We start from the raw sequence: 144179 nt of genomic DNA on the forward strand, positions 1-144179 counted from the left end.
CAAGAAACAGCATCAACGTCCACGTCCCACCATCCAGGCATGGTCGTGTGTGACAATGGCCGTAACCTGGTGGCGGCTCTGAGGTGAGGCGAGATCACACACGTACCATGCCTGGCTCATGTGCTTAACTTCGTGGTTCAGCGGTTTCTTAAATCGCACCCCGAGTTGCCAGATCTGCTTGTCAAAGTACGCCGCCTGTCAGCTCATTTTCGCAAGTCGGCTACAGCTTCCGCCGCCCTTGCTGTGTTGCAGCAGCGTTTGCAGCTTCCAGCACACCGACTGGTGTGTGATGTCCCTACACGTTGGAACCCTACCCTCCACATGTTGCAAAGGATTTGTGAGCAGAAGAGAGCAGTTGTGGAGTACCAGATGCAACAAGGCCGTCGATATTCAGGTCAGACTCCCCACATAAGACCTCAGGAGTGGACCTGGATGTCTGACATATGTACCATCCTGACAAACTTTGAGGAGGCCACCAAGATGGTGAGTGGCGATGACGCCATCATTAGTGTCAGCATCCCACTTGTCTGTCTTTTGCAATGCTCTCTGCAGAGAATTAAAGAGGAGGCATTGCAGCCAGAGTATGATGAGATGGATAAAGAAGCCGTAGTGGGCGATTACACACAGCCCAGCCTCATCTCATCTCAACGTGCATTGGGGGACAATGAGGGAGAGGAGGATGAGGAGGAGGAGGAGGAGGAAGAACAGGAGCTGTTATCATGCGCTGTAGACGGTAGTACCTGTACAAGTGTCATACCGTCGGTTCAGCATGGGTGGCCTGAGGACAGGGGGGAGGAGGAGGAGGAGAGCATGGTCAGTCGTCATCTTGGTGAGGACACGGAAATCTTGCCCGTTACCAGTCTGGCACGCATGGCTGACTTTATGTTACGCTGCCTTAACCGTGACCCTCGCGTTGTCAAAATGTTGGGTGACAGTCATTACTGGTTGTTGACACTTGTAGACCCCCGCTACAAGGAGAACTTTCACTCTCTTATTCCTGAGGTGGAGAGGTCTACAAAAATGGGGCAGTACCAGAAGGCCCTTGCTGAAGAACTGTTAAAAAAATTCCCATCTGAACACGCTAGCGGCAGAGGTCACAGTTCGTTGACCAACCAAAGCGTACAAGCGAGAGAGAGGCAACTCCAATCCAGCAGAGGCAGGGGAACACTGTCAACATTCTGGGACAGTTTTCTCAGACCCTCCCTTCGGACAGACCCTGAGGCGCGGGGTACTCTCACGAGGAGTGGAAAGTTTCAAAAGATGGTGAAGGAGTACCTTGCCGACCGTACCAGCGTCCTCCGTGATTCCTCTGTGCCTTTTAATTATTGGGTATCCAAGCTGGACACTTGGAATGAACTCGCTCTCTACGCCTTGGAGATCCTGGCCTTCCCTGCCGCTAGCGTGTTATCGGAGCGTGTTTTTAGTGCCGCTGGGGGAATTATAACTGATAAGCGCACTCGCCTGTCAACTGACAATGCTGGCAAGATGACCCTTATCAAAATGAACAAGGGCTGGATTGGGCCAGACTTCTCATCACCACCAAATGACAGCAGAGTAACATAAAGTCAAATCCACTGTGTTATTTCGAGAGGTGTATTCACATGCACCGCTTCACACCCACACATGGGTATACGCTTCATTTCGGCTGTTTTATGTTCTTCTCCTTATCCTCTGCCTCCACCACCACTATACCACCAGGGTGACCGTGGTCCGTGTTGCCATTATTGAAAGTTCCTCCGTCCTTATTTTTGTCAGCTTTTGCTTGGAAGGCATAAGCAAAGACTGTGGGAGACCCACTCCCCAATAATGGGAATAATATTTTTAAGATGCTGTACTGTATGGCTCTTGTAAGGGGCATTAAAAGTGTCTTGTTATACCACTCTGACCTCCACGTCTCTTGTAAGGGGCAATAAAAGCGTCTCGTTATACCACTCTGACCTCCACGTCTCTTCTGACGGGCATTAAAAGCGTCTTGTTATACCACTCTGACCTCCACATCTCTTGTAAGGGGCATTAAAAGCATCTTGTTATACCACTCTGACCTCCACGCCTCTTGTAAGGGGCATTAAAAGCGTCTTGTTATACCACTCTGACCTCCACGTCTCTTGTAAGGGGCATTAAAAGCGTCTAGTTATACCACTCTAACCTCCACGTCTCTTGTAAGGGGTATTAAAAGCGTCTTGTTATACCACTCTGACCTCCACGTCTCTTCTGAGGGGCATTAAAAGCGTCTTGTTATACCACTCTGACCTCCATGTCTCTTGTAAGGGGCATTAAAAGCGTCTTGTTATACCACTCTGACCTCCACGTCTCTTGTAAGGGGCATTAAAAGCGTCTTGTTATACCACTCTGACCTCCACGTCTCTTCTGAGGGGCATTAAAAGCATCTTGTTATACCACTCTGACCTCCACGTCTCTTCTGACGGGCATTAAAAGCGTCTTGTTATACCACTCTGACATCCACGTCTGTTGTAAGGGGCATTAAAAGCATCTTGTTATACCACTCTGACCTCCACGTCTCTTGTAAGGGGCATTGAAAGCGTCTTGTTATACCACTCTGACCTCCACGTCTCTTGTAAGGGGCATTAAAAGCATCTTGTTATACTACTCTGACCTCCACGTCTCTTCTGAGGGGCATTAAAAGCATCTTGTTATAACACTCTGACCTCGACGTCTCTTCTGACGGGCATTAAAAGCGTCTTGTTATACCACTCTGACCTCCACGTCTGTTGTAAGGGGCATTAAAAGCATCTTGTTATACCACTCTGACCTCCACGTCTCTTGTAAGGGGCATTGAAAGCGTCTTGTTATACCACTCTGACCTCCACGTCTCTTGTAAGGGGCATTAAAAGCATCTTGTTTTACCACTCTGACCTCCATGTCTCTTGTAATGGGCATTAAAAGCGTCTTGTTATACCACTCTGACCTCCACGTCTCTTCTGAGGGGCATTAAAACCGTATTGTTATACCACTCTGACCCCCACGTCTCTTCTGACGGGCATTAAAAGCATCTTGTTATACCACTCTGACCTCCACATCTCTCCTGACTGGCATTAAAAGCGTCTTGTTATACCACTCTGACCTCCACGTCTCTTCTGACGGGCATTAAAAGCGTCTCGTTATACCACTCTGACCTCCACATCTCTTGTAAGGGGCATTAAAAGCGTCTTGTTATACCACTCTGACCTCCACATCTCTTGTAAGGGGCATTAAAAGCGTCTTGTTATACCACTCTGACCTCCACGTCTCTTGTAAGGGGCATTAAAAGCATCTTGTTATATCACTCTGACCTCCACGTCTCTTGTAAGGGGCATTAAAAGCGTCTTGTTATACCACTCTGACCTCCACATCTCTTGTAAGGGGCATTAAAAGCGTCTTGTTATACCACTCGGACCTCCACGTCTCTTCTGAGGGGCATTAAAACCGTCTTGTTAAGCTACTGGGAACTCTACGAGTCTTCGAACGGGCATTGCATTTCCTCCTAATTTTTGGAGCTTTTGCTTGGAAGGCATAAGCAAATACTATGGGAGACCCACTCCCCAATAATGGGAATAATGTTTGTAATATGCTGTACTGCATGGCTCTTGTAAGGGGCATTGCAAGTCGCTCCGTCTTAATTTTTGGAAGCTTTTGCTTGGAAGGCATAAGCAAATACTATGGGAGACCCACTCCCCAATAATGGGAATAATGTTTGTAATATGCTGTTCTGTGTGGCTCTTGTAAGGGGCATTGCAAGTTGCTTCATCTTAATTTTGGGAAGCTTTTGCTTGGAAAGCATAAGCAAATACTATGGGAGACCCACTCCCCAATAATGGGAATAATATTTTTAAGATGCTGTACTTTATGGCTCTTGTAAGGGGCATTAAAAGCGTCTTGTTAAGCTACTGTGACCCCCACATCTGTTACAAGGGGCATTCAAACCGTCTTGTTAAGCTACTGGGACCTCCACGTCTTTTCCGAGGGGCATTAAAACCGTCTTGTTAAGCTACTGCGACCTCCACCACTTTTCCGAGGGGCATTAAAACCGTCTTGTTAAGCTACTGGGACTTCCACGTCTTTTCCGAGGGGCAATAAAACAGTCTTGTTAAGCCACTCTGAACTCCACAGCTCTTCCAAGGGGCATTGAGATGTTGTTTTTAATTACCTCTAACCTACTTGACTCTTCCAACGGGCATTGCATTTCCTCCTAATATTAGTCAGCTTTTGCTTTTCAATGCAAAGGCGAAAACTAAGGGAGACCCACTCCCCAATAATGGGTAGAAGGTTTTTAGTACGCTGTAATCCACGTCTGTTTCAAGGGGCATTGCAGTTCCTCATAATTTTTGGAAAGCCTTCCATTCACTGCTTAGGCTAACCGTGTACAAGAGACCCAGTTGCTATAAATAGAAAAAACGGTTTAGTTAAGGCCCTCTGACCTCCATGTCATTTCCAAGGGGCATTGGAGTGCCTCAAAATTTTTGGTAGGCATTGCACTCGCTGTATGCCCTATAATTGTGTAACCGAACCGCTCCTTTTGTTACAGAAACATATCCTACAAGACATATGTGGTTGACTGGCCTGATATTGATGTGAATGGTCCCTGTTCCTCCTGCTCTTTCTCCTTTGCCACTACCTCATCCATCATTTATCACCTGAAGCTTTGTTTTAATGGGAGTCAAAGAACTGGAATAGTAGCAGGAAAACATCCAGCAATCCTCGGAGGAGGTAGAATATGCGCCAAAACGCTGACCACCTCAGGCCTAGCCGCTACTACATACATGCGCTTGCATTCCAAGAAAACAAAGCAGAAGCTAACTTGTATCATCATCATGGTCCTCACCTTGGTACTCTCAACTCCCCTGATGGAGAAGCCAGGGCCCACCTGAGGAGTCTGGTTCTCTGGTGGTCTCGTCCAATGCTGCCCTTAAGCAGGCCGGGGTAAGAAAAGTGTGTGAGTATGGACACCCGGCCGCCCCCTGGCGGCTGGGGACCGAGTGTGGACACCCGGCCGCCGGGTGTCTGGGGACTGAGTATGGATTCCAGGCCGCCAACGCAGCCATGACGTGGTGGCCAGATTCCGCCTCCACATGCCTAAAAGGCCCAATTTAAAGTGCAAGCGCAAGTATGCAGCCTGGGGGTGTGTGGGTGGGAGGCTGCATACTTGCGCTTGCATTGCAAGGAATGGGAGAGGTACAATTGAACACTGCCCTGGGACAAGGACTTGAACGGGGATAGTTGCAAGTCTGCAACGACAGGTGCAGGGTGGGCGGCATCTTCGCATGTACCATGAACAGGGGTTTGCCATGCACACACTACAGCGGAATAGGCTGTCCTTCCCACTAAATGCACTGGGGAGGGCACAGGTAATGTTTTGGTATACGTGCTTAATCTTATGTATAAGGCACACCGGGACAAATAGGGGCAGCTGGGGACTGAGTATGGATACCTCGCTGCTGAAGCAGCCATGAGGTAGTGGCCAGCTTCGGCCTCCTTTAAACTAAAAGGCCCTATTTCAAGTGCAAGCTAGCAGTATGGCTTTGCAGCCTGGGGGTGGGTGGGTGGCAGGCTGCACACTAATGCTTGCATTAAAAGAAAACAAAGCAGATGCTAACTTCTATCATCATCATCATGCTCCTCACCTTGGCACTCTCAACTCCCCTGATGGAGAAGCCAGGGCCCACCAGAGGAGTCTGGTTCTCTGGTGGTCTCGTCCAATGCTGCCCTAAAGCAGGGCGGGCTAAGAAAAGTGTGTGGGGGGAAGTTGACAGGGGAAATAGGGGCGGCTGGGGACCGAGTATGGACACCCGGCCACCCCCTGGCAGCTGGGGACCGAGTGTGGACACCCGGCCGCTGGACGGCTGGGGACTGAGTATGGTTCCAGGCAGCCAACGCAGCCATGACGTGATGGCCAGATTCCACCTCCACATGCCTAAAAGGCCCAATTTCAAGTGCAAGCAAGCAGTATGGTATTGCAGCCTGGGGGTGGGTGGGTGGCAGGCTGCATACTTGCGCTTGCATTGCAAGGAATGGGGGAGGTACAATTGAACACTGCCCTGGGACAAGAACTTGCACGGGGATAGTTGCAAGTCTGCATCTTCTGATGCGGCAAGGATGACTTCTGATGGGCACACTTTTAGGCAGTGACCTGGGTGTCAGAGATGCTTCCAGGGGTCTTCTCCATGCTGTTCCCGTGTCTTTTCAGCACTGTATGCATGTGTCACACAGCACATGGCCAGATATGGTTGTAAATTGTTAAAATGACATTTCCCGGTGAATGCATTTGTCACGGTTGAAAGTAATACAAAAGTGCAAAAACGCACAAAAAATGCTACTTGTGAAAATAGCCCAAGGTGTGGAGGAGTATTTTTTTGGGGGGGGTATTTATTTTACCTTATACACAAGTCTTCTTTACCCTGAAAAGGAAGTTCCTTAACATATTTCACAGGAAAGCAGTTTCAGTTTCGTTTTTGAACGTTTTATTGAGAGCCCGTAAAAGTGGCTTAATACCTCTGACCACGTTGTTGACAGCAGTGACCTAGGGGTCAGAAATGCTTCCTGGGGCGATCCCCATGCTGTCCCCATGTCATTTGAGCCCTGTCACTATCGTTTTGGGCACTTGTTAGGCTTTTAAAAGACTGCCGGGGGTGCCGCCGCAAAAATGCTCGGGTCTCCCATAGACTAACATTGAGCTCGTTGCTCGGGTCGAGCACCCGAGTATCACGGCGAGCTCAGCCCGAGCTTCGAGCACCCGAGCATTTTAGTGCTCGATCAACACTAGTGACCAGTCTACAAACAATGTTTTCTGAGGAACGGTTAGAGGATTTGGGAATGTTTAGCTTGCAAAAGAGAAGATGGAGGGGAGACTTAATAGCTGTCCACAAATATCTGAAGGGATGTCACACTGAAGAGGGATCAGCTTTATTCTCATTTGCACAAGGAAAGACTAGAAACAATGGGATAAAACTGAATGGGAGAAGACACAGATTAGATATTACAAAAAACTTTTTGACAGTGAGGGTGATCAATGAGTGGAACAGGCTGCCATGAGAGCTGGTGAGTTCTCCTTCAATGGAAGTCTTCAAACAGAGGCTGGACGGACATCTGTCTGACATGATTTAGTGAATCCTGCATTGACCAGGGGGTTGGACAAGATGACCCTGGAGGTCCCCTCCAACTCTAACATTTTATGAAAATATTCATTTCATCCACTTAACAAGTAATCTGATATCCTTTTTATCATTACTGCTTAAAAAATGTAATATAATAACTGTATTGGGGACTTGTTGTATATCTCGATGCGGGATGTTGTATAATATTTATTTCTCAAATGTATCTTTATTTTTTTCTGCAATGTATTATACTTTGTTAGAAATTGCTTCATTTAATTTCCAAGATATCATCACCATTGTCTTAACTTCAATAGGTTTACATTGTCTGTCTGTTGCTTTCCTTCTGTGCTGCACCAAGACTTCCTATGAATAAACCATTGTTCTTATATATACTATACACTGCTCCTATACACAGTACCATGAAAAAGTTGTGGAATTGTGGAAATCATAGGATCAATAGATATATGTCAATGCTATGAAAAATGGAAACAACATTTTTGAAACATCTCTATTTATTCATTAAATATGAGCTCCATACACAGATATACACACACGTCTTGGCATGTTATCAATGAGGTAATCAATGGTTGTCTGAGGAATGTTCTACTTCACTGAATTCACTTGTGCCCCCAAATCATCAAGATCCGTTGCTGGTAGCTCCCTTTGCAATTGCCCCAATGTAGTCAATGGAAAACAAGTCTGGAGATGCTGCAGGTCATGCTAGCACAGTTCAGCCACTCAGACAGTAGCCCGAATAATATGCGCCTGGTGTTGTTGTGTTGAAAAACGACTCATGGGACACTTTCGTGAATTGTCGGTACCACTGATTTTACAACTGATCTATTTTGTACTGTAAGAGAAATTGAACGCCACATAAAATTCCACGACTTTTCCTTCTTGGTGGTGCAATAGCAATGTTGAGGAGTATATTTAGTGCAAAGAAAGAGTAGAGCAGTTGCTCTAAGCAATCAACCAGATTCCCCTCACTTTTTTAGAGGCCCTTAACAAAATGAAAGAAAGGCCTTGATTGTTTGTAACTGCTCCTCTTTTCATTTACACCATTTCCAATAAAACTTCCTAATGTCATCGTATTGCTGAAAGATGAGCTCATGTACCCCAGCCTGACACTAGCAGCCACCTATAGCCTTGTGTGCTGAAAAGTGCCAGAGCTGATTTTAAGTCCCAAACCAGCTCTGATGTAAGCTTTGGTTCTACGAGAGGCTGATATAAATAATTCAGGTCTCTGTAACACTTTGTAACTGCCTTTTGCTGTAATAAACACAGTAGGTCAAAATGACAACATGAATTGGCTAATTGGATTAAAATAAGTCCCAAGTAAAACGCAACAGTGCAATGACTCATTTTTCAGATGATGCTTGTGAATAGGAATAGCTTGTGCTTGGAATCAAATGTAAATGAGCATGGCACCTGCTGACTATCCATTTCACAAACACCATGTGGGTATTCAGTTCACCTTGCTGAATGATTGACAGCCAATTCTTTGAGTAAAGGCTCCAATACAAGTTCTAACTTACATTAGGACACAAGAGATGTAATTACTAGGGTGACTATATGAATTCTTCCCCAAGGAATAAGTGATATATTATGAAGCAAGCTTAAAATGTCTCTGGAAATACGTGACATATTGCACCAATAGATAAGTTGTATTTATTCATTGAGACATAATGCATCAAGCAGTAATCATTTGCTATCTGCACTATTAGCTTAATTAAAGGTGTGGTTTGGGTACCTAAAATGACCTTTCTAAATATCTATCTTTACACCCTAACCACTTTTGTAATTAGCTTTATTATAAACTATTCCACACTTCTCCTTATCTAGCTAATCCCTAAATTTGTTTTTTTTCTTCACTTCCTGTGACATTTCATTCGGGAGGTGTCTCAAACCGGACATCATCGGAGGCTTGGGCTGCAGTTACTTCTCTTCAATGTTTATCGCATCTCCTGGAACAGGATGTCATCAGGGGGCAGCGTTACAGTTACTTGCTACAGTTTCTTGTATCACCACCCTCTGAAGACATCCTTGATCAATCCTGATAGAATCTGTAAGAGAGGTGAGTGCAGCGCTCGAACTCTGCTTCTATCTCCACCAACATATCTTCTAAGTGTGAAACAAGACATCATCAGGGGGCTGAGATAGAACCAGTGAGTGACACCAGTGTCGTCCTACAGCTTCTAGCACCAAATTGTTATCAGGGGGTGGAGTTTTTGTCACTCAAATAGCTTCTATCACTGTTCCCTGATGAGGATTCATTTAAGGGTGGTGCTAAAAGCTGTGGGGCAGCACTGGTGTGACTCACTGCTTCTATCTCCGCCCACTGACAGCGTCTTATTTAATAGTTGGAAGATGTGGTGACGGAGATAGAAGCAGAGCGCAGGCGCTGTGCTCGCCTCTCCTACAGTTTATATCACCATGACCGTGGATATAGGATGTCTTTAGTGGGCAATGATGCAAAAAAACTGTAGTAACTGCAGTACTGCCCCCCTGATGATGTCCTATTCTAGTAGATGTGATAGACGCTGCAGGGAAGTGAGTGCAGCCCCAGCTTTCTTAGACATCTTATTTGACGTTCTCAAACAAAACATGCACTTAATAGCGTGTGTCAGGACTGTACACATACTGGCTGGCGACCAGTCCATGTACTATTATTTATCCTATTTAGTATATTAAGGCTGCATTATAGAATATATGTACATTTTACCTTTTGTGTCTCCCCCATTTCCTCATAGACTATATGCTTGCGAGCAGGGCCCTCACTCCTTTTGATTTGAGATATGCTTATTCTGTATTGTTTGTATAAGTGCCCCCTAAAATTGTAAAGTGCTGTGGAATATGTTGGCGCTATAAAAATAAAAATTATTATTATTATTAAAACATCACAGGAAGTGAAGTAAAAAACACATTTAGTGATTATCTTGATAGTAGGGTATTTTATAATAAAGTTAGTTTCAGTGCAGGGGGCATGACTTTTCATGAAATCACATTTACTTTGCTTGAACTGTTAAAAGCCACAAAAAAACATAGTCCAACAGATGTAGAATTTCGAATTCATAGGAATATGACCTTAGGGTTCAACAATCTGCAGTCACATAGAGGCATTGCAAAAAAATTATTTTAAGCACGGAAACCCTCCTTAACTTCTGAAACATGGCCACAGCCAAGGAAAAGATGACTCCATCACAACTGCAAACACTGTAATCCTACTAACAGTATTGTGCAACTGAATGATCAGAAAGAGCCAGTGCAAGAGCCTATTAAAGTCCCATCAAAGTTAATATGCCACGCTTGATAGCAGCCATTTTGTGAAGGCCCTAATAATAGTTCTAGCTGGCTGTTTATCCTTTATTAGCCAAGTAGTAGGTTTCTTGTAGTCTGTAGTTGATATCTAATTGTTTTTCTATCAAGAGATTTATGTGTAATGTATTCCTGATGTCATGGACATTTTTTATTAAATTACAATTGTTAATATAACTTTGCTATCGCTTTTACATTGACTTACAAACATTGAATTGGAGAACTCTCCAGCGTTGTGACAAATGCAATTTACCAGTGTTACATCCGACATATCAGTGATTTTCACATAAAATGAGCTGTAATCTGTAACATTCTCACCTTATATTTTTATAGTCTGGCAATGTGGCAATGACCCAGGACAAGTTTAAATACATTAAAAAGTGACATACGTTAGCTTTTTCATCACTTTAGAGGATCATTGCATATTGAGTAATGACGATTTTGAGCTAGGTTTGCAATTTTCTATTCTACAAGTAAAGCAGAAATATATTTGTGTTTCTGTTCTCTATTAACAGAAGCATTGTTACTTGTAGAACCGTTGCCAGTTTTTATTGGATATCTAGAAACCTTTTTCATAACTCACAGCTTTTGAAGAAGATAAAGAGGGACAAAGTATGTGACACGCGTAGCAAATTTTAGAGCCTATCCATCCTCACCGACTATATTGAGCTCTGTCAACTTTCTGTTACATTTCAAATCTAAGTTCTTGATCCTGATCCGATCAGTCCATTCTCAGGCCATCTCCTTAGTGCTCTTCTGTCCTCAGTTCGTCTGCTCAGCACTTCTCTCTGTTCTTAGGTCACCTGCTCAGACTCTTCTCTACCCTCAGGCCATCTCCTCTCTGTCTTCAGGCTGTCTACTTGGCTCCTTAACCCTACTCTCTGCCCTCAGGCCATCAATTTGTCATTTCTAGATAGATAACAATCCCCAAAAAAAGAGCTTTAAATAAAGGCCAAAGTTTTAAAAGATTACATTTTTATTAATAGATTTTATAAGACACATTAAGAAGACATAAAACAAGCAAGAAAACCACTGGTAAGACACTTGGTGGGCACACCCGTATGGTAAAGAAATGGGTATGTGGTTGACAACAGACTATCCTTACAATATACAGTGGGGAAAAAAAGTATTTAGTCAGCCATCAACTGTGCAAGTTCTCCCACTTAAAAAGATGAGAGAGGCCTGTAACTGACATCATAGGTGAACCCCAACTATGAGAGACAAAATGGGAAAACAAATCCTGAAAATCACATTATCTGTTTTGGAAATAATTTTTTTTTCAAATTGTCACCTGGGCATTCTACATATAGGCGGCTTAGACTACGAGCTTTTGTCCGACTGCTAATCTGTGTGATAGAGGAAGAGGGGGGATGAATGTCCCTGCACTACAGTGGCTGCAGAGATTTTTAATATTTTCTATGACAGTTAAGGCTCTGTGCACACGGTGTGTTTTTTCCAAGCGGAATTGGCCCCAAAAACGCATTAAAAACCTTATGCCATCAATGTTTGATAATTCTGAAGTGCTGTCCACATGATCAAGAATTTTCCTGTTAGGATTTGCACTGCGTTTTAATCTGCAGCATGTCAATTCTTTGCGCGTTTTTACTTGCATTTTACCTATTGAATGCATTGGCAAAAACGCACCAAAAACGTGTGGAATTTCCACAGCGTTTTTGCTGCCAAGAGGTGCAGAAGTGCTGCAGAAATTTCTGCACAAAATATTCATTGTGCGCACATACCCCAAAAGTACACACATATAAGACATTCTTGCTCTCCTTGTAGCACATGTTCATAAGTAACAGAAACATTGCGCACTTTATAGAGCAATACTGATTAGTGTAGTGAATCTAACAATAAATAGGACAGGTGCACAATACCTGCAGATTGCTGGTTTCTGCAGACATGATGTCTTTGGCATCACTCATCTACCTTTGGGGAAGTGTGCCGAGTTGGAATGCCCCTTCAAAGAGCATCTGTCACCAAGTCAAAAGTGTCCAGCTTTTGTTCTAATTATATTTCTACTGCTCCTCTGAGCATTCTGTTTTTTTTTGTTTTGATTTTATTTTTAAATTCACCATACAGTTCTATAGATATGGGTCTTTTTATTTAGTGATAATTTTTATGGTATTTACCAATGGGGCATTGCTCATAGGATTCTTCGTACTGCTTCTTCATTTAGCAAGAAAAAAGCTATTGATATTCCACAGGTATAATTTTTCAGAGTGAAAAATCCATGGCTACTTACATTTGCATTGCCTGTGTATAAACACAAGCAAAGCAGGGATCTTCCTCCAAAAGGGATCATTTTTGGACCATTTATACAATTTAAGTGGCATACAAAGTCTAAAATTGCAGTGTGTGGTTAAATAGGATGCTGGTTACTTCTCGTTACCATCCATTTTACCAAACCAGATAGGTAAACATTAATAAGGTTATGCATGCTTTACAGCATTCAAAACAGGTTCAATGCACACCTAGATTAACTTAGTGTTATACTTGTATTTTCCGGGCTATTAGTGGCTTTTCAGTATTGTGATTTGCTACAAATTTATTCACCACAAAAAAATATTTGGGAATCATTTGGCAAAGCCAGTGAATTTGAATTTTAAAAATCCACTAATCTCTAGTAAACACATATGACATACAATCATTATGATTTCCTAGAGTTTTCCAATTGTCCTGTAAAAAAGTAAAGTTGTCCAATCTTTATTAATAAATTGGTCAGAAAACAGAAATAATCAGTGTAATAATAATTCGATTTTCTAGAATTTTTATTTTAAAGCTACTATCATTTGATAAGTTGGAATTTTAAGTCCCAGTTCATCAAGCAGTTTTCATCATAATTTTGGCATAAAACAACTTGAAATGACACAGATATTTTGGTGCAAAAATGTTGTGATTTATGGCATTTTTCGACAGTCACAGTCATCTTTTAAAAAAGTGGGTGTAGCTTCATGGAAAGGGGCATTGCAGCAAATTCATTATAATATGCACCTCAAAGGTTCCATAAATTATAACAGAAAAGTACTCCAGTCCCTGAGTAGCCTACATTTCTTGCAGAGGTGCCCGGCAGCTAAAAGATGCACAAAATTCATTAAAAGGAGCAGGCCTAATGAAATTTACACATTTTACTCAAGCTCATTGTTCATATAGACGGGAGGACTAAACCCCCAGTTTTGGTTCAAAAAACACTCCCATCAATTTATCCTCTAAATATATTGCAGTCATATTATATAGCACTGTGTACCTACAATTGCTCATGTTGCCTTTCTACCCATCAAATTCTTCATTTTTTTTCTGCTCTATGTAGAAACAGGAAGTCTCTTGTCCCTGCATTTATCATTTTATCATTCCCCTCTTCAACTCCTGACCCAGCTGTTCCATTCCACCACCCCCCCACCTGGGACTTTTGCAGTGACTTATGACTCATACAGGGAAAATGTACTTCTATTTTTCTACATAGAGCTTAGATGGATTCAGATAGTCAGTTATTAATCATGTGATGTCATAGACCTAAAGGAAAAGACAAGAATTAACTGGATAGAAAGGCAAAATGAGCAATTGTAAGTACCCAGTGCTATATAACATGATAATTGTAATATATTAAGAGGATAAAAAGGTTGATGGGCGGAGTGCTTCTTTAAATGGGTCCTTAGTCTCTCATCTTTTTTTGGACATTAGTTTGGTATCAAAACTATAAAATAGCATTTAGAGGAGAACGATTTAAATGGATTGTTCAGGATTAGAAAAACATGGCTACTTTCTTTTAGAAAAAGCACCTACCCTGACAATGGGAAGGGTCCAGTATTAAAACTTAGCCCCATTAAAAGGAATAGCGCTAAGCTGCAATACTATGTACAATCCATGTTTACAGGTGGCACTGTTTCTGAAAAAGAGCAGCCATTTTTCCTACTCCAAAACAACCATTTTACGCTATATGGTAAAATTGTTTTACAAGAGAAATCCGAAAGTAAAATATTTTACCAAACCCTTTGCAACTATATTTTCTAAATCTGCACTAAAGGTTAGCTTTCACTGCTTCTGAATTTCTCCCGGTCCTGTCTGTACGCAATATCCATATAATTAGTTTGAATTGACTCGCCCCCTGGGCCGTGGGGCATGCGGATCCGGGCGATAGGGGAACGATGGGGGTAGTAGTGGCAACCCGGTTCCGCGGCTCAGGGTGGTCAGGCCAGTGGTAGTCTGCTACGTGCTTCAGATAATGTCCGACTACGCCACCCGTGGATTGCGGTTATTAGGAACCGCCGCTGCAAGGCAGTCCGCTGGGGCTGATGATGAATGCAGCTGGAATGGTGTGACTCCCCACGGAAAGAGTGCGGCCCCAGGGCAGTGTAGTGGATGGTGGGAGTGATGGTGGTGAGAGTCCCAGTACCGGTAGTGCTGGAGGAGCGAAGGAGCACACAGACAACAAGTTACAGTCCAGGGTCTTTACTCACAGTTCATTTGTTCCGGGTCACTTCTGTCAGCAGTGACCGCCCGAGCCGTGCTGCGTCCACCAGGTGTGGGGCTCGGTCAACTCCCAAGCAGTTCAGGAGCATGGCCCAGGACCCCCTTTAATCCTTTCTCTGGCCTGCCTCACCAGTGACCCACTTTTGTCCAGCTGCCGCGGACTTGTGCGGTTAAACGTGGGCCCCGTCCTCCGCTGTCCTATAAGGTGCCTTCCTAGCAGGTTTGATGAGGTGTCGCACCAATAGATGATCACGACGACCGGTCTTTGGCTGAGGGTAGTTTCTCCTCCACCAACTTGAGGTCCGGTACCCTTAATCTGCCTGACCCTTCACCCTGGATTCTCGTGGGTTCTTAGGGTCCCTTCCACCTTCTTGTTCCTGAGCCCTTCTGTTTCTCTGTCTCTGCTTCTCCCTTTCCGTTCCTTCCTGTTCCTTTCTGTTCCGTTCTCTTGGAGCTGAGATGAGCCAGAATCTCAGCTCCCCTTCACCTCCTCCTCGGCCTCTCACTAGGCCCTCCTGGAGTAGAGCTCCTACAGAGCCTCTACTCCTTGTCTTCTACTCTGACTGAACGAACGAACCAACCTAGATCTAAGATGGTGCCCACCTCTTATACCTCCCTCTGACCATGAGCCCAGGTGACCAGCAACCAATGGGCTCCTTCCTACGCTCAGGAACCAACCCCTATCTGCCCCTACAGCACTGGGTGTTCCACCCCCCTCCCCACTCCAGGCAGGGACATAGTCGGTCGTGCCTGCACTTCTGTCTAGTGGGAGCACCGTTGAGCTGTCCCTCGGAAATGGGGTGTGTGTGCTGTATGCAGCTAACTGAGCCCTGGTCCATACTCCATCCTTACCTGGGAGTGGAATATCACACCTCTGGGCTGAGGTGCAATACCCCTGTAGCGGCCGAACCCTCGGGGCGCTACATTATCACCCTTTAATACAGAAGCACCGGTACCAAAAATAACTAAGCTGCTCAATGTTTCCCAGCAGATTTCAAAAAATAGAAAGAAGGAACTGATCTATTTTTTATCATGTAAAATAAATTTCAGTGCTCTAGTGATTTATACAGGTAATCTTACTAAATAATAACTCACATTGCACTAATATTTTTAACAAACAAAGACTGACATACAGACAGACTTTAGTATTTTAGCTTTCCAAAATCCAGAATTTAATTTACCTCATGCTATAAAAACTTGGTGCCTGATTCTTCAGTTACATTTTCGCCAGGTTTTTGCTGTGAATACCTCTCAATAAGTATCCTCATGATTTGTGACAAATTCTTCAAATGACTTGTGCCTTAATTAAAGCTGTCTTTTGGTGTATAGTTAGTTTGCTGATTTTGACATTTGTGTGGCTTTTCCAGATTTTTTTGCCTTATTCATCAAATGCAACTTTTTAAAAAGTTCTTGGAGTGATTTTATGTATGTCAGCTATTTAGGCACAATTTTTGGACCATTTTGTGAAACGTCACTTTTGCTTTTAAAAAGTCATAGAACAGGTCAAAGACTAAAAAAAAAGGGCATTTTGAATTTTGCGACAAATGGCAACGAATCCCATGAAACAGAAAAGTAGCTTAAAAAAAACGCAAATAATAAATTATGGCTTTGATTCTTAGACACCTGATTAGAGTACCCTGTATATTCACATAACTGGAAAAGAAGACAAGGGACTTCACATAAGGAATTGATTATGAAAATAGATAACTTGGTGAAAATAGAATCACTTATGACTGAGGCCTACTATTCGCTGTAATAAGTCAAGTAGACATGTTAATGCATGATTGACATCAAAGTTTTATGCCAGCCTCATGCGAACTACACAGCCTCACTGAGCACGCGCAGGAACATAGCGCATGCGCAGTGAAGCTGGTAATCACACAGCCTCACTGCGCAGGTGGCCGGACATGTACAAATGAGCATGCGCTCCACAATATCAGTGCTTGCCGTGAGAAATATTCAAATACGTGGGCGGCGCCAGCAGTGACTGAATGCGGTGCCGCCCATGAAAGAATGTGAGTATCAAACCTGTTAGAAGCCTCCTGTTTGTTTTTTCCATCTTGTGTTTTGCGGTCACGTGAACATCTGCCTTTATATTCCAGCTCCGCCCTTTTGGCTGTGCTGGCCTTTAGTGTTTGACTGTTTCTCTAGCCAGGTGCTTCGGTGCCTTTCTCTATCAGTTCGCTTGGTCCTTCTGGGACCTCTAGTACCTTTTTGTCTGTTTGTTTGTCTTTTTGTGTTCTGCAACAACTTCTCTGTTTAGGAGGTGTCCCATTTTTGTCCCAGTCCTTAGTTCTTTTAGGGACCCCTCCCTTAATGCTATAGGTCTTCGTTCAGACTAGCCGAGGACTAAGGCGGGTATGTTCGCTAGGAACAGTCAGCCCGCTACATCATAGGGATTCAGCTGAGTCTTACTGTAGGGACAGCTTTCCCCTATCTTTCCTTAGTACTTGTTGCAGATCATAACAGTAAGTCCAGCCCAAAAAAAACTAAAAAGGAAAGAAATTCGGGGATCAGTATGGTTTCCGTCCAGGATTTGGCTTAACGCCTGCAGGGATTGTCTCTGGAGGTGGCCGAGCTACAGCAACACGTGAGTAGCTGTTCTGGAGCGCATTTGGTGGAACCAAAAGGTAAGACTGCCTGATGTTTTTTTATGGTAAACAGCAAGATTTTTTTTCCTTTAAAAATGCTTGTTTGTTATATTTTCGTTTGAGACCAAGGTCCTCCGGGAATGAATCACAGTGCATTGGTTTTATTTTGTCACTTTTGCGCAATGAACCACAGGGGTGGACTTTTTGTCTCCAACCTAATGATCCGTGTTTAAGGTCTGTAGAATAATTTTTTTCTGCTATGGTGCTATTATATGACGATCCTGATCGAATCTCATCTGCTGAGGCAGAACTCAGGCGTTTGAATTAGGGGTCAGGTGATGTTGAAAATTATTGCACACACTTCAGGAGTTGGGCTTCAGAAGTTAAATGGAATGATGGAATGATCCTGTGCTGAAATGTTTATTTCTTGCTGGTCTGAGTGAAAGGGTTAAGGATCTACTAATTGCATTACCCGCACCTGAGACTCTGCAGGATGCCATGCAGTTAGCAGTTCGTGTGGACAGGAGACTGAGGTCCAGGGTGAATGAGGTAAAGACTCCTGTAATGTCAGGTTATAGTCCCCAGAAAATCTGCTCTGACGGCGGAGAACTGATGGAGGTGGGGGTGAAGTCACTCTCTTCTCAGGAAAGAGACCGGAGGTTCGCCGAGGGATTGTGTCTTTATTGTGGTAAAGCTGACCATTTGATTAAGTATTGTGAGCTTCGTTTAAGTAAAGAAAAAAAAAAAGTCAGTAAAGCCCGTATAGCTTGTTTACGCTCTGCAGGAGTATTTCTTTCTGGGAGTACTACTTTGCAGGTAAATTTGAATGAATTTCAGGAAATCCAGACCTTTGTCATCACCTATTTCTGTGATTGCAATTGATAACACTCCCTTGAAATCTATTACTCACAAGGTTGCTGCATTTCCCCTCACTATCAATGGAGTTCAAGAAATTTTGGACTTGGCTGTATTAGATAATTTACCCTCTCCGGTCGTTTTAGGTTTGCCTTGGTTAAAACTGTACAATCCTTTACTGGACTGGTCTACTAAAGTAATAAAGTCTTGGAGTCCGAAGTGCTATGATAACTGTTGTAATGGTCGCATTGCGGCTGTGGAAAAAGGGGAATTACCTGTACCTATTCAAGATTTTTGGAGAGTTTTTTCAGAGGAGGAGTCGCAAGATTTACCTCCTCATAGGGATTATGATTGCGCCATTGAGTTTGTTCCTGGAGCTACTCTTCCTAAGAGTCACTTGTTTAATCTGACTATCTCTGAAAGAAAGGCCTTGGAGCAGTACATACAGACTAGCCTGGCTGCTGGTCACATTAGACCTTCTAAGTCGCCTGTGGCAGTTGGATTTTTCTTTGTTAAAAAAAAGGACAGGGGTTTACGTCCATGTCTGGATTTTTGTGAAATTAATAAGATTACTGTGTAGCATCGGCGTCTCTGCCCCCTGACAGGCAGAGACGCCGTCCCCCTTACCGCCGCGTTCCTGGCCCGGCGTCTTCCAGCTCTCCTGCTGCTGCCTGCATGCTCAGCTTCCCGGGCACTGTGCTTAGGGCGCGTGCGCGCTCCCTCCCTCTTAAAGGGGCCACGCGCCGTCCTAAGGAGTCCCCGGCAAATGGCTGGAGGACTTCTCATATAAAAGGCACCTCCTCCAAAATGGAGGTGCCTGTGCAAGGTTGTAGCTCTGTGTACTTACTCTGCTTCAGCCCTCAGGTCCCTCTGCCAGCCTGACTACCAGTCCAGCCCACCAGCCTGACTACCAGTCCGCCAGCCTACCAGTCCAGTCCGCCAGCCTGACAACCAGTCCAGTCCGCCAGCCTGACTACCAGTCCAGCCCGACAGTCTGCTCATGGCCCAGCCCGCCAGTCTGTCTATGGGCTTGGCCAGTCCGCTTATCCGGAGCCTTTACCTGCTGTGCCTACCAGCCAGCCTACCTGGAGGCTCCAGCTGGTTACCTGCTGTGCCTACCAGCCTGCCTATCTGGAGGCTCCTGCCAGTTAACCGTGGTGTCTGCCAGTCCGTCTACCTGCCTGCCATGCTCATCTGCTGTACTGGTCAGTCCCTGCCTTCTGACCCGTGGGAGTCACCTGCTCTCATTCAAGGACTGGCCCAGAGTAGCACCTGGTCCCTCTGCTCTGTCCTTCCCTGGTTCACGGAGTCGATTGAGCCGCCATGTGACCTTGGTCAGTCCGAGTGGATACCTAGTTATGCCCCTCTGGTCCCTCCTTGCACCGCAGCACAGAGGTTCCACCACCCAGATCCGTAACATACTGTACGCAATTCCTACCCATTGCTGTTAATTCCTGACTTGTTTAACCAGTTGGTGGGGGCCAAGTGGTTCTCTAAAATTGATCTCCGGGGGGCATACAATTTGTTACGAGTGAAGGAGGGTGATGAATGGAAATCTCCTTTTAACACTCCGGTAGGTCATTTTGAGAATCTGGTGATGCCTTTTGGTCTTACCAATGCACCTGCATTTTTTCAGAACCTTATTAATGACATCCTGAGACCTCTGATTGGTAAGAATGTGGTTGTGTATTTGGATGACATTTTGATTTATTCACCAGATTTAGAGTCCCATTGGCAGAGTGTACGTGAAGTTTTGCAGTTATTGAGTGATAATTCACTCTTTGCTAAGCTGGAGAAATGTGAGTTCGCTGTGCAGAAAATTAGTTTTTTGGGCTACATTGTCTCCAGCGAGGGCTTTGAGATGGACCCGGTGAAGGTTCAGGCTGTGCAGGAATGGCCTAGGCCTATTGGTCTGAAATTTATACAGAGATTTTTGGGTTTGCCAATTATTACAGGAAATTCATTAAGAATTTTTCTAGAATTATTAAGCCTCTGACCGATCTCACCAGGAAAGGTGTGATTACGGTCCAGTGGACTACTGAGGCCATTGAAGCATTTGAGTATCTCAAAGAGAGGTTCAGTTCTGCCCGTATCCTTATGCAGCCTGATGAGACCAAGACTTTTTTGGTTGAGGTCGATGCTTCATCGGTGGGGGTCGGAGCAGTTTTGTCTCAGGAGAACAAGGATGGAGTACATCCTTGTGCCTTGTTTTCGAAAAAAAATTCGGAAACCGAACTGAATTATGATGTTGGAAATCGGGAGTTGCTGGCTATTAAACTCACGTTTGAACATTGGCGTCATATTTTGGAAGGCGCTAGATTTCCTATTCAGGTTTTCACAGATCATAAGAATTTGATCTATCTGGATGCTGCCAAGCGCTTGAATGCCCGTCAAGCTAGGTGGGCACTTTTTTTTTCTTGGTTTCATTTTTCTGTTACCTATATCCCTGGTACTACGAATGTTAAAGCTGATGCTTTATCTCGCAGCTTCTCTCCTACGGTCGGTGCCGAGGAGGAGGAGAGCATTTTACAGAAAGGAGTTGTGGTGGCGGCATTGGACTCCATTTTGGAGAATGGGATTCTGAAAGCTCAAGATGATGCTCCATCTAACACTCCCCATGGGAGGTTGTTCGTGCCTAGAGCCTTTAGGAGAGATTTGTTTGTGGAGTGTCATGAGTCTCGGTTGGCAGGTCATCCAGGAATTTCGGAGACTAAGAGACTTATCAGTCGCAGTTTTTGGTGGCCTGGATGGCAGAAGGAAGACATCAAGTGAGTGCGTCAATGTACTGTGTGTGCTAGGTCAAAGGCTTCACATACTCCTGCTGCGGGGTTGCTTTGCCCTCTGGAGGTTCCTAGTGCGCCTTGGACTCATCTCACAATACATTTTATTACTGATCTTCCTGTGTCCAAGGGTTTTACTGTCATCTGGGTGGTCGTGGACCGTTTCAGTAAGATGTGTCATTTGGCTCCATTCATTAAGTTGCCCTGCGCCAAGACACTCGCTAAAGCGTTTGTTAAGGAGATTGTCAAGCTCCATGGCGTTCCCACGGATATTGTTTGATAGAGGACCTCAGTTTGTGGCTCGCTTTTGGCGTGCTTTTTGTGACAGGTTGGGAGTCCTTCAAGAGGCTAACAAGAAGTCCAAGAAGTATTTTGACAGGAAACGTAAGGAGGTTCTGTTTACTGTGGGTGACATGGTTTGGTTGTCCTCAAAGAACCCGCAGTTGAGGATTAACTCTAAAAAACTGGGTCCTAAGCTTGTGGGTCCATTTAAAGTGCTTCAGATTGTTAACCCGTCTGCTATTAGGTTGGATGTCCCTACTTCCTGGAAGATTAATCCTGTGTTTCATGTTTCCTTGTTGAAAAAGGCTGATGTATCTGATAGGGACGCCACTGTCACAGTTCCTCCTGTGGTGGAAGACGGCGAATATGAAATTTCTCGTATCTTGAATTCTAGATCGCTCCTGCCAAACAAACCTGATCGCCTTCTACGAGGAGGTGAGCTCACAGCTGGACCGGGGAGAGTCAGTAGATGTTGTATACCTTGACTTCTCCAAAGCGTTTGATACCGTGCCACACAAAAGATTGGTATATAAAATGAGAATGCTTGGTCTGGGGGATAATGTGTTCAAGTGGGTAAATAGCTGGCTGAGAGATAGAAAGCAGAGGGTGGTTATCAATGGAGTAAGCTCATGGTGTGTCAGGGTTACTAGCGGGGTGCCTCAAGGGTCTGTCTTGGGCCCTATATTATTTAATATATTTATTAATGATCTAGTGGAAGGGTTGCATAGTAAAATAGCAATATTTGCAGATGATACTAAACTTTGTAAAGTAGTTAATACAGATGAGGATAGGGCACAGATACAGGAGGATTTAGATAAATTGGGGAGTTGGGCCAAAAAATGGCAAATGGGGTTCAATGCCGATAAATGTAAGGTCATGCACATGGGAAAGAAAAACAGCAGTCACCCATACATATTAAATGGGAAACTGTTGGGGAAATCTGACATGGAGAAGGGCGTCTTGGTTAATAGCAAATTAAATTGGAGTGCCCAGTGTCAGGCAGCAGCTGCGAAGGCAAATAGAGTCATGGCATGCATCAGAAGAGGAATAGGGGCATATGATGAGAACATTGTTCTTCCTCTGTATAAAGCGCTGGTAAGGCCGCACTTAGAATATTGTGCACAGTTCTGGGCTCCGGTGCTCAGGAAAGACATATTGGAGCTAGAGAGGGTACAAAGGAGGGCGACTAAGGTAATAAAGGGAATGGAGGGACTAGAATACCCAGAGAGGTTGTCAAAATTAGGCCTATTTACGTTGGAAAAGACAAGGCTTAGGGGAGACCTCATAAACATGTATAAATACATCAGGGGGCAGTACAGAGATCTCTCCCATGACCTGTTTATACCAAGGATGGTGACAAAGACGAGGGGGCACAGTATGCGTCTGGAGGAAAGGAGGTTCCTGCACCAGCATAGAAGGGGATTCTTTACGGTCAGAGCCATGAGACTCTGGAACTCTCTGGGAGAGGAAGTGGTGATGGCTAACTCACTTAATGAGTGCAAGAGAGGCCTGGGCGCCTTTCTTGAGAACAATAAAATTACATCTTATGCTTAGTTAATTAATCCAGGGATTTAATCTGACTGCCAGATTGGTGTCGGGAAGTGAATTTTTCCTCAATGATGTAAATTGGCCTTTACCGCATGTTTGTTTATTTTGCCTTCCCCTGGATCAACGCTGCGGAATAGCTGCAGTGCACAAGAAATAGGCTGAACTGGATGGACGCTTGTCTTTTTTCGGCCTTATAAACTATGTAACTATGTAACTATGTAGATGGCATAGAGGGAGATTACAGTATCTTGTCTCCTGGAAGGGTTTCGGTCCCAAAGACAACTCCTGGGTAAGGGCGGATGATGTCTCTGCTCCTAGGCTTGTTAGAGCTTTCCACAAGAGGTTTCCAGATAGGCCTGGGCCTGGAGGATCCAGAGGATCCTCATAAAGAGGGGGTACTGTTAGAAACCTCCTGTTTGTTTTTTCCATCTTGTGTTTTGCGGTGACGTGACCATCTGCCTTTATATTCCAGCTCTGCCCTTTTGGCTGTGCTAGACTTCAGTGTTTGACTGTTTCTCTAGCCAGGTGCTGCGGTGCTTTTCTCTGTCAGTTCGCTTGGTCCTTCTGGGACCTCTAGTACCTTTTTGTCTGTTTGTCTTTTTGTGTTCTGCAACAACTTCTCTGTTTAGGAGGTGTCCCATTTTTGTCCAAGTCCTTAGTTCTTTTAGGGATCCCTCCCTTTATGCTATAGGTCTTCGTTCACACTAGCCGAGGACTAAGGCGGGTCTGTTCGCTAGGAACAGTTAGCTCGCTACATCGTAGGGATTCAGCTTAGTCTTACTGTAGGGACAACTTTCCCCTATCTTTCCTTAGTACTTGTTGAAGATTATAACAACACCCCAATGACTGAAAACGAGCAGGTAGGACAAAGTATATCAAAGGTTATAAAATCATTATACTACCACCAATTTTAATGAAAAAGGCTTGTTAGTGATGCACGTTGCATCACTAACAATGCTATGAGGGCAGTGTAGATAGTAGCTAGGATGTGACAGGTTCCCTTTAACTTGGCTTCCAAATCATACATCAGTGATATACAGAAATAAGTCCAGTCCATGGAGACCCATCTTGTAACTTACAGGACAAAGTATCTGACCTGCTGCTAATGTCTTAGTGCCAGATAACACAAAGCACCTTCAGAGATCTTGTAGAGTCAATGCTTTCATAGGTCAGAGCTGTTTGTCTTTGGGCATCATGATGGGCCCAAACTAGAGATGACCAGATCAGGCAAAATTAGAATTTGCCTGTTTGTGTGGATCTTCAAAGGAAATTCAGTTTATTCTTTGTGGATTTAATGTCCCTTTATATACTCTGGGGTCTCTCCAGAAAATAATAACCATAAAATGTAAAAAAAAAAAAAAAATCCTTATACTCACCCTTTGCTCATCTCTGTGGCCTCTCCTCACCTTCACCCATCTGGTTCTCAAGGAATCTTCAGATCACCGCCACTTGCACAGAAATATTGGGCCTCTGATACTATGCTGGAACTTCTGGCTTTTATGGGTCCTGGAAGGGTTCTGCACATGCAGAAACAAGTTCACGGCGCATGCTGTAATGTTATGACACTGTGACCTTTCGCATGCTTGTGCAGAACCTTCTTGGGCCTCCTCAAAGTCAGAAGTCCCAGCCCCATTTGAAAAGCCTAGGAATTTCAATGTGAAGGGCATCTTTTTTTAAGATGCCCTGACTATTGAATGCATGATGCTAAAGGGACAAAAAAGGGAGCTATAAGGTGAGTATAAGGATTTTTTCATTTTTGAACATTTTAATGGCTTTTTACAGTTCAGGAGAATGGAAGCTACGAGCTAAGTACAAAAAAATCTGCAATTTGTTGAATGTGGATATTTGTAAAATTTGAGTAGAATTCAAATCCACTAAAATGTATTCACTTATCTCTATCCCCAAAATAATATTAGTTAGTATTAATATTATGGATGACTCGAGTACGCAGAATAGGTTTCAGACCTTAGCCTGTTAGGGTTATGGCTTGTTTACTATCATCATTAGGAAAGGCCATGGGATACAAATTTCCCAGCTTTATAAAAACCCAGTCTATTCTAACCTTGTGCCAAAATCAGCAACCATGGGTTCTTCTAATGTGCTGCCTAGAACTGTGAAAATAAAAATGATGGAGGCCCACAAAGCAAGAGAAGGCCATAAGAAGATAGCAAAGAATTTTCAAGTTGCCCTTTCCGCAGTTCTAAATATAATTAAGAAATAGTTAACAGCAAGAGTGAACATCAAGATAAGGTCTGAAAAACCAAGCAAAATTTCAGTGAGAGCTGCTCATAGGATTGGTAGACAGGCAAACCAGAACCCCTGCTGGACTTTCAGAAAGAATTATCAGACTCTGGAGTTGTGGTACATTGTTCTACTGTTCAGATACACTTGCACAAATATGGCCTTCATGGAAGAGTCAACAGAAGAAAACTTCTCTCCTCACCGTAAAATTCAGCCTCAATAGTATGCAAAAGAATAGCTAAACAAGACTGATACATTTTGGAAACAAGTCCTATGGATTGAGGAGGTTAAAAAAGAACTCTTTGGCCACAATGATCAAAGGTATGCGTGGAGAAAAAAGGGCACAGATTTTCAGGAAAAGAACATTTTGCCAACCATTAAGCATGGGGTTTGGGATTGTGTTGCAGTTAGTGATGAGCGAGCATGCTCGCTACTGCTCGGTGCTCGCCCGAGCATCTCACTTTCCGGGGTTGCTCTGCGGGAGCTCGGGTCCTCGCCCTGCTGAACATGCAGGGATTGTCTGCCACACACTGAAATGTCGCAGCCATGCTGGTTGTGGCATTACAGTGATTGGCTGGCCGCACAGCGTCATCAGGTCTATATCAGACCATCTGCCGCTATGCTCGTCCCAGTCTACTCTGGAATCAGGCAGCGTAGGGAGAGGAGTTGATGAGCTAGGGAGAGATTTGCTTCTTTCTTAGTTAGTGTAGGTATACCAGCATATATTATTCACATATCCATCTCAACTAACAGTCCTTCTGAGGAGCATAGATATCAGTGCTAGGCATGCAGGCAGTGTATGTGGCAGACTGCAGTACACATAGCAAGAGGGTCCATTCTAGTTCTGTCTGCAGCTAGTGATTTTACAGATATTTCTAGAAATAGCCCCAGGTATCAGGGGCCAGGAATAATTTTCTTTTGGATATTAATCCTGATTATTTGCTTAAGAAGCAATCCAGAGAACACAGTTTTTCTGCTCCATTTGCTTGTTGGCACTGCAGAATACAGATAGATCCTTTCCATATTACAGCGCTAAAAATCCAGCAATTTAAAACTGTGGTTTGTCCGTCACATGGATCACATATAAGTGCGCTGAAAATTCAGCCATTTCTGTCCTGCAAATTTTGTTGCAGTGTGTTAGCAAAGTTATTGACACCAGTTCACTGTTAAAAATAGTTACCTACAGGCCAGCTATTTAAAACTGGTTTTCCGTCACACGTATCACACTGCGGTTCAAATCCAGCCATTTGTAGTGAACGTGGAAAATATTGTCCTACATTTAAAATGGGCAAGGCCCGTGGCAAGAGACAGGGAAGTGGACGTGATGGGGATGATGGTGCATGCAGAGGACAAGGCCGAGGCCGTTGGCTAGCTGAAATTGTGTCACAACAAACACCCACATCTTCTCGCTCGACCTTCCTGTCCCAATTAATAGGAGACCGCAGAACACCACTATTGAACACAGAGCAGTATGAAAAGGTTATTGGTTGGATAGCAGATAATGCTTCCAATCACTTAGCCACCACCACCAGCCTGTCTTCCACACGGTCAAGTTTCAGTAGCTGTGAGTCTGGACTGCATATGCCTCACCCTGATCCTCCTTCCTCCCACCATTCCAAGTGCCCGAAGACAACTGATTCCACACTTGGACACTGCGAAGAGCTGTTCACTTTTCCATTTATAGATTCGGGCCTCTCGCCCGGTCCACTTGAAGCGGGGCAAGAGAAGATCGCATGTAGCGATTAGCGAAGCCCAAATATTTGAGCAGCCACGGTCACACAAAGGTGACGGTGGGAAACGGTCACAAGAGGTGGACGATGATGAGACACAACTGCCAGAAAGTCAGGAGGAGGACCAGCGTGTGGAAGTGGAAGACGAGGTGGTAGATAATACATTAACTGACCCAACCTGGCAGGGGGACATACAGAGCGAGGACAGCAGCACACAGGGGGAGGCAAAGTACCACAACGTGCAGGAAGAAGCAGTGTGGTGGCCGCAGACAAAGAGAGCAACCGTTCACCGTAACATCAACACAACGGAAGTTGCCAGTACAACTGTTAGGTCTTCCCGAGTTTGGTTATTTTTTAAAAACTCTGCCAATAACCCCAAAAAGGCCATTTGCACCACCTGCCAGGCCAGCATCAGCAGGGGTAGCAAAACTACCAGCCTGACCACCACCAGCATGATCAGGCACATGGCAGCAAAGCACCCGATTAAGTGGGCCAAACCCCAGGGTAGAGGAACAGTGTCTGCTTTTTAAGCTGTTGTGCATGCAAGCCAATCCTCTGTCCATGGCGCAAGTCAAGATTCCTCCTACCGGCACCTGTCGTTGCACACTCTCAACTAGCACCATCAGCAAGCACGTCCACATCCTTGTCCCAGCGCAGCGTTCAGTTGTCCCTACCCCAGTCCTTGGAACGCAAGTGCAAATACGCAGCTAACGCCCCACAGGCCACACTACTAAATTCACACATTTCGCCACGGCGCCCGAAATATTGCCTTTTAGGCTCGTGGAGATGACAGCTTTCCGCAACTTGATGGAGGCGGCCGTCCCTCGGTACTCGGTCCCCTCCACCACTATTTCTCCCGCTGTGCCGTCCCCGCATTACACGAGCATGTGTTCCACAACATTAGACGCCCTCAAAAATGCAGGTACTGGGAAAGTCCACCTAATCACGGACACGTGATCAAGTGCTTGTGGGCAGGGACGGTACATCTCGCTGACGGCACACTGGGTTAACATAGTTGAAGCTGGGACCCAGTCGGACCTTGGGAAGGAACATGTCCTCCCGACGCCGAGGATTGCAGGCCCTAGGTCAATCAGGGTTGCCCCCATATTCTACAGCTCCTGCACCTCCTCCTCCTCTTCAGCATTCATCTCCGAAATGATCACATCAGTCGCAACTGGAAGCACTGCAGCACTGAAATGGCCAAGCGGCAACAGGCTGTGCTAAAGCTAATATGCTTAGGTGACAAACCACACAACGTTGAAGAGTTGTGGACAGCTCTGAAAGAGCAGGCAGATCTGTGGCTGATACCGCTGAACCTACAGCCAGGCATGGTCGTGTGTGACAATGGCCAGAACCTGGTGGTGGCTCTGAGGCGAATCGAGCTCATACACGTACCATGCCTGGCCCATGTGCTTAACCTTGTGGTTCAGCGGTTTCTCAAAACCTACCCGGAGCTTCCGGATCTGCTTGTCAAAGTACACCACCTGTGTGCCTATTTTAGAAAATCACCTACAGCTTCTGCTGCCCTTGCCGTGTTTCAGCAGCATTTTCAGCTTCTGGCTCACTGACTGGTGTGTGATGTCCCCATGCATTGAAACTCTACATTGCAGATATTGGTTATGATTTGTGAGCAGAAGAGGGCAGTTGTTGATTACTAGCATCAACAAGGCCGTCGGTATTCAGTTCAGACTCCACACATAAGACGTCAGAAGTGGACATGGATGTCAGACTTATGTGCCATCCTTCAAAATTTTGAGGACTCCACCAAGATGGTGAGCGGCAATAGCGCCATAATTAGCTTCACCATCCCGCTTCTCTGTATCTGCTCACAATCAAAGAGGATGCATTGCAGGCGGAGCACGATGAGATGGATCAAGGAACCATACAGGGTGATTACACACAGCCTAGCCTCATCTCATCCCAACGTGGATTGGGTGACAATGAGGAAGAGGAGAAGGAGGAGGAGCTAGTTTCATGCGCTATAGACAGTTCTGCCTGCATAACTGTCATACCGTCTGTTCAGTGTGTATGGCCTGAGGACAGGGAGGAGGAGGAGGAGAGCATGGTCAGTCGTCCTCTTGGTGAGGACTCGGAAATCTTGCCTGTTAGCAGTCTGGCACGCATGGCTGAGTTTGTGCTACGTGACCCTCTCATTTTCCCAATTTTGGGTGACAGTTATTACTGGTTGGTGACACTTCTAGACCCATGCTACAAGGAGAACTTTATATCTCCTATTCCCGAGGCGGACAAGTCTACAAAAATGGGGCAGTACCAGAAGGCCCTTGTTGCGGAATTATTAAAAAAATTCCCATCTGAAAACGCTGGCGGCAGAGGGCACTCTTCATTGGACACCCAAGGAGTACAGGCGAGAGAGACACAACTCCAGTCCAGTAGAGGCAGGGGAACACTGTCAAAGTTCTGGGACAGTTTTCTCAAATCCTCCCATCTTACAGGCCCTGAGACGCGGGGTACTCTCACAAGGAGTGCAAAGTTTGGAAAGATGCTGCGGGAGTACCTTGCCGACCGTACCAATGTCCTCCGTGATTCCTCTGTGCCTTATAATTACTGGGTATCCAAGCTAGACACGTGGAATGAATTGGCCCTCTACTCCTTGGAGGTCCTGGCCTGCCCTGCCTCTAACGTTTTATCAGAGCGGGTTTTTTGCGCTACCGGTGGACTTATAACCAATAAGCGCATCCGCCTGTCAACTGAAAATGCTAACAGGCTGACTCTTATAAAAATGAACAAGGGCTGGATTGGGCCAGACTTCCCAACACCACCAAATGATTGCAGCGTAACATAAACTGAAATCCAGTGTCTTTTCTTGGGAGGTGTATTCCCATGCACCTTTTCACACCCACACATGGGTATACACTTCCTGATTTTGGCTATTTACTCTTGTCCTCCTCCTTCTCCTCATCCTCCACCACCATATCACCAGGGTGACCGTGGTCCATGATGCAACACCCACATAATTTTTTTAAAGGGTGTTTATGATGCCCGTAAAAAAAAAAATGTATACAGTATGTTCATGTATACCCCCCAGGGGTAAATGTTTGTCAGCCCATACACTTAGTGCATGGGCATTACAAGTATAGGAGGCCCGCTCCTTTCTAATAGGAATATTTTTTTATGAGGCCCTCCTCCACGTCTCTTCCAAGGGGCATTGAAGTGCCTCCAAATTTTTGGCAGCCCTTGCAATCACTGCATAGGCCAACACTATGGGAGACTCTCTCCTTTCTAATGGGAATTTGTCGTTACTGTGGCACTGCTCTGTGTGCCTTTAAATTCTTAAGGGTGTTTTTCCTAAAATTGGCCAGCCATTGGACTCAGTACATACCCTATAACTGTATAGCAGACCCTCTCCTTTCTAATGGGAACATGTCGTACCTTGTTACTGTGGCCCTGCTCCGTGTGTCTTTAAATTCTTAGTGGGGTTTTTCCTAAAATTGGACAGCCGTTGGACTCACTGCATACCCTATAACTGTATAGCAGATCCTCTCCTTTCTAATGGGAACATGTCGTACCTTGTTACTGTGGCCCTGCTCTATGTGTCTTTAAATTCTTAGTGGGGTTTTTCCCAAATTTTGGCAGCCCTTGCAGTTACAGCATGGGCATTACCACTATAGGAGAACCGCTCCTTTATAATGGGAACATTTTTTTTTACTGAGACCCTCCTCTATGTCTCTTCAAAGGGGTATCGGGTTGCGTCCAAATTTTTGGCAGCCCTTGCAGTCACTGGATACGCAATAACAGTATAGGAGACCCACTTGTTAATAATGGGAACATCAACAGCATAGCCGGCTGATGGCTCTCTAACAATAGCTAGGGCTGACTGCTGGCCTTATAAGAATAGTAAGGGCCGTCTGATGTCCCTATAAAAATCGGCTTTAGGACTTTCAGAGTCCCTCCATCATAAATAAAAAAGGATGTGTCTGATGATGTGTCACACACCTCATTGCCAGATAAGGTTGTAAAATGTTAAAATGACATTTCCCGGTGAATGCATTTGTCTTAAAAAATAACATAAAAATACAAAGCCATAGGATCTTTTTTGAGTATAAAAAACAGCGTCAACCCCTTTTTTCCTTTCCAGCATTCTTGTCAAACACTTGCCATTAATGAAAAATGCCACAGTCTTCAAGGTATATATCATGTAGAACTATATTGTTGGGAACATGTATTGTAACATTACAAAGTGCAAGTTACAAAAAAAAATATTTGCCAGCTCACCGTTTGAAGATAAATAAAGTTCAATAAGCCTGATCTGACCAGTCGTTGCTTCTCTTTTCTCTTCGCCATGCTGCTATTGTAATGGATTTTAAAAATTCTCAAATAAAATAAAGTGGAATTTTTAATCAGGAGCTGAAAACAACACTGTTTTATCACAACATTACAAAGTGACATAGTTTGCAAATGGGCAGAGTTTGTCTTCATAAGGCAACCCTTTTAAGTACTTGGGGCCTGCTCTGTTTATTTTGTTAGGTCCCAAAGCTAAAAGAATGAGCCAGACATTTATTATCTAAGATTGTGATTTAAAGGCAAGATGTAAGATTTCTCATTTCTGCAGGAAATGTTTAAATGTCACATATTTTAAGCAGGATATTCAAATAAAATAGTCATTAATGTCTGCCCTATGTCATTTGTTTACAGAACATGAGCTATTGTTGATGATGACTGTAACTCTTGGAGCCAGAAAGTTCTCCAAAAGTATTCAACATTACCATGAAATTACAAAACACATTTAGATTTAAGGAATTCTGTAAATGTCTTAAAATGTATAAGTAAATTGTCTAGTGTGAGCTAAAGACAAACTATTAAAAATATAATAAAAATGTCAGTATAAAGTTATTGTGCAAATGCCAAACTGCTGCTTTCAATTCTTTTTAGGTGTGCAGAGTGTACTTTAACCCCTTAAGCCCTGCGGGTGGTTTGCACGTTAATGACCGGGCCAATTTTTACAATTCTGACCACTGTCACTTTATGAGGTAATTACTCTGGAACGCTTCAACGGATCCCCCTGATTTTGAGATTGTTTTTTCGTGACATATAGTACTTCATGATTGTGGAAAAATTTCTTCGATATCACTTGCGTTTATTTGTGAAAAAAACAGAAATTTGGCGAAAATTTTGAAAATTTTGCAATTTTCAAAATTTGAATTTTTAAGCCCTGAAATCAGAGCGATATGTCACACAAAATAGTTAATAAATAACATTTCCCACATGTCTACTTTACATCAGCACAATTTTGGAACCAAAATTTTTCTTTTGTTAGGAAGTTAAGGGTTAAAAGTTGACCAGCGATTTCTCATTTTTCCAACAAAATTTACAAAACCATTTTTTTAGGGACCACATCACATTTGAAGTCACTTGGAGAGGTCTTTTTGACAGAAAATACCCAAAAGTGACACCATTCTAAAAACTGCACCCCTCAAGGTGCTCAAAACCACATTCAAGAACTTTATTAACCCTTCAGGTGCTTCACAGGAATTTTTTGAATGTGGAAGAAAAAAATGAACATTTAACTTTTTTCACAAAAATGTTACTTTAGACCCAATTTTTTTTATTTTCACAGCGGTAACAAGAAAAAATGGACCCCAAAATTTGTTGTGCAATTTCCCCTGGGCACGCAGATACCCAATATTTGGGGAAAAAACACTGTTTGGGCGCACGGCAGGGCTCGGAAGGGAAAGAGGGCCATTTGACTTTTTGATTGTAAAATTTGCTTGAATAATTAGCGGACGCCATGTTGTGTTTGGAGAGTCCCTGTGTGCCCAAACATTGGAGCTCCCCCACAAGTGACCCCATTTTGGAAACTAGACCCCCCAAGGCACCTATCTAGATGCATAGTGAGCACTTGGAACCCCCAGGTGCTTCACAAATTGATTCGTAAAAATGAAAAAGTGAAAAAAAAAACACTTTTTCATTTTTATGAATCAATTTGTGAAACACCTGGGGTTCCAAGTGCTCACTATACATCTAGATAGGTGCCTTGGGGGGTCTAGTTTCCAAAATGGGGTCACTTGTGGGGGAGCTCCAATGTTTGGGCACACAGGGACTCTCCAAATGCAACATGATATCCGCTAACAAATTGAGCCGACAATTTGTTAGCGGATATCATGTTGCATTTGGAGAGTCCCTGTGTGCCCAAACATTGGAGCTCCCCCACAAGTGACCCCCATTTTGGAAACTAGACCCCCCAAGGCACCTATCTAGATTCATAGTGAGCACTTGGAACCCCAGGTGCTTCACAAATTGATTCATAAAAATGAAAAAGTGTTTTTTTTTTCACTTTTTCATTTTTACGAATCAATTTGTGAAGCACCTGGGGGTTCCAAGTGCTCACTATGCATCTAGATAGGTGCCTTGGGGGGTCTAGTTTCCAAAATGGGGTCACTTGTGGGGGAGCTCCAATGTTTGGGCACACAGGGGCTCTCCAAATGCAACATGGCGTCCGCTAACAATTTGAGCTGATTTTCCATTCAATTCGTTAGCAGACACCATGTCGCGTTTGGAGAGCCCGTGATGTGCCTAAACAGTGGAGCTCCCCCACAAGTGTCCCCATTTTGGAAACTATACCCCTCAAGGATTTTATTAAGGTGTATAGTGAACATTTTGAACCCAGAGGTACGGCACAGAATTTGTTTACATTAGGTCATCATATTGAATAAGTTGTCATTATTCTTGAGCGCAAGTGCTCGCTACTTGAGTTTGCATCGGGTACTCAGGTATGCACCATGTACAGCGTGTGCTCGAGTGACATGCTCGAGTCCCTGCTCCGCATGTTTCACGGTTATTAGACACCCAAAAAAAAACATGCGGGGATCGCTCGTGCATGGCAGGCAATCCCCGTAAAGTTTTTTGGCCGCGAAGCATATGGGGCAGAGACTCGAGCATGTCACTCAAATACCCACGATACACAATGCATACCAGAGCACCCGATGCAAACTCAAGTAGCGAGCACTTGCTCTCAACACTAGTCGCCATATCGTCATCTTTTTTTCTTACTTTTGAAAAAAATCCCAACCCCAGCCCTAACCCTAGCACAACCCTAGCCCTAGCACAACCCTAGCCCTAGCACAACCCTAGCCCCAGCACAACCCTAGCCCCAGCACAACCCTAGCCCCAAACCCAGCCCTAACCCTAGCCCAATCCTAACCCAAGAGTTTATTTTTGACGCCGTTCCTTGTGCGGTATAAGTGATTAGACGACTTTATTCTTCGGGTCGGTGTGATTACAGCAATGCCAGAATCATATGGGGTTTTTATGACTGACAGCTGTCACACACTAAAAGACGCATTTTTTGTAAAATCTAGTTTTTGCATCGCCATATTTTGAGAGCTATAATTTTTCCAGATTTTGGCAGACAGTCATGTGACGGCTCGTTTTTTGCGGGATGACTTGACGTTGTTATTGGTGCCATTTTCAGGCACGTGACATTTTTTGATCGCTTTCTATTCCGATTTTTGAGAGGCAGAATAAACAAAAACCAACAATTCAGGAATTGTTTTTTTTTTTTTTTTTATTCTGTTCCGCGTGTGGTAAAACTGATGAGGTAGCTTTATTCTTCGGGTCAGTACATTTACAGCGGTACCACATTTGTATCATTTTTCTATGTTTTGGCGCTTATACACAATAAAAGCTATTTTATAGAAAAAAATATTTTTTAGCATAGCTTTATTCTGAGAGCTATAACTTTTTTATCTTTCGGCTGATGGAGCTGTATGGCGGCTTGTTTTTTGCGGGACGAGATGACGTTTTCAGCGGTATCATTTTTATTTATATGCGTCTTTTTGATCGCGTGTTATTCCACTTTTTGTTTGGCGGTATGGTGATAAAGCATTGTTTTTTGCTTCGTTTTTTTTTTTTTTTTTTACCGTGTTCACTGAAGGGGTTAACTAGTGGGACAGTTTTATAGGTCAGGTTTTTACGGACGCGGCGATACCAAATATGTGTACTTTTATTGTTTTTTTTTTTTTTTTTTTTTTTATAATAATATTTATTGATGGGTACATTATATTTTTATTTTTGGTGTATTATTTTTTTTATTTTTTTATAATATTTTTGCACATTTTTTTTTTTTTTTTCCCACTTTCACACAGTTTATACACTTTATTACTTTGTCCCACTCTGGGACTTTCACTTTTTTTTTTCTGATCGCCTGCATGGCACAGGAATGAAGCACCATCCCTATGCCATGCAAGCTGTCAGAAGTGCACAGTGTGAAGATTGCTTGGAGATGCACTGCGCATGCCCAAGCAATCTTCCTGCTCTCTGGTGACCCGGATGTTGTCATGACGACATCGGGTCGTCATGGCAACACCCGGGAAGCCTTTGCAGACTGCGCTGAAAGCCGGAAGAGGAGGTGAGTATCGCCGATCACCTCCCCTTGCCCCCGCAATGCCGCGATCGACTTCGATCGCAGCATTGCAGGGGTTAATGTGCTGGGAGCGGTGCAGGACCGCTCCCTGCACATAGTACCGGGTGTCAGCTGTGACAATCAGCTGACACCCGGCGGCGATCGCGCCCGCACAGCCTGTGTGCGCGCGCGATCGCCATGACGTACTAATACGGGTCTGGCTCTTAAGTCCCAGGGCACAGACGCGTATTAGTACGTCAGATGTTATTAAGGGGTTAATAAGAAAAAAAAATTAACTTTTTAGAATTTACCAAATGGCTACAATGAAGCAAAGAGTGAAAAATTTAAACGGGTCTGAATACTTTCTGTACCCACTGTATATGCATTTGAACTAACATTGTTTCTGAGGACTAATCCAGCTGCATATATTAATCCTGATAGCATGAGTTATATGGCACAATAGGGTCCATTGAACGTTCTCTGTCTGCTGCTGCTGTTACAGATATTCACATAAGCCTACATATCCTGGCTAATTTTTTTTTTTTGCTCTCAATCCTGTTATTTGCTTAAAAGCAATCCAGAGTACACCATTTTACTGCTCCATTTGCTTTTTAGCAGAATATAGCCAGGTTTTTTGGATTATATTTGCATTACTGTTTCTCTGCATCCACAGTACTTTTCCATGATCACACGTGATCCCATATTACTGTCGTAATAATACAGACATTTTGTGGAGAATGCCAAATATTACACTCCATTTAAAGTATGGCAGTTGTGTGTTCAAACCTATTCACAGTTGGTCACTGACAAATACCATACTATTAAGCGACTGCCTGAAACCGTGGCCATCAGACGTGCTCCCATATTAAGGCCATAATAATACAGAAATTTTTGAGAACTTGTCAGATATTACACTCCATTTAAAGTCTGGCAGTGGTGTGTTCAAACCTATTCACAGATAGTCACTGACAAATAGCATATCTGTGAACAATGTTGCGATAGTATTATGCCACTTTTAAGGACTAACAATAAAACATACAAAAACCAAGCTAGAGTGGATTTTCCTGGAAAAAATGTTAACAAACATTCTTTCCAGGGTAATGACTTGTATATAAGGCCAAAGAACTAGTAAAAAAAGTTATGGACTGTGGAAGAGATTTATGCGACCAGAATGAACAGTCATCTTGAGCTGATGATCCCACCTAGCACCTGTCCCTATTGTAAATGTATCTAACAATGTTATCAATAGGGAACAGAATAGATTTTTTTTTTTTGGAAGCACCAGCAGCATGCAGTATAAAGCCATAATACTTGGCTGGATTGGTGTAAAATGCTATCCATACTGCAATACCTCACCCGTAAATGAATTTCAGATAAGACAGGTAATATTCTAGAATATAGAATATATTGAATTGTCCTTCCCATTATTAAAGAGTGGGTCTCCTATACTGTTATTCCATGTATACAGCAATTAGAAGGGCTGGCAAAAATTAGCAAGCACTCCAAAATGCATTTGAAGAGGCATAAAAAAACAAACAAAAGTATACATAAAAACACAGCAGAATCTTTAGTATAAAAACCAGACTCGCCAATGTAACCTCAATGTAATAATGTAATCACATTGTACAGCTTCTGCTCCAACTCCTCCTCCTCTTCGACCTCCATCTCCGAAATGACCACATCAGTCACAAGTTGGAATCACTGCAGCACTGCCTCAGCCAAGTGGCAACAGGCTGTGCGGAGGATAATATGCTTATGCTTATGTGACAAACCGCACACCGCTGAGGAGCAGGTAGATCCGTGCTCTCACCGCTGAACATACAGCCAGACATGGTCGTGTGTGACAATTTACGGAACCTGGTGGTGGAGAAATTACAGCTGGATACGGTTTCCCTCTATGCCAGTACTTTTACCGAGCTAAAGAATATGGCTGTGATGAAATACAACTCTCACCGAGAAGCAGTGTCAGACTGAAGAATATTGGACCCACCAGAAGATTTGGTTCTGAGGGTCCACCTTTCTCCCCTGCTAAAGAGCCCCATAGCAGCTGCAAGGTTTGCGCTATGAACTCTTCTGAAGGGGAAGCCAGGGCCCACCTGAGAACTGGAGAATCCTCTACCAAGAAGCAGCCCTGGCTAAGAAAAGTCTGTGTGAAGGTTAGTCCTGTAGCCTCAGGTTAACGTCTGGGATGAACTCTTCACAAGGCTTGTCAGTATCCTCTCAATGTGAATGGCACCGGACCCCTTCTCTCCTCTCGCAGTCACTCACTGTTTTCCAGACCACTGACCACGCGCTACGTCACAGAGATGATATCCTAAGTCTCTTTCCCTCTCACTCGACACTTGGCTTCTTCAGCACAAAGTCTCTAGTCACTCAGCATGGACTTCTACAAAGCTCCAAAGAGCCACACAGCTTTTCCCAGCTCAGCACTTGTTCTTAAGCAGGGACACAGCTTCACCAGGGTTATCAACCCCCACAGGAAAGCTTGTAGAGAGAGAGTTTGTTGCAGTTCAGTCCTTGCAGTTCTCCTCAGACGCCCTGTCCTGTGTCTCACACAGCAGACACCCTCAGAACACAGGGTCTCCTGCTCTGCCCCTGCTCTGAGCTCAGCCAGGCAAAACTCACAGGGTCCTAATGCTCTCCTGCTGCTATCACAGTTCACACTCTCACACTGGGTGCCAATACTAATCCACTGGAAATATTCCAGGCTGGTTGGAGCCAAGCTGATTCCCACAGAAAAGTACCAGCAGCAAGCTAAGGAGATAGTAGCCTCTATTATCATCAGGACCTGCAAGGTTTGCACTGTGAACTCTCCAGAGGAAAAGCCAGGGCCCACTGGAGGAGTCTCCTGGTCTCTGGGTGGCCTGTCCAACCCTGCCGAGAAGCAGCCCTGGCTAATAAAAGTCTGTGTGAAGGTTCCCAGACACTCGATGGCTGCTTTTTTACCGTGGACTGGCTCCAGCAATCAATAAGATTGCAATCTATAACATCCCTTCACTGGCTCTCATTTGCCCATCGTGTCCAGTTCAAACTACTAACACTGACCTACAACGCCTTCCATAACCTTTCTCCTACGTACATCTCTTAACTAATCTCCAAGACCTCCTTCTCTCCTCCACACTTATTTGTTTTTCACCCAATCGCCTCAAAGACTTCTCCCGAATATCCCCCTTCCTTTGGAATTCTGTGCCTCAACACGTCCGATTAGCCACCACATTCGGATCCTTCAGACGGAACCTGAAAAACCATCTCTTCAAGACAGCCTACAGCCTGCCATTACCTCGCTGCCACCTCAACACCACCGGAGCTACTGCAACCCCCTCCAGCCTTCTGTCTCCTTCCCCACCATCCTGTAGAATGTAAGCTTGCAAGGGCATGGTCTATAAGACTTAGGATGCAATATGGCACCTTGGCAAAGCCAAGTTCTGTTCTCCCTCTGATATCTAACAATAACAAGCCGGTCATGCTGGAGAAACTTGCACCTACTGGCACTCAGTATCTTCAGCTCCTTTGTGAGAAACAAATGTATTTGGGCAGCCACTCAGTCTACCAAATAAAATTCCTGAGAAGGAAATAGTGGATGGCTTTTCTTCTGGTACTGAGTGAATTGCTAACACCTTGGCGTGCCATAATTCACTGGAAACATTCCTGGCTGGTTGGAGACAAGCTCATTCCCACAGAAAAGTACCTTAAAGCTAAGGAGATGGTGGCCTCTATCATCATGAATAATTTGCTTGTTGTCTAGGAGACGACCACTGCTGCTGCCTACCTTGTGAACATTGTATAGAACAAGTTCCAGAATATCATCCTTAGCTTATAATCCATGGGCTAGTGCCCTAATTTATAGCTAACTCTCCAACTATTGAGAAAAAAGAGAGCACACAGAGTTGAAGCTAAAAATATATATATAATTTTTTTCATTAAAAATTTATATTGCATGATTACACACAAAATAATTTGATACCAATAATTATATGAGGCAAAACAGTGTTGAAAGTCAGTGGTAAAGCTGGAAAAAATCCCCCCTACACCAGACCAACAATAAGGGATCATATCAAAGTATATGTAACTAGAAGGGTTAAGTAAATAGATTCCCTCTTATCTAAATATCGTAGTGGTATATGCTAGAAAGTAGATACTGTGGTAGGTCTACTGTGGCCAGAGATGGATCAGAGGCTGTATCACAATTATAATTGTCAAGTGCCTCCTCCGCCTAGACCCCTCTCCACTTATAATGACATATGCCAGATAACACAGGGGGAATGAATCTCTAATAGAAGTGTATTACCGGATCCCTAACCATATACCCAACCCCACACAGTCTATATGTATAGACACAATGTGTCAGAAAGGTTTCTTACCCATGGTCTGATACAGAGGTGGATCTCCAGCTCGAACCCCAAACGCACGCTTTTGCTGCTTGCTTCCTCAGGGGACAGATTTTTTTCCAGCTTTACCACTGGGTTTCAACACTGTTTTGCCTCATAAAATAATTTGATACCAATAATGAATGAAATAAAATTAAATATTTTTAGTTTCAACTCTATGTGCTTTGTTTTTTCTCTTGTGAACATTGTGATGAAGCTTGATTGACCCAAGGCACTCAATCCTATTCGTCGGGAAGATGTGTTCAGTCCCAGGGTCCGACTGTGTCCCGGCTTCCACAATATTAACCCAGTGATGTGTCAGTGAGATGTACCATCCCTGGTCACAAGCACTTGTCCATGTGTCTGTGATTAGGCGGTCCTTCCCACTAACTGCGCCGGTGAGGGTACTGGTAATGTTCTAGGACCCCTTCTTGTATAAGGCGGGGACAACACCGGGAGAAATAGTGACGGCTTGGGACCGAGTACCGAGGACCAGCCGCCATGAGGTTGCAGAAAGATTACGCCTCCACGAGCCTAAAAGGCAAAATTTCTAATCCAGCAGTTTAGTATTGTGGCCTATGGGTGGTTGGTTGCGTATTTGCGCTTACATTCAAAGGACTGGGGTAGGGACAACTGAATGCTGCGCTGGGACAAGGACGTGGACCTGGTTGCTGATGGTGATGGTTGCAAGTATGCAATCAGAGGTCCAGGGAGGGAGGCATTTTCGCCTGCATCATGGACGGAGGCTTGGCGTGCATGTACAACAGGAAAAGAGGCAGTGGTGTCACCCACAGATGCTGTTTCTAGACCCTGGCGTTCGGCCCATTGACTTCATCGTCCAACACCTCGTCTTACACTTCCGCACCCTGGTCCTCCTCATCATCCACTTCTTGCAACAGTAATTGCACCTTTGAGTGACCATGGCTGCTAAAATATTTGGGCATCGCTACATGCGATCTTCTGTTGCCCTGCTTGAAGAGGGCCAGGCCGAATCTATGAGCAGCTCTTGGAGTAAACTTGGACTCTAATCTCTCCTTCAAACCACATATCCAAGCTCTTTCCACTTCAGAGTGGACCGAGAGAGAGGCCAGAATCTATAAATGGAAAGATGTACAAAACTGCTCTTCAGAGTGTCCAAGTGTGGGATCAGCTGTCTCAGGGCACTCGGAATGGTGGGAGGAAGGAGGATCAGGATGAGGAATATGCTGACTCCAAGTAAAAAAAAAAAATCTCACAGATCCGCACATTCCTCAAACAAGAATCTGCAAATACACATGCCCTCATACTGCAAATAGTGCATGCCCTCATCATCTTCCGCCTCGACTACTGCAACCTCCTGCTCTGTGGCCTTCCTAACAGTCTCGCAGCCCTCCAATCTATCCTAAACTCTGCTGCCTGACTAAACGACCTGTCCCCTCGCTATTCCCTGGCCTCTCCTCTCTGTCAATCCCTTTACTGGCTCCCCATTGCCCAGAGACTACAGTTCAAAACCCTAACCTTGGCACACAAAGCCATCCACAACCTGTCTCCTCCATACATCTGTGACCTAGTCTCCCGGTACTTACCTGCACGCAACCTACGATCCTCACAAGATCTCCTTCTCTACTCCCCTCTTATCTCCTTTTCCCACAATCGCATACAAGATTTCTCCCATGCATCCCACCTTCTCTGGAACTCTCTACCCCAACATATCTGACTCTCGCCTACTGTTTAAACCTTCAAAAGCAAGCTGACGACCTACGACCCACCTCTTCTGACAAGCGTACAACCTGCAGCAACCCTCGCTCCACCATACCGCTGCAGGACTAGCTCTACCCTACCTACTGTATCCATACCCATCCCTTATAGACTGTGAGCCCTTGCAGTCAGGGTCCTCTCCTCTCCTGTACCAGTCACCGTCACATTTTTGTTCAAAATTATTGTAATTGTTTTTGCGATGTATACCCCTTTTTCACATGTAAAGCGCCATGGAATAAATGGCGCTATAGTAATAATAATAATGGGGTCTAGACGCACGGCTACGGAGACTGGACTGTGTGGAAGACAGGGTGGTAGTGGTAGCAAACTGACTGGAAGCATTATCTGCTATCCAACTAACAACCTTTTCACACTGCTCTGGCTTCAATAGTGGTGTTCCGGGGCCCACATTAAATTGGGACAGGAAGGTAGTTCGACTTGATGTGGGTGTTTGTTGTGTTGCCTCAGCAGGCACAGTTTCATCTTGCTCACGGCCTCAGGCTCTGTGTGCACCACCACCATTACATGCACTTCCCTGTCCCTTGCCACGAAACCTTGCCCATTTTAAATGGAGTTTAATATTTGTCACGTTGCCAAAAATGTCTGTATTATTACCGCAGTAATATAGGATCACGTCTGATGACCACTATTTTAGGCAGTGACCTGGGAGTCAGAGATGCTTCCAGGGGTCTTCACCATGCTGTTCCCATTTCTTTTCAGCACTGTATGGATGTGTCTGATCATGTCTCACACACCACATGGCCAGATAATGTAGTAAAATGTTAAAATGACATTTAGTGGTGAATGTATATTTCACCGTTGAAAGCAATGCAAAAGCACAAAAACACATCAAAAACGCTATGTGTGAACATAGCCCAAGGTGTGGAGGACCATTTTTGTTTTTGCTTATTTATTTTGCCATATATACAAGTCATTACCCTGGAAAGGATGTTCCTTAACATTTTTTCCAGGAAAATCCATTTTGGTTTTGTTTTTGTATGTTTTATTGTGAGCTCGTAAAAGTGGCGTAATACTCTGACAACAAGGGTCTTCCCCATGCTGTTCCCATGTCTTTTCAGCACTGTTACCATTGATTTGGGCAATTTTAGGCCCCCTGCAGACCGCCGGAAAAATGCTCGAGTTTGCCATAGACTTATATTGGGCTCGTTGCTGGGTCAAGCACCCAAGCATTCGAATTTGCTTGACCCGAGCATTTTACTGCTCGCTCATCACTTCTTACCGCCTTCACCTAGAGATACACGGAGGATCACATCTAATTAATGACATAGCTCCTCACCTACAACCCACAACAAAACTAATGGCTAACCAAAAGCAACTGGTATAGTACATAGGGTCTAAATCCTAAACCTCAGATGCTGACCACCACTGTACAAGGTAAGATAATCCTCTAGATGTCATAGTTGCAGGGCATTATGGGGAAGGCCACTCAAGCAGACAATAGCTTACTTTCTGCTGCTTCAACAGTGTGGGAACGATGAAATTCGACTTGAACATGATCCTTCACAAATCGATCTGTTCATTTCTAGTCTCGTCTGATTAGAGTCCTTTTCTTTTATTTCTCCTTCATCTGGTCAGATTTTCATGTCGACTTGTTCAGACATGATTCATCTTTCTGCATTGATCATCAGGGTAGAAAATAAATCAAATTAAATCTTCCACACTGTGCCCCTGAATACAAATATAGATTGCACCATTAAATACAATTAGTCATGCATAGTGTTGAGCATTCCGATACTGAAATATCGGGTATCGACCGATATTCGCGGTATCGGAGTTCCGATACTGAGTTCCGATACTTTTAGAATATCGAATACCGCATTCGGAAGTTCCCATAATGCCTGCGCTCTGAAGTGTCTCTGAAGGATGACAAGCTGGATGGCCAAGAATAATGTAGAATGTATTACATGAAAAGCCGGCAATTCAGCAGTGGCATACACCGGTACCCGACAATTTAGAACAGAAAGAATAGAGCATCACACATAGATTAGATATATAGAAACATGTCAGTCGCATATATAAGAAGTACAGTGACAGTGTTGCTTACTGTACTTGTCATTTAGTGTTAAAGGATTTATTAAAAAAATAATAGTGTTTTCATGCACAGTCTCTTTAAAAAAGCCGGCCGGCAATTCAGCATCGGTACCCGACAATTTATAACAGAAAGAATAGAGCATCACACATAGATTAGATAGATAGAAACATGTCAGTCACATATATAAGAAGTACAGTGATAGTGTTGATTACTGTACTCGTCATTTAGTGTTAAAATAAAGGATTTATTAAAAAAAAAATTGGCGTGGGGTTCCCCGTAATTTTAGGCTCTAGCGGAGGTTAAGCAGATGCCTGGGGCAGATGTTTGAAGCTTGGGAAGGGGGTAATACCCACGGAGCTTCCCAGGCTACTAATATCAGCCCCCAGCTGAATACCTAGCCTTTACTAGCTATTAAAATGGGGGACCCCAAAAAAAATTATGTGGGGTCCCCCCTATTTTAATAGCTAGCTTAGGCTAGGCAAACAGCTGGGGGCTGATATTAATAGCATGAATATTGGCCCCCTCCCAGGCTAGAAACACCAGCCGTCAGCCACCCCAGAAATGGCGTATCCATAGGATGCGCCAATTCTGGCACTTAGCCTCGCTCTTCCCACTGCCCTGTAGCAGTGGCAGTGGGTTAATAGGGCTGGGGTTGATGTCAGCTTATAATGCCAGCTGACATCAACCCAGGTTAGTAATGGAGAGGCGTCTATAAGACACCCCCATTATTAATCCCATAGTCAAAGTTAAAAAAAACACAAACACCCAGAATAAAGTCCTTTAATTGAAATAAACACACAATTCTTTATTGTTCTAAATTAAACCAGGAGAATTTTCCCACGCTGTCAGTGACGTGCATGAGGTGAGCCAAGTTCATTGGACATGACCTCGGCTCATCTTTATGCCGTCACAGCCAGACACTGAGGAGCTCAAGCATGCCAGCGCTTCTCAGTGTCTGCGGCATGGCAAGCTGGATGGCAGCTTTCGTCTGCGATCCAGCCTGTCATGTGAATGTAGCAGAGCTGGAGCCGTCCTGGGAACCATGGAAAGGTAAGGATGATGTTGGTTTATTATTTTACTTTTATTGCAGAAGACATTGGCTTCAGCTGGAATGGGCGTGATGGTAAGTATGGTTTAATTTAATGTTCTAAATTGTCAGGTACCGGTGTATGCCGCTGCTGAATTGCCGGCTTTTCATGTAATACATTCTACATTATTCTTAGTTGTTTTTATTCTTTTTTTTCACTAAATTGGTCACACTATATAAAATCTATGCTGGTTGCATGGATTTATCTAGTGTGACCAAGTTGTCAAGCACTTTCCAAGTGATGCTAAAATCGCTTGGAAAGCGCTTGACAACCCGCATGCGAAATCGCATTTTAAAAACACTTCATAAACGCTTGTCCCTGGCTGAAAAAACGCATGTAAAATCCACATGTGTTTTTTCTGCCAGGGAGATGCAGAAACGCTCAGGAAAAATCCGGAGCATTTCTGCATCGTGGGCACATAGCCTTAATGGAGAAACATATGACCAGACCTGTCCTTCAGTCTCCTCCAATTAAACAGAAAAGCTGTTATTCAATTGAAACATTTTAAACATCCAGTAACCAATAATAAACTAGTGCAATTCAATTCTGAACATTTATAAAACATCTAGTAATATATTAAAAATGCCGCAAACCTTAAAATCATTCAGGTAGTGTAAATCCTAATACCACTATCATAACTGATTAACCCTTATTCACGCAAATCAATCATTATTCGCGAGAGTCATGGTGATCCAGAATTATTCAGGAACCTTAAAATGATCATTTATCCAAGTCTGCTGCAATTATACTCAATTCTGTGTGTCAAAAATTAGCAATTTAATTTCCTTAGTGCCCAGTGTAATTGCCCTTAAGAGATTCTTGCTGGGAAACAGAAATAACTATGCACTTTTTTTCAGCTTCTGGTTTTCCCTACAGCTCTTCAGAGATCACCTTAAAGAGAATAAGGAAGAGAAATTGTGTATATCCTCCCAGAGCACACATTTGTGAAAGGATCTGCAAAAATAATTATAACATTGGACTAGTTTCAATTATTTATGTGTAGCAAATGTATGGGATTTATCACACAATAATTGTTTTAATCTACCCCATAGACGGAAGGGAGAAGCAAAAATCAAAAAAGGACTTCTAAAAACCTCTGTGACTAAATGTATTAACTTGTTATGTAAAATTTTTAACATTTTTGGGTCCAAAGGGAACCTGTTTGAACAATCTGCATGCATTACGTTCCAAAGCAGAAGAATTTTAGCAGATTGATATATTTATTTGAAGGATAAGATTTGGTGTATATGAGTCCAACATGAACAAAAGTTTAAATTGTTTTAAAAAATCTGTAAATTTGGGCTGTCCCTGCACCAGAGAGTGAAATCTGTTACAGATCCAGGTGGTGGGACCTCTGTACTGCGGTGCAAGGAGGGGCCAGAGGGGCATGGCTAAGTATCTACTCGGCCCGACCAAGGTCGCACGGCGGCTCAGTCGACTCCGTGAACCAGGGAGGAACCGAGCAGAGGGACCAGGTGCCACTCTGGGACCGACCTTGTATGAGAGCAGGTGACTCCCATGGGTCAGAAGGCAGGAACTGACCGGTACAGCGGAGGAGCTCAGCAGGAAGGCTGATGGGTGGTCCGGTAGACAAGCAGGCTGATTAGACTGATAGTCAGGCGAGTGCTCCGGGTAGGCAAGCTAGCGGGCACAACAGGTAGCTGGCAGGTAACAGGCAGGTGCTTCCAGGTAACGCAGGCTGGCGGGCACGGCAGGTAACAGGCAGGTGTTTCCAGGTAAAGCAGGCAAGCGGGCACGGCAGGTAACAGGCAGGTGCTTCCAGGTAAAGCAGGCTGGCGGGCACGGCAGGTAACAGGCAGGTGCTTCCAGGTTAGCGAGTGGGCAGAGCGCATAGACAGACTGGCGGACTGGACTGAAGACAGACTGTCGGGCTGGATAGTAGTCAGACTGGCAGACTGGACTGTAGAACAGGCTGGCGGACAGGACTGACTTGCAGAGGACCTGAAGGCTGAAGCAAAGTAAATAACACAAAGCAACAACCTTGCAGGGGCACCTCCATATTGGAGGAGGTGCCTTTTATAGGGAAAGTCCTCCGGCCATTGGCCGTGGACTTTTTAGGACGGTGCGCGCGGCCCCTCTAAGAGGGAAGGAGCGCGCGTGCATCCTAAGTACAGGCCCAGGGAAGCTGTGTGTACTAGCAGCAGCTGCAGGGAGGCTGGAAGACGCCGGAGCAGAACCGCAGCGGTAAGGGGGACGGCGTCTCTGCCTGGCAGAGGGCAGAGATGCCGATGCTACAGTACCCCCCCTTTTACGCCCCCTCTTTTTCAGGCCTGCAAGAAATTCTTTAAGAAGAAGAGGGGCATGGATGTTCTCCCTGGGTTCCCAAGACCTCTCCTCTGGGCCAAACCCCTTCCAATCCACCAGAAAAAAAGTTTTTTCCTCTTACCCTTTTGGTGGCCAAAATGTTCTCTACCTCATAGACATCCTCAGCGGAGACTGGAGCTGGAGTGGTACCTGGATTGTCAGAAAAGGAATTAAGAACAACTGGTTTGAGGAGAGATACGTGGAAGGAGTTGGGAATCCATAAGGTGGCCGGGAGTTTTAGCTTGTAAGCCACGGGATTGATTTGCTTGAGAACCTCAAATGGGCCGATGAACCGCGGACCCAACTTATACGATGGTATTTTGAGCCGAACATGTTTGGAGGAGAGCCAGACTCTGTCTCCCGGACGGAATAGAGGCGGATCCATATGTCTCTTATCGGCATGTTTCTTCATCCGTTCAGAGGACTGAAGAAGTGCAGATCTAGTGTCTTCCCAAATAGTAGAAAATTCGCTGACCAGAGACTCCGCAGCATGATTGTCCACAGAAGCAGAGACGGGAAACGGGATCCGGGGGTGTTGACCGTAGACCACAAAGAACGGGGATTTGGAAGAAGACTCACTCTCATGGTTGTTATAGGAGAACTCGGCCCTTGGTAGGAGCTCAACCCAATCGTTATGGTGAGCATTGACGAAATGCCGGAGAAAGCTGGTAAGGACCTGGTTGACCATTGGACTGAGGATTATAAGCAGAGGAGAAATCCAGGGTGACATCCAGCAGCTTACACGTAGCTCTCCAGAAGCGCGAAGTGAACTGGACCCCATGATCAGACACAATGTGGAGGGGTAAGCCGTGGAGACGAAAGATGTGAAGGATGAAGTCCTTAGCCAACACAGATGCAGACGGGAGACCAGGCAGAGGGATGAAGTGAGCCATTTTAGAAAAGCGATCAGCGACCACCCAAATGACTGTACAACCGACAGAAACAGGGAGATCCGTAATAAAGTCCATAGCAATGTGTTGCCATGGAGCGGAAGGTACGGGTAGAGGCAGGAGACGGCCAGCGGGAAGATGCCTGGGAACTTTGTTACGGGCAAAGGAGGAAAAAGCCGAGACGAAATCTGCAACATCCTTGCGTAGAGAAGGCCACTAGTAATGCAAGGCGATGAGCAGGAAGGTATTCTTCTGGCCAGCATGGCCGGCTAGTTTGGACGAATGACCACAGAGAAGAACCTTCTTACGATCTGGAACAGCTAAAAAAGTCTTACTGGGTGGAAGGCGAGACAGGTCAAAAGGGGCCATAGTCATTACTCTGGAGGGGTCGATGATATGCAGAGGCTCCTCCTCTTGGTTGGACGACAGGAAAGAGAGGGATAGAGTGTCGGCTTTAATGTTCTTGTCCGCAGGGCGGTAATGTAGAGAAAAAGCACAATCGAGCAAAGAACAGAGACCACCGGGCCTGACGCGGATTGAGTCTCTGGGTGTTTTGTAGATAGGCCAGGTTTTTGTGATCTGTGTAGATGACCGGGTGCAGAGCCCCTTCCAGCAGGTAGCGCCACTCCTCCAGCGCCAATTTGATGGCAAGCAGCTCACAATCTCCTATGGAGTAATTGCGCTTGGACGAGAAGAGGAGCTTGGAGAAGAAGCCGCAGGTTACAATTTTCCCGGACGGGGATTTCTGGGTGAGCACTGCTCCGGCTCCGGAGGAGGAAGCATCAACCTCCAGGAAGAAATGTTTGTTGCAATCCGGACCGTGCAGCACAGGGGCGGAAGTGAAAGCTTGTTTTAGGGAGACGAAGGCCTCCTCCGCTTCGGAAGTCCATTCCTTGGGATTTACTCCCTTACGGGTGAGCGCGGAGATGGGAGCAGTCGGAGAGGAGAAATGAGGAATGAAGAGGCGGTAATAATTTGCGAAGCCCAGGAATCGCTGAATCGCCTTCAACCCCTCCAGTTGGGGCCATTTTAAGATGGCAGAAACCTTCTAGGGATCCATCCGAAGACCAGTCTCGGAGATAATATATCCCAGGAATGGAAGGGAAGTCTGCTCGAAGAGACATTTTTCAAAATTTACATAGAGATGATTCTGCCAGAGCCTTAGCAGAACCTGACGAACATTCCTCTGTTGTGAGGGCAGATCCGGAGAGAAGACCAAGATATCGTCCTGGTATACCACTATGCAAGAATACAAGAGGTCACGGAAAATGTCATTAACTAGCTCCTGAAAGACGGCTGGGGCATTACAGAGACCAAAGGGCATGACGCGGTATTCATAGGGACCGTCCCAGGTGTTGAATGCCGTCTTCCACTCGTCTCCCTGGTGGATCCGGACCAAATTGTACAGCCCACGTAGATCGAGCTTGGTGAAGACCCTCGCACCTTTAAGACAGTCAAACAGCTCCGAGATGAGAGGCAGGGGGTACTTATTCTTGATGGCAATTTGGTTAAGCCCCCTGTAATCGATACACGGCCGTAGCAAGCCGTCTTTCTTTTTAACGAAGAAGAATCCTGCTCCAGCCAGGGAAGTAGATTTCTGAATGAACCCCCTAGCAAGATTCTCCTCGATGTACTCAGACATGGCCTGGGTCTCAGCCAGCGACAAGGGGTAGATACGCCCGTGGGGAGGAGAAGCACCAGGTACCAGGTCGATGGGGCAATGATACGGCCTATGAGGCGGTAGTGTCTCAGCCTCCTTCTTGTCGAAGATGTCCGCATAGGACCAGTAGGGTGCCAGCAGACCAGATAGATTAGCCGGAGTAGATGGAGGTTGAGCCGGGCGTACCGGAACCAGGCAGGTCTCATGGCAATCCTGCCCACAACGGAGCACCAGATCGCCAATTCAGGACGGGTTCATGTTTCTGTAGCCAGGGTAGACCTAGCAAAAGAGAGTGAGAGAGACTGGATAGCACATGGAAGGAGATCCTCTCCGAGTGCAGCATTCCCACCTGAAGGGTTACAGCCTCTGTGACTAGCAAGATGGTCTCCAGAAGGAGTCTCCCATCCACAGAAGCGACTGCCAATGGTTCTGCCAGATGTTTGGTGGGAATCTGATACTGCTCCACAAGGGACTGAGAAATGAGATTCCCAGCGGCTCCGGAATCCAGGTGGGCGGTCTCAAAGAAGCGGGTCACACCACTGGAGATAGAAACAGATAAAGTCAAGGACGGAGAGGATTTACTCTTGCCTAGGATGACCTCTCCGAGCGATCCTAGACACTGGAGTTTCCCGGCTTCACCGGACAGGAACGGATCAGATGCTCCTTACTGCCACAGTAGAAACAGCTCCCCCCGGCTCGGCGCATCTCTTGGCGAGACTTGACCATCTTGGTCTGGTCAATCTGCATGGGTTCGGGCAAGCGTGCCTGGGGAATTGCTGGTTGGGAGGCAGGCTTCTGGAAAACAGGAGCGAGACGAGGAAATCTTCTCTCCCCGGTAGTCTCCTTAACTCGTTACAAGAAACGGATGTCAATCCGGGTAGCTAGTGACACCAGGTCGTCCAGGGTGGAAGGAATGTCCTGGCCGGCTAGCTCGTCCTTGATCCGTCCGGAAAGACCCTCCCAGAAGGTGGACACCAGGGACTCGTTGTTCCAGGCAAGCTCAGATGCGAGGGTACGGAACAGTATGGCATACTGGCCCACGATGAGACTCCCTTGGCAGAGACGGAGCAGTGAGGATGCAGTAGAAGTCCTTTGTCTGGGCTCATCGAAGACCTTCCAGAAGGCAGAGAGGAAAGCCAAAAGATCGGACACCAGGGGATCCCCTCTCTCCCATAGAGGGTTTAGCCATGCCAATGCTTCCCCGGTGAGGTGAGACATGATGAACGCCACCTTGGCCCGGTCGGAGGGAAACTGATGTGCCGGGAGTTCAAAGTGCAGCGTGCACTGATTCAGAAAACCCCGACATAAGACGGGGTCACCACCAAAACGTGGAGGCGCAGAGAGCCGGGGTCCAAAGCTGGATGCCATTGCACTAATAGGCTGAGGTGCCGCCGGAGCGGGTGCCGCTCGACTCGAGGCGGACACAGGTAGAATGGACAGCGTGTCCGGGCAGGAGTTGACAGACCGCAGGTAGGTCAGGATAGTTTCGTGTTGGGATCTCTGACAAGAAACTTCCTGGTACAGGTCAGCAAGCGAAGTGGCCTGGTGGCCACCGGGTTCCATGGCCCTTGCAAACTGTTACGGATCCGGGTGGTGGAACCTCTGTACTGCGGTGCAAGGATGGGCCAGAGGGGCGTGACTAAGTATCTACTCGGCCCAACCAAGGTTGCACGGCGGCTCAGTCGACTCAGTTAACCAGGGAGGAACCGAGCAGAGGGACCAGGTGCCACTCTGGGACCGACCTTGAATGAGAGAAGGTGACTCCCACTGGTCAGAAGGCAGGAACTTACCGGTACAGCGGATGAGCTCGGCAGGCAGGCTGACGTGTGGTCTGGGTAGACAAGCAGGCTGATTAGACTGATAGTCAGGCGAGTGCTCCGGGTAGGCAAACTGGCAGGCACAGCAGGCCGCTGGCAGGTAACAGGCAGGTGCTTCCAGGTAACGCAGGCTGGCGGACAAGGCAAGCAACAGGCAGGTAACAGTCAGGTGTTTCCAGGTAAAGCAGGCTGGCGGGCACGGCAGGTAACAGGCAGGTGCTTCCAGGTAAGCGAGTGGGCAGGGCCCATAGACAGACTGTCAGACTGGACTGAAGACAGACTGTCGGGCTGGATAGTAGTCAGACTGGTGGACTGGACTGTAGAACAGGCTGGCGGACAGGACTGACTTGCAGAGGACCTGAGGGCTGAAGCAAACTAAATAACATAAAGCAACAACCTTGCATGGGCACCTCCATATTGGAGGAGGTGCATTTTATAGGGAAAGTCCTCCGGCCATTGGCCGGGGACTTTTTAGGATGCCCGCGGGGCCCCTTTAAGAGAAAGGTAGCGCGCACGGAAGACGCCAGAGCAGAACCGCGGCTGTAAGGGGGACTGCGTCTCTGCCTGGCAGAAAGCAGAGACGCCGATGCTACAAAATCTACTATGAACTGATGTAGATTTCTACTACGATTTACATTCCTTTTTCTGGCTTCAATAATAGTAAATTTATCAGGCGGAGGTTGGATGGGGCCCTTTTTGGATTGCACCCTTTTATAGAAACCCCTTGTGCCAAGTTTAGCATTTATTTTTTTACACCAGTTGTCATAGAGGGAATGTTAAATTCCTCCCAAGAAGTATAGATTTACTGTAGTATTTGCAGCACTTTTTTAAAGGGTTGATACAATACCTAAAAAGTCCTTTCTAACTGTCTATTTTTACTCCCAAAGCACTTTTGTAATTTACTTTATTATAAAATACCCTTTAATTCTCCCTATCCTGCTAATCTCTAAATATTATTTTATTTAATTTCCTGTGACATTTCGTTTGAGAGGATTCTCAAACGGAATGTCACAGGAGGCTGGGGCGGCACTAGAGTTATTTAAACTTTTTTTTCCCTAATTTTAAAAAACGTTTAACTGTATTTATTACAGTTTATTTAGCCAATGAATGATGACTTTAGTGTTTTAAAAGTCACATGGTAGGCCCTGTTCCTTTGTCTCAATGATGAAGATAAAGATGCTCTCTGAGCACATCAGAACTGCTATTATTAGCAAACACAAGACTTCCAAAGGGTATAAGGCCATCTTCAAAGACATTGGCATCCCAGTTTCAACAGTGTGCAATGTTATTAAGAAGTTTGCAAAGCATGGAACCATTAAGAACCTCCCCGGACATGGGGGAAAGAGTAAAATTGAGAACAGATGTCTTTAAAGGTTGGTGCGAATGGTGGAAAAAACACCATGTCAAACATCCAAAGACCCGAATTTCAACCTGAGGTCCTGGTTTCAAGAAGTACCATACACCACACACTAAACCAAGCAGAGCTTTATGGGCAAAGGCCAAGGAAGAAACCATTGCTGAAGAAAAGACTAAAAGGATTGACTGATCTTTGCCAAAGAGTACCATCTGGGAAAATGTTCTGTGGACAGATGAAACAAAAATATAGTTTTTGCCAATGCAAAGCAACAGTTTGTTTACAAGGCGCAATGAACCTTAAAAGGAAAAGAACACCTTACCAACAGTTAAGCATGATAGAGGATCCATAATGCTGTGGGGCTGCTTTGCTGCATCCGGTACTGGAGGTCTTGACCGTATCACAGGAATCATAAACTCAGAGAATTATCAAGAGATTTTAGAGGGAAATGTCCTACCCAGTGTAAGAAAACTTGGTTTGAATTGAAGATCATGGGTCCTCCAGCAAGACAATGACCCAAAGCACACATCCAAAAGTACACAGGAATGGTTGAAAAAGAAAAACTGGACTGTTTTAAAATGGCCAGCAATGAGTCCTGACTAGTGATGAGCGAGCACTAAAATGCTCGGGTACTCGTTGCTCGGGTCGAGCAAATTGCAATGATCGAGTGCTCTGTCCGAGTAACGAGCCCAATGTAAGTCTATGGGAAACTCGAGCATTTTTCAGGTGACTCCCCCCAGCGGTCTGCAGAGGGCCTAAAAATTGCCCAAATTGATAGGAACTGTGGTCAAATGACATGGGAACAGCATGGGGAAGACCCTTGGAAGCATTTCTGACTCCCAGGATCCTGCTGTCAACAACGCTGTCAGAGGTATTATGCCACTTTTACGGACTCACAATAAAACATGCAAAAACTAAACCAAAATGAATTTTCCTGGGAAATATGTTAAAGAACATCCTTTCCAGGGTAATGACTTGTATAGAAGGCAAAATAAATAAGCAAAAACAAAAATACTCCTCCACACCTTGGGCTATGTTAACACGTAGCGTTTTTGATGCGTTTTTGCACTTTTGCATTGCTTTCAACCAAGACAAATGCATTCACTGGGAAATGTCATTTTAACATTTTACAACCTTATCTGGCCATGTGGTGTGTGGTGTGTGACACATCATCAGATACATCCTGTTTCATTTATGATGGAGGGACTCTAAAAGTCACAAACCTATTTTTATAGGGCCATCAGGCAGCCTTTACTATTCTTAAAGGGCCAGCAGTCAGCCCTCGCTATTGTTAGAGAGCCATCAGCCGACTATGCTTTGTTGTTCCCATTATTAACGAGTGGGTCTTCTATACTGTTATTGCATATGCAGGGACTGCAAGGGCTGCCAAAAATTTGGAGACACTCCAATGCCCCTTGCAAGAGACGTAGAGGTCAGAGAGCCTCCTAAAAACAATGTTCACATTATTAGGAACTGGGTCTCCCATAGTGTTTGCCTATGCAGTGAAGCAACGGCTGCCAAAAACTTGGAGGAACTCCAATGGCCCTTGGAAGAGACGTAGATATGTTCATATTGTACATATGGTGGAGGATGAGGATGAGGATGTGGAGAAGGAGGAGGACAAGAGCAAATAGACAAAATCAGGAAGCGTATACCCATGTCTGGGTGTGAAGACAGAGGTGCATGGCAATAGAGTTAGAACTTCCAAAAAAAGACACTGTATTTGAGTTTAGGTTACGCTGCTATCATTCGGTGGTGTTGAGAAGTCTGGCCCAATCCAACCCTTGTTCATTTTTATAAGAGTCAGCCTGTCAGCATTTTCAGTTGACAGGCGAGTGCACCTATCGGTTATAATTCCACCGGCGGCACTAAAAACCCGCTCTGACAAAACGCTAGTAGCATGGCAGGCCAGGACCTCCAAGGCGTAGAGAGCCAGTTCATTCCATGTGTCCAGCTTCGATACCCAATAATTATAAGGCACAGAGGAATCACGGAGGACGTTGGTACGGTCGGCAAGGTACTCCCTCACCATCTTCCGAAACTTTGCACTCCTTGTGAGAGTACCCCCCGCCTCAGGGCCTGTGCGATGGGACAGTCTGAGAAAACTGTCCCAGAACTTTGACAGTGTTCCCCTTCCTCTGCTGGATTGCATTTGTGGCTCTCATTCTTGTACTCCTTGGTTGTCCAACAAACTATGACCTCTGCTGCCAGCGTTTTCAGATGGGAATTTTTTCACTAATTCCGCAACAAGGGCCTTCTCGTACTGCCCCATTTTATTAGGCCTGTCCTGCAAAGGAATAAGACACATAAAGTTCTCCCTGTAGCGTGGGTCTAGAAGCGTCACCAACCAGTAATGACTGTCACTCAAAATTTGGAGAATGCGAGGGTCACAGGAAAGGCAGCTTCACATAAACTCAGCCATGTGTGACAGACTGCAAAGGGGCAAGACTTCCGTGTCCTCACCAAGAGGACGACTGACCATGCTCTCCTCCTCCTCCCTATCCTCGGTCCATCCACGTTGAACAGATGGTATGGCAGTTGTGCAGGTAGTACCATCTATAGCGCAGGAAACTGGCTCCTATTCTTCTTCCTCCTCCTCCTCCTCTTCCTCATGGTCACCCAATCTACATTGGGATGAGATGAGACTGGGCTGCGTGTAATCACCCTGTATGGTTCCTTGCTCCATCTCATCGTGCTCCGCCTACAATGCAACCTCTTTAATTGAGAGCAGAGAGCATTTTAGAAGACAGAGAAGTGGGATTGTGATGCTAATTATGGCATCATCGCCGCTCACCATCTTCGTGGAGTCCTCAAAGTTTTGGAGGATGGTACAGACATCCATGTCCACTCCTGAGGTTTTATGTCTGGAGTCTGAACGGAATACCGAAGGCCTTGTTGGTGCAATGTAGAGTTCCAACGCGTGGGGACATCACACACCAGTCAGTGAGCCGGAAGCAACAAAAATGCTGCTGAATCACGGCAAGAGCAGGGAAGCTGCAGCTGACTTTCTAAATTGGGCACACAGGCGGCGAACTTTAATAAGCAGATCCGACAGATCCGGGTAGGTTTTGAGAAACCGCTGAACCACGAGGTTAAGCACATGGGACAGGCATGGTACGTGTGTGAGCTCGCCTCGCCTCAGAGCCGCCACCGGGTTAAGGACATTGTCACACACGACCATGCCTGGCTGTAGGTTCAGCAGTGTCAACCACAGATCTGCCTGCTGTTTCAGAGCTGTCCACAACTCTTCAGTTTTGTGTGGTTTGTCACCTAAGCATATTAGCTGCAGCACAGCCTGCGACTGATGTGGTCATTTTGGAGATGGATGCTGAAGAGGAGGAGCTGCAGGAGCTGTAGAATGTGGGGGCATCCCTTATTGACCCAGGGCCCGCAATCCTCGGCGTCTGGAGGACTTGTTCCTTCCCAAGGTCCGACTGGGTCCCGGCATCCACTATGTTAACCCCTGTGTGCCATCAGCAAGATGTACCGTCCCTGCCCACAAGCACCCGTCCACGTGTCTGTGATTAGGTGGACTTTCCCAGTATCTGCGTTGTTGAGGGCACAGCTAATGTTGTGAGACACATGCTTGTGTAATGCGGGGATGGCACACCAGGAGAAATGGTGGCGGCTGGAGACCGAGTACCGAGGGACAGCCGCTGCCATGAGTTGCAGAAAGCTTCTGTCTCCACGAGCCTAAAAGGCAACATTTCGAGCGCAAGCATTGGCAAAATGTGTGAATTTAATAGTGTGGCCTGTGGGGCGTTAGCTGCATATTTGCGCTTGCGTTCCAAGGACTGGGGTAGGGACAACTGAACACTGCGCCGGGACAAGGACGTGGACATGCTCGCTGATGGTGTTAGTTGAGAGTGTTCAACGACAAGTGCAGGGTGAGAGGCATCTTGGCATGCGCCATGGACAGGGGATTGGCGTGCACGCACAACAGCGGAACAAGCAGTGTTGTCACCAGCAGACACTGTTGCTGGACCCTGGGGTTCGGCCCACTTAATCGGGTGCTTTGCTGCCATGTGCCTGATCATGCTGGTGGTGGTCAGGCTGCTAGTTTTGCTACCCCTGCTGATGCTGGCCTGGCAGGTGGTGCAAATGGCCTTTTTGGGGTTATCGGCAGAGTCCTTAATAAACAACCAAACTCGGGAAGACCTAACAGTTGTACTGGCAACTTCCGTCGTGTTGATGTTACGGGCAACAGTTGCCCGCCTTCTGCCTGCGGCCACCACACTGCTTGTTCGTGCCTGTTGTGGTGCTACACCTCCCTCCCCCTGTGTGCTGCTGTCCTCGCTCTGCATGTCACCCTGCCAGGTTGGGTTAGTGACTTCATCGTTCACCACCTCATCTTCCACTTCCACACCATGGTCCTCCTCTTAACTTTCTGGCAATTGTGTCTCATGATCATCCACCTCTTGTGACAGTTTCCCACAGTCGCCTTCGTGTGACCATGGCTGCTCAAATATTTGGGCATCGCTACATGCGATCTCCTCTTGCCCCTCTTCAAGTGGACTGGGCGAGAGGCCCGAATCTATAAATGGAAAAGTGAACAGCTCTTCGAAGTGTCCAAGTGTGGGATCAGTTGTCTCTGGGCACTCGGCATGGTGGGAGGAAGGAGGATCAGGGTGAGGAATATGCAGTCCAGACTCACGACTACTGAGACTTGACTGTGTGGAAGATAGGGTGGTGGTCATGGTGGCTAAGTGACTGGAAGCATTATCTGCTATCCAACAAATAACCTTTTCACACTGCTCTGTGTTTAATAGTAGTGTTCTGCGGTCCCCTATTAATTGGTACTGGAAGGTCGAGCGAGATGATGTGGGTGTTTGTTGTGGCACAATTTCAGCTTGCCCACAGCCTCGGCTTCGTCCTCTGCATGCACAATCACGTCCACTTCCCCGTCCCTTGCCACGCGCCTTGCCCATTTTAAATGGAGGCCAATATTTTCCACGCTCACTACAAATGGCTGGATTTGAACCGCAGTGATATGTGTGACGGAAAACCACAGTTTTAAATAACTGGCCTGTAGGTTACTATTTTTCACAGCGACCTCGTGTCAATAACTTGACTGACACACTACAACGAAAATGAAATGGAGGCCTGAAATGCCTGAATTTGGAGCACATTTATATGTGATACGTGTGATGGAAAACCACAGTTTTAAATAGCTGGCCTGTAGGTTATTAGGCGATGGTTATGTAGGGGGCCTGCGCACAAGTGATATGTGATATCTTACCCCATGACGCAGTTCATCCTTTCTGTGAATGGTAATCCTGTGCGCAGTCGCAAATAAGAGGAGCTTCCGCTGCTGTGCGCAGGCGCATATGAGACTATGGATACCTGTGTGATCTCTCTAACACATGCGCCATTGTTGTTCACCTCATGCATATTGTAATTATCGATCCAGCTGCCCATCTCAGCTGAACTCATCTACATACCTGCGCCATGATTGGATGTTGTGTGTAATCAATTGTTGGGCTCTTATTACATTGTGCACCTGCGCATAAGTGATGCGTCCATAGACACAGTAGATATCCTTTCCCTATGACGCAGCTCACCTTTGTTGTGATTGATTTCTGATAATTGTGTGATTTCTCTAACGCATGCGCCGTTGCGGTTTACGTGATTTCTTTAACACATGCGCCATTGCTGTTTACGTCATGCAGATTATAATCGTTGATCCGACTGGGCGCATGCGCAGTTGTCACTTCCAGGCACTGTTCTGAGCCATCGTTCACTCACCTATCCTGACACACAGTAATGATTATTTAGTTATCTTATAGACATGTATAAATAAAAGAGACTTTTGACTCTTTCCCGCCATCACCCCCGAGGAAGCCACATGATGTGGCAATACGCGTGGGGTTCCTGCTCCATATTGCATGCCGCATAAAGGTCCCACTATGCATGATTTCATCATTCACTTGGTTGTCAGTCATCTGATTGCTTACCCTGGGTTTACATATTATGCCAACTTACACATTTGCGCTAGGTTTTATATTGAGCAATTTTGATTTACTATGGTCTTATTACTTTCTATAGCCCAATTTTTGTGTCTCTTGGTCTAGCAACCTTATTTTTGCACATGTGCACATCACTGAATGCAAATTTGCACATTTGTGCCAGAATTTTTGTGTAGCTTTCACTCAATTGGGTCTAATAGTCTTTCATTGATTATTCTGTATTCTGGTCTAGCTACCTCATTTGTATTTGCACATCATATTTTATCATTCTTTTTGTATACTTATAGAACGAGTTGTAAAGTTGTTACATTTTTCTAGGGTATTACATTTAAATTCCTAGACATCCGATATAATATTAATTTTTTGTGGGTTACCACAGCGAGAATATTGGAATATTGTTATTAGTCCTTACATGGACATTACTGGTGGTTATTTGTAGCGGTTTGGCTTTTTAATTGTTTTTAATCATTTCTTTTGTCTGTTATATCAATAATGATTGGTTGATATTTTATAACAGGTGATCCTGGCTACTTTACCGATTTTTTTTCATATGTACTTTTAATTTGGAATATAATTGTACGAACAACAATTAAATCGTACCCAAAACTTTTATAGTTATTCAACATTAATTGACCTCATATTGTAAAGTACTCAGAAATAAGACATATTGATCCTCTAGAGGAAAGGAAAATGTTTTTACTTAAGAGTATTCTGTAAAAGCAAATAGAACCATTACACAAGGGTGGATGATTGATGGATGCAACTCTACAATTTATTTTGTGTATAATATTCTGTCTAATTTCATATACAGCTCAGTTGTCTGCAGGAAATTCCGCATACTATTACATAATGAGATTTATGGCTTTAAAGCCAATTTCTCAATAATGTGTTCTGTATAGTGGTGCTCTGTTACTGATCAGTGGAGATGAAATATAGATTGCAGTGAAACATATTATATGTCTATTTCAGAAATTTCCTGTTTACTTATATGAAAATTAGACCCATCATTTAAAATAGCAAAAAAGAAGTCTGTATATAATCGCAAACTAATTCTTACTCGGTCATTATTTTATTCAAATTAATTGTAATTCATTCAAAATATACATTCAGCAAGCAAGAGTCCAGTGTTACGGAAATAGGGTAGCACGGTGAGCTGTAGCACCCATTCATTTCTATAGGAGTTGCTCTCGTTGATTCCATCACTCAACCTTTTGTGTTTTGAGCTAAGCAGAGACATTCTGGTTTCAACCATGAAAGGCTGAGATGTGAGTAACCCTTTCAATAATTTCTAAGAACAAAACAGCAAATGCCTATGGAAATGTATAGCAAATAGTGATGAGCAAACGTGCTCGCCACTACTCAGTACTCGCCCGAGCATCATGGTGCTCGACAAGCTCGGCGAATATTTCCGGGTTGCTCGGGCGGGAGCTCGGGTCCCGCCCTGAATGTTTAGTGTTCTTTAGAAAATGCAGGGATTGCTTGCCACTCACTGTAATGTCGCAGCCATGTTGGTCGTGGGCATTACAGTGATTGGCTGGCCGCACAGCGTCATCAGGTCTATGCAAGACCTGGCGCCACTATGCTCGTCACAGTCTACCCTGGAAACAGGCAGAATAGGGAGAGCTGCTGCTGAGTCAGGGAGAGATTTGCTTGTTTATAGTTAGTATAGGTATTCTACAACATATATATATATATCCATCTGAACTAACAGTCCTTCTGAGGACTAATCCAGCTGCATATTTTCAGTAGTGAAGGTGATAGCAGGAGTTAGGCAGGCAGGATATGTGACAGACTGAAGTGCATGATACAGCACAAGATGGTCCATTGCACGTTCAACTTCGCGAGGGCTAATTTTCTTTTATCTTAATCGTGATTATTTGCTTAAAAAGCAATACAGAGTACACCATTTTAGTGCTCCATTTGCTAGTTAGCACTGCAGAATACAGCCAGATCTTTTCCATATTACAACGATAAAAATCCAGAAATTTGAACTGAACAAGGAAAATATAGGCCTACATTTCTATTTTGTTGCAGTGTGTCGGTCAAGCTATTCACACGAGGTCTCTGTGAAGGATAGTATTGGTAAACTACAGGCCTGCCATTTAAAACTGTGGTTTTCTGTCAGAAATATCACATATAACTGTGTTCCAAAATCTGTAATTTCTAATGAACTTGAAAATATTAGCCTCCATTTAAAATGGGCAAGGTGCGTGGCAAGGGACAGGGAAGTGGACATGATGGTGATGGTGTATACAGAGGCCGAGGGCAAGCTGAAATTGTGCCACAACAAACACCCACATCTTGTCGCTCAACCTTCCTGTTCCAATTACTAGGGGACCGCAGAACACCACTATTGAACACAGAGCAGTGTCAAAAGGTTGTTGGTTGGATAGCAGATAATGCTTCTAGTCACTTTGCCACCACCACCACCCTGTCTTCCACACGGTCAAGTCTCAGTAGCCGTGAGTCTGGATCACATATACCTCACCCTGATCCTCCTACCTCCCACCATGCCGAGTGCCCGGAGACAACTGATCCCTCACTTGGACACTCAGAAGAGCTGTTCACTTTTCCATTTATAGATTCGGGCCTCTCGCCCAGTGAGAAAGTGCACTTATTGTCGCAAGAGGTGGATGATGATGATGATGAGACACAATTGCCAGAAAGTCAGGAGGAGGACCAGGCTGCGGAAGTGTCAGACGAGGTGGTGGATGATATAGTAACTGACCCAACCTGGCAAGGTGACATGCAGAGCGAGGACAGCAGCACACAGGGGGAGGGAGGTGTAGCACCACAACAGGCAGGAAGAAGCAGGTTAAGGTCAGGCGAGTTTTCTGGCCAATCAAGCACAGTGACACTGTTGTTTATAAACCAGGTATTGGTACCTTTGGCAGTATGGACAGGTGCTAAGTCCTGCTGGAGAATGAAATTTCCATCTCCAAAGAGCTTTTTGGCAGAGAGAAGCATGAAGTGCTCTAAAATTTCCTGGCAGACGGTTGCGCTGACTTTAGTCTTGATATAACACAGTGGACCTACACCAGCAGATGACATGGCTCCCCAAACCATCACTGATTGTGGAAACTTCACACTAGACCTCAAGCAACTTGGATAGTGCGCCACTCCACTCTTCCTCCAGACTCTGGGATCTTGATTTCCAAATTAAAATTGGAACTCTTGGATCTTGTGGAGTGTGTCAATGACTGCCTTCTGGACATCTGTCAAGTCAGCAGTCTTCCCCGTGATTGTGGAGCCTACTGAATCAGACTAAGCCTTTTTAAATGCTTAGGAAGCCTTTCCAGGTGTTTTTTGTTAATTATTTAATTTACTGAGATAATGACTTTTGCGTTTTCATTGGCTGTAAGCCACAATCATCAACATTAACAGAAATAAACACTTGAAATAGATCACTCTCTTTGTAATGACTCTATATAATATGGGAGTTTCACTTTTTGTATTGAAGAACTGAAATAAATTATCTTTTCAATGATATTCTAATTTAGTGAGATGCACCTGTATTTATCCATCCATCTATGTATCTATCTATATATACATACACTGCTCAAAAAAATAAAGGGAACACTTAAACAACAGAATATAACTCCAAGTAAATCAAACTTCTGTGAAATCAAACTGTCCACTTAGGAAGCAACACTGACTGACAATCAATTTCACATGCTATTGTGCAAATGGAATAGACAATAGATGGAAATTATTGTCAATTATCAAGACACACTCAATAAAGGATTGGTTCTGCCGGTGGGGACCACAGACCACATCTCAGTACCAATGCTTTCTGGCTGATGTTTTGGTCACTTTTGAATGTTGGTTGTGCTCTCACACTCGTGGTAGCATGAGACGGACTCTACAACCCACAGAAGTTTCTCAGGTAGTGCAGCTCATCCAGGATGGCACATCAATACAAGTTGTGGCAAGAAGGTTTGCTGTGTCTGTCAGCATAGTGTCCAGAGGCTGGAGCCGCTACCAGGAGACAGGCCGGTACACCAGGAGACGTGGAGGGGGCCATAGGAGGGCAACAACCCAGCAGCAGGACTGTTACCTCCGCCTTTGTGCAAGGAGGAACAGGAGGAGCACTGCTAGAGCCCTGCAAAAGCACCTCCAGCAGGCCACAAATGTGCATGTGTCTGCACAAACGGTTAGAAACCGACTCCATGAGTGTGGTATGAGGGCCCGATGTCCACAGATGGGGGTTGTGCTCACAGCCCAACACCGTGCAAGACGCTTGGGATTTGCCACAGAACACCAGGTTTGGCAAAGTCGCCACTGACGCCCTGTGCTCTTCACAGATGAAAGTAGGCTCACACTGAGCACATGTGACCGACGTGACAGAGTCTGGAGACGCCTTGGAGAGCAATCTTCTGCCTACAACATGCTTCAGCATGATCGGATTGGCAGTGGGTCAGTAATCGTGTGGGGTGGCATTTCTTTGCAGGGCCACACAGCCCTCCATGTGCTTGACAGAGGTAGCCTGACTTCCATTAGGTACCAAGATGAGATCTTCAGATCCCTTGTGAGACCATAAACTGGTGGGGTTGGCCCTGGGTTCCTCCTAATTCAGGACAATGCCAGACCTCATGTGGCTGGAGTGTGTCAGAAGTTCCTGCAAGATGAAGGCATTGAAGCTATGGACTGGCCCGCTCGTTCCTCAGACCTGAATCCGATTGAGCACATCTGGGACATTATGTCTCACTCCATCCACCAACATCACCACAGACTGCACAGGAGTTGGCGGATGCTTTAGTCCAGGTCTGGGAGGAGATCCCACAGGAGACCTTCTTCAACCTCATCAGGAGCATGCCCAGGCGTTGTAGGGAGGTCATACAGAAACGTGGAGGCCACACACAATACTGAGCCCCATTTTGACTTGTTTTAAGGACATTACATCAAAGTTGGATCAGCGTGTACTGTGTTTTTCCACTTTAATTTTGGGGGTGACTCCAAATCCAGGCCTCCATTGGTTAATAAATTTGATTTACATTGATGATTTTTGTGTGATTTTGTTGTCCGTACATTCAACTTTGTACAGAACAAAGTATTCAATGCGAATATTTCATTCATTCAGTTCTAGGATGTGTTATTTGAGTGTTCCCTTTCTTTTTTTGAGCAGTGTATATGGATAGCTAGATATGTACAGGGTGGGCCATTTATAGGGATACACCTAAATTAAATGGGAATGGTTAGTAATATCAACTTCCTGTTTGTGGCACATTAGTATATGGGAGGGGGAAAACTTTTCCAGATGGGTGGTGACCATGGTGTCCATTTTGAAGTCGGTCATTTTGGATCCAATTTTATTTTTTTCAATGGAAAGAGGGTCATGTGACACATCAAACTTATTGAGAATTTCAAAAGAAAAACAATGGCGTGCTTGGTTTTAACAAAACTTTATTATTTCATGAGTTTTTTACAAGTTTATGACCACTTATAAAATGTGTTCAAAGTGCTGCCCGTTGTGTTGGATTGTCAATGCAGCCCTCTTTTCCCACTCTTGACACACTGATAGCAACACCGCAGAAGAAATGCTAGCACAGGCTTACAGTATCCGTTGTTTCAGATGCTGCACATCTCGTATCTTCACAGCATAGACAATAGCCTTCAGATGACCCCAAAGATAAAAGTCTAAGGGGGTCAGATCAGGAGACCTTGGTGGCCATTCAACTGGCCCACGACGACCAATCCAGGAAACTGTTCATGTAGGAATGCTCGGACCTGACACCCATAATGTGGTGGTGCACCATCTTGTTGGAAAAACTTAGGGAACGTGCCATCTTCAGTGTATAAAGAGGGCAACACATCATCATGTAGCAATTTCAGATATCCAATGGCATTGAGGTTTCCATTGATGAAGAATGGCCCCACTATCCTTGTACCCCATATACCACACCATACCATCAAGATACGAGATGTGCAGCATCTGAAACAACAAATACTGGAAGCCTGTGCTAGCATTTCTTCTGCGGTGTTGCTATCAGTGTGTCAAGAGTGGGAGAAGAGGGTTGCATTGACAATCCAATACAATGGGCAGCACTTTGAACACATTTTATAAGTGGTCATAAACTTGTAAAAAACTCATGAAATAATAAAGTTACGTTAAAACCAAGCACACCATTGTTTTTCTTATGAAATTCTCAATAAGTTTGATGAGTCACATGACCCTCTTCCCATTGAAAAAAATCAAGTTGGATCCAAAATGGCCAACTTCAAAATGGCCACCATGGTCACCACCCATCTGGAAAAGTTTTCCACCTCCCATATACTAATGTGCCACAAACAGGAAGTTGATATCACCAACCATTCCCATGTAATTTAGGTATATCCATATAAATTGCCCACCCTGTAGATAATAGATAGATATACAGATAGATATAAATATGTGATATATATATATATATATATATATATATATATATATATATATATATATATATATATATATATATATATATATAATCCATGCTTTGCATGTATACCTTACTGTTCATGTAATTTATTAATAAATGAGTACATTTCTGGGGAAAAAATAACTTGCAGAGGGAAAGCGGACAACTGGGGTGGATGTTTTTAACCTGGGAGGGGTGTAATACCCATGGAGCTTCCCACGCTACTAATATCAACCCCTAGCTGTAAAAATAGCCTTTACTGGCTATTAAAATGGGGGACCCCCAAAAAATAAATTTAATCTATAAGACGCCCCCATTACTAACCCATAGTGAAGGTGAAATGCAAAATAAAGGCGTCAACTGATGGTGGTAGTAGTACCATCAGCCGGCGCCTATGACCCGTGGTAAGCTTTTTACCGCGGGTCACCGTCACAGCTGTGGCATCATGCTGACGCCTGTCAGCATGATGCCACAGCGCTCTGACCGCTGTAATGCCATTATCGCCGATCAGAGCCTGTGTTTACCGCGCTGTCATGCAAGTGGCAGCACGAGAAACAAGGGATATTCAGCTCCCCCATTCACATTCGGGTTAGGGGTTCGGGTACTGTTCTGGTAACTGAACCCGAACTTTTAAAAAAACTGTTCAGCGTTCAGCTCAATTAGCCGAACCCAAACAGTCACGGGTTCGCCCATCACTAACTACTAGTAACATTGGCTCTGGAGGGCCCCTATTACATTACCCTCTGTCACAAACCTACCTGTGTGTCTATATAATAATAAACTGAGTCATTTATTAAATGAATGATGAGATGCTGCTTTTGTCTATACATAAAGAATCAATTGTAATGTACCAACTACTGCTCATGTTGGGGGGGGGGGGGTAAGTGGCTTACTCATGCAAAAGGGCCCATTGGGAATTTCCCTGTTTCCCTGTGGGCCATTAGGAGTCTGTTCTCAAATCTTCCAGCTATCTTCTGAAGTGCTTTGGGGATGTTTCCAGTGATCTAGCTATGCTTCTCATACCGTGACTAATAGCGGTTTAGCAAGCATTGAATTATTAGGACCTCATTAGTGGGGGCAGAGACTATTGCCTTAATTTCAGTGGTTCACATTAGATTTTATAACTTCACATGTCATACAAGTGTAAAATACATTTCTGTGCAGTGATGCATAATTTTGTATTGTTAGACAGCAGGAAATATTTTGCTAGATGTGAGAAGCCAAATATATCTTCTGCAACACAACATGAAATCCTTTTTGCATTAGTGCCATCTAATGGCAAAAAGATATTGTACATTCTGCTTGCTTCTTGCACATTATGATTAAAGATTTAAAAAAACATTACCGGTAACAATTTGACGTATACTTTAATATACACTGACAGTGATGATCTGGTGTGCTTGTAAAAAAAAGTAAAATCATATCAATGAGTGCTTCCAAAAGGAAAAAGAATCCCTTGTGAAGTGAAAAGTTTGATAGCATTTACAAGGATGACTAAAATGAAAGAAACACTTTAGGGAAAACAATTCACTTTGTTATATTAAGAGTATGGTCTGAGTTATCCTTCATAATTCAGAAAAGAAAATAATGACAAAAAGATAACCTAGTATGCAGAGCATTGAGTATCTCTCTCTCTCTCTATATATATTTATATATATATATCTCTAATTAAGGCTGGAAATATACAGTGTTTTAATTTTTACTGAACTGAGACCTTTAGGCATATACTGTATTTTTTTAAACAAAACCAGTCAGTTCTCCTGACAGGTCTGCATTAGTGAAGATTTTTATTCTCATAAAATAATTCTAGATCTTCTTTTTTCCTTTGTTGGGTGAAGAGAATGGGGCATCAGACTGCGCTGCTCGCTTGTCATTATAAAGCACCAGAGGAATCCAAATCGATGTAATGATGAAATAGACTTTATTATTTTTATTATTGGGGTATACTTCTCAATGATCGCATATTGGGGAGGCTTCTACCCAACAATCCCCTGATAACCTTCCGAAGGGCCCGACGTTAAAAAATATGTTGGCGCCAAGTCGGCTAAAGAAAAAAGAGGATTTTTATCCCTCTGTAGAAAAGCCCAGACAAGGCTCCTATAGATGTGGCATCCCGAGATGCCTATGTTGCTCCAGCATCATTCATAATGCAAAAACTTTTTCATCAGACAGTGAAAATTCTGATGAGTTCCAAATCAAATATCATTTGACTTGCCAATCCAGATTCGTCATCTATGTCATTATATGCGAATGTAAGAAATGATTTGTGGGAAGGACAACGCAACAGCTACATAAAAGAATAAACTCACACAGGTATAATATAAAAGAAGGATTTTTACAATATGGCCTTTCTAGGCATTATGCGATATATCACAATAAAAGGATCTCCTTTAGGGTGATCCTCATTGACCATGTCCCCCATGAGACCTCCAACCGAATCCAGACTCTTAACAGGAAAGAGATCTTTTGGATTCATAAGCTGAACACTATAAATCCACATGGACTGAATGAAACAACTGATTTGTTCAATTAATTGAGATATATCTATGGATTCTTTTCTCTGTATTTTGTAATGATGAATGTTACTGACAAACATCTGCTCTTTCTATGAAGGGGTCTCATCCCTTCATTGTGGTTTGTCTTTGCTTACTTTGTTCTAACCCCCATTTTTTCCATTAGTTTTGACCCATCAATTGCTACGTGATTTTTATTAGGATCACCGAACTGCAATTTCTCATAATATTGCTTATTCCTTCTTTTAAACTAGTCTAAGAGCTTTGGAGCTTCTTTTATCCATTATTATTATTTATTTTATTTTTTTGATCTCATAGATGCTTGTGAAACCATTACCAAATAAAGAGATCAAATCAAATTCACCCATGGCTCAATGGTTTAAAACACCAGCAGCAGGGTGCTGACAAAGAACGAATAGGTCAATATCATAGGTTCAAGCACTCCCCTAGCTTGTAAAATTTGTTTATTCATTTAACTACTTTTTTAAAATATTTAAAAAAAAAATAAAAAAATCTGCTTTTATATTTTTAAATGTTTAAGTGAAATACTCTATGCTTTATGATTGTTTTGTGTGTGCTTTACGGTGTATACATGCATTTAGTCTGATTCCCCACCCACTGGGTGTGGTGATTTTTTTGAAGGGAGGCGTCTCCATGTGCATTCTTTTGCTATAAATAACAGACCCTGTATGTGTATGTGTATAGACTGTCCTGAGGAAGTGGTGTGATCACCACGAAACGCGAGAAATAAAGTCTATTTCATCATTACATCGATTTGGATTCCTCTGGTAGATTATTCTGACAGGCGAGCAGCGCAGTCTGATGCCCCATTCTCTTCACCCTACAAAGGATCATTGCTTCGGGGTTTGCAGCAGCAGCCAAAGCTAAGTACAGTGGTTGTGTCTTACACAACCCTAATAGGTGAGTGAATTTGAATTATCTTTCACAAATATTCCTTTTATCTCGGATAAGACCCTTTGTGCGCTCTATATTCCTTCTAGTTACCTAGATCTTCTTTTTAGAATTCTACATTGTGCAGTTTTTATTTCAACTTGGCATTATAAAGTATGTTCCTATACAGTCTGGCATAGTCCTATCAAACCTGACAGTGGCAGAAAGTGCAGGAACCCATCTCTTTGAGAGAAAAATGGTAATGTCCAATTCATAAATTTTTAGGCGTAATAACAGAGAAATGGCACAATGTAGAGCTAGAAGAAGTTATATGGAAGTATGCTCTAGAAATGTAATTTCATGAGAATTGTAAGCATTTATTAAAATAGATGTCAGGAGAGTTAATGGGTAGAAAGGAGCAAATCTATTTGTGTGGAATTTAATTCTACAAATATCTGCATTTGTCAAAATGCAATTTTTTTGTAATTCACTTCCACGCAGATTCAGCAAAGTGGCAGCAGATTTCTAAACCACAAAGGGCAATCAAAAGGTTAAAAAAATACTTATGCTCCCTTTCTAGCACCTCTGCTCACAACCATGTCCTGCCTGGTCATGCTGAAATCCACAGCTCTGTGCAAGCACATTCAAGATAACATCCAGGGCCAGGACAAGGTATTTTGGTGCCCTAGGCAGATGAAGCTAATGGTGCCCCCCACACCAAAGCAAAGGAATGGGTTAGAGATTAAAGTAACAGGACCCCTAAGCACCTCATCCTCCGCCACCAATGGGTTAGGCAACAAGCTTGGATGACCACTTCCACTAGAATTGTTACCTTTTTCACCCAGAAATGCCAGCAAAAGTAAAAAAAAATGATGCACTTTAGGGATATGACTTAACAGGGAGTGCAATTTTAAAGTTAGATATAAAATCAATCATTTTTTGTGGACCATTTACACAATATAAGAGAAAAATGGCGATATTTATCCCTGACGTCTTATATTTTTAATGTCAAACCTAAGGATAGTCATGAAAACTAATGGAGCTTAACAATAATGGGGCTGTTTTGTTTCAATAAAGGTGCCCAGCATTTGGAAGATACCTTGATAGAAAATAAACCGACATCCATTACAGCTAAAGGAATACGTTTGATAGATTTTGCGTCCGTCATGGGACAAATACAGCTTGCACAAAACTGATGGTGGTTCTGCTGGTGTATTTATTTACTGTCACCAGAACCACCTTTAGTACATGAATGCATCCTTAGAACCAACCTCAGTACATGAATACATCAACAAACCCACCATCAGTACATTAATACTTTATGAGAAATACAAGTACATGAATACATCACCAGAACCACAAGTACTTGAATACAAGAAACAAGCTTAGTACAGAGATCAATTGTATGTCAAGTCAGCCCATAAACAATTGTCTCCCATGAACCTACAATCCCAAAACTCCCAGTATGTCCTTAACAATGGTAAGGAGATACTGGGAGTTGTTGTTACCAGTCATCATCAGACTGCGGACCATACATGAACCACAATACTGATGAGATGCAGTCAGTATCACAAATAAATATTTACATCTATGTACCTTAAAGATTACACCTTCTCTGGAATTCTCTTTCTTTGCATCTCCATCTTGTCTAGATGCCATGATGACTTTTTACATCCACAGTTGGACTCTGCAGACCTCCCTCTACTCCGGTCTTCTGCAACACAACCCCAAACAGTGCCCTTAAAATTACAAGTGTTATTAAAATGCCTTCTGCATAAAAATATCTGTCCATACTATACCCTAAATAACCCTCCTATGGCAAATGGCCCCACACAATACACCTTAATGATCTATAACCACCCCACTGTCTACCATTATCAGCTATAAACAACCCACTGTCAGCCCTTATGAAACATGGCCTATACCATGGCTGTCTCCGCTCTATTTTTCCATTACACTTTCTAAATCTCCACACAGTCTCCCTGCCATGCTAACCTCTCTTCATATGGTGCCCCCATTTCATGCTTTCCCCTCTTCACACTATGCCCTCATATTGCCCAACATGCTGTCCTCTTGAATCTGTAACCACTCCTCACACTGTTCCCGTATACAATATGATAGTCACCAAAGCCGCCCATATGGTATAATATCTACAACAACTCCCCAGTATACAGTATGGTCACTACAGCCCCCCACATATAGTATTATGTCCAAAACAGCCCCTTATGTATACTATGATGGCTTCCAGGGCACCCCATACAGTATTATGGCCCCCACAGCACCCTACATAGTATGATATCCACCACATTCCCATATCTAGTAGGGTTACCACAGCCTTCAGTATAAAGTCCTCCACAGCCCCAAATATAGTATGGTCACTGTAGCCCCTCATATACTTTGCTGTCCCCTGCACAGACCCTAATTTCATGCCTCCCTGCACAGCGCCTCACGCCCCTCTGCACTGACCATCATCTCATGTCCCCCCCTGCACAGCCGCCATTTGCTGTCCCACTTGCACAGCCCCTCATCTCATGAACCCCCTCACATAGTCCCTCATTTCATGGCCATCTGCACAAATCTCATTTCATGCCCCCCTGCACAGCCTCTCATTTCATGGCCCCCCGTGCACAGCCCCTGATCTCATAGCCCCTTCTGCACAGCCCCTCATAATATAAGAATAGAGAAAAAAAAGAAAAAACTTATACTCACCTAATCCAGGCTCCCCATCCACCATTTTCTCTGTGCAGCAGTGGACGCTTGATGGCGCGATGGCATCACTGCATTACGCCATTCGACGTCCCCTGGGTGCGCCTTCTCCAATAGGGCACAGACCGGAAGTGGCCTGCATCTTGCTGGAGATCTCAGCGGAGCAGGGAGTTGCTTTACTCCTGTGCCAGTGGCACCACATCAATTGTATTCACGTCTTACTGACACGAATACAACTGAATGCAGGGAGGGAGTAACAGCTGCGGAGCAGGCAGACACTGACACTGCTCACCTCTGTGCCTGCACCCCAGCCATCAGTGTGCTGAATGTCTGCAGCCGGAGGAAGGATGTCAGGTGGCTGCAGGCATTCAGAAATCTTTTCCAAAGTGCGCCCCCCTCAGGAAGGCAAGAGGTAGCACCCTAGGTGGGTGCCTAGCCTGCCTTGTACCGGACCAGGTCACATTGTGAAATTATGTCGCTTTGATGTCGTGCATGTGTGAAATCCTTCAGGGCCTCAACAAAGCCACAAGCCATGGCTCAGTGTGAGAGGCCTAGGGATTTCAGAGCGATAGTGGGTATCAGAAGATGCGATAAGGATGAGAGTGGCAGTGAGCAGTGTGGGGTCCGGAGAGGTGAGTGATGAGGTAAGAGGATTTTTTTTATTTTGTACCATTATGCCCTGCGTTTCAGGAAGGCACCAGAGCATAATAAGGGGCATTTGATTTGCGAAGAAATTATTCTCCGTAAATTTTAACTTCCCATGAAAATCCTCGCAAACAGGTGAATTCGAATTTTGCCTAATCCGTTCATCTATAGTGACGGGTCCTTGTTAATAAGCATGGATTTATTAGTAACACATTTTACAAAATATGGCTAATGGGATAGTAATAGCACCTGTTCACATTTGCTGCATTTTGTTAGGGCATGATGGTCAGATTTATTTTTGTGACCTATATATTTGAAGGTGGTGATTGCCTTCATATTTGGCTGAGCATGCTTACCATTATTCTAAAGCGGGTTTTAAAGGGGTTGTCCACAACTAGGACAACCCCTTCTCAATCTCAATGTTGTAAAAAGTGCAATCTACTTTTTTGATGTGAATTTAATGCAATAGTAAGAGAAAAAAAATCTCCTATGAACGTCTTTTCAAATATTTATTGGTTGTTCCTCATTTTAAATGAGAATAAAGCAACTTTACAGTTTTAAACAAAAAAACTTTTTTACTTCTCCTATACAAACATGTGTCGCTATGGCAACAGACTACAAATAAATCCTGTGTAGTCTGATACTGCTGTTACACTCCAATGTGTGTACTACTCGTATCTAATCGTTCAACTGCACCATTGTCTAGATCTATACATTTACATACATTGCAGCAGTAGAAATCACCCATTTGTACAAACAAAAATATAAACAGGGATGTCTGGCTACTGAAACAAAAACAAAAATCAAACAGTTTTTAACGGCAGAGAATGCTATAATAAAATGCTTACTCTCTTTCTGTCACCCCTATTTCAGTAGCCAGCACTGCGAAAGAAAACATTGATGTCAAGTATTTCGGTCATCAGACCATTAAGACAAGTGAATGGCTGCAATGGTTAGGTGACAGGAACAGGACATAGTTGGATGTACCTAGTATGACATTCTGTTGCAGTCACCTATCCACTGTATTCAATCTCTGGCCTTTAGTGGTCAGGTAACCTAAAAATAGGACACAATTGCTTTCCATCTGCGCACAGACCATGGACCAGCATAGCCAGTTTGGGACCCACAGGAGTTCGATCAGGTAAGTATGCTTCATTTTATTATGATATAACATACTCTGCCATTAAGTTGTTTTTTGTTGTTTGCTTTAAACCAGACAACACCTTTTAGGCACTTTAAATCACAAATATCACATTATGCAATAACTGGCAATGCAAAACAGAAACACTATTCAAAAATTAGCCCAAATTATTATTTTTTGACTGAAAAAGTAAAGTAAGCAAACATTTAGATATTTCGTTAAAGTTCAGTGAAATTATGCCAATGTTCTTTAAAGAAGCATTCCCATCAAAGTTTTTATCCTCTTAATATATTGCAGTCATATTATATGGCACTGTGCACTTACAATTGCTAATTTCGCCTTTCTACCCAGTTAATGCTTCTCCTTTTTCTCCTCTATGTAGAAACAGGAACTTTATTTTTCCTGCAAAAATCATTCCCTTCTTCAACACCTGATCCAGCTGCTCCCTCCTCCCCCCCCTGCCAGGGACTTTTGCCATGACTTATGAGACATACAGGGAAATTTGACCTCATGTTTCTACATAGAATTTAGAAGGATTCAGCTAGTCAGTTTTTAGTCACGTGATGGGCAAAATGAGCAATTGTAAGTGAACAGTGCCATATAATATGGTGATTGCAATATATTAAGAGGATAAAAATGTTGATGGGAGTGCTTCTTTAACTGCGCTGCGTAAAAGAACATCATCTTCTGTTCTATTCAGCTCTGTTGATTTACCTAAACAAAATCTCATTTATTAAGTCAAATCTAACAAATCAGTGATATATTGAACCAAGTTTCCAACTAGCAACAACATAAAAATGTGAAAAGAAGAGGATATTTCTCTACGGACGTTCCCAAAGGAATTTAACCCAAACTTCAGTCTCAGAAAATTCTTTTCTTCATTAATTCTTTTTTTCATGGTCCTAGTTATACTGGTAGCTCATTTCTGCCATTCGTAAAATGATTTGATGAAGAGAACATGCCATCTGGCTTTGTGATACTTCGGGGAGCTGCGTAAAAACCAAGATTGCTATTGTAGCTGACAATCTACATTTCTTTCTAACCTTTGTAATGCAGCTCTTGATATGTTCTCATTAGTTGGCATTGTACCATTAAACACTGAATTCTCTTGCAGCAGAACGCCTGATTTCCTCCTGATCTCCATGTTTTTTTAAACTCTCTGGACATTTCTTTGGCAGCAATTTTTTATCTGTCACTTTTGCTTTTCAGGTCCATCATCCACAGCTGTTGATGCTATTGGTTCTGCTGGAAATAGATCAGGTGCTGACTGGGAGCAGGATTTTTCTCCCAGTTTAGTGTTTGATGCTTCAGGTTGTACATCCGTCTCTTTGATTACTTCTTTTTTGCTTATGGTTAATGCATCAGCAATGTCTAAACTTATTTTGTCAGCATTTTTTTCTAGAGAATCTGTATAAGTTTCTCCCCCCGCTACAGGATCATTAGATTCTTCTTTAAACTCAGGTATTGATGCTGTCTCCTCAGATGGCATTGCACCATCTATAAAAATAGAGCTCTCACAGTAGTAGTATCCGGATTCCTTATTCTTTTTGTGCATAGAGCAGAGGTCTATTCTACTAAACATCTCAGTCCCAAAAGAACAATCTTCATATTCCTTGTATAGCTCACTACATATTTTTCTGAAGCCCTGTGGAGGAAGCAATATAAGTTAAATATAAATACACTTCTTCTCATCCTATACTTCTCAATATGCCTGAAAACTTCATAGATGAGTTAGAGAAGGTCTTAAAGGGCTATTAGGTAAATGGTTATGCTAATGGTTCCTCATTTTGTTAGTAAAGTTAAAGGATTTGTAAAAGATTAGAAAAGTATGGCTGCCTTTATAAAAAAAAAAGTTCCAAATCTCTCAACAAATTGTATGTTGAATTTCAGCTCAGCCTCATTCACTTCAACAGACCTTAGCTGCAATACAAAAAGATACAATCCATGGACAGATGTGTTGCTGTTTATTTTGGAAGAAAGCAGCCAGGTTTCCTAATCCTGTACAAACCCCTTTAACTGAATCAAGCTAGGTTCAGGTTCATATTTTGTACATTTTCCAAATTTGTCTCTGAGTACAAATGATGTGGTTCACAGTTGTGGGTACAGTTCGGTACATTTTCATTACAAAGTATTTAGGGAGTGGCCCATGGAAAAGTAGCCTGCCTCCATAGTGCCACGCTCTTTGGAGATGGCCGCAGCCCCTTGCTCTCTGTCTTACAATGTGATGTCACCCCTTGTGCAGCGTTCCAGATTTATTTTGCCTTGTTGTTCAGTCCTTCTGTGAACATAATGACAGAAAGATGGTGATCTCCTTGGTACAGTGAATATTGATTGTGGAAGGCCATGTGTGAAGTGGTTAGATTACAGAAACGCAAGAGGCCTTTACCAACAAGTACCTATGAACAAAACCACCAGGTAAATGTTGTGTTCAGAGTCTGATTCGGAAATGGCATCAAAATAAGAAGACAGAGGCCTCTATCGGTCAGAACAAGCAAAGTCTTTGCATGAACAATCCACAGGCTCATTCATCTGGTTATACCATCAATGGACCTCCCTGAAGTATGCCTGTATTATAGAGTGTGGTTGGTTAACGGATACTACAAAAATTAAGAAAAAATAAAAAAACACAAGGAAACCTTCTAGTGGAACAATAATCATGTAGAGCTAAAGTATATGTATTAATTTTCTATTTAAAAAATTGCTGTTCAAACATTTCATGAACGCATAATTAACTGTTAATTATCAATGATAGAAGATAGCGCTTTTGAATCTAGCAGTTATCTCTACCTGTGATGTAGCGTCTAGCAGGATTTCACTAAGTAATAAAATTACCAGTAAAATAATGAGAGTATGAGATGAAATAAAAGGCAGGGTGATCTTATATTTATAGGGAATTTGTCAGCAGGATTTCACCTCCCAAACTATTTGTATAAGTATTTAGTTCATTCAAAGACCAGTAATACCTTTACATGGCCAGTCTGCTCCACTGTTACTGAGAAATCAGCATTTGAATTAATATGTAAATGAGGCTGAAGATTTATTGTAGACCTGAAGCCTCTGTCAGTCCAGCTCTATTTCCCACAATAATATCCAAACCACCACCTTTAGCCAACACTTTTGAAATACAGTCAAGTTATCAGTGTGCTGTGTCCTCAGTAAAGCCCATGCTGTTTAATACACAAATTTTTTCAGCAGTTAGTTAACCTTATTTTCAGGAGAACTTACATTTTTTAAAGCACTCTAGGAAAGGTGCCATATCACATGTTAAATGCGGATTTCTGTAAATCCCCAAGGAAATGACATTGAAAGAATTGACATGCTGCAGATTTCCAACATCACACCACAGGTCAATTTATATAGAGGATATATCTACAGCGTGGAGATTTTTTAAATTTCATTTTCTTAGCTATGCATTTACATTACAACATGGGAGGACACTTACAGCAAAGGGACCTTGTACAATACATATGTCTGGGTCCATCTCACGCATACACACAAAAAAGCAAAAATAACATACAGTGATGAGTAAAAAGGTAACAATGTTTTGAACTTTTGACTTTCAGGCTCCATATCTCACCATTCAGTACAGATTCTAATGTGAGACTATTGTCATTTTATAGACAATCATCTTGGCTATCTCATATATACATTTGACTTCCAACTATTTAGCATATGATTAGTTATGTAGATTCTTGTCATTTCACTGCATTGTTACGGTTTTGCTCCTGGTGGTGGAAAAATATTTTTCTTCCTGTATACTACAAATTACTCAGTGTGTTATTATGTTGATTCCCAAGTTAAAGGTCACTGTATCAAATCAAGAAGCAGCCAAGATTTCCCAAGAAAAAAAGAAACCGCAGTATCCAATAGCGGTCTCTTGGCCAAAAAAAATGTCAAACTGCATCATGTCAGTGCCATGACAGTTGGAAGAATACAAAATGAAGTCCATCCATCCTTTCAAAAGCCAAGAGGTGGACATCCAGGCAAAATATCGGAGTCAACAAGTAGGCTCATCACAAGGTCTACACTGTTTGCAGAATTATTAGGCAAATGAGTATTTTGATCACATTATACTTTTTATACATGATGTCCTTCTCCAAGCTGCATAGGCTTGAGAGCCAACTACCAATTAAGTAAATCAGGTGATGTGCATCTCTGTAATGAGGAGGGGTGTTGACTAATGACATCAACACCCTATATAAGGTGTGCTTAATTATTAGGCAACTTCCTTTCCTTTGGCAAATGGGTCAGAAGAGAGATTTTACAGGCTCTGAGAAGTCCAAAATTGTGAGATGTCTTGCAGAGAGACGCAGCAGTCTTGAAATTTCCAAACTTTTGAAGCGTGATCACCGAACAATCAAGCATTTCATGGCAAATAGCCAACAGGGTCGCAAGAAGTGTGTTGGCCAAAAAAAGCGCAAAATAACTGCCCATGAATTGAGGAAAATCAAGTGTGAAGCTGCCAAGATGACATTCGCCACCAATTTTGCCATATTTCAGAGCTGCAACATTACTGGAGTATCAAAAAGCACAAGGTGTGTGATACTCAGGGACATGGCCAAGGTAAGGAAGGCTGAAAAACGACCACCTTTGAACAAGAAACATAAGATAAAACGTCAAGAATGAAAAATCAGTCTTAAGATATTTCTTGGCCCAAAGGTTTTATGGACTTATGAAATGAGAGTGAGTTGATGGGCCAGATGGATGGGCCAGAGGCTGGATCAGTAAAGGGCAGAGAGCTCCACTCCGACTCAGATGCCAGCAAGGTGGAGGTCAGGTACTGGTATGGGCTGGTATCATCAAAGATGAACTTGTGGGACCTTTTCGGGTTGAGGATGGAGTGAAGCTCAACTCCCAGACCTACTGCCAGTTTCTGGAAGACAACTTCTTCAAGCCGGGGTACAGGAAGTAGTCAGTATCGTTCAAGAAAAACATGATTTTCATGCAGGACAATGCTCCATCACATGCATCCAACTACTCCACAGCGTGGCTGGCCAGTAAAGGTCTAAAAGAAGAAAAAATAATGACATGGCCCCCTTGTTCACCTGATCTGAACCCCATAGAGAACCTGTGGTCCATCATAAAATGTGAGATCTACAGGGAGGGTAAACAGTACACCTCTCAGAACAGTGTCTGGGAGGCTGTGGTGGCTGCTGCACGCAATGTTGATCGAAAACAGATCAAGCAACTGACAGAATCTATGGATGGAAGGCTGTTGAGTGTCATCATAAAGAAAGGTGGCTATATTGATCACTTAATTTTTGGGTTTTTGTTTTTGCATGTCAGAAATGTTTATTTCTAAATTTTGTGCACTGATATTGGTTTACTTGGTGAAAAGAAACAAGTGAGATGGGATTATATTTCATTTTTAACAAAATAGTTGTGCTTAACCCCTTTCTGGCTGAGCGTTTTTTTTTTTGCATATTAACAAAATTGGGAAACACCACACCAATCCTGGTGCTGTGGAGTACCCAAAGAAGCCAACTCAAAATAAATAACATGATAAACCAGAGGAAACAGAGTTTGTAGGTATAAAAATAGAAAATATTTCTAATCATAAGTTAAAAATTGTTTCTATAGAGGTCAAGACAGGTAAACAAAATGTCAGCCATAGTACATTCAAGACCACATATTATAATACACAGCAAATGCAATTCAGGCAAGAGAAACCCCCTCAGATAAAAAGGACCGTAAACTATTTTTTTGACAGCTCGAAAACATGTTAAGGGCTTCTATTTATCAGTGATGAGTAACTAGGAGAGGTTAAGTTTACCAGGGTGGAAATATTAGTACAGGCTGGCAGATGGGTGGATAGTAACAGACCCGACCCGCGTTTCGCATGTTTGAATACCACTTTTCATTGTGCTGTATCTCTGTGGTGTCTAACAGGACCTTTAAGTCCCACAGGTAATGTGTCACATGTCCCATCACGTGACCGGAAACACGTCACATGACAGGACATGTGATAGAAGGAGGTGCTCCAATGGCGAGTGTGCAGCGCAATCAGCGCAACACCCACACAAGCCCAATCCATCAGGCGCATCACGCATGCCAAATATGTATAGGTTATTTAATTTAAGTGGTGAAAAAAGCTTTGGAAATTACTAAAGAATACATTTCTCATGTGTCGCCATTTTCTAAAGCTCATAACGTTTTCAACTTTCAGTTGAACAATGTGAAGGCTTGTTGTTTGTGTGGTGAGCTAAAGTTTTTTTTATTGATATCATTGTGGGATAGATATAATGTTTTGTTTGCTTCTTATTGCATTTCTTCGCATTGTTATGGCAGCCAAAAATCCCAATTCTGGCATTTAGATTTGTTTTCTTGTTACAGCTTGTACTGATCCAGTTAATTAATTTTATATTTTGACAGAGCCGACTTACATATGTAGAGATACCATAGAGTTTGCGTGTATAAGAAGCTAGCTAGAGCAGATGCAGAAGAGAGTGACCAAGGTTACTGAGGGAATGGGTGGACTGCAATTCAAAGGCCGATTATCAAACTTCGGGTTATTCAGTTTGGAAAAATGATAGCTTAGGGGCGATCTTATTAAAATGTAAAAATATATCAAGGAACAGTACAGAGGTCTTTTTAAATGATCTTTTGACACCTAAACTTGCAAGGATGACAAGGTGCCATCTTTACAGTTTGAGAAGTGAGACTATGGAACTCTCTTCTACAACATATTGGTATGGTCGAATCACCGAACAATTTCAAAACGGGCCCAAATGTTTGAAAAATATATTAAGAGTTATGGGTTCTGGATACTGCAGTGGGATATTGATCCAATGAACTAGTTTGATTGCCATATTTTTCCCATAACAATGTTAATATAGCAACTGCTTCAGAGTTAATTTTCCTTTCTGTGTAACAAGTTAAGATTATAAATTAAACATGATGGATTTTTGTCTTTTAATCATATATTTTATTTTACCTTAAAAGCTATGCAACTTTGGCATCAACTCCAACTACTTCTTGCTTACAAGAATCCACATAAAAAGGGTTAGAAACCCTGCTTGAAACTTTACACAATAAGGCTGTGTGCACACGATGCGTTTTTAATGCGTTTCCGCGGCGTTTCTGCAGCTGCGGAAACGCATTAAAAACGCATGGTAGAAGGGCAGCAATGTTCCACAATGGAAATCCGCATGTGCTGTGCCCATTATGCGGATTTTTCTGCAGCATAAATGCTGCGATCAAAAATCCGCAGCATGTCCATTAATTTTGCGGAAACGCTGCTTTTTCGCCACCATTGACTTGCATTAGAACGCATGGAATCCGCATCACTGTATATGTAGATGCGCATTCCATGCATTCTAATGTGCGGATGGTACCCGGGTGTGGATGAGAGGACTCTCATCCAGACCCAGGTACCATTAAAAAAAAAAAATAAAATAAAAAGAATATATATACTCACCTTCCGGAGTCCCGCGCTGCGTCCTCCTGTTTTCCCGGGCACTTCGCGGTTGAATGAAGGACCTACGCTGACGTCAGAGTCATGTGATGGGTCACGTGACGCTGACGTCGGCTGGTCCTTCAGTCTTGCACTGCCGGCAGCCGGGACGGTGGGAAGCAGGACACCGGGGGCCATCGGAGGGTAGTATATATTTATTTTTTTATTTTTTTACATTCACACACTATATAAATCCATGCCAGTTGCATGTATTTATATAGTGTGAAGTTGACAAGCACTTTCCAAGTGATGCTAAAATCGCTTGGGAAGCGCTTGTCAACCCGCATGCGGAAATGAAAGTGAAGACCGCTTCACATCCGCATGTCCCTGGCAGGAAAAAGGCATGTACAATCCGCATGTACAATCCGCATGCGTTTTTTCCTGCCAGGGAGATGCAGAAACGCTCAGGAAAAAATCCTGAGCATTTCTGCATCGTGTGCACAAACCCTGAATCTACATTTACATTGAGAATCATGGGGTGAGCTTCATTTTACACATCTGCTTCACCTGTGATGAATCAAATGAGTATGGAGAAACTTAAATTTTGGCAAAGGACTTCTGTGAGTGAACTTTTACTTCTTGAAACAGTTTTTTATGTTGGATTTGTGTCAGTATAAATAAACCCAATGGAGATTTTTTCAAACTACAGAAGACTATACTGCATTAAGTGGCCCTTTGTTTTCAAGCAGGGAAACCTCTAAAACCAAGAACATTTGGATTGGGGTACTAAAACCTTTTCCTCTTAGTTGACATTTATTCCTGTAGGACTAAATTCACTTGACCACATTTTTAGTCCGAGTTCTGTTTGAGAAAAAATTGATATAACAGGGACAGCACTAGGACCAATGTTTTTCAATTAGGTTATTCAGATGAGTGGGTTTTTTTTCTTTGCCCATATCTGCGTGTGAAAAAAAATTGCAGCATGCACTAGTTTCTTTCATGTGGTAGATGAGACTCGCCTGTCTTTATAAGTGTGTAAAGAAAAAAATTGGATCCCATGTCGATCATCCGTATAGCATGTGATTTTTACAGATACAGTTCAATTCAATTAACATATGAAACTGTATTTGGTCTTGTAAATTTTAATAACTGCTAGTCTATAAAAACAGATGCCATATGGATGACAAGTGAAATGAAAATCATTCGTTTTTGCTGGATGAAAATCAGATGACCTTTTATATATGCTCATATGAACTTAGGCTACAAGTGAGTGAAAGGAGGATTGTTGACCTTTACTAAAGTTAAACTCAAACTGTTTTGCTCAGTAGCAGACACAGACAGAAGAGGGAACCCTGTTTAAGAATAGTAAAATTTTGACGTGGGCTTCGCCATATTTTTGTATGCCAGCCAGGTACAGCATTCAGGAACGGGCGGCCCCCAACCACCAGATGCCTATTTGTACCTGGCTGGAAACAAAAATACAGGGAAGCTCTTTTTTTTTTTTTTAAATATTTCATGAAATAAGTAAAAAAAAAAAAATATGTGAGGCTTCGCCCTATTTTTGCGTCCAGCCAGGTACAACTAGGCAGCTGGGGGCTGGAATCCGCAGCTCAGGGAGGCCCAAGCTTTCTGGGCCCCCCCCCCGCTGCAAATTGCAGTCCGCAGCCACCCCAGAAAATGGCGCGTTCTTAGAAGCGCCATCTTCTGGTGCTGTACCCAACTCATCCAGGGTCCTGGTGCGGTGGCTCACTGGGTAATAAAGGGGTTAGGGCCAGCTTGGCATTATCAGCTGGCCCTAAGCCCAAAATTCATGGGATCACGCCAATATTATACATAACCGCCATGAATTTCTAGTAAAGTATTTAAAAAAACACAACACCCAGAATAAAGTCCTTTAATTGAAATAAACACACAATTTTTTAATGTTCTAAATTAAACCATACTTACCATCACGCCCATTCCAGCTGAAGCCAATGTCTTCTGCAATAAAAGTAAAATAATAAAGCAACCTCATCTTACCTTTCCATGGTTCCCAGGACAGCTTCAGCTCTGCTACATTCACATGACAGGCTGGATGGCAGCTGAAAGCTGCCATCCAGCTTGCCATGCCGCAGACACTGAGAAGCGCTGGCATGCTTGCGCTCCTCAGTGTCTGGCTGTGACGGCATCCAGATGAGCCGAGGTCATGTCCAATGAACTCAGCTCACCTCATGCACATCACTGACAGCGTGGGAGAATTCTACTGCGCATGCAGTGAGCACAGGAGAATTCTCCCATGCTGTCCGTGACATGCGTGAGGTGAGCTCATGTCCAATGAACTCAGCTCACCTCATGCACGTCATTGACAGCGTGGGAGAATTCTCCTGCGCTCAGCGCTTGAGCAGGAGAATTCTCCCATGCTGGGATGGCATTGAGATGACAGGCTGCATCGCAGCTGAGCGCTGCCATCCAGCATGCCATCCTTCATAGACACTGCAGAGCGCAGGCATGCAGTGCTCAGCTGCGATCCAGCCTGTCATCTCAATGCCATCCCAGCGTGGGAGAATTCTCCTGCTCAAGCGCTGAGCGCAGGAGAATTCTCCCACACTGTCAATGACGTGCATGAGGTGAGCTGAGTTCATTGGACATGAACTCGGCTCATCTGGATGCTGTCACAGCCAGACACTGAGGAGCGCAAGCATGCCTGCGCTTCTCAGTTTCTGCGGCATGGCAAGCTGGATGGCAGCTTTCGGCTGCGATCCGGCCTGTCATGTGAATGTAGCAGAGGTGGAGCCGTCCTGGGAGCCATGGAAAGGTAAGTATGATGTTGCTTTATTATTTTACTTTTATTGCAGAAGACATTGGCTTCAGCTGGAATGGGCATGATGGTAAGTATGGTTTAATTTAGAATAATAAAGAATTGTGTGTTTATTTCAATTAAAGGAGTTTATTCTGGGTGTTTGTGTTTTTTTTTTTTTTTAACTTGGACTATGGGGTTAGTAATGGGGGTGTCTTATAGACGCCTCTCCATTACTAACCTGGGCTTGATGTCAGCTGGCATTATAAGCGGACATCAACCCCAGCCCTATTACCCCACTGCCACCGCTACAGGGCAGTGGGAAGAGCGAGGCTAAGTGCCAGAATTGGCGCATCCTATGGATGCGCCATTTCTGGGGTGGCTGACGGCTGGTGTTTCTAGCCTGGGAGGGGGCCAATATTCATGGCACCCTTCCTGGGCTATTAATATCTGCCCCCAGCTCTCTGCCTATCCTTTGCTAGCTATTAAAATAGGGGGGACCCCACGTCATTTTTTTGGGGGGTCCCCCATTTTAATAGCTAGTAAAGGTTAGGTATTCAGCTGGGGGCTGATATTAGTAGCCTGGGAAGCTCCGTGGGTATTACCCTCTTCCCAGGCTTCAAACATCTGCCCCAGCCATCTGCTTAACCTCCGCTAGAGACTAAAATTACGGGGAACCCCACACCAATTTTTTTTTTTTAATAAATCCTTTATTTTAACACTAAATGACAAGTACAGTAATCAACACTATTACTGTACTTCTTATATATGTAACTGACATGTTTCTATCTATCTAATCTATGTGTGATGCTCTATTCTTTCTATTCTAAATTGTCGGGTACCGTTGCTGAATTGCCGGCCAGCTTTCTTAAAGAGACGGTGCATGAAAACACTATTATTTTTTTTAGTATATCCTTTAACACTAAATGACAAGTACAGTAAGTTGAGCGCTGCCATCCAGCTTGTCATCCTTCAGAGACACTGCAGAGCACAGGCATTATGGGAACTTCTGATTCCGGTATTCGATATTCTAAAAGTATCGGAACTCCGATACCGTGAATATCGGTCGATACCCGATATTTCAGTATCGGAATGCTCAACACTAGTGGTGACATGTTTCTATTATACTTTTCCTCTGATTGTCCACTCCTGATTTTGACTTACAAATACTGACCAAACACTGAACTTGGCCTAAGAGGTAGTCAAGGGTGAGGGCCAGACATTATGTTCCCATAGGGCATTGCCATGAAAATAAGTTTCCTTAGAGATGTTAGTTTATTCAATCAGATCCAATACTCCCTGAATTGTGTCTAAGGCATCTCATTCAGTCAACCAATTCCCGTTTCTGTACAGATGAGGGGCAAAAATGCCCAAACAGTGTTGTTTATAGATGGGTCCCTGATTTGTCTGTATGAGCGACTCTGCACATTAGTTTGTAATCTAAAATGTAGCTAGATAAGACATACAATCTTCCTAGTACTTAGAGGTGAGAGTCAAACATCATTTGCGTTGTAGCAGTCCATTTCATGCTTCAAATAAAACTCTATATAAAAGTAAAACTGTTAGCTATAATTGAATATATTCGAGTAGAACTGAATTCTACTCTAATTTTACAAAAATTCAACATTCGCCAAAATTTGTATTTTTCTGTATTTCGTTTCTGCTTTCTGAACCTTTAATTGCCATCAAAATGTTAAAAAAAAAAATCCTTATACTCACCTTACCCCTTCACAGTCACCAGTCCTCGCTGCATCTTCCTATTACCGCATCTTGCGCTGAAATCCCCAGGGCTCTCATGCAAGCCCTGGACTTCCAGCACCGGTGATACCCGGCACTTTTCATGGCACACTTCATGACGTCAAGATGCGGTGATCTATCATGCACTTGTGCAAAACCCTCCCAGATCTCAACAGAGCCTAAAGTCACAGCCTAGTGCGAGAGGCCTGGGGATTTCAGCATATCACTAATTTAATAAAACTGTACTAATCCCAACTTCTATCTCAGGTGACAGACAGTACCAAGACATTATGGTTTAAACTTGGGACAATACTGCTGTACCTGCTTTTCACTAAAAACGCAGCAAAACTGATACATGTGTTTTTTGCTACATTTTTGCACTTACAGGGAAGGAAGCAGAGTTCGCTGATAAAAAAAAACTTTCAATATATCTGATCATCCGTACTATGTATTTATGCAAAGTTTTTTGACAGTGCAGTTCCTTTTTAACACCTCAACATCAGGTACAAAAAAATAAAATTGGGAATTAAAATTTGTTACTTATTTACAAAAATGTACATTATTAGAATAATGAATAAATAGATACATAAATGATTGAATACAGACTCTTGATTTTTTTTATGAGATGTCACAGTCAGTGTTGTTGAAAGAGTTGTTTTGTAATTTTATAGCCCTTACTACATGTACAGTGCATTGTGAAAGTATTTGGCACCCTTGAACTTTTCTACTTTTCATTTTTTACTTTTTTTAAAAAAAAAAAAGTTTAAAATATCCAATAAATTTCGTTCCACTTTACGATTGTGTCCCACTTGTTGTTGATTCTTCCCAAAAAATTTTAGAATTTTATATCTTTATGTTGAAGCCAGAAATGTGGCAAAAGGTAGAAAAGTTCAAGGGGGCCAAATACTTTCACAATGCACTGTAGACAAATTTGTGTTGATCTCAGAAAAATCTCTTTGACCTCTTTATGGCCAGGCAATTTTCGAGTTGTGCACTTCTGTTCCCCCTATCTCTCGGTTTCCTCCAAGATCCATAACTTTTATAGTTTTTGCTTTTTTTAAAAAAAAAATAATTAAATCATTAAAAAAATAAAGATGTAAAATCAGTACTTTGTAATGTAATATATTGTGATGGCAGTGTCCTTATACGAGGGTGCATGAGTGCTCCTGTGTCGGGGAGCTACATTTCATTAATGGTATAATGAATTCACAGATACACAGCTCTATATTGAAAGAAAAGTTGCTACCATCACTCCATGCCCTTCGTAGACATGCACTTTTCCAACAGGACAATGATCCAAAGCACACATCTTTTTCATTTCTTTAGAAGAACAGGGTGAAAGTGATTCAGTGACCAAGAATGTCTCTTAATTTGCATCCAACCGAACACGGATGGGGAATTCTGAAGAGAAAAGTTACTCCCCATCCAGCACTGAGGGTCTAAAAGAGTTCGTTCTTGAAGAATGGAAAAAGATGGATGTTGCAATATGTCACCAACTTGTTCATTTTACTGTATACCTAGAAGACTTAGTGCTGTCCTTAAAAATTATGGAGGTGACTCAAAATACTAGATGTAGTAGATTTTGATGTAGGGTTTATTCAATTTTTCCTCAACTATTTTGAGTAACACTGAAGATTTTGTATGTGTTGCGATTTTCTGAGACCCTTACTTCTTTATTTTTTCATAATGGTTAATTTGCTTTAATTTTGATTGCTCTGGCTTATTGTCACACAGATACCCAATGTTTTACCCCTACCTCGGAAAAGTAAACCTATGTGTTAGAACAGTGCCAGCACCCCTGCACGTCCCCTCCCTTCCTCCCCCTGCAGGGACGCCAGTTTGTTCACTTAGCAGTCCACAGTCCCCCAGTGTTGCTTTCCTCCCAGGGCCTGAACACAGCATGCAGGTCTCCTGGGAGAACGATTAGGGTGTGCATGCTTCTGAAAATGTCCCCAGCCAATGGCTGGGAGACATTAGGTATTTAAGGCACCTTCGTTTGCATCACTGAATTCCTGCTATCTAGTTGTAAGGTCCCTGAACCTGTGCGCTCTGAATTTGATCCTGTCCGTCCCGTTTACCAGTCTGCTCCTGTTCCAGTCTGTCCTGCTGTACCTATACCAGAACCCATCCTGCCTGTGCCTAGTCCTGTTCCTGATCCATCTGAACCAGCACCTGTGTACCTGCGCCTGTGATCCCGTACCTGTGGCCGCCTGGTGTTTCTGTAACTGTCCTGCCTTTGCCTGATTCCGCATCGATCTTCCAGCTGTATCCTTCCTGCTAAACCAGTTTCTGGCTGGTCCTGCTTCCCTGCCCCTTTGGGGGTCAGCTGCAGCTCCGGGGTCAGTCCTGGTGTCCACCTGGGTTCAAGTCTAACCACACCATCAGGGCTATAGTGAAGATCCAGGTGTTCACTTAGTTACACCCCTCCAGGCTCTCCCCAGACCGTGGCAGAGTGATTCCACAACCATGTGCGTAACATTATGATCATTTGATTGCCTATTCCATTACATTATTGCAATATACTGGAATCTCTACAGGATCAGATCCACAGAAGTACCAAAATGGCTGCAACAGGGACCTTCAACAGACCCCAGAAACTGACAGTAGCATTTAAATAGTTTAAGAGCAGTGATTGGAGCAACTCTGGCCCCTACTGTTAGAGGAAGTGTTGGCTGAAAAACACAGGAATGGAACTTCTGAGCCCTCTCCCTACACCTGAACCCCACATAGGATGTACCAGTTACCAAAATAAATCTGGAATTAAAGCATGAAATACTACAAGTTACTCAACAAATATTGTTGCTGAATGGGTTAAACTGCAGATTCTTTCACACTGGATCAATCAATACCAGATTGAAGTCATATAATATTTAGTGTAAGAGTACTTTGAATTATGCTGGTATGAAACTGATGCTTATTGAGCAGGAAAGGAACATCGAAATCCTGTGGTGTGTGTTCATGTGCAACCTGCTTTTCTCAGAGACTAAGTAGGAAGGCTTTAAATAACTTTCTCAAGAAAGTGTGAATGGATAAAAATAACACAAATGAGTTATTAATGAGCAGACATGAGTAATTGCTACTTTTTCTTCATAATATACACGTTTACATTTTGAAGTCATCATTATCAATTTGAATTTAGGGTTTATTTACATTCATTTATTCTAGTAATTTTAATATGTTTAGAATACTTACCACACCATAGGCATGATCAACACACTATATTCTGTAGTACAGCATTGCTAGTATGGAAGTAATTCTTAGTAAATTAACAATTGCTGCTAAGGTGGAAAAATATATGTGACCATTACATCTGAAATTGTCCTATATTTTAATATTACCCTTTCTCATCAATGTAAGAGGTTTTTTTTTGTTACCATTTTTTAATGACCGTAATGCTCAGACACATGATATGATTAAGTTCAGATTATGATGCCAGACCATTTAAGGGACCTCTATAGCATCTATAAATTTGAATTTTATTTCGGTATTTTTCTTCCCATACATAATGAGGACAAGAAACAAACCTAGGTTTTACTGCACTTGGGGCTAAAATTCAGTTTAGCGCCCCCTTCTATACATATCTTAGGTGGTTCGAGTAGTTGTCATGTGACTGCTCACATGCAGTTTGCATACTTGGTCACATGCAGACTAGCTGCTTTTGCTAATTCTCTTAATGTTCAGTGAAAAACTACAGACCCCGGTTTCATTGAGAGAAGCAGGAAGAGAAGCTAGTGGACATGTGACCATAAGTATGAAAATCACAGTTTTGTCATCACTGCTGGAAACAGCAAGCAGGAACTGAATCTTGACAGTGAGCATATTACACTCTGTTAGAATTTGGCATGCCATAGTGTTTAATCTTCTAAATAATGCTCCTAACAAATACAGGTATAGTAACCCGTAAACTGTGGAACGGCGCAAAACTTTATTAGCATAACCATGTATCAGATTATCTGACTAGTTTTCCACTGCTACATATGCACAGGATCAGAACAAAAAACATACAGGAATACAGCAGCAGAAACAACATAAGTACAAGAATACATTCTCAGAAACCCCATCTGTACATGGCATCATCACCATAAGCACCTTCAGTATGTGAATGCTCAATGGAACCATCAGTACAGGAATACACCAGAAACACAACAGTCCAGAAAAGCAGCATCATAACCATTTTCAGTACAGGAAGACAGCATTAGAACCATTATTAGTACAATAACACATCACCAGAAGTACAATCAGCACATGAACACATCACCATAGTGATTGACACAGACAGAAGAGGACCCTTGTGAAAGAACAGTAAAAGGGTACTTTAGAGTCCAATAACGTGTCTCTGACAGAAGCTGCTTTGGAGGTGTAAGTGAGCTCACCTTCCTCCTAGGCCACTGTGCGACTGTACAGATTGCACCAATGGTATGTCCATCACTGCATCACCAAGCTTAGTAAAGCAATCAATTCCAGTGTGAGGTCATATGCATATACAATTTTATTGCATGGACCACTCCCAGTATGTCATTAAAAATGGTATGGAGAAGCTGCAAGTTGTTATTAACAGCCATCATAAGACTACGGACCATACAGGAACCACTGTGCTGAGAAGACATAGTCAGTATCGCAAATAAACATTTACATCCAGGTACCTTATGTGACGCTAGTCACTACTCACAGACAAGCCGAGAGGCTGGGTAATCAAAAGATCCGATGTCATTAGCCAGGAGGGTACGTAAAAGACAGATGGGTGATACAAAAGAATAGTCAGGTCACGATCCAGGATTCAAAAGCCAGGAGGGTACATCATAAACAGAGGATGAGACGAAAGAATAGTCAGGTCCTTATCCAGGGGTCAAAATACCAGGAAGACAGTGGATCAAGCAAAGGGTTAGAGAAAACGGATTGTCAGAACGAGGTCCAAGGTTAGGCATCAGTAGATCAGAGTACAGAGCAACAAGGCAAACAAACACCAGTAAACATAAACTACAATTGGCACTCGTCTGAAGCAGAGAGCTGGCTATTAGTGTTGAGCGAGCATGTTTCATTAACCATTTCACGCTCTGATGTTCGCCGACTATTTTGGCGGGCTCGGCATTTCTTTTACTGTCGCCGTGGCTGCAAGTATCATGGCTGTTAGACAGCTGTGACACATGCAGGGATTGCCTGTTTGACACTTGAAGCCAGGGCGACAATAAAGAAATTCCAAGCATGCCAAAATACTCAGTGAGCACCCAAGTGTGCTTGCCTAAAGAGTTAATGCGACATACTCGCTCAACACTACTGGCTATATAGCCAGGTAATTATCTGAACAGTAGACACATGGATGAAGCTCAAGCAATACCCTACTCCAATTGAACGGCTAAACTGTCAATCAAGACACTGACAGCTCAGCACACCCCAGCATCCGATCAGGCAGCTGAGCTGTCCAAAAAATACTGACAGCTCAGCATGCTCCTGCTCTAGATTGAACAGACAGTTAATTCACTGTATCCAGAGACGCAGAAAGGTGGAATCATGACACCTTATAGATCGTCTCTGACTGGAGTCGTTCTTTATTTTCTTCCCAATACACCATGGTGACTTTTCACATCCACAGCTCATCTCTTCATACTTCAATTTTCTCCGGTCTCCTGCATCACATTCCAACAACGTGCTCTTAAAATTAAAAATGTGATTAGAATGCTCCTAAATAAAAAGTATCTGCCCATGCAGTGTCCTGGAATAAATATTTGCCCCTCAATGTGCTCTCTGCACATATTATAACCTTCACACTGTCCCTACTATAGTACATGACCTCAACACTGCCCTCTCCTATAAAAATAATGGAAAAATAAGACTCTACATCAATTACTGCTTTTCATGATAGTATACATCTGATTGCAGTTATTATTGACTGATTGTGATCTGCTATGAGGGGAGCAGTTGCAGGCCCCATATGGCCTTTTTAAGTGTTTTTAACAATTTTTTTTTGTGGTCCAATAAAATTTATTTCTATATCACTTTATATTGGAGGTGTGCTCATCAAATGTGTAGTTCTTTTTCTTCCCCCTTACAGTGTTTTTCGTCTTGGAACTCTTCCATGCATGCCATTTTTGCCCAGTCTCTTTCTCATGGTGGAGTCAAGAACACTGACCTTAACGGAGGCCTGCAGTTCTTCGGATGTTGTTGTGGAGTATTTTGTTACCTCTTGGATGAGTGGTCGCTGCGCTTTTTGGGGTAATTTTGGTCGGCTGGACACTCCAGGGAAGGAAGGTTCACCACAGTTCCATGTTTTCGCCATTTGTTGATAATAGCTCTCACTGTGGTTTGCTGGAGTGCTAAAGCTTTAGAAATGGCTTTATAACATTTTCCAGACTGATAGATTTCAATTACTTTGTTTCTCATTTGTTCCTGAATTTTTTTGGATCGCAGCATGATGTCTAGCTTTTTGTCTACTTCATTTGTCAGGCATGTCCAATTTAAATGATTTCTTGATTGAGAACAGGTGTGGCAGTAATCAGGCCTGTGTGTGGCTAGAGAAATTGAACTCAGCTTACCAAAAATGTGATAAACCACAGTTAATCTATGTTTTAAGGGGGCGGCAATCACTTTTTCACACAGGGTCCTGTAGGTTTGGATTTCTTTTTCCCTTAATAACAAAGACCTTCATTTAAAAACTGCATTTTGTGTTTGCGTTATCTTTGTCTAATATATAAATTTGTTTTGTGATCTGAAACATTTAAAAAGTGTGACAAACATGTAAAAGAATAAGAAATCAGGAAGGGTGCAAACACTTAATCACACCACTGTATATTGTGGATAGGTAATAAATATGCTCTCTGGTGAAAAGAAGTACTGTACATTTCTGCCACTGTGCAATAGTATGTCACAGGGCAAGGAAGGGTTGAATTTTTCAGTATTTAATCTCTAATCTCTAATGGATATAAAACAATCTTTTATTATTGATAGCAGCCAGAACAAGGTATCTCCATGCACAACACAATCCACTGCACTAATCCACTGAACAAAGTCCACTACACCAAGACCAGTTTACCAATAGTACCACATGCAAGGAACAAATACTGACACACTACGACCCAACTACATATCATCACCACACAGTGACCAAATAATACCATCATACTGATAATTAACAACAACTAAAAACACTAATATTACTACCAGTGTAGGCAGCTGACTGGGAGGATACTGAGCAGAGTGTAGCACTCTCCCAGAAAGTTAAGCTGGGCTAGATATTAAAAGCCAGGGAGTAGTGGTTTGTGCAGCAGTTTAGCTGCTCAACCATTTTAATCATGGTAGTTCTGGGCCGGTTTTTATTGGAGTGATGAGTAGGATTTGGCAGTAGGACACATCACTCCCACTGCCGCTGCCGTAGGGGTAGTACTGGAGGCTAAGCCGGCTCAGGTGAGCGAGATTGTTTCATTACAGATACAGAAAAGGCCGGAGGAACAGTTTCGTTAGGGTTAAAGCCTCTAGACTGAGATGGTGTATTTCTGGGAAGGATATGCATGGCGGTTAAATGTGCTAAACGTGCTATGGTATGTTAGTTAGCACCTAGCCGGGCAAGTATTTGTTTTTTGCTTCCTTTATTGTTTGCTGCATTTTGGCTGAAAATAAAAGCCCCACGTTTTCTTTATATGGACTGTTGCCATCTATGTTACTGCCATGCAACGTCCCTAGCGTGTTAAACCAGTTATACGTAGGAACTATGTAGACAGTATATTGTATTAGTGTACAGGTAAATCCTTTTCTTTTCTTCATTGCTTTTCTTCATCCGGTGAAGACTGCCATGACTTTTTCCAGCCAGGACTTACCTCTACAGAAGGAAATACTGAGATATCCAAGACTAAATGCTTCTAGAGCACCCTCCCCATCACCACCTGTACCAGATGAAGGAGAAGAAAAGTGCCATCGTGCCATCCTGATGCCCTTCACAGTAACATAATCTCTAGCGATAAGCAAACATGCTTGCTACTGCTCGCCTGAGCATCTCACTGCTCGAGATGCTCAGCGCTCGCCGAGTATTTCCGGGGTTGCTCGGCGGGAGCTCGGGTCTGCTCCCTGCATTTTTGGCTCTCTTTAAAGAGGCAATGAACATGCAGGGATTGCCTGACACTCACTGTAATGCCGCAGCCATGTTGGTTGTGGCATTACAGTGATTGGCTGGCTGCACAGCGTCATCAGGTCTATATCAGACCTGGCGCCGCCATGCTCGTCACAGTCACTCCAGAATAAGACAGTGTAGGGAGAGATACTGCTGAGCTAGGGAGAGATTTACTTATTTCTAGTTCGTGTAGGTGTACCAAACTATATTAGAGACACATATCCATCTCAACAAACAGTCCTTCTGAGGACTAATCCATCTGCAGAGATATCAGGCAGGCAGTATATATAGGCAGGTAGGTAGGGTTTATAGCAGACTGCAGTGCACATAGCACAAGAGGCTCCATTCCAGTTTTGTCTGCTGCTGCTGCCGTTAGATATTTCTAGAAATAGGTCCAGGTCTCAAGTGCCAGGAATAATTTTTGGGGGGATCTTAATCCTCAATATTTGCTTAAAAAGCAATCCAGACAACACAGTTTTTCTGCGCCATTTGCTTGTTGGCACTGCAGAATACAGCCAGGTCCTTAACATATTACAGCGCAAAAATCCAGCTATTTAAAACGGTTTTCTCCGTCACATGGATCACATATACGTTTTCAGAAAATACTGCCATTTCTGACCTCCAAATTTGTTTGTGTGTCAGTGAAGCAATTGATACCAGTTTGCTGTTCAAAATCGTTACCTACAGGCCAGGTATTTAAAACTGTGGTTTGTCCGTCACACGAATCACATATAAGTTTACTCCAAATTCAGTCATTTGTAGTGAGCATGGAAGATATTGTCCTCCATTTAAAATGGGCAAGGCGCGTGGCAAGGGACGGGGAACTGGACGTGATGGTGATGGTGTATGCAGAGGCTGAGGTGGTGGGCAAGCTGAAATTGTGCCACAACAAAGACCCACATCTTCTCGCTCGTCCTTCCTGTCCCAATTAATAGGGGACCGCAGAACACCACTATTGAACACAGAGCAGTGTGAAAAGGTTATTGGTTGGATAGCAGATAATGCTTCCAGTCACTTAGCCACCACCACCACCTTGTCTTCTACACGGTCAAGTCTCAGTAGCCGCGAGTCTGGACCGCATATTCCTCACCCTGAACCTCTTTCCTCCCACCAAGCCGAGTGCCCAGAGACAACTGATCCTACACTAGGACACTCTGAAGAGCTGTTCACTTTTCATTTATAGATTCGGGCCTCTCGTCCGGTCCACTTGAAGTGGGGCAAGAGGAAATTGCATGTAGCAATGCCCAAATATTTGAGCAGCCACGGTCACATGAAGACAACGGTGGGAAAGTGTCACAAGAGGTGGACGATGATGAGACACAATTGCCAGAAAGTCAGGAGTAGGAAGAGGGTGCGGAAGAGAAAGATGAGGTGGTGGATGATATAGTAACGGACCCAACCTGGCAGGAGGACATGCAGAGCGAGGAGAGCAGCAGAAAGAAGCAGTGTGGTGGCGCAGACAGAAGGCAGGCAACCGTTCCCTGTAACACCAACATGACGGAAGTTGCCAGTACAACTTTTAGGTCTCGCCAAGTCTGGTTGCTTTTTAAAGACTCTGCCGATGGCCTTTTTGGGGTTATTTGCACCACCAAAATTGCTTCTTCCGCTGTTGTGCATGCAAGCCAATCCCCTGTCCATGGTGCATGCGACAATGCCTCCTGCCCTGCACCTGTCATTGCACACTCAAGTAGCAGCATCAGGAAGCACGTCCATGTCCTTGTCCCAGAGCAGCATTCAGTTGTCCATACCCCAGTCCTTGGAGCGCAAGCGCAAATACGCAGCCAGCGCACCACAGGCCACACTACTAAATTCCCTCATTTTGCGACTACTTGCGCTAGAAATGTTGCCTTTTAGGCTAGTGGAGACGGGAGCATTCCGGAACCTGATGGCAGCGGCCGTTCCTTTGTCCCTAGCCGCCATTATTTCTCCCGGTGTGCAGTCCCCGCATTACACAAGCTCGTGTCCCAAAACATTAGCCGTGACCTCACCAACGCAGTTACCGGTAAAGTCCACCTAACCACGGACACGTGGACAAGTGCTTGTGGGCAGGGACGGTACATCTCACTGACGGCACACTGGGTTAACATAGTGGAAGCCTGGACCCAGTCGGACCTTAGGACGGAGGAGGAGAGCATGGTCACTCATCCTCTTCGTGAGGACGCGGAAGTCTTGCCTGATAGCAGTCTGGCATGCATGGCTGAGTTTAGGTTACACTACCTTTCCCATGACCCTCGCGTTCTCAAAATTTTGGGTTACAGGTATTACTGGTTGGTGACAATTCTAGACCCACGCTACAAGGAGAACTTTATATCTCTTATTCCTGAGGTGGACAGGTCTACAAAAAAATGGGGCAGTACCAAGGACTACAGGCGAGAGTGACAACTCCAATCCCTCAGAGGCAGGGGGACACTGTCAAAAGTTCCGGGAGAATTTTCTCAGTCTCTTCCATCGCACAAGCCCTAAGTCGCTGGGTACTCTCACAAGGATTGCAAAGTTTGGGAAGATGCTGAGGGAGTACCTTGCCGATGGTACCAACGTCCTCCTTGATTCCTCTGTGCCTTATAACTATTGGGTATCCAAGGTGGATGCATGGAATGAACTGGCTCTCTACGCCTTGGAGGTCCTGGCCTGACCTGCCGCTAGCGTTTTATCAGAGCGGGTTTTTAGTGCCGCTGGTGGAATTATAACTGATAAGCGCATCCGCCTGTCAACTGAACATGCTGACAGGCTGACTCTTATAAAAATGAACAAGGGCTGGATTGGGCCAGACTTTTCAATACAACCGAATGATAGCAGCGTAACAAACTCAAATTCAGTGTCTTTTCTTGGGAGGTGTATTCCCATGCACCTTTTCACCCGCTCCTTTTTAATGGGAACATTTTTTTTTATGAGGCCCTCCAAGCCTCTTCCATGGGGAATTGGAGTGCTTCCCAATTTTTGGCAGCCCTTGCATTCACTGCAAAGACCAACACTATGGGAGACCCTCTCCTTTCTAATCGGAATTTGTCGTTACTGTGGCCCTGCTCTATGTGTCTTTAAATTTTTAGTCGGGTTTTTCCTAAATTTGGTCAGTCGTTGGACTCACAGCATGGGCATTACCACTATAGGAGACCCGCTCCTTTATAATTTGAACATTTTTTTACAGAGACCCTCCTCTATGTCTCTTCAAAGGGGTATTGAGTTGCGTCCGAATTTTTGGCAGCCCTTGCAGTCACTGCATATGCAATAACAGTATAGGATACCCACTTGTTAATAATGGGAACAACAAAGCAGATGGATTTCTAACAATAGCGATGGTTGAATGCTGGCCTTTTAAGAATAGTAAAGGCCGCCTGGTGGCCCTATAAAAATAGGTTTTGTGACTTTCAGAATCCCTCCATCATAAATAAAACAGGATGTGTCTGATGATGTGTCACACACCACATTGCCAGATAAGGTTGTAAAATGTTAAAATGACATTTCCCGGTGAATGCATTTGTCTTAAAAAATAACGTGAAAAAAAAAACAAAAACAATAGGATCTTTCTTTAGTATAAAAAACAGAGTCACCAATGTAACCTCAATGTAATCACATTGTTCAGCTCCTGCACCTTCTCCATCTCTGGAATGACCACATCAGTCACAAGCTGAAAGCACTGCAGCACCGCCTTGGCCAAGCAGCAACATGCTGTGCTGAAGATAACATGCTTAAAGCTTAGGTGACAAACCGCCCAGCGCTGCAGAGTTGTTGAAAGCTGTAACACAGCAGCCTCATCTGTGGCTCTCACCGCTGAACATACAGCCAGGCATAGTAGTGTGTGACAATGGGCGGAACCTGGTGACGGAGAAATGACAGCGGGAGTAGATATGGTTTCCCTCTATGCCAGTCCTTTCACCGAGCTAAAGAATATGGCTCTGGTGAAATACAACTCTCAGCTGTGGACTGGCTCCATACCATCCATGGCCACATTCACCTGTCCACATGTTTGTGGTTAGGCGGTCCTTCCCAGTAAGTGCACTGGGGAGGGCACAGGTAATGTTGTGGGACCCGTGCTTGTGGATGGCGGAGACGATATAGGGAGAAATAGTGGCCGCTCGGGACCGAGTATGGACACCCGGCCGCCGCTGGCATGAGATTGTGAAAAGCTTCCACCTCCACGAGCCTAAAAGGCCACATTTCAAGTGCAAGCAGCTGTCAAAAATTTGGCAGTATAGTATTGCAACCTGTGGGTGGGTGGGTGGCTGGCTCCATACTTGTGCTTCCATTCCAAGGAATGGGGTAGGGACAACTGAACGCTGCACTGGGACAAGGACATGGAAGGCGATTGTTGCAAGTCTGCAATGACAGGTGCATGGTGGGAGGCATCTTCGTATGCGCCAAGGGATCACTTATGATGGGCACACTTTTAGGCAGTGACCTGGGAATCAAAGATGCTTCCAGGGGTCTTCCCCATGCTGTTCTCATGTCTTTTCAGCACTGTATGCATGTGTCTGATGATGTGTCACACAACACATGGACAGATAAGGTTGTAAAATGTTAAAATTACATTTCCTAGTGAATGCATTTGTCTTGGTTGAAAGCAATGCACAAAAATGCATCCAAACCGCCACGTGTGAACAGAGCCCAAGGTGTGGAGGAGTATTTTTGGTTTTGGTTATTTATTTTGCCTTATATACAAGTCATTACAAGTCATTACCCTGGAAAGGATGTTACTTAACATATTTCCCAAGAAAATCCATTTTGGATTCATTTTTGTATGTTTTATTGTGAGTCTGTAAAAGTGGCGTAATACCTCTGACAACATTGTTGACAGCAGTGACCTGGGAGACAGAAATGCTTCCAGGGGTCATCCCCATGCTGTTTCCATGCCATTTGAGCACTGTTCCCATGCCATTTGAGCACTGTTCCCATCGATTTGGGCAATTTTTAGGCCCTCTGCAGATCGCCGAGGGGAGCCACCTGAAAAATGCTCGAGTTTTCTATAGACTTACATTGGGCTCGTTGCTCGGGTCGAGCACCCGAGTATTCCAATTTGCTCGACCCGAGCATCGAGCATTTTAGTGCTCGCCCATCACTAATTATCTCCCTTTTGTTTCCCCCACAGTAACAGAATTACCAAAAATTACAGGTTTGACATTTATACCAGACATCACTTTCTGCTGACTAATGGACTTTGTAATACACTTTATCAATGATGTCAAAAAGTAAAAATGCATATTTTTTATATTTATTTCAGACAGTTTTTGTTGATCCTATTTTTACTACCCTATAAAGAGCTAAATATTCTTCTAACTATGTATACAGTGGGGGAAAAAAGTATTTAGTCAGCCATCAATTGTGCAAGTTCTCCCACTTAAAAAGATGAGAGAGGCCTGCAATTGACATCATATATAGACCTCAACTATGAGAGACAAAATGAGAAAAGAAATCCTGAAAATCACATTGTCTGATTTGGAAAGAATTTTTTTTCAAATTTTGGTGGAAAATAAGTATTTGGTAGTGTTGAGCGAGTATGTTCTGTTAACCCTTTTGCAGAGTATGCTCGGGCGAGCACCGAGTAGTTACAGCTGCTCGGTGTTATGTTTAAATCACTCCCGAGTGCATGATTTGCGACTGTTTGACAGCTTTATTACATCTGAGGAATGATTGTTTCTTTTGCATTCCTCACATGTAATAAAGTTGTCAAACAGTCGCAAATCTTGCACACGGGAGTGATTTAAACATATCACCGAGCAGCTGTAACTACTCGGAGCTCGGCCCGAGCATACTCGGCGAAACGGTTAACAGAACATACTCACTCAATTGGTGGCTGACTAAATACTTTTTTCACCACTGTAAGTATTTATTCTTACTGTATATAAACAATCTACAGATCTACAGATATCACTATCATGGATGTGAGAAACACTATTTTTATGTTTTTATATTTTGTAATCATTTATGATGCAAAAAGTATGCTTTTTATAGTCATCATTATAGGTTTTCAAATGCTAGAAAGGTTTGTAAATGGCTTCAAGGTAAACATTAACATTTTTTGTCCTGTCATATTTTTAGGATACATCCATGGATATAAAGAATGCCCTTGAATAGCCACTAGATGGCACTTACATAGCTGTTTATAAATATTGGAGCACAATCATAGCTTAGAAGTCCTTACTAGGATATTAAAATCCTTTTGATGCTGTACTATAAATTATGTGTATATTGGTGAGAATAGAAAAAACTGCTGAAATTAAGAAAAGAAATGTTAGAACATCATATTCTTTAGAATTTTATAATTATGGGAAGCTTTAAAACAAAATAAAAACATTTACATTAACCAATGTAAAACACTGTTTAATGTCCAATTGTCATACATTTATAAAGGATCCGGAGTCTAAGTGAGGCAAAATAGCCAAAAAAGTGAAATTCCTCAATTGTTTTTTAGGATTTTTTTTTATTTACAGCTTTCATTTTACAGTAAAAATTACATGGTAATAAAAGGTAAAGTGCTGAGGAATATGTTGGTGCTATAGAAATAAATATTATTATTAATATAATTATCCAGGTCAGTACAATTACGGGCATGCCAAACATGCATCCTTTTTCTTTTATTCATTGGTGGAAAAAAAAAATTCAGAAAGTTGAAAAAAAAAAAAAAAAATCTTTGCTTGTGATCTTGTGATGCTATTTTCCAAGAGCCACAACATTTTCAATTTGCAGAATATAAAGCTAGGTGAAGGATTTTTTTTTGAGACTCGAGCCGCTGTTTTTAGTGACATCACTTGTGGGTAAATATGAGGTTTTGATCACCTCTTTATTGCAGTGTTGTGATGGACAAAAAACAATTCTGTTTTGATTTATTTTCTCATTACAGTGTTAATTGATCGGATTAATTTATTTTATATTTTGATAAATCAGACTTTTATGAATGCAGCGATACTAAATATGTGTATTTTTTTATGTCTTTATTTTTAATGGGGAGAAAGAGGAGTGACTTGTACTTTTAGATTTTAGTTTTTAAAATATTTTTTAGCTTTCACAGTATTTCTTAGTCCCTTTAGGGGACTTGAACCTGTGATCATTTAATTGCTTGTACTATATACAGCAATATCATGGTATTGCTGTATATAGTACAAATCACAGTCTCTTATGAACGCCAGCCACAAGCTGGCATTCACAGGAGTACAGTCATGACATTCAAAGTGGTCTTCAGCGAACCCCTGGTCATCATGGCACACCAACGGCGTCCCTTGATAACATCACAGATGCACCGATGGGCACACAGAATATATTGTACCCCTGTCGGCATGCTGTCAATGTGGCTGTCAGAGATTGACAGCTGCATTTGACAGGTCAACAGAGGCAGATGCATCATTTGTAGGCAAAGATGCGGGCTCAGTGTACTTGCCCACATCAGACTCAGGGAGACTTCATATGACGTACCCTGTACATCATATGTTAAGGGGTTAAGGACTGGGTGATTCTTCATTCATTGCACTTCCATTTTTTCCTCCTCTTCTTCAAAGAGCCATATTTTTTTCCCCCATCGACATAGCTGCACAATGGCTTGTTTTTGCTGGACAAGTTGTAGTTTTGAAATATACCATTCATTTCACCATACAATGTACGGAAAAATGTGGAAAAATATTACAAGTGCGGTGAAATATATATATATTCGCGGTTAAAAAAAATGGTTTCTGCTCCCATTTTGAGATCCATAACTTCTTACTTTTCCATCAATAGACTGTATAAAGGGTCGTGTTTTTTCATCAAGCTGACATTTTTAAGGATTCCAATTTCAGATACTTTAATAGCTTTTAATTCAATTTTGGGGAAATTGGAGTAAATAAAAAAATGCAAATTCTGGCATTTTAATTCATTTTCCATATGAAATAAATATCTTTATATTTTATTATGTCTGGTGATTATGAATACAGAAACAGCAAATATGTTAATTTTTTATATATGTTTGATTTTGCCATTTACGTTTAAGGAAAAGGGAGAGGTCATATATACATGCATATATTATATCTCTGACCCTCTGTGTATATATATATATATATATATATATATATATATATATATATATATATATATATATATATATATATATATATATACACACATACATACACATATATACATATATACACACACATATATACACACACACACTACAGTACAGACCAAAAGTTTGGTCACACCTCATTTAAAGATTTTTCTGTATTTTCATGACTATAAAAATTGTACATTCGCACTGAAGGCATCAAAACTATGAATTAACACATGTGGAATTATATACTTAACAAAAAAGTGTGAAACAACTGAAAATATGTCTTATATTCTAGGTTCTTCAAAGTAGCCACCTTTTGCTTTGATGACTGCTTTGCACACTCTTGGCATTCTCTCGATGAGCTTCAAGAGGTAGTCACGGGAAATGGTTTTCACTTCACAGGTGTGCCCTGACAGGTGGATACACAGCTGATAGTTCTACTGAATAGACTGTTAGAATTTGTATTATGGAAAGAAAAAAAGCAGCTAAGTAAAGAAAAACTAGTGGCCATCGTTACTTTAAGAAATGAAGGTCAGTCAGTCCGAAAAATTGGTAAAACTTTGAAAGTGTCCCCAAGTGCAGTTTCAAAAACCATCATGCGCTACAAATGGAACTGGCTCACATGAGGACGGCCCCAGGAAAGGAAGACCAAGAGTCACCTCTGCTTCTGAAGATAAGTTTATCCAAGTCACCAGCCTCAGAAATCGCAGGTTAACAGCAGCTCAGATTAGAGACCAGGTCAATGCCACACAGAGTTCTAGCAGCAGACACATCTCTTCAACAACTGTTAAAAGGAGACTTTGTGCAGCAGGCCTTCATGGTAAAATAGCTGCTAGGAAACCACTGCTAAGGACAGGCAACAAGCAGAAGAGACTTGTTTGGGCTAAAGAACACAAGGAATAGACATTAGACCAGTGGAAATCTGTGCTTTGGTCTGATGAGTCCAAATTTGAGATCTTTGGTTCCAACCACCGTGTCTTTGTGCGACTCAGAAAAGGTGAACGGATGGACTCTACATGCCTGGTTCCCACCGTGAAGCATGGAGGAGGAGGTGTGATGGTGCGGGGGGTGCTTTGCTGGTGACACTGTTGGGGATTTATTCAAAATTGAAGGCATAATGAACCAGCATGGCTACCACAGCATCTTGCAGTGGCATGCTATTCCATCCGGATTGCGTTTAGTTGGACCATCATTTATTTTTCAACAGGACAATGACCCCAAACACACCTCCAGGCTGTGTAAGGGCTATTTGACCAAGAAGGATGATGGGGTGCTACGCCAGATGACCTGGCCTCCACAGTCACCAGACCTGAACCCAATTGAGATGGTTTGGGGTGAGCTGGACCGCAGAGTGAAGGCAAAAGGGCCAACAAGTGCTAAGCATCTCTGGGAACTCCTTCAAGATTGTTGGAAGACCATTTTCGGTGACTACCTCTTGAAGCTCATCAAGAGAATGCCAAGAGTGTGCAAAGCAGTCATCAAAGCAAAAGGTGGCTGGCTACTTTGAAGAACCTAGAATAGAAGACATATTTTCAGTTGTTTCACACTTTTTTTGTTAAGTATATAATTCCACATGTGTTAATTCATAATTTTGATGCTTTAAGTGCGAATGTACAATTTGGTGTGTCCAAACATTTGGTCTGTACTGAATATATATTATATATATATATATATATATATATATATATATATATATATATATATATATATATATAAATCTCTGCAAAAATGGAGGCAGCAGACAGAGTAGAATAAAGTGATAAGGTTTAATAGCCCATATGGCAACGTTTCGGTCCAAAATTGTGGACCTTTCTCAAGCATAAGTAAGGTGCAAGTGCAGAGTATTTAAGGCGATCTAATTACAATAGTAATCAGCAGCAATTACATGAAAAGTGCATAATATACATAATCTTTCAGGTAAATAATATTACAAGACATGATGGTGCATAATCAGTGTAAAGTGACATTGTTTTTTTGCACTATGTATACAGGCTTATAGCCATAACACTCATATCAATACATAATTGATCATATGCAGCAACTGTGTATACAGATAGGAAAACATGGCTCACCCCAATTTGCATTTGCATATAGCGCCAAAATCTCGGCGCTCCTGTAGCTAATACCACGCATGTCAGAACAGGAGGTAAGGACTTCCGCATCTGTGCACTAGAAGACCAGGTATAACGGCGCTATCTTGGAAAAGGGCATATTGCCCACAACATCTGTCACATGGTGATCACATGAACGCACCATAGAGCATCATGGGCGTCACATGATCTAGAGGCACAAAGCAGTATAAAGAGCACGGCCCACCATATTGGAGAAGGGAAACTTGCCCAATTTTCATATATCAGAGATATTACAAATAGAAGGACAGTATCCAAATAATAATAAATAAAGCATTAAAGCAAATGTCCTGTGGTTTAAAATAAGACATAGATCCAAGTAGCATGAGAATGCTCCCCATATAATGGAGTAAGCAACCCAGAGGCCAAAGGTATAGGGGAGATATGAACCTGTGAGGAACACATCTCTACTAGTGTTGAGCAAGCACTAAAATGCACGGGTGCTCGAAGTTCGGGCCGAGCTGACCGCGATACTCGGGTGCTCGAACCGAGCAACGAGCCCAATATTACTCTATGGGAGACCCGAGCATTTTTGCGGCGGCACCCCCGGCAGTCTGTAGAAAGCCTAAAAAGTGCCCAAAACGATAGTAACAGTGCTAAAATGACATGGGGACAGCATGGGGATCGCCCTATGAAGCATTTCTGACCCCCAGGTCACTGCTGTCAACAACGTGGTCAAAGGTATTAAGCCACTTTTACGGGCTCACAATAAAACGTTCAAAAACTAAACTGAAACTGCTTTACTGTGAAAGATGTTAAGGAACATCCTTTCTAGGGTAAAGACTTGTGTATAAGGTAAAATAAATATCCAAAAACAAAAATACTCCTCTACACCTTGGGCTATGTTCACAATGTAGCATTTTTTATGCGTTTTTGCACTTTTGTATTGCTTTCAACCGTGACAAATGCATTCATCGGGAAATGTCATTTTAACATTTTACAACCTTATCTGGCCATGTGCTGTGTGACACATGCATACAGTGCTGAAAAGACATGGGAACAGCATGGGGAAGACCCCTGGAAGCATCTCTGACACCCAGGTCACTGCCTAAAAGTGTGCCCATCAGAAGTGATCCTTGCCGCATCAGAAGATGAAGTCTTGCAACTATCCCCGTGCAAGTCCTTGTCCCAGGGCAGTGTTCAATTGTACCTCCCCCATTCCTTGCAATGCAAGCACAAGTATGCAGCCTGCCACCCACCCACCCCCAGGCTGCAATACCATACTGCTTGCTTGCACTTGAAATTGGGCCTTTTAGGCATGTGGAGGCGGAATCTGGACACCATGTCATGGCTGCGTCGGCGGCCTGGTATCCATACTCAGTCTGAGGGCGGCCGGGTGTCCATAAATGGTCCCCAGCCGCCCCTATTTGAAGGACCGCCTAACCACAAACACGTGAACAAGTGAATGTGGCCAGGGATGGTCCATCTGACTGACGCCGTCACACTGGGTTAATATTGTGGAAGCCGGGACACAGTTGGACACTGGGATGCAACACGTCCTCCAGACATAGAGGATTGTGGGTCCTGCGTCAATCAGGCTTCAATACAAAGTTCAGAAGGTAGACAGCAGCAGTGGTCAGCCTCCTACACAACGAGTAAATTATTCATGATTATGAGGCCATCCATCTCCTTAGCTTTCTGTTCCTTGGAATGCAAGCGCATGTATGTAGTAGCGGCTAGGCCTGAGGTGGTCAGTGTTTTGGCGCATATCCTACCTCCTCCGAGGATTGCTGGATGTTTTCCTGCTACTATCCAAGTTCTATGACTCCCGTTAAAACAAAGCTTCAGATGATGAATGATGGATGAGGTGGTGGCAAAGGAGAAAGAGCAGGAGGAACAGGCACCATTCACATCAATATCAGGCCAGTCAACCACACAAGTCTTGTAGGATATGTTTCTGTACCAAAAGGAGCGGTTCGGCTACACAGTTATAGGGCATACAGTGAGTGCAATACCTACCAAAAATTTAGAGGCACTCCAATGCCCCTTGGAAGTGACATGGAAGTCAGAGGGCCTTAACTAAACCGTTTTTTCCATTTATAGCAACTGGGTCTCCTGTACACTGTTGGCCTAAGCAGTGAATGGAAGGCTTTCCAAAAATTATGAGGAACTGCAATGCCCCTTGAAACAGACGTGGATTACAGCGTACTAAAAACCTTCTACCCATTATTGGGGAGTGGGTCTCCCTTAGTGTTCGCCTATGCATTGAAAAGCAAAAGCTGACTAAAATTAGGAGGAAATGCAATGCCCGTTGGAAGAGTCGTGGAGGTTAGAGTTAATTAAAAACAACATTTCAATGCCCCTTGGAAGAGCTGTGGAGTTCAGAGTGGTTTAACAAGACGCTTTTAATGCCCCTTGGAAGAGTGGTGGAGGTCACAGTAGCTTAACAAGACGGTTTTAATGCCCCTTGGAAGAGACGTGGAGGTCACAGTAGCTTAACAAGACGGTTTTAATGTCCCTTGAAAGAGTGGTGGAGGTCGCAGTAGCTTAACAAGACTATTTTAATGCCCCTTACAAGAGCCATGCAGTACAGCATATTCAAAACATTATTTCCATTATTGGGGAGTGGGTCTCCCATAGTCTTTGCCTATGCCTTCCAGTCAAAAGCTGCCAAAAATTAGGACGGAGGAACTTGCAATGCTGGCAACATGGACCACGGTCACCCTGGTGGTATAGTGGTGGTGGAGGCTGAGGATAAGGAGAAGAGCAAAATACAGACGAAATGAGGAAGCGTATACCCATGTGTGGGTGTGAAGCGGTGCATGGGAATACACCTCCCGAAATAACACAGTGGATTTGACTTTATGTTACTCTGCTGTCATTTGGTGGTGATGAGAAGTCTGGCCCAATCCAGCCCTTGTCCATTTTGATAAGGGTCAGCTTGTCAGCATTGTCAGTTGACAGGCGAGTGCGCTTATCAGTTATAATTCCCCCAGCGGCACTAAAAACACACTCCGATAACACGCTAGTGGCAGGGCAGGCCAGGACCTCCAAGGCGTACAGAGCGAGTTCATTCCAAGTGTCCAGCTTGGATATCCAATAATTAAATGGAACAGAGGAATCACGGAGGACGCTGCTACGGTCGGCAAGGTACTCCCTCACCATCTTTTGAAACTTTCCACTCCTTGTGAGAGTACCCCACGCCTCAGGGCCTGTAAGCTGGGCGGGTCTCAGAAAACTGTCCCAGAATGTTGACAGTGTTCCCCTGCCTCTGCTGGATTGGAGTTGCGTCTCTCTCGCCTGTAAGCCTTGGTTGGTCAACGAACTGTGACCTCTGCTGCTAGCGTGTTCAGGTGGGAATTTTTTTTAACAGTTCTGCAACAAGGGCCTTCTGGTACTGCCACATTTTTGCAGACCTCTCCACCTCAGGAATAAGAGAGTGAAAGTTCTCGTTGTAGCGGGGGTCTAAAAGTGTCACCAACCCGTAATGACTGTCACCCAACATTTTGACAATGCGAGGGTCACGGTTAAGGTTAAGGCAGCGTAACAAAGTCAGCCATGCGTGCCAGACTGGTAACGGGCAAGACTTCTGTGTCCTCACCAAGATGATGACTGACCATGCTCTCCTCCTCCTCCTCCTCCCCCCTGTCCTCAGGCCACCCACGCTGAACCAACGGTATGACAGTTGTACAGGTACTACCGTATACAGCGCATGATACCAGCTCATAGGGCCCAGTGTGAGAAAGCTGGGTCTCCCTCAGAGGTCATGGGTCTTCCAGCAGGACAATGACCCAAAACACACTTCCAAAAGCACTATAAAATGGTTTGAGAGAAAGCACTGGAGACTTCTAAGGTGGCCAGCAATGAGTCCAGACCTGAATCCCATAGAACACCTGTGGAGAGATCTCAAAATAGCAGTTTGGAGAAGGCACCCTTCAAATATCAGGGACCTGGAGCAGTTTCCCAAAGAAGAATGGTCTACAATTCCAGCAGAGCATTGTAAAAAACTCATTGATGGTTACCGGAAGCGGTTGTTCGCAGTTATTTTGGCTAAAGGTTGTGCAACCAAGTATTAGGCTGAGGGTGCCAATACTTTTGGCTGGCCCACTTTTGGAGTTTTGTGTGAAATAATCAATGATTTGATTTTTGCTTCATTCTCTTTTGTGTTTTTTCCTTGCAAGCAAATTAAATGAAGATAATAATACCAAAGAATTTGTGATTGCAATCATTTTCAGGAAGAAACTGAGTATTATCGGACAGAATTGCAGGGGTGCCAATACTTTTGGCCACCACTGTATGTCAGACATCCAGGTCCACTCCTGAGGTCTTATGTGTAGAGTCTGACCTGAATATCGACGGCCTTATTGCAGGTGGTACTCAACAACTGCTCTCTTCTGCTCACAAATCCTGAACAGCTCTTCAGAGTGTCCAACTGTGGGATCAGTTGCTGTCTGACGACACTCGGCATGGTGGGAGGAAGGAGCATCAGGGTGAGGAGGAGTATGTGGTCGAGACTCACGGCTACTAAAACTTGACCGTGTGGAAGACAGACCGGAGGTGGTGGTGCCCAGGTAACTGGAAGTATTATCTGCTATCCAATTAATAACCTGTTCACACTGATCAGTTTGCAATACTGGTGTTGTAGTGTGCTTCCCTAGTAATTCCGTCAAGAAGTGGTAGCGAGAAGATGTGGCTGTTGATTGTGGAACATTTTCACCTTGGCCACGGCCCCGTCCTCTGCACGCACCATCACCAGAACGTCCAGTTCCACGTCCCTTGCCACGCGCCTTGCCCATTGTAAATTAAGTAAAATAGCTTACACTCGCACTATCAATGGAAAAAGGGTAATAAAAAGGAGATTAGAACCGTGGAAGAGGAAAACCACAGTTCTATTTCTCTGGCTTACAGCAGAATCTTTTAAACAGATATATTTGTGTCTGAAAACTGAGCGCGACACTCATTTTTTTTATTTTTTATGTAAAAAAGGCAAAAAGGTGGATAATACAGAGATTTGAACCATGAAACTGCAAAACCAAAGTTCTAGTTATCTGGCCTACACCAGACTCTTTTAAACAGATATATTTGTGTCTTAACAGTCAGCGAGACACTATTACTGTTTTTTTTTAACGGAAAAACGGCCAAAAGCTGGATAATACAGAGATTTGAACCGTAGAACTGCAAAACCAAAGTTCTAGTTATCTGGCCTACACCAGACTCTTTTAAACAGATATATTGGTGTGGATAAGTCTAGCAATTTGACCAACAGGAGCACACAGGACTGTAATGCACTGTTTGTTGGTATAACCACTGCATCTCCTATGCAGCCTGCCTGCCTGCCTGATATCTGGGATGGATATTAGTCCTGAGAAGGACTGTTTGTTTGATTTGGCAGGCTTTAGAGACCCTACACTACCTATTTTGCACTATATATCTCTCCCTAACTCAGCAGCACTGACCCTACACTGTCTGATCCCGGGCGACTGTGTCCAAGATGGCGGCGCCCGGTTTTAAATACTCGAGGTGACGTTGTGCGGCCAGACAATCACTGTAATGCCCACAACCAACATGGCTGCGGCATTACAGTGACTGGCTGGCAATCCCTGCATGTTCATTGGCTCTGTAAAGAGCGCCAAACGTGCAGGGCGGAGACCCGAGCTCCCGCCCGAGTAACCCGGAAATGATCGGTGCTCGCCGAACATCCCGAGTAGAGAGACGCTTGGGCGAGTACCGAGCAGTGTCGAGCATGCTCGCTCAACACTGATCTCTACCCTAGAACCATACAAGGGTTATCATGTCATAGAGCTGTATAATCATATTGGATCATGGACTCCAAGGTAAGTGCATATAATGAAATTCACATTCCTAATCCAACATAGCGCAATATAAATAAAAGGTTTATGTATGATATATAATACATAACACATTATGATCTCAATAATATATATATGGGGATGAGTCATGTCCTCCGTTGTCCTACAGCATCAGCAGATCTAAAGAATCAAAGAAAAAAGAATATAAAAATTAATAAAAACACCTAAGATTTATACCATGTACGACAAACAAATTCACAAAGGAGAGAAAAATCAGGCAAGCGATTATTTCTAGAGGGTCACACTCAATTTATAGTCAACATTAAGGCCGTGTGGTTTCAAAGTATTAAGTCTCCTAATCCATACAAGTTCCCTTATCTTAAGGAGGCGCACCCTATCTCCTCCTCTTCTAAGTGGGGGTATATGGTCAATAATCCTAGATTTCAATTGTTTCTCAAGATGTCCCTTCTCTATGAAATGTTTGGAGACAGGTAAGTCGAGTCTTTTCTTCCTAATAGAGTGTTTATGATTGTTCATCCTAGTCTTGAAATAGGTAGTCGTCTCACTGATTTATAGTAAATTACACGGGCACTGCAGTAAATAGACAATATAATCAGAAGAGCATGTAAGATAGTATTTGATTGTATATATCACGCCACTTATTGGATGTTAAAATGTATCTCCTTTTAGCATATTTGGGCAATTTACACAATTGAGACATGGGAAACAGCCCAATCTTTGTCTCCCAGTTAGTGAACCCTGGGTTATTGTCTTCTGAGGACCAATATCCGCCGTATTAATCTATCTCTAATGTTCTTAGTCCGCTTATATGAAATTAACGGGGGCATTTTAAACTCTTTAATTTCCGGCAGACATCTATTAAGCATAGGCCAATGTTTTTTAACAATATTGGCCACATATTTGCTTTGTTCACAAAAGGTGGTAACCAATGGGATTCTCTCCAGAGTAGTATCCCAACAGGGTAGTACGATCTATTTTTTGAACCTTATTCCTCCATTTATTTATTACGATATGATAGCCATCACCCACGTAAAATGGTGGAATCCTTACCGTATAGTCAGTTCTTAAGAGTTAGGAGAATTGTTAGCAATGAAGATAGACTTGGGACTACTTTGGACTCTATGGTTGACAGATTTAGAGAGAGGAAGTGCCCCAAAAAACTTTTGAATAAATGGAGGGATAAGGTTGAAAAAAATAGATCGTACTACCCTGTTGGATAAAAAGCCAGTGGGGATACTACTCTGGAGAGAGAATCCCATTGGTTACCACCTTTTGTGAACAGAGCAAATATGTGGCCAATATTGTTAAAAAACATTGTACTATGCTTAATAGATGTCTGCCGGAAATTAAAGAGTTTAAAATGTCCCCGTTAATTTCATATAAACGGACTAAGAACATTAGAGATAGATTAATACGGGCGGATATTGGTCCTCAGAAGACAATAACCCAGGGTTCACTAACTGGGAGACAAAGATTGGGCTGTTTCCCATGTCTCAATTGTGCAAATTGCCCAAATATGCTAAAAGGAGATAAATTTTAACATCCAATAAGTGGCGTGATATATACAATCAAATACTATCTTGCATGCTCTTCTGATTATATTGTCTATTTACTGCAGTGCCTGTGTAATTTACTATAAATCGGTGAGACGACTACAGATTTCAAGACTAGGATGAACAATCATAAACACTCTATTAGGAAGAAAAGACTCGACTTACCTGTCTCCAAACATTTCATAGAGAAGGGACATCTTGAGAAACAATTGAAATGTAGGATTATTGACCATATACCCCCACTTAGAAGAGGAGGAGATAGGGTGCGCCTCCTTAAGATAAGGGAACTTGAATGGATTAGGAGACTTAATACTTTGAAACCATACGGCCCTAATGTTGACTTTAAATTGAGTTGTGACCCTCTAGAAATGATCGCTTGCCTGATTTTCTCTCCTTTGTGAATTTGTTTGTCATACATGGTATAAATCTTAGGTGTTTTTATTAATTTGTATATTCTTTTTTCTTTGATTCTTTAGATCTGCTGGTGCTGTAGGACAAAGAAGGACATGACTCATCCCCATATACATATTATTGAGATCATAAGGTGTTATGTATTATATATCATATATAAACCTTTTATTTATATTGCGCTATGTTGGATTAGGAGTGTGGATTTCATTATATGCACTTACCTTGGAGTCTGTGATCCAATATGATTATACAGCTCTATGACATGCTAATGTGACACCCCAGGGGTCTGGTTGTCACAGTGATAGAGATATTACGTCTGAGAGCAGGTGGGAGGTCCTTTGGTCAGGGATCCTGTGCATGCCACACCTCCTGCCCAGCCTTGGGAGGGGAAGAACTTCCCCTGTATAAACCCGGGGCTGAGGCAGGGTTAGTGAGTCCAGGAAGAGTAGAGACAAGAGCAGCATAGGAAGCAGCAGAGTCACAAGGAGTCAGGGGCTGGCAGCTAAAGAGCTCGCCCTGACTAAGAAGATTCTTTACCGGACCCGGAGTCCGAGGCTGTGGGGACTAACTCCTACCCAGCAGCAGAATCCGTCAGGCAGGGGATTTCAGGTCCCCTGGCCCAGAAGCCCGAAGGCCCGGTCACACGCGTGGGACCAGCACCGCCATCGTGGAGCAGAAGCCATTAGAAGGCCCCGAGTCACCGGCCATACGGGTGAGCACCACACGGTACACTCAGGGACGTGGGCTACTTACATCAGCTTCTAGCAAGGTAGCCAGAAGAGTACAGTCAGCTTGGGAGGCCTACAACTACGCCTGGCCAGGGGAGATCCCATCTGCTCAAGGACTGACCAGGCCCCGTTCGCTAGCAAGTACTCCGGGAGGGTCTATCGTTGTTACCAGTAAAGACCCTGAACGCTACCATACCGTCTCTGAGTGGTTCCTGCTACCCCCATCATCCACGTCGGCTGCCCTGAGGCCATACCCCTCCCGTTGGGGGTTATACTATCACGCTGCACCATCCTTCCACCGGCCTCAGCGGTCTGCCCTGCAGCAGCAGCCCCCTGGCTGCATTCAACGGGTGGCGTAGTCATCAACCATTTTCTACCGCTAACAGACTGCCGTCCAGTTTGACTCCCTGGGCACGGACCGGATCACCGCCACGAGACTACAACCCTAAACAGATCCGGCTCCGGGTAAGCTCCCGCGTGCGCAACGCAGCGCGACACAGGCCCAGGGGCGCGTCAACTTTGGCGTAGTCGGCAGGATCACGTGCCCGCAACCACCGGGTACTGCGTGCCTGAAAAGCAAAGACTGTTCAAACTTACCAGTGGTGAAGATTCCCGCCATCGGTGAAGATTCCCGCCATCCGGCGCCATCTTCAGCCTTCTTCCCGCCATCGGTGAAGTTTCCCGCCATCCGGCGCCATCTTCAGCCTTCTTCCCGCCATCCGTGGAGTTTTCCCGCCATTGGACGCCATCTTGAGGACGCCGCGCGGGAAGAAGAGGGGCGTGGACTCCGAAAGCGCGCGAGAACTGAAGCTCCGCCTCACGTCCGGACGTTGCGTAAGGTCCTGGAAGGAGCCCAGCAGACGCCGACGTCACAGGAGCGCGACGGAAGGTCCTCAACCCTGACGATCCACTGCGGAGCCGCGGCCTACGGAACAGGATCATCGCAAGGTAGGCCACGGTCCACTAGGGGGGAGGAAGATGTCGGATACGGAGGAGAGCTCCACTGCCTCAACCCCCGCCAGCGCTACCGCTGTTGCAGTTATGCCCTTCACCATGCCCTATATCCCGGGAGCAGCTTGGCTACCCCAGTACTCAGGGGAGTCACATACCCTGCATGACTTTAGAGAAAAGCTGGATAGCCTCTTCCAGGTGTACCCCCTCACAGAAGAGCAAAAAGTGAGCATCCTGGTGGCCCAACTAACTGGGGCAGCCAAAAGGGAAGTAAAATCCTGGCCACCTGGGAGGAAGACTGTCGCAGGGATACTAACCCGGCTGAAGGACACTTTTGATACCCGCACCTCAGCCGAGATTAAACTTAGATTCTACGGGTGCAAGCAGCGAGCGCATGAGAGTATAAGGGACTATGCACTCAACCTACAAGAGGCCCTGAGGGCCATTAAGCAGACCGACCCTAATGGAGTGGGAAACGAGGACAGGCTGTTGACCGAACAATTTATAGAGGGTTTATATTGCAATGCCCACCGCACCCAGTTGCGGGCAATGGCCTTACAGGACCCTCATCTAGAATTTGCACAGTTCAAGGACAGAGCCATCCGGGTGCTCCGAGAACCGGCACCAGGTGGCGTTGTGACCCACAGACGCCCCACTACCACTTACTACCAGGAGGCGGCGCCCTTGTCAGCAGGGCCTGTGGGAGCTGATGCGCAGGCTTTGGACAATGACTCGGCTCCAGACCTGCACCATCAGGTCCAAGAGCTAGCTAAAAGCGTTGCTGCGCTAACCCGAACTGTGCAGTCTTTACAGGTTTCCACTCCAGGGAAGATCCAGCTGGCATCCGGACCGGAGGACATCCCGTGGCGTCGACCAAGGAGGACCCCACCGGCCAGAGGAAGACCCAGTGACCAATACAGCGAGGACGGACGACCCATCTGCCGCCGCTGCAATCAACCCGGACATATGGAAAGGTACTGTTCTTTAAACGGGCACAACCTGGGGTAGAGGGCCAACCCCCAGGAAAAAGATCACCAGGCCCATCGAACTGGCGCGACAGATATGTGGGAGGACGTCCAGTCTTGCCTGTGGTACTGGATGGCATTCCCATGAGTGCCCTACTGGACACCGGGTCACAGGTCACCACCATCCCGTACGTGCTCTTCAAGCAGTACTGGAATGACTCGGATATTACCCGCTACCCTGACGACGACTTGAGTATCATCGCCAGCAATGGTCAGCCCGTGCCACAGATCGGATTTAAAGAGGTGACCATCAAAATTGGTAGAGTCGAACTGGCCGCACAGGGACTGATCATTGTAGATATTGATAAACATGAGAGTCACCCAAAAATAACTCTAGGAACTAACGTAATTGAAAATTGTCTTGCAGAGGTGATTTTCCTTTTACAGCAGGTTGCCAAGAACGCCAGCTCCGGCGAGCAGCGGGTGCTCCAGAAAGAGATCCGGGCACTGATGCAACGGCAACAAGTGGAACTCTCCGGCGGTGAGATTGGTAGCGTAAGAATGTGTGACCCTTTTCCTATTGCCATGCCCCCAAAAAGTGAAATGATGATTTGGTGCCGGGCAGCTATTGGTCTGAGAGGTAGAGATTACCAGGCAATGGTAGAACCAGTTTACTCAGACAGTAGGCCCACCATTTTGACAGCACGGGGGGTGGTCAATGTACGCCATGGGAGGGTGCCCGTTCGCATAATAAATATCGGGGAGAGGGAAGTGTACCTGCCCCGGTATGCCACGCTAGCCAAATTATATACCACTAATCAAAATTCTATACAATCTGTGGAACCCTTGCCTCCATCTCACCCGGAGGAAGGTAACGGCTCTAAGAAAGACATGGAGGACTGGTGTCAGCAACTACATCTGGGTACTGACTCCACTCCCTCACACCAGAAACAAGGAGTCTATCGGGTGGTTCAAGAGTATGAGAGAGTGTTTAGTAAACACCCGTTAGACTTCGGGCGAGTCAAGGGGGTAGAACACCGCATCCCCACGGGAGATCATCCTCCCATAAAAGAGAGGTATCGACCCGTACCCCCTGCACATTACCAACACGCCAAGGGGATGCTTAGAGACATGAAGGAGGCTGGGGTAATCCGGGATAGCTGTAGCCCCTGGGCAGCCCCACTAGTTTTAGTCAAAAAGAAAGACAACACCATGAGGATGTGTGTAGATTACCGGAAAATCAACCGTATCACACACAAGGATGCGTACCCCTTACCAAGGATAGAGGAGTCATTGGCTGCTTTAAGATCTGCTAACTTCTTCTCTACCTTGGATCTCACTAGCGGGTACTGGCAGGTTCCTGTAGCAGAGGCGGACCGGGAGAAGACCGCATTCACCACCCCGATGGGACTTAGCGAGTTCACCTGCATGCCGTTCGGACTCTGCAACGCCCCAGGAACCTTCCAACGATTAATGGAGTGCTGTCTGGGCCACAGAAACTTCGAGACGGTCCTGTTGTACCTGGACGATGTCATCGTATACTCCAAAACTTATGAGGACCACCTGAAACACCTGGCGGAGGTGTTCGAAGCTCTGGCGAGTTACGGCCTAAAGGTGAAACCCTCCAAGTGTCACCTCCTGAAACCAAAGGTGCAATACCTGGGACACGTGGTGAGCGCTGACGGAGTGGCTCCCGACCCCGATAAGATCACCGCAATCAAAGGATGGCCAAGCCCTTCCAGCGTAAAAGAAGTGCGGCAGTTCCTAGGGTTGGTAGGCTACTACCGAAGGTTTATTCCCGGTTTCACCAAAAAGGCGGCGCCTATGCAGGACCTCCTGATAGGCCAGTCCCGGAAGGCCAAGAACCAGAAGCCGCCCTTCAAATGGGAAGAGCTAGAGGAAGAGTCCTTCCGCCAGCTGAAAATGGCCCTCACGGGGGATGAAATCTTGGCGTATCCGGACTATAGCCAGCCCTTCATCCTCTACACCGACGCCAGTAACGTCGGGCTAGGAGCCGTACTGTCCCAGATTCAGAAGGGGAAAGAGCGAGTAATCGCCTATGCCAGCCGAAAACTGCGACCCACCGAAAGGAATCCCGAGAATTATAGCTCATTTAAGCTAGAGTTCCTGGCCGTGGTATGGGCAGTCACCGAGCGCTTTAAGCATTACCTCGCTTCTTCCCGGTTCACCGTATACACGGATAACAACCCGCTGACACACCTGGACACGGCAAGACTCGGTGCCCTGGAGCAGAGGTGGATGGCCCGTCTGTCCAACTACGAGTTCACAATTAAATACCGGGCAGGGCGCTCCAATACCAACGCGGACGCCCTGTCCAGGATGCCCAACCTGCCGGACGGAGGAGAAGATCCGGAGGGACTGGAAGAAGTTGAACTCCCTGCGTTCCACCGTCATGGGACTATCCAGTATTCCCACCGGGTAAGGAGTAAGCAGGCTGCTACGTTGAACCCCTTACCTCACTACAACTGGGCGGAAACGCAAGACAGCGACCCTGCCGTCCGACTGGTGAAGGAGATGCTGACTCGCCCGGAGGCTAGCCTGGAATCAGACGCTCCAGAGGAAGCCAAACAACTATGGGCAGAGAAGAGTCGACTGTTCCTTTACAAGGGGAAGTTGTGCCGCAGAATGGTTAACTCCAGGACGCATGAACTACTCTGGCAAGTAGTGGTGCCACGAAGAGACGCAGCCATGGTGATGGAGGCATACCACGACGGAGCTGGACACTTCGGGTGGAAAAAGCTGGAGTTCCTGCTGCGCGAGCGGTTCCACTGGGTAGGCATGAGGGGAACCATCGAGAAGTGGTGCAGAGACTGTGGCCCGTGCAATCTGAGAAGGAAGGACCGGGCCAGCCAGAAGACTCCCCTGCAGTCCATCGTCACCCGGCAACCGTTGGAACTGGTAGCCTTGGATCATGTAAAACTGACCCCCAGCAGAAGTGGCTACGTCTACGCGTTAACCATCGTGGATCATTACTCCCGGTTTCTGGTTGTCGTCCCCGTCAAGGACTTAACGGCTCGAACAGCAGCTAGAGCCTTCCAGCAGCACTTTTGCCGTCCACACGGGTACCCGGACCAAGTGCTGACGGACCAGGGACCTGCCTTTGAAGCGGAGGTCTTCCAGGAATTCTGCAATCTGTATGGCTGCCGGAAGATAAGGACGACACCCTACCATCCGCAAACTAATGGACTTTGTGAGAAAATGAACCAGGTGGTAATGGATCTTCTAAAAACGTTGCCCCTGGAAGAACGCAGTCTGTGGCCTGAGAAGTTGCCCGATCTGGTGGACCTATACAACCACATCCCGGTAGGTTCCACCAACTGTACCCCGGCTTACCTAATGAGGGCAAGACCTGGTAAGTTACCTGTTGACCTGGAAATGGGAGTCCTGACGCCCGAGGACACTTCACCAGAAACAGACTGGGACACAGAGAGGCAGCAGCAGTACCGGAAAGTACAGGAGAGCGTGGAGCGAAGTCTCTGTCAGGCTAGGGAAAGACAAGAGAAGACTTACAACCAGTATGCTCCCGCTGTTCCCCTGGTACCTGGAGAGCAGGTCTTGAAGAGGAAGAGACGGCTCCACAAGTTGGACGACCAGTGGGAGAAGGACCCGTACACCGTACTGCCCTCAAGCCACGAGAACCCGAAGGTCTGTACCATCAGTAAAGACGGAGGGGAAACCACAGCCATTGTATCCCGGGACCACCTGAAGAAGTGCCCCGAACAACTGAGGAACCCTGAGGAGGAACAGGAAGACCATCGACCCGTGGAAGAAAGGGAAGATATGGTTAGTACCGTGCTCGGGGACTTCCCTCGGTCTTGGACTCAAGTCAATGGTGCAGTTGTGGTACCCGTACTCACCTTCCTCCAACCATCATCCCAAGAACCTACGGAGCAACGGGTAGAGCTGGAAGAGCAGCCGGTCCAGGAGGCAGAAGACTCCACCCAAGCGGAACAGGAGAATCCACCCTCTGCTTATAGTGAGCCTGCCGTACCCCTAGTGAGACAAAGAGCCGGTAGACAGCTGCCCAGTTTACCCTTGACAGCTCCTACACCCTGTAGTTCAGGGCCAGACAGTCAGCTCCGTAGGTCCACTAGGGCCACTAGAGGCCAGTTACCCGCACGTTGGAGGATCTAAATGTTTAAGTTGTTTTACAATGTTTACCTGTTTATTGTTGCTTGTGTATAATTTTGTGTTTCTAGTTATTTTTAGGAAACCTTGGTGGATTTACCGGGAATCCTTTGTATATAGTTGGAGCGTAACCCAGGATGGACTAGAGACTGTTAAGGACTCGGGGTAGGACAGACCCCTACCTGGTTACGTCTCCCTGTGTTGGTGAAATGGACACCTTTGCTTTTCTTCAAAGACTGCACCCGGTTGCGGACATCCGTGACCATCTTATTGTGTTTCCTTATTGTATTTTATTGTTCTTTGATATACCTTGTTATATTTTTCTAAAAAGTGTTTAGTCCCGGAGTACTAAATTTCACTAGGGGGGAGTGTGACACCCCAGGGGTCTGGTTGTCACAGTGATAGAGATATTACGTCTGAGAGCAGGTGGGAGGTCCTTTGGTCAGGGATCCTGTGCATGCCACACCTCCTGCCCAGCCTTGGGAGGGGAAGAACTTCCCCTGTATAAACCCGGGGCTGAGGCAGGGTTAGTGAGTCCAGGAAGAGTAGAGACAAGAGCAGCATAGGAAGCAGCAGAGTCACAAGGAGTCAGGGGCTGGCAGCTAAAGAGCTCGCCCTGACTAAGAAGATTCTTTACCGGACCCGGAGTCCGAGGCTGTGGGGACTAACTCCTACCCAGCAGCAGAATCCGTCAGGCAGGGGATTTCAGGTCCCCTGGCCCAGAAGCCCGAAGGCCCGGTCACACGCGTGGGACCAGCACCGCCATCGTGGAGCAGAAGCCATTAGAAGGCCCCGAGTCACCGGCCATACGGGTGAGCACCACACGGTACACTCAGGGACGTGGGCTACTTACATCAGCTTCTAGCAAGGTAGCCAGAAGAGTACAGTCAGCTTGGGAGGCCTACAACTACGCCTGGCCAGGGGAGATCCCATCTGCTCAAGGACTGACCAGGCCCCGTTCGCTAGCAAGTACTCCGGGAGGGTCTATCGTTGTTACCAGTAAAGACCCTGAACGCTACCATACCGTCTCTGAGTGGTTCCTGCTACCCCCATCATCCACGTCGGCTGCCCTGAGGCCATACCCCTCCCGTTGGGGGTTATACTATCACGCTGCACCATCCTTCCACCGGCCTCAGCGGTCTGCCCTGCAGCAGCAGCCCCCTGGCTGCATTCAACGGGTGGCGTAGTCATCAACCATTTTCTACCGCTAACAGACTGCCGTCCAGTTTGACTCCCTGGGCACGGACCGGATCACCGCCACGAGACTACAACCCTAAACAGATCCGGCTCCGGGTAAGCTCCCGCGTGCGCAACGCAGCGCGACACAGGCCCAGGGGCGCGTCACTAACCCTTGTATGGTTCTAGGGTAGAGTTGTGTTCCTCACAGGTTCATATCTCCCCTATACCTTTGGCCTCTGGGAGGCTTACTCCAGCATATGGGGGGGGGGGTGTTCCCACGCTACTTGGGTCTATGTCTTATTTTAAACCACAGGACATTTGCTTTAATACTTTATTATTATTTGGATACGGTCCTTCTATTTGTAATATCTCTGATATTATATGAAAATTGGGCAAGTTTCCCTTCTCCAATATGGTGGGCAGTGCTCTTTATACTGCTTTGTTCCTCTAGATCATGTGATGCCCATGATGCTCTATGGTGCGATCATGTGATCACCATGTGACAGATGTTGTGGGCCATATGCCCTTTTCCAAGATGGCTCCAGTATACCTGGTCTTCTAGTGCACAGATGCAGAAATCCTTACCTCCTGTTCTGACATGCGTGGTATTAGCTACAGGGACGCCGAGATTTTGGCGCTATATGCAAATGCAAATTGGGGTGAGCCATGTTTTCCTATTTGTATACACAGCTGCTGCATATGATCAATTATGTATTGATATGTCACTTTACACTGATTATGCACCATCAGGTCTTGTAATATTATTTATCTGAAAGATTATGTATATTATGCACTTTTCATGTAATTGCTGCTGATTACTATTGTAACAAAACCTACAAAAGACAAAAGACAAAAATATATCTCATACCCTACCATCATTATATATAAATGTAAAGCAAAGTTGCATAATAAATATAGGGTACTTAGTGAACTATTTTTGATCAAAAGGGTAGACAAATAGGACCGGGTCCCAACTCCAGACCACCCAGGGTATGAGATATATTTTTGTCTTTTGTAGGTTTTGTTTCTTTTTTGCTAGTGTGAACATGCTCCTATTTCTTGCATGTCTACCATCTTAGACCTCAGTTCACATTGCCTGGTTTTTTTGTCTTGTTTGCATTCTGTGCAATTTAAGGGTGTGGCATCCCCTTTGTTGAGCTGACTGATATATATGTAGCTTACCACGGGCCTGGGTGGTCTGGAGTTGGGACCCGGTCCTATTTGTCTACCCTTTTATATACATTGCTTCAACTTTGATATACAGTAAGGTTTTTAATATAGGCAGTATAGGTACCGTCCCAATTTAGGGTCACCTTGCCGCTGGTGGGACGGCTTGTATACTTTTTTTGATCAAAAATAGTTCACTAAGTACCCTATATTTATTATGCAACTTTGCTTTACATTTATATATAATGATGGTAGGGTATGAGATATATTTTTGTCTTTTGTCTTTTGTAGGTTTTGTTTCTTTTTTGCTAGTGTGAACATGCTCCTATTTCTTGCATGTCTACCATCTTAGACCTCAGTTCACATTGCCTGGTTTTTTGTCTTGTTTGCATTCTGTGCAATTTAAGGGTGTGGCATCCCCTTTGTTGAGCTGACTGGTATATATGTAGCTTACCACGGGCCTGGGTGGTCTGGAGTTGGGACCCGGTCCTATTTGTCTACCCTTTTATATGCATTGCTTCAACTTTGATATACAGTAAGGTTTTTAATATAGGCAGTATAGGTACCGTCCCAATTTAGGGTCACCTTGCCGCTGGTGGGACGGCTTGTATACTTTTTTTGATCAAAAATAGTTCACTAAGTACCCTATATTTATTATGCAACTTTGCTTTACATTTATATGTAATGATGGTAGGGTATGAGATATATTTTTGTCTTTTGTAGGTTTTGTTTCTTTTTTGCTAGTGTGAACATGCTCCTATTTCTTGCATGTCTACCATCTTAGACCTCAGTTCACATTGCCTGGTTTTTTGTCTTGTTTGCATTCTGTGCAATTTAAGGGTGTGGCATCCCCTTTGTTGAGCTGACTGGTATATATGTAGCTTACCACGGGCCTGGGTGGTCTGGAGTTGGGACCCGGTCCTATTTGTCTACCCTTTTATATGCATTGCTTCAACTTTGATATACAGTAAGGTTTTTAATATAGGCAGTATAGGTACCGTCCCAATTTAGGGTCACCTTGCCGCTGGTGGGACGGCTTGTATACTTTTTTTGATCAAAAATAGTTCACTAAGTACCCTATATTTATTATGCAACTTTGCTTTACATTTATATATAATGATGGTAGGGTATGAGATATATTTTTGTCTTTTGTCTTTTGTAGGTTTTGTTTCTTTTTTGCTAGTGTGAACATGCTCCTATTTCTTGCATGTCTACCATCTTAGACCTCAGTTCACATTGCCTGGTTTTTTTATTACTATTGTAATTAGATTGCCTTAAATACTCTGCACTTGCACCTTACCTATGCTTGAGAAAGGTCCACTTTTTGGACCGAATCTTTGCCATATGGGCTATTAAACCTTATCACTTTATTCTACTCTGTGTGTTGCCTCCATTTTGCATGGATATCTAAAGGACTGGTATGTACATGGGGAGCTTTTTTTTGCACCAAAAACACAATTTTTGTGCTGTTTCCTATCTTTTTATAGGAGCATGCCATCCTTGAGAGACACTGCGGAGTGCAGGCAAGGTCTCTGAAGGAAGACAAGCTGGATGGCAGCGTTCTGCTACCATCCAGCCTGCCATCTCAATGCCGTCCCAGCGTGGGAGAATTCTCCTGCTCAAGAGGTGACGTCATTTGCCGGCACCGCATGCACAGGAGAATTCTCCCACGCTATCAGTGACATGCATGAGGTGAGCCGAGTTCATTGGACATGAACTCGGCTCATCTGGATGCCGTCACAGCCAGACACTGAGGAGTTTCACTGAGGAGCTTCTCCGTGTCTGCGACATGGCAAGCTGGATGGCAGCTTTCTGCTGAGATCCAGCCTGTCATGTCAATGTAGCAGAGCTGAAGCCGTCCTGGGAACCATGGAAAGGTAAGGATGAGGTTGGTTTATTATTTTACTTTTATTGCAGAAGACATTGGCTTCAGCTGGAATGGGCGTGACGGTAAGTAGAGTTTAATTTAGAACATCAAAGAATTGTGTCTTTATTTCAATTAAAGAACTTTATTCTGCGTGTTTGTGTTTTTTTTAACTTTCAGTATGGGGTTAGTAATGGGGGCGTCTTATAGACGCTTCTCCATTACTAACCTGGGCTTGATGTCAGATGGCATTATAAGTTGACATCAACCCCAGCCCTATTACCCCACTGCCACCGCTACAGGGCAGTGGGAAGAGAGAGGCTAAGTGCCAGAATTGGCGCATCCTATGGATGCGCCATTTCTGGGGCGGCTGACGGCTGGAGTTTCTAGCCTGGGAGGGGGCCAATATTCATGGCACCCTTACTGGGCTATTAATATCAGCCCCCAGCTGTCTGCCTATCCCATCGATTTGGGCAACCACTGTAATGCCACAATCACCATGGCTGTGGCATTACAGTGAGTGGCAGACAATCCCTCCATGATTGGTGCTCTAAATAGCGGCAGACATGCAGGACGGGGACCAGAGCATCTCGAAAGTACTCGGCGAGCTCCGAGCATCTCGAGTACTGAGATGCTCGGACAAGTACCGAGCAGTGACGAGCATGATCGCTCATCACTAATTAACAGTATTACTGTGAAAAAATCCAGTTACGCTTTTGGTGCACGAACAGTTATCGAACATAACCTCGAACAGCAGAATTTTTTGCAAATTGTTCGAGTTTGTCGAACGACTCGAATACCACCCAAAACAGCTCGAATTTGAGATTGGCGAACAGTTCGAGTCGAACACCACTCATCTCTAATCCTGAATTTCTCCATGATAGCCGTTCCCCTGACCAACCTTCTTAAGGGCACAAAGACATCAATGGCCAAAATGGCCTCTTGAAGCAGAGATGGCGTTCCAAGCCTAAGGCTTTGGGCAGACGGGGGGGGGGGGATTTGTGACAAAGTCACTGGCAAAGTACTGGAAGGGACATATGTAGCACAGAGATTGCTAGCTTCAGTAATTTAGCATAAGAAAAATGTTCCAGCACATGAAGAAATGAGGGGCTAATCAGCCATGTTTAGTGCTAGAGTGACTAAACATCTGTAGAGAGGGAGGAGGTCAGAGGATAAATTCCCAGCCTTTTAGACCATTTGGTGTGGGGTGGATATGGAGGCACAAGCTCTGGAGCGCTTTTGTCATGTGAAGGAAAGCTAAACCTTGGGTTGTTTGTTCCTGAAGCAGGTGGTTACCCATAGCAACAAGGACTGTGCCATACGTTATATTCTGTTTTTCCTGTTAGACCATGTTTGTTTTGCCAATGTTGCCATAGTTTATGCAGTGTTCTTAATAAACCACAGAAGATTTAAAGATACAGTGTTCCTGTGTCTACCTCTATGTGCAACCAAGTGAGCTGATCTACCACACTATCCAGAAGCTAAAGCCTGGAAGACACAGAGTCATGTGGTAGTACAATGATCTCAAGCACAACAGCAAATCTACATCAGGTTCGGATATGTTAAATCATAGAATTCTAAGAGGATTTATTTAGTTATTCCCATGACTAGATCTCCTGGAAAAAATTAATGAAAGTGCATGAAGGAAAATTGGTTGCAGCCATAGGAGTTTAAAAATGTCAGAGTATTCAGTCTTTTTGCTGCAGTTAAATTGCTGGAAAAAGAAAAACAAGGAATTATGGGTTTAGAGAGCAAAATTTACATTGTGACTTCATCAGAATCATAGGAATTAGGAGGGAAAGTAGCAACCAGGTGGTGCTAATCAAATTCCATTGAGCAATTGTTTATTAGAAAGTGTGACTACCTTAATAAAAGCAGATGTTTTGGCAGTTTGCTGTTCTGGAGCATTCAGGCATGTGCTAACACAATGCCAAGGAGAAAAGCGATTAATATTAGAGAAGCAATTGTTTCAATTAGAGAAGCATTTCTTGCAAAATTTAAATCGGAATTACCTCAGTTGCATGCAAATGGGAAAAACATACAAAAATCTATATCTTGCCAACACATACATACAAACCAGAGCATACATATACATGCACACAAACTCACAAATGCACAGACACAATGCACATGCAGGGAACATTATCACATGACCTCTATTTCTCAGGATTGTCTATATTTTTTCCAATATGTGTACTGTATTGTAATTGCCCTAAATATAACTGGTGAAATAGATAAACATGAACAATGAAGACAAGCAAATTATCTAATTTATATAATATATATATATATATATATATATATATATATATATATATATATATATATATATATATATATATATATATATACACACACACACACACACACACACACACACACACACACACACACACACACACACATTCATACATATACACACACATACATATACACACACATACATACACATTACATACACATGCACTGCTCAAAAAAATAAAGGGAACACTTAAACAGGATATAACTCCAAGTAAATCAAACTTCTGTGAAATCAAACTGTCCACTTAGGAAGCAACACTGATTGACAATCAATTTCACATGCTGTTGTGCAAATGGAGTAGACAATAAATGGAAATTATTGGCAATTATCAAGACACACTCAATAAAGGAGTGGTTCTGCAGGTGGGGACCACAGACCACATCTCAGTAACAAGGCTTTCTGGCTGATGTTTTGGTCACTTTTGAATGTTGGTTGTGCTTTAACACTTGTGGTAGCATGATACGGACTCTACAACCCACAGAAGTTGCTCAGGTAGAGCAGCTCATCCAGGATGGTACATCAATGCGAGATGTGGCAAGAAGGTTTGCGGTGTCAGTCAGCGTAGTGTCCAGAGGCTGGAGGTGCTACCAGGAGACAGGACAGTACACCAGGAGACATGAAGGGGGCCGTAGGAGGGCAACAACCCAGCAGCAGGACCGCTATCTCCGCCTTCGTGCAAGGAGGAACAGGAGGAGCACTGCCAGAGCCCTGCAAAATGACCTACAGCAGGCGACAAATGTGCATGTGTCTGCACAAACTGTTAGAAACCGACTCCATGAGGGTGGTATGAGTGCCCGACGTCCACAGATGGGGGTTTTGCTCACAGCCCAACACCGTGCAAGACGATTGGCATTTGCCACAGAACACCAGGATTGGCAAAGTCGCCACTGGCGCCCTGTTCTCTTCATAGATGAAAGCAGGTTCACACTGAGCACATGTGACAGACGTGACAGAGTCTGGAGACGCCGTGGAGAGTGATCTGCTGCCTGCAACATCCTTCAGCCTGACCGGTTTTGGCAGTGGGCCAGTAATGGTGTGGGGTGGCATTTCTTTGGAGGGCCGCACAGCCCTCCATGTGCTCGCCAGAGGTAGGCTGACTGCCATTAGGTACCGAGGTTTGATCCTCAGACCCCTTGTGAGACCATATGCTGGTGCGGTTGGCCCTTGGTTCCTCCTAATGCAGGACAATGCCAGACCTCATGTGGCTGGAGTGTGTCAGCAGTTCCTGCAAGATGAAGGCATTGAAGCTATGGACTGGCCTGCCAGTTCCCCAGGCCTGCATCCGATTGACCACATCTGGGACATCATGTCTAGCTCCATCCACCAACGTCACGTTGCACCACAGACTGTCCAGGAGCTGGCGGATGCTTTAGTCCAGGTCTGGGAGGAGATCCCACAGGAGACCATCTGCAACCTCATTAGGAGCATGCCTAGGCATTGTAGGGAGGTTATACAGGCACGTGGAGGCCACACACAATACTGAGCCTCATTTTGACTTGTTTTAAGGACATTATATCAAAGTTGGATCAGCCTGTAGTGTGTTTTTCCACTTTAATTTTGGGGCGACTCCAAATCCAGGCCTCTATTGGTTAATAGGTTAATAAATTTGATTTCCATTGATGATTTTTGTGTGATTTTGTTGTCAGTACATGCAACTTTTTACAGAACAAAGTATTCAATGAAGATATTTCATTCATTCAGATCTGCGATGTGTTAGTGTTCCCTTTATTTTTTTGAGCAATATATATATATATTATACACATATACATATATACATATACAGTACAGACCAAAAGTTTGGACACACTTTCTCATTTAAAGATTTTTCTGTATTTTCATGACTATGAAAATTGTTCATTCACACTGAAGGCATCAAAACTATGCATTAACACATGTGGAATTATATACTTAACAAAAAAGTGTGAAACAACTGAAAATATGTCTTATATTCTAGGTTCTTCAAAGTAGCCACCCTTTGCTTTGATGACTGCTTTGCACACTCTTGGCATTCTCTTGATGAGCTTCAAGAGGTAGTCACCGGAAATGGTCTTCCAACAATCTTGAAGGAGTTCCCAGAGATGCTTGTGCTGGTGACTGTGGAGGCCAGATCATCTGGCATAGCACCCCATCACTCTCCTTCTTGGTCAAATAGCCCTTACACAGCCTGGAGGTGTGTTTGGGGTCATTGTCCTGTTGAAAAATAAATGATGGTCCAACTAAACGCAAACCGGATGGAATAGCATGCCGCTGTAAGATGCTGTGGTAGCCATGCTGGTTCAGTATGCCTTCAATTTTGAATAAATCCCCAACAGTGTGACCAGCAAAGCACCCCCACACCATCACACCTCCTCCTCCATGCTTCACGGTGGGAACCAGGCATGTAGAGTCCATTCCTTCACCTTTTCTGCGTCGCACAAAGACACGGTGGTTGGAACCAAAGATCTCAAATTTGGACTCATCAGACCAAAGCACAGATTTCCACTGGTCTAATGTCCATTCCTTGTGTTCTTTAGCCCAAACAAGTCTCTTCTGCTTGTTGCCTGTCCTTAGCAGTGGTTTCCTAGCAGCTATTTTACCATGAAGACCTGCTGCACAAAGTCTCCTCTTAACAGTTGTTGTAGAGATGTGTCTGCTGCTAGAACTCTGTGTGGCATTGACCTGGTCTCTAATCTGAGCTGCTGTTAACCTGCGATTTCTGAGGTTGGTGACTCGGATAAACTTATCCTCAGAAGCAGAGATGATTCTTGGTCTTCCTTTCCTGGGGCGATCCTCATGTGAGCCTGTTTCTTTGTAGCACTTGATGGTTTTTGCAACTGCACTTGGGGACACTTTCAAAGTATGCCCAATTTTTCGGACTGACTGACCTTCATTTCTTAAAGTAATGATTGCCACTCGTTTTTCTTTACTTAGAATTTGTATTATGGCAAGAAAAAAGCAGCTAACAGTCTATTCAGTAGGACTATCAGTTGTGTATCCACCTGACTTCTGCACAACTCAACTGATGGTCCCAACCCCATTTATAAGGCAAGAAATCCCACTTATTAAACCTGACAGGGCACACCTGTGAAGTGAAAACCATTTCCAGTGACTACCTCTTGAAGCTCATCAAGAGAATGCCAAAAGTGTGCAAAGCAGTCATCAAAGCAAAGGGTGGCTACTTTGAAGAACATAGAATATAAGACATATTTTCAGTTGTTTCACACTTTTTTGTTAAGTATATAATTCCACATGTGTTAATTCATAGTTTTGATGCCTTCAGTGTGAATGTACAATTTTCAAAGTCATGAAAATACCTTCTCATTTAAAAATTTTTCTGTGTCCAAACTTTTGGTCTGTGCTGTATGTATATTAGTGATGAGCGAGCACTAAAATGCTCGGGTACTCGTTGCAAATTGGAATACTCGGGTGCTCGACCCGAGCAATGAGCCCAATGTAAGTCTAAGGGAAACTCTAGCTGTTTTCAGGCGGCTCCCCCCGGCGGTCTGCAGAGGGCCTAAAAATTGCCCAAATCGATGGAAACAGTGCTCAAATGACATGGGAACAGCATGGGGAAGACCCCTGGAAGCATCTCTGACTCTCAGATCACTGCTGTCAGCAACGTGATCTGAGTATTACGCCACTTTTACGGACTCACAATAAAACATACAAAAACTAAACCAAAATGGATTTTCCTGGGAAATATGTTAAGGAACATCCTTTACAGGGTAATGACTTGTATATAAGGCAAAATAAATAACCAAAAACAAAAATACTCCTCCACAACTTGGGCTATGTTCACACGTAGCATTTTTGATGCGTTTTTGCACTTTTGACTTGCTTTCAACCAAGACAAATGCATTCACCAGGAAATTTCATTTTAACATTTTACAACCTTATCTGGCCATGTGGTGTATGACACATCATCAGACATGCATACAGTGCTGAAAAGACATGGGAACAGCATGGGGAAGACCTCTGGAAGAATCTCTGACTCCCAGGTCACTGCCTAAAAGTGTGCCCATCATAAGTGATCCTTGGCGCATGCGAAGATGCCTCCCGCCATGAACCTGTCGTTGCAGACTTGCAACAATCACCGTCCACGTCCTTGTCCCACTGCAGCGTTCAGTTGTCCCTACCCCATTCCTTGGAATGCAAGCGCAAGTATGCAGGCAGCCACCCACCCACAGGCTGCAATACTATACTGTCAAATTTTTGACAGCTGCTTACACTTGAAATGTGGCCTTTTAGGCTCGTGGAGGCGGAAGCTTTTCACAACCTCATGCTGGCGGCGGCCGCGTGTCCATACTCGGTCCCCAGCTGCCACTATATTTCCCGGTATCGCCTCCGCCTTCCACAAGCATGGGTCCACCAAAACATTACCAGAGCCCTCCCCAGTGCACTTACTGGGAAGGACCGCCTAACCACAAACACGTGGACAGGTGAATGTGGCCAGGGACAGTACGGAGCCAGTCCACAACTTTTTTTGCTAACAGTTGCATTTAGCTCGGTGAAAGGACTGGCATAGAGGGAAACCGTATCTACCCTCCGTGTCATTTCTCCCAGGAAGTCCTCTAAAGCTGCTTGCACTTGAAATGTGGCCTGAACATTACTGCTGGTACTTTTCTGTGGGAATTTGCTTGCCTCCTACCAGCCTGGAATATTTCCAGCAAACTATGGTATGATGCCATGGTATTAGCACTGCCCCCAGTACCAGTAGTGAAGCCATCCCCAATTTCCTTCTCAGGAATTTTATTTGGTAGACTGATTGGCTGCCCAAATACATTTTCTCACAAAGTAGCTGAAGGTAAAGTGGCAGTAGGTGCAAGTTTCTCCAGCCTGTTAGCTATTAGAGGGTGAACGACATCACATTGGATCAGTGGTTAGCACTGAAGCTTTGCAGCGCTGGGATCCTGGGCTCAAATCCCAGCAAGGACAACATTTACAAGGACTTTGTATGTTCTCCCCGTGTTTGCGTGTGTTTCCTCCTCAGTAAAAAAGCAGCCATAGAGTGTTCGGGAACCTTCCCACACACTTTTCTTAGCCAGGACTGCTTCTCGGCAGGGTTGGACGGTCCCACCAGAGAATCCACTGGTGTGCCTTGGCTTCTACCTCAGGAGAGTTTATGATAGCGCTAACTTCGCAGCTGCTATGGGGCTCTTGAGCAGGGGAGAAAGATTAGCCCTCAGAATCAAATCCTCTGGTGGGCACAATGTTTTTTAATCTGAAATAGCTTCTCAGTGGGAGTTGTATTTCACCACAGCCATATTCTTTAGCTCGGTGAAAGGACTGGCATAGAGGGAAACTGTATCTACCCCGGCTGTCACCAGGTTCCGCCCATTGTCACACACGACCATGCCTGGCTGTATGTTCAGCGGTGAGAGCCACAGATCAGGCTGCTGTGTTACAGCTTTCAACAACTCTGCAGCGATGGGCGGTTTGTCAATTAAGCATTATGCATGTTGTTATCATCAGCACAGCCTGTTGCCACTTGGCCAAGGCAGTGCTGCAGTGCTGTCAGCTTGTGACTGATGTGGTCATTTCGGAGATGGAGAAGGAGGTGCATTAGCTGAACAATGTGATTACATTGAGGTTAAATTGGTGACACTGATTTTTATACTAAAGAAAGATCCTATTGTTTTGGCTTTTTTACGTTTTTTTTTTTGTTTTTTTTTTCAGACAAATGCATTCACCGGGAAATGTCATTTTAACATTTTACAACCTGATCTGGCAATGTGGTGTGTGACACATCAGACACATCCTGTTTTATTAATGATGGAGGGATTCTGAACGTCACAAAACCTATTTTTATAGGGACATCAGACGGCCCTTACTATTCTTATAAGGCCAGCAGTCAGCCCTAGCTATTGTTAGAGAGCCATCAGCCGGCTATGCTGTTGATGTTCCCATTATTAACAAGTGGGTCTCCTATACTGTTATTGCGTATCCAGTGACTGCAAGGGCTGCCAAAAATTTGGACGCAACCCAATACCCCTTTGAAGAGACATAGAGGAGGGTCTCAGTAAAAAAAATGTTCCCATTATAAAGGAGCATGTCTCCTATAGTGGTAATGCCCATGCTGTGACTGCAAGGGCTACCAAAATTTGGGAAAAACCCCACTAAGAATTTAAAGACACAGAGCAGGGCCACAGTAACAAGGTACGACATGCTCACATTAGAAAGGAGAGGGTCTGCTATACAGTTATAGGGTATGCAGGGAGTCCAACGGCTGACCAATTTTAGGAAAAATCCCACAAAGAATTTAAAGACACACAGAGCAGGGCCACAGTAATGACAAATTCCCATTAGAAAGGAGAGAGTCTCCCATAGTGTTGGCCTATGCAGTGAATGCAAGGGCTGCCAAAAATTTGGAGGCACTTCAATGCCCCTTGGAACAGACGTGGAGGAGGGCCTCATAAAAAAAATGTTCCCATTAGAAAGGAGAAGGCCTCCTATACTTGTAATGCCCATGCACTAAGTGTATTGGCTGACAAACATTTACCCCTGGGGGGTATACATGAACATACTGTATAAAAAAAAAAAAATTTCCGGGCATCATAAACACCCTTTAAAATAAATTATGTTGGTGTTGCATCACGGACCACGGTCACCCTGGTGATATGGTGGTGGAGGATGAGGAGAAGGAGGAGGACATGAGAAAATAGCCAAAATCAGGAAGCATATACCCATGTGTGGGTGTGAAAAGGTGCATGGGAATACACCTCCCAAGAAAAGACACTGGATTTGAGTTTGTTACGCTGCTATCATTCGGTGGTGTTGAGAAGTCTGGCCCAATCCAGCCCTTGTTCATTTTTATAAGAGTCAGCCTGTCAGCATTTTCAGTTGACAAGCGGATGGCTTATCAGTTATAATTCCAACAGCGGAACTAAAAACCCGCTCTGATAAAACGCTGGTGGCAGGGCAGGCCAGGACCTCCAAGGCATAGAGAGCCAGTTCATTCCATGTATCCAGCTTGGATACCCAATAATTATAAGGCACAGAGGAATCACTGAGGACATTGGTACGGTGGGCAAGGTACTCCCTCAGCATCTTCCCAAACTTTGCACTACTTGTGAGAGGACACCGCGCCTCAGGGCCTGTAAGATGGGAGGGTCTGAGAAAACTCTCCCAGAACTTTGACAGTGTTCCCATGCCTCTGCTGGATTGAAGTTGTGACTCTCTCGCCTGTACTCCTTGGTTGACCAACGAAGTGTGCCCTCTGCCGCAAGCGTTTTCAGATTGGAATTTTTTTAATAGTTCCGCAACAAGGGCCTTCTGGTACTGCCCCATTTTTGTAGACCTGTCCGCCTCAGGAATAAGAGATATAAAGTTCTCCTTGTAGCGAGGGTCTAGAAGTGTCACCAACCAGTAATGACTGTCACCCAAAATTTTGAGAACGCGAGGGTCATGGGAAAGACAGCATAACAAACTCAGCCATACGTGCCAGACTACTAACAGGCAAGACTTCCGTGTCCTCACCAGGAGGATGACTGACAATGCTCTCCTCCTCCTCGTTCTCTCTGTCTTCTGGCCATCCACGCTGAACAGACCTTATGGCAGCTGTGCAGGTAGTACCATCTATAGTGCATGAAACTAGCAGAGAGCGTTTCAGAAGACAGAGAAGCGGGATGGTGACGCTAATTATGGCGTGATCGCCGCTCACCATCTTGGTGGAGTCCTCAAAGTTTTGGAGGATGGTACATATGTCTGACATCCATGTCCACTCCTGAGGTCTTATGTGTGGAGTCTGAACTGAATACCGACGGCCTTGTTGATGCTGGTAGTCAACAACTGCCCTCTTCTGCTCACAAATCCTTCCCAACATCTGCAGTGTAGAGTTCCAATGCGTGGGGACATCACACACACACACCAGTCTGTGAGCCGGAAGCTGCAAACGCTGCTGAAACACTGCAAGGGCGGCGGAAGCTGTAGCTGACTTTCTAAAATGGGCACTCAGGCGGCGTACTTTAACAAGCAGATCTGGCAGCTCCGGGTAGGATTTGAGAAATCCCTGAACCACGAGGTTAAGCACATGGGCCAGGCATGGTACTTGTGTGAGCTTGCCTCGCCTCAGAGCAGTCACCAGGTTCTGGCCATTGTCACACATGACCATGCCTGGCTGTAGGTTCAGCGGTGTGAGCCACAGATCTGCCTGCTCTTTCAGAGCTGTCCACAACTCTTAAGCATTGTGCGGTTTTTCACCTAAGCATATTAGCTTCAGCACAAACTGTTGCCGCTTGGCCGAGGCAGTGCTGCAGTGCTTCCAGCTTGTGACTGATGTGGTCATTTCGGAGATCGAGGCTGAAGAGGAGGATGAGGCTGAGGATGATGAGGTGCAGGAGCTGTAGACCGTGGGGGAAACCATGATTGACTTGGGCCCGCAATCCTTGGCGTCGGGAGGACGTGTTCCGTCCCAAGGTCCGACTGGGTCCCGGCTTCCACTAGGTTAACCCAGTGTGCCGTCAGCGAGATGTACCGTCCCTGCCCACAAGCACTTGTCCACGTGTCCGTGGTTAGGTGGACTTTCCCGGTAACTGCGTTGTTGAGAGCACGGCTAATGTTTTGGGACCCGTGCTTGTGTAATGCGGGGACGGCACACTGGGAGAAATAGTGGCGGCTGGGGACCGAGTACCGAGGGACGGCCGCCGCCATCAGGTTGCGGAATGTTTCCTTCTCCATGAGCATAAAAGGCAACATTTCAAGCGCAAGCAGTCATGAAATGTGAGAATTTAGTAGTGTGGCCTGTGGGGTGTTGGCTGCGAATTTGCGCTTGCCTTCCAAGGACTGCACTGGGACAAGGACATGGACGTGCTTCCTGATGCTGCTACTTGAGAGTGTGCAACAACAGGTGCAGGACAGGAGGCGTCTTCGCATGCACCATGGACAGGGGATTGGCTTGCATGCACAACAGCGGAAGAAGCAATGGTGCCACCCGCAGACACTGTTCCTTGACCCTGGGGTTCGGCCCACAAAGTCGAGTGCTTAGTTGCCATGTGCCTGATCATGCTGGTGGTGGTCAGGCTGGTCATTTTGCCACCCCTGCTGATGCTGGCCTGGCAGGTGGTGCAAATGGCCTTTTTGGGGTTATCGGCAGAGTCTTTAAAAAACAACCAGACTCGGGAAGACCTAACAGTTGTACTGGCAACTTCCTTCGTGTTGGTGTTAGGGGGAACGGTTGCCTGCCTTCTGTCTGCAGCCACCACACTGCTTCTTCCTGCCTGTTGGGGTGCTCTGCCTCCCTCCCCCCTGTGTGCTGCTGTCCTCGCTCTGCATGTCCTCCTGCCAGGTTGGGTCAGTTACTATATCATCCACCACCTCGTCTTCCACTTCCACACCCTGGTCCTCCTCCTGACTTTCTGGCAATTGTGTCTAATCATCGTCCACCTCTTGTGACACTTTCCCACCGTCGCCTTCGTGTGACCGTGGCTGTTCAAATATTTGGGCACCTCTACACGCGATCTCCTCTTGCCCCGCTTCAAGTGGACCGGGCGAGAGGCCCGAATCTATAAATGGAAAAGTGAACAGCTCTTCAGAGTGTCCAAGTGTGGGATCAGTTGTCTCTGGGTACTCGGCATGGTGGGAGGAAGGAGGATCAGGGTGAGGAATATGCGGTCCAGACTCACGGCTACTGAGATTTGACCATGTGGAAGACAGGGTGATGGTGGTGACTAAGTGACTGAAAGCATTATCCGCTATCCAACCAAAAACCTTTTGACACTGCTCTGGGTTCAATAGTGGTGTGCTGCGGTCCCCTAGAAATTGGGACAGGAAGGTCAGGCGAGAAGATGTGGGTGTTTATTGTGGCATAATTTCAGCTTGCCCACGGCCTTGTCCTTGGCCTCTGCATGCACCATTACCATCACGTCCAGTTCCTCCTCCCTTGCCACGTGCCTTGCCCATTTTAAATGGAGGACAGTATCTTCCACGCTCCCTACAAATGACTGAGTTTGGAGTGAACCTATATGTGATCCGTGTGATAGAGAAAACTGAGTTTTAAATACCTGGCCTGTAGGTAAGTAGTTTGAACAGCAAACTGCGGTGAATTGCTTCAACGACACACTAAAGGAAATTTTTAATGGAGGCCAGAAATGGCAGTATTTTCTGACAACATATATGTGATCCGTTTGACGGAGAAAACACAGTTTTAAATAGCTGGATTTCTAGCGCTTTAATATGTAAAGGACCTGGCTGTTTTCTGCAGTGCCAACAAGCAAATGGCGCAGAAAAAATGGTGTTATTTGGATAGCTTTAAAAGCAAATAATGAAGATTAAGATCCAAAGAAAAGTATTCCTGGCCCCTGAGACCTGGGCCTTTGTATAGAAATATCTAACAGCAGCAGAAGGCAGAATTGGAATGGAGCCTCTTGTGCTATATGCACTGCAGTCTGCTATATACACCACCTGCCTGATATCTCTGCAAATGGATTAGTCCTCAAAAGGACTGTTTGTTAAGATGGATATGTGTAATGTACGTTTTTTCTCCCTACACTACCTAATATACGGTCAAATCTCTCCCTGACACAGCAGCAGCTCTCCCTACACTGTCTGATCCGGAGTGACTGTGACGAGCATGGCGGCGCCAGGTCTGATATGGACCTGATGACGCTGTGCGGCCAGCCAATCACTGTAATGCCCACAACCAACATGGCTACGGCATTACAGTGCATGGCAGGCAATCCCTGCATGTTCATTGGCTCTCTAAAAAGCGCCAAACATGCAGGTATGGGACCCGAGTTCCTGCCCGAGCAACCCAGAAATACTCGGCGAGCGCCAAGCATCGAACAGTAGTGAGCATGCTCGCTCATCACTAATATATATATATATATATATATATATATATATATATATATATATATATATATATATATATATATATATATATATATATATATATATATAATGCAGTGCTGGCCAAAAGTATTGGCACCCCTGCAATTCTGTCAGATAATACTCAGTTTCTTCCCGAAAATGATTGCAATCACAAATTCTTTGGTATTATTCTCTTAATTTAATTTGTCTTCAATGAAAAAAACACAAAAAGAATTGTCCTAAAGCCAAATTGGATATAATTCCACACCAAACCTAAAAAAGGTGGCGGACAAAAGTATTGGCACTGTTTGAAAAATCATGTGATGCTTCTCTAATTGGTGTAATTAACAGCACCTGTAACTTACCTGTGGCACCTAACAGGTGTTGGCAATAACTAAATCACACTTGCAGCCAGTTAGCATGGATTAAAGTTGACTCAACCTCTGTCCTGTGTCCTTGTGTGTACCACATTGAGCATGGAGAAAAGAAAGAAGACCAAAGAACTGTCTGAGGAAGCATGAGCAATCTCAAGGCTACAAGTCCATCTCCAAAGACCTGAATGTTCCTGTGTCTTCCATGCGCAGTGTCATCAAGAAGTTTAAAGCCCATGGCACTGTGGCTAACCTCTCTAGATGTGGACAGAAAAGAAAAATTGACGAGAGATTTCAACGCAAGATTGTGCGGATGGTGGATAAAGAACCTTGACTAACATCCAAACAAGTTCAAGCTGCCCTGCAGTCCGAGGGTACAACAGTGTCAACCCGTACTATCCGTCGGCGTCTGAATGAAAAGGGACTGTATGGTAGGATACCCAGGAAGACCCCACTTCTTACCCCGAGACATAAAAAAGCCAGGCTGGAGTTTGCCTAAACTTACCTGAGAAAGCCTAAAACGCTTTGGAAGAATGTTCTCTGGTCAGATGAGACAAAAGTAGAGCTTTTTGGCAAAAAGCATCAACATAGAGTGTACAGGAAAAAAAAAGAGGCATTCAAAGAAAAGAACACGGTCCCCACAGTCAAACATGGCGGAGGACTACTTGACCGTGTGCATGGCATTATGAAGTCTGAAGACTACCAACAAATTTTGCAGCATAATGTAGGGCCCAGTGTGAGAAAGCTGGGTCTCCCTCAGAGGTCATGGGTCTTCCAGCAGGACAATGACCCAAAACACACTTCCAAAAGCACTATAAAATGGTTTTAGAGAAAGCACTGGAGACTTCTAAGGTGGCCAGCAATGAGTCCAGACCTGAATCCCATAGAACACCTGTGGAGAGATCTCAAAATGGCAGTTTGGAGAAGGCACCCTTCAAATATCAGGGACCTGGAGCAGTTTGCCAAAGAAGAATGGTCTACAATTCCAGCAGAGCATTGTAAGAAACTCATTGATGGTTACCGGAAGCGGTTGTTCGCAGTTATTTTGCCTAAAGGTTGTGCAACCAAGTATTAGGCTGAGGGTGCCAATACTTTTGTCCGGCCCTTTTTTGGAGTTTTGTGTGAAATGATCAATGATTTTATTTTTGCTTCATTCTCTTTTGTGTTTTTTCCTTGCAAGCAAATTAAATTAAGAGAATAATACCAAAGAATTTGTGATTGCAATCATTTTCAGGAAGAAACTGAGTATTATCTGACAGAATTGCAGGGGTGCCAATACTTTTGGCCATCACTGTATGTATTTATATATATATATATATATATATATATATATATATATATATATATATATATATATATATAATATACACACACATATACACACACACACACACACAGTGCTCAGGATAGAGTAAATGAATACACTCCCTTTGAAAAGTTAAATTTTAAATCAATATTATCTCATTTCCTCAGTTATCCTTTTGACAAGACAGAGTTTCTTAGAAAAATATTCTAACCCATAACATGAAGGTAAGGTTAATAAAATAACTTTCATTACAAAATGTTCACTTTTACTCAAATGACAATGCAAAAATGAATACACCCCACATCAAAAACTATTACATCTAGTATTTTGTATGACCTCCATGATTTTCATGGACAGCATCAAGTCTTGTAGGCATGGAATGAACAAGTTGTTGACATATTAAAACATCTATCTTTCCCATTCTTCAAGATTGACCCGTTTTAGAGCCTGGATGCTGAATGGAGAGTGATGTTCATCCGATCGCTTCAGAAATCCCCATAGGTGTTCCATTAAGTTCAGATCAGAAGACATACTTGGCCACTACTCCTTACCTTTGTCACACAATACAGTTTTGAAGCCATCAATTCCAAAAACATTTTACTTGGTCTCATCACTCCAGATTAGAGTTCCAGTAGTCTTCATATTTTTCAGCATGGGCCCTGGCAAATTGTAGGTGGGCTTTCCATGCATAGGTTTTAGGGGAGGCTTCCTTCATGGACAACACCCATGCATGCCTGGTTTGGCTTTCTACTTTAGCTAACTGCAGTGAATTTGCTAATTTATTTTCTTCAACCTTTCTCATCAGAAGACGCTCGTGTTTAATTGTTAACTTCCATGTTCAGATTGAACATCTCTGTGAGATGGTTACAGTTCAGTCTTTGTTAAATTTTTTGTATTAATTATGCTAAAATATTCTGACTAATAAGTAAAGCTTCATTGTTCTTCTTGTAGCCTTCACCTTTCTTGTGTAAGGACATAATTTTCTTTCTTGGGTCTAGTGACATTTCTCTTCCATGTGGTGCTATTGCTGACAGCAAGAAATGGGAAGGGGTTTTTCTTTGTTAAGTAATGGATTTTTATAGTAAACTGTCTGCTGGAAACCTGTTTAATGATTTGACTCATCAGTGGTTGAATTCTTGTTAGAGTTTTATAGTTTAAACTTGAGTATTGCTCCTAAGACTTCCATTGAAGTGCACTCATTTTTGTATCATGGTCTTGAAAGGATTTATTATTAAAATTCCTTTTTTTACTTGTGCAAACTATCAAATCTTGTTTGTAATCAATGACCCATTGTGGGAACATTTTGTAGTATGGCATCCATAGAAAATGTTGATTCTGAAAGTAAACTAAAAAGGTTTTTGACAAATCTGTTGGGGTGTAATCATTTATGCTTCACTATGTATATATTATAGAAAAAAAAAACGATATACCTTTCTCCGAAGTGATGGAACTTTTGACAGCTTCAAAAATGTTAAATGTGGCTTAAAGTCTTTACTTCCAGTAATATTCACATCCTCATCCATGAAGCATTGTAGCACTACTTCTAATAAAGAAATAAAAGTTGTTTAGGATATAGATTTGTATTTTTGCCTCGTATATTCAGTTCCACTAAAAACATATTGTTTAGGTCAATAGCAGTATCTGAAATGATGATTAGAATTGGCTGTTGAATCTAATTTCGAGCATGAAAGTAATACTAGTGCAAGAACACCATAACCAAGTAACCTTCATATAAATTTGTGCTGTGGGGAAACACTTGTTTGACAATTTTCAGAACTCCTCTCTTTTTACAGTGGTTGTAAGATGACAGCTGGTTCTCCAGTGCACATTTATGGCATATCCTGCAGATATGTCATAAGTATTTAAGATGGGAATACCCCTTTAACTCAGTTTTAGTCTCATGCACATCATTCCCTCTCTTTTCAACTTCTTAAGTTACTGAAGAGATGGTAAATGGTCACAAACTCTCACTAAAAAGACTTTAATCATTAAAAATTATACAGTTATAGGAAAACCTACAATTAATCTTTATTATTGAGATCTGTAAAAGTTTATGATGGGTTATAATAAATAATATGTTCATAATTTACATGTTTAATATATTTTGTGAACTGGAGAAAAACATAGGAATATACAATGTGTGGAAAAACTTACAATTTTATTGAAAAACTGACATAACATACAAGTATAAATTTAAAAGATCAGGACAATAGTAGGGGAAATGACATACTCTGCACATTTAGTAAAGTACCAAGATGCATAGAAGTAAAAGGTAACCAGTAAGTTCCTATTTGAATTGTATGGGAAAATAGCACTAAGGCACATATACTGTTAGTAATAACCCTTGGTAACAGAGAGCTCAGAATGACAAAAGCACTGTATCTGTACAGAACTAACTCCAAGTGGCCAGTAATCATAATAGCATCCCGAACGGATCTTGATCTTACCAGGGCATGCGAGGGGGAGAGAAGAGTCAGGTCCCCACAGAATCCTCGACACGCGTTTCGCGTGCTTCGGCGTTGCTTTTTGATTGAACCACCTTTGCATTAAAAACAGCATCAAAGCACCAATTATTCTATGTACAATTGAACACGGTTATTGAAGGAACTGAGCACGAAAGTTGTTCCAAACATCTTGGAGAATTAACCAGCAATCTTTTGTAGATGTAGACTTGCGCAAATCATTTTGTCTCTTCATGAAATCCCACACAAACTCCATGTTGGGATTAGGGCTCAGTGTGGGCCATATCACTTCCAAGATGCCTTGTGCTTTTTTACACTGACGATACTTCTTAATGACATTGGCTGTATGTTTGGGCTCATTGTCCTGCTACAGAATAAATTTGGAGACAAAAACATACCTCCCTGATGAGATTATATGATGGAAAAGTATCTGCCTGTATTTTTCAACATTGAGGACATCAAGGAACGGTTAACATTAAGGAGAATCCGTCATCAGGCTTTTGCTATTTAGTCTGAGTGGAACATAATATAAGACACGACACCCTGCTTTCAGGGATGTGTCACTTATTAGGCTGGGTGCTGTCGCTTCAATACAAACAGTGTTTTATCATCAGGAGATTAACACCATCAGACTATATCTCACATGCAGAGCAGATCTAATCTGTTTGACCCCATCCTCACTATCAAGTAGCAGCTTGCACATAATGCAAAGTGTACACAGGAAGTTGCCAGTCAGGGGTGTAGGTAGAGTTATGTACACATCAGAAGATTTAGCTTTGCTACATCTACATCAAGCAAAACAGATATTCTATGAAAACTAACCCAAGCCGCCCAGTAAGTGATACATCCCTGGAATCAGGCTTTTTTTCCCTAGGTTATGCTGTTCTCAAATTACATAGCAAAAATCTGCTGACAGATCCATTTTAAGATCCATAGATACAGTGGTCGGCCACAGATAAAAATGAAGTAGATGAAATACTTCATGCTTATTTACCTTCAAAATCAGAATACGTCTGTCAGCTAAAAACCGTGGGACCCAGCTACTTTTCAGAGAAGTCTGGCCAAAAGTGGTCTTCATAGAAGATTTGTGACCAAAAACCATATATTTGATGTGCAGAAAAATGGTAGGAGATACAGTGAGTGAAAGTATTGAACATGTTGCCCATTTTCTAAGTAAATATATTTCTAAAGGTGCTATTGACATGAAATGCACACCAGATGTCATTAACAACCTATCCAATCCAAACAGGCAAAGAAATCAAACCATAAATTATGTGTAATAATAAGAAGAAATGACACAGGGGAAAAGTATTGAACAATACTTCATACAAAAGCATTGCCTGTGGATGATAGCTTTAAGATGCCTCCTGTATGGTACAATTTTGCTCCATCCTTCCACACAAACATTCTTCAAATCCTGAAGGTTCCGTGGGTCTTTCTATGAACGCTGAGCTTTAGGTCTTTCCATGAATTTTCTATTGGATTTAGGTCAGGTGATTGACTGCCCCATTCTAGCAGCTTTATTTTTTTTCTCTGAAACCAATTGGAGTTTCCTTGGCTGTGTATTTGGGATCACTGTCTTGCTGAAATGTCCACCCTCGTTTCATCTTCATCATCCTGGTAGATGACAGCAGATTTTTAACAAGAATGTCTCGGTACATTTGTCCATTCATTCTTCCTTCAACTACATGAAGTTTGCCAGTGCAATATGCTGAAAAACAGCCCAACTCCATGATGTTCCCACCTCCAAACTTCACTGTTGGCATGGTGTTTTGGTGTGATATGCCGTGCCTTTTAGCCTCCAAACATGGTGTGTAGTGATGAGCGAGTATGCTTTGTTAACCCTTTCGCCGAGTATACTCGGGTGAGCACAGAGTATTTATAGCGTGCTCGGGCTTTTAAGTTTTCGTCGCTCTGTGAACATGATTTGCAACTGTTTGACACATTTAATACATGTGAGGAATGCTGGAAAAACAGGCATTCCTCACATGTATTAAATCTGTCAAACAGTCGCAAATCATGTTCACGGAGCGACGAAAACTTAAAAGCCCGAGCACGGTATAAATACTCGGTGCTCGCCCAAGTACACTCAGCGAAAGGGTTAACAAAACATACTCGCTCATTACTAATGGTGTATATTATGGTATCAAAAGAGTTCAACTTTGGTCTCATCTGACCAGACTATATTCTCCCAGTATTTCACAGGCTTGTCTAAATATTGTTGAGCAAACTGTAAAATGAGGTTGAACATGTTTTTAGTTCAGCAGTGGAGGGGGCATGTATACAGGACATTGAGGTTGAGTCCATTACTTATTGTTTCCTTTGCAACAATTGTACCTGCTGATAGAGAGGAGCGAACATGTTCGGAAAAAGTTTGGTCATTTCAAATTCGTCACGGACATTGCACATTCAGATTCATGTTTGGATTGCTGAGCATTTTGCTCATAATCTGCAAAAGTTGGCCGAGCCCGTACCCTACCATCCTTGGTTTTCCACGCTGTCACGCAGATGAAACAGGGGCTCTGATCGGCTGTAACACTATTACCGCAGGTCAAAGTGCTACGGCATTATGCTGTCAGATGTCAGCTTGATCCCGTAGCTGTGAGTGTGACCCACAATAAAAAGCTTACAGCGGTTCACAGGCGCCGACTAATCAGACTACTTCTCCCATCAGCCAGCGCCTGCTCTCACTGTTAACAGCGAGTGCAGGTGCCGCTGATGGGAGAAGTAGTCTCATCAGCCAGCGCCTGTGCTCACAGGGTAAAGTTAAAATAAATAGATATTAAAATAAAAACCACATTATACTCACCTATCCGCCTTGATCGTGAGTGTCCCATGGCGTTCAGATCACCCAGCAGCACTCTATACACTGACAGGAGTGTGATCGCTCCCGGCAGATTATAGCGCTGAGGTGCCGGGAGAGAAGTCACATGAGTTAATCTGCTGATGAGCTCCAGTGACCTCACTTACTGCACCACTGAGTGAAAAAATTCTTACTCAGCGGTGGTGCAGTAAATGAGGTCACTGGAGCTCATCAGCTGATCATCAGCTTATGAACTCATTTGACCTCTCTCCCGCTCAGCGCTATACACTGACACATGAGCGAATACTATCCTCTCTCTCCCGCTCAGCGCTATACACTGACACAGGAGCGAATAACCAGCTGTCCTCTCGAACCGTCACATCAGTGATTGCTGATATCGCTGTTCTCGAAGTGACCGAGATCTTCGTGGGACACTCTGGAATATGTCATCACGTTGGACAGGTGAGGGATATGGTTGATTTTTATTTTTGTTTTTTTACAGGTGCCAATGGCTTCAGAGGATTAGGCTTTAGGAGAGTATACTGGGTTTTTTATTTTTAAATAAATGATAAAAAAAAGTGTGGATTTTTTTTCAAATAAAGGATTTTTTTTCAGGCCATGTGATTATTTAAAAACCTTTACTATGGGGTTAGTAATGGGGGCATCTTATAGATGCATCTCCATTACTAACCTGGGCTTCTTGTCAGCTGCCAATGCAAGGCTGACATGAACCCCAACCTGATTACCCCACTTGCTCATACATCAAGGCAAATGGGAAGAGCGAGGCTAAGCGCCGGATTCGGTGCATCTTATGGATGCACCATTTCTGGGGTCGCTGAGAGCTGACGGTAATAGCCTTGGAGAGGGTCATTATCCATGGCCCCTTCCCTGGCTATTAATATCAGCTCACAGCTGTCTGTTTAGCCTTTGCTGGTTATATTTTAGAGAGGGACCCTATGTCAATTTTTTTCAGGGGTCCTCCTGTAATCTAGCCAGTAAATGCTAAGCAAACAGCTGTGGGCTGTTAATAGCCAGGGAACATTTTTGGCTAATGGTCCCTACCCCTGCTATTAATATCAGCCCCCAGTGGTTGGCTTTACATTCGCTGGTTATGAAAATTACGCGGGAGCCCAGGCCATTTTTTTTATTTAATTCATTTTATTTCATAAACTCACCCACGGCATGTCAACTTGATGCTAGTCTACACTGCAGATTTTAACTGATTGAAATGCCATTACAGGTGTTGGAGCTGCATGTACTAACAAAACAAGTGGGGGTAATGGGATTAGGTGTCACTGACACCAATACCTCACTTTAGTAATGAATAAATGTCAGCCAAACACCCTCATTACTAAACCTGTAAATAAAGAGTTAAATAAAACACACACACCGAGAATAAAACACTTAATTTGAAATAAAACAGACACATTCTTTAATCATTTAAAATTAACCCAATATACTCACCCCAGTTATGACGGTAATCCAAGGGTTAAAGCAATGTCCCATGTTTCTTTTTTCAAATATATTTATTTAGCTCCAAAAATCATTCATTGCTGTACAAAAACACTTGAAGCGCACGCAAAAAAATGCACCAGAAAATTCTCAGGCAGTGGTGCAGTAAGTGAGGTCACCAGAGCTTATCAGCTGATCATCAGTTTATGAACTTATGTGACCTCTCTCCCGGCAGCTCATGGCTATACACTGCCAGGAGGGATCACGCTCCTGTCAGTGTATAGAGTGCTACTGGGTGATCTGATCGGTATGAGACACTCACGATGACGGTGGATGGGTGAGTATAATGTGTTTTATTTTAATATCTATTTATTTTAACTATTTTTACACTGTGAGCACAGACTACTTTTCCCATCAGCGACACCTGCACTTGCTGTTAACATGTGAGAGCAGGCGCTGGCTAATAGGAGAAGTAATCTGATCAGCCGGTGCCTGGGCTCACAGTGTAAAAAAAAAGTTAAAATTCTGCCCATTTTGCCAGAATTCTTTACCTTGGTGCATAGGCCTTCATAGATTGCACCATAAACTATATGTGATCCTGTATTATCTGGATAAAAAATATTTATTTATATATTTGAGTACTTACTCCCTTTCTTTAAACATTTGAACCCAGTGAGGAGCTATTTGTGGTCCCTAATGTGTGGCACATTAGCGCCTATCTCTTTTATCTAGTGACCATGGCAGCACAGGAACACACTACGTTTCAGAACAGGTCACTTCCGGCATTTTTCCAGAGTTGAAGCGCAATTGCGTTCCAGTTAGGTTCACTCCTGACATAATTTCCGGCGATGTGATACTAGTGTCTATACCTATGGAACGCAGCTAGTGTTCCACAGGGATCTGACGTGGCTTCCAGTGATGCGATACACTCAACCTGAGCATATACGAGGAGAATGCTACCTCCTGCAGAGTTTTAAAAGGGCATATCTTTGGTGAAATACAT

This window comes from Phyllobates terribilis, unplaced genomic scaffold, assembly GCF_046119375.1.
Source record: "Phyllobates terribilis strain yellow unplaced genomic scaffold, ASM4611937v1 Scaffold_4__5_contigs__length_816908805, whole genome shotgun sequence".
In the NCBI taxonomy this organism is placed as follows: domain Eukaryota; kingdom Metazoa; phylum Chordata; class Amphibia; order Anura; family Dendrobatidae; genus Phyllobates; species Phyllobates terribilis.